This window comes from Anoplopoma fimbria, chromosome 4 (assembly GCF_027596085.1).
Source record: "Anoplopoma fimbria isolate UVic2021 breed Golden Eagle Sablefish chromosome 4, Afim_UVic_2022, whole genome shotgun sequence".
Taxonomy (NCBI): domain Eukaryota; kingdom Metazoa; phylum Chordata; class Actinopteri; order Perciformes; family Anoplopomatidae; genus Anoplopoma; species Anoplopoma fimbria.
In genome coordinates this window covers 9766077-9886076 of record NC_072452.1, presented here as the reverse complement: position 1 = coordinate 9886076, position 120000 = coordinate 9766077, and the positions used below count along the sequence as shown (strand labels likewise).

At 40.6% G+C, this 120000-nt stretch overlaps 7 protein-coding genes across 8 annotated transcripts in view; 2 read left to right on the top strand and 5 right to left on the bottom strand.

The window, feature by feature from the left end:
• mtnr1c (melatonin receptor 1C) overlaps nucleotides 1-2506 on the bottom strand; it is an 11141-nt gene extending 8635 nt beyond the window's left edge. Inside the window, exons 1-4 of one of the 2 annotated variants that reach the window (XM_054597621.1) lie at nucleotides 2399-2506; nucleotides 766-950; nucleotides 440-565; nucleotides 1-242 (exon numbers count right to left, since the gene is read on the bottom strand). The exon at nucleotides 1-242 is cut by the window's left edge and continues 20 nt beyond it. In XM_054597621.1, the coding sequence (XP_054453596.1) occupies nucleotides 1-191 (191 nt within the window). In that variant the 5' untranslated portion in view covers nucleotides 192-242; nucleotides 440-565; nucleotides 766-950; nucleotides 2399-2506. The remainder of the gene's footprint in view (nucleotides 243-439; nucleotides 566-765; nucleotides 951-2398) is intronic. The other variant, XM_054597619.1, reaches the window with a different exon arrangement.
• A 1359-nt stretch (nucleotides 2507-3865) lies between these two features.
• neurl1b (neuralized E3 ubiquitin protein ligase 1B) lies at nucleotides 3866-27702 on the bottom strand. Its single transcript, XM_054598099.1, has 7 exons — nucleotides 27663-27702; nucleotides 13704-14667; nucleotides 9369-9613; nucleotides 8946-9279; nucleotides 6960-7700; nucleotides 5574-5699; nucleotides 3866-4790 (listed from the first exon to the last, which is right to left on the bottom strand). The coding sequence occupies exons 2-7, from the start codon at nucleotides 13732-13734 to the stop codon at nucleotides 4543-4545; spliced, it is 1725 nt and encodes a 574-aa protein (XP_054454074.1). The 5' UTR covers nucleotides 13735-14667; nucleotides 27663-27702; the 3' UTR covers nucleotides 3866-4542.
• An 8024-nt stretch (nucleotides 27703-35726) lies between these two features.
• dusp1 (dual specificity phosphatase 1) lies at nucleotides 35727-39086 on the bottom strand. Its single transcript, XM_054597393.1, has 4 exons — nucleotides 38468-39086; nucleotides 38089-38234; nucleotides 37746-37965; nucleotides 35727-37030 (listed from the first exon to the last, which is right to left on the bottom strand). The coding sequence occupies exons 1-4, from the start codon at nucleotides 38874-38876 to the stop codon at nucleotides 36675-36677; spliced, it is 1131 nt and encodes a 376-aa protein (XP_054453368.1). The 5' UTR covers nucleotides 38877-39086; the 3' UTR covers nucleotides 35727-36674.
• A 4251-nt stretch (nucleotides 39087-43337) lies between these two features.
• Nucleotides 43338-60415, top strand: ergic1 (endoplasmic reticulum-golgi intermediate compartment 1). The gene is made up of 10 exons (XM_054596967.1): nucleotides 43338-43504; nucleotides 49579-49640; nucleotides 52670-52742; nucleotides 53253-53347; nucleotides 55480-55604; nucleotides 56230-56334; nucleotides 56438-56498; nucleotides 56735-56835; nucleotides 57602-57724; nucleotides 58788-60415. Exons 1-10 carry the CDS (start codon nucleotides 43485-43487, stop codon nucleotides 58893-58895), a joined length of 873 nt encoding a protein of 290 aa, XP_054452942.1. The 5' UTR covers nucleotides 43338-43484; the 3' UTR covers nucleotides 58896-60415.
• A 309-nt stretch (nucleotides 60416-60724) lies between these two features.
• On the bottom strand, nucleotides 60725-99076 carry flt4 (fms related receptor tyrosine kinase 4). Its single transcript, XM_054596966.1, has 30 exons — nucleotides 98847-99076; nucleotides 85012-85108; nucleotides 82571-82845; nucleotides 80368-80507; nucleotides 80097-80262; nucleotides 78951-79090; nucleotides 78703-78871; nucleotides 77616-77733; nucleotides 77286-77470; nucleotides 76299-76464; nucleotides 73823-73952; nucleotides 73117-73225; nucleotides 72349-72708; nucleotides 71669-71815; nucleotides 70801-70932; nucleotides 70193-70299; nucleotides 69030-69165; nucleotides 68571-68675; nucleotides 68263-68376; nucleotides 67566-67654; nucleotides 67192-67351; nucleotides 67004-67098; nucleotides 65295-65417; nucleotides 65093-65204; nucleotides 64779-64878; nucleotides 64427-64532; nucleotides 64193-64317; nucleotides 62952-63072; nucleotides 62688-62773; nucleotides 60725-61337 (listed from the first exon to the last, which is right to left on the bottom strand). Exons 1-30 carry the CDS (start codon nucleotides 98902-98904, stop codon nucleotides 61118-61120), a joined length of 4191 nt encoding a protein of 1396 aa, XP_054452941.1. The 5' UTR covers nucleotides 98905-99076; the 3' UTR covers nucleotides 60725-61117.
• Nucleotides 99077-104511: 5435 nt separating this feature from the next.
• trim105 (tripartite motif containing 105) lies at nucleotides 104512-109012 on the bottom strand. Its single transcript, XM_054597820.1, has 7 exons — nucleotides 108912-109012; nucleotides 108045-108386; nucleotides 106787-106882; nucleotides 105878-106111; nucleotides 105721-105734; nucleotides 105460-105575; nucleotides 104512-105231 (listed from the first exon to the last, which is right to left on the bottom strand). The coding sequence occupies exons 2-7, from the start codon at nucleotides 108336-108338 to the stop codon at nucleotides 104672-104674; spliced, it is 1314 nt and encodes a 437-aa protein (XP_054453795.1). The 5' UTR covers nucleotides 108339-108386; nucleotides 108912-109012; the 3' UTR covers nucleotides 104512-104671.
• Nucleotides 109013-111916: 2904 nt separating this feature from the next.
• Nucleotides 111917-117009, top strand: npy7r (neuropeptide Y receptor Y7). The gene is made up of 2 exons (XM_054597926.1): nucleotides 111917-111991; nucleotides 114700-117009. The coding sequence occupies exon 2, from the start codon at nucleotides 114737-114739 to the stop codon at nucleotides 115832-115834; it is 1098 nt and encodes a 365-aa protein (XP_054453901.1). The 5' UTR covers nucleotides 111917-111991; nucleotides 114700-114736; the 3' UTR covers nucleotides 115835-117009.
• The last annotated feature ends 2991 nt before the right edge of the window (nucleotides 117010-120000 follow it).

Here is a 120000-nt window from a genome sequence, read left to right as displayed (position 1 = left end):
TTCCTGTACACGGACAGGATGACCAGGACATTGCCCAGGATGTCAACTATGATGGTGAAGATCAGCACGCTGGCCAGCGCAGTGGACAACCCGGCGGAAGAAGCATGCAACCGGCGGTCGCTCTCATTCCGGGACAAACAGCTCGACCCGTTCTCACCCATCACCTCTCCAAAATCCAGATCCAAATCCATCTCCCCTCAGGGTGCAGTGGCCATGGTGAGAATGCTCCGATGTAGCCTACACTTGGGGGAAAAAAAAAAATATCTACATACTAAAAATCCAAGAGGACCTCACTGGAGGGAGTGTTGAACTTTGTGACACTCCTGCTCCGCCTGTGGGGTAATGGCAGGAAGACGCGAACTCTGACATGATAATTAGAATATTAATAGACCGATGCATGGGAATCTAAGATGTTCATTTCAAAAGGTGATAAATATACCAGGAGCTCGTGTTTCACTGCCGTCCTCAGTGGGGTCCTCTCGAGTCACCTGCGCGCGGCTGCAGTCCAGAGGGCACGTGCGCGCTCTCCTGCGCGTAATGGCACAGCTCGGGGTGCGAGGCTGATCTGCAGAGCGACAGAGTGTCCGTTGTTGTTGTTGTTGTTGTTGTTGTTGTTTTTAGGGCAATAATAAAGACAATATCTGGGTGCCATTCTGTCCGCAGACAGGCTTGGAGCCCTTGTTTTAAAAAAAAAATCAGCCAGTGAGCTGTTTCCAAACTATAAATAGTCTGCAATCTTTGCGTCCTGACCACTCTGCTCTGTACCTGTCTCGTCCAATCAAAACACTCCTACTAAATGTTGGCTTGTGTAGAGACGTGGCAAGGATAGTGCAGCTTGTTAGTTTGAGGGTTTACAACTTGTCAGGTTTCTTGAACTTGATCTTCATTAAAACGTAGTCTTTCCTTCCATGTGCATGGACATGGCGCCTTCAAGTGTCAAAGAGAGATGTCTGCAGGCAAAAACATATGGTTCATATTTTAGAATTCTGCATCAGTGTTGTATAAAGCTCTACATTTCGTGTGTTTAAGAAATAATAAATAACAATAAGCAACTGCCACGGGGACCCCCAAACCGCAGGTGCACTGTGTTGCATTTTGGTTATCTCATTACTCGCAAATTTGTTGGGGAACTTACACAATTAAAGTACAATAGTGACTTGGTTCTGCATTATTACATAATCTTGTGGCCCAGTGCAACCCTGAGTCGAAATCTGATTCTGTTACTTTTATTATATTGTTTTTTTTATTTGTGCTCACATGGTGCATATTCACAAATAGTTATATTTCATCAAATGACCACAAATTAGCTGATTGGTTCGTGTGCAAAATCTAATTAAGTGTGTTTTAATTCCTCCAATTATTTTTGAAAAAAATGTTTTCATGTGTGAAATATGTTGGTATAGTGCATATAGAAAACAATTATGGAAGGAAAAGGATGCGTTTCCAGATCAGGCGTGAGTGTGGTCTAACAAACAGCATGTGGAAACACACACAGAACCCTATTTGTCCAGCACCAAACATCTTATAGAAGTTAGAGCTCCACCTACTGGAGAATAAGAGGGCTGTTGTCAGCTCACCAGTGATTCACAGAACATTACCTCCATAGTAAAAGCCCATTAAAATACATTTTAAACCACAGAAAACAATTATGTGATAACTCTATTGCAAATAGTTGGCTGCTGAACCAAAATCAGAATTTAACAAATACTACTGAAAGTGGCTTTAACAGTAAGCTGCATGGATACTCAGTGATGTATACATACCAAGACAAATTGTCCTAATCTATATCATGGTGCATATTTTGTGTGTGCCATTTGTACTTATACCACCTTCACCTATATGAATAACTTTTAAATCATTTTAATGGTGAATTGCAATATCAGGCAGTCAAGCTGCCACAGTAAATGTATTATTGACCCGCTGGTCCCAGCAGAGATGTTGACACTGTATAGTTTAAATCTTGAATCCCTCAACTATAAGGTGGATTTCCTTAAGGAAAAGTCTGTATACGTAAAAGGGTAGTTGCTACTCATCAGCAGGGCTTCAAGATTTTTTGATTTCGTATTCCTATGTGTATTTGTGTTTTGTATAAGTTACTGGATGCTGATAGATAACACTTTCATTTGTGGTCTTAAATGTGCTTCAGTATCAATTGTCTGCTTATATTGTAATAACCGTTTTCATTTCTCGGGGAAAAAGAGGACAAAAATCTCTATCAAGAAAAAAAGGCTGCTGCTGATGGAAAAGAAAATTCAAAAGATTACCCTTTACTAGGTTTTTACTGAAAGGCTTTCCTACAAAGAGGGTCAGTACAAACAGAACAAACAAGCCCAGACAAGGAGTAGCAAAATCCAAAACCCTGGAACATGGCCAAGTCTAAAAAACAAATAAAACTTACCTGCAATTTATTGGAAAGTAATTAGGTTATTGGGTAGAACATGAGAGTATAACAGGGTAGACTAATGGCAAAATCAGGGGCAGGAGAGATATTGAGAGCAGGTGTTGATAATCAACACACAAGGACAGGAACTGAAAAGACAGACGATGTTAATATACCAAATAAAACAGGAAATGATGAATGACACAAAATAAAAGACAGCCTAAAGGCAGGGCAGAACATGACAACTGTTTGTAGAAGTTTTTGTTCTACCATTTACAGAAAAAAAAACTTGGGAACTTTTCAGTTTGGCACCTCATTAATTTTACATGGCTTTCCCAAATTACACTCTTCACACATCACACTGTTTAATCACTTTTATTATAAGGAAAGTGTTTTCAGTCAGTGTGAATGAGTCTCAAGTTAACTGTGGTGTTTCAGGTCACACAATCACCGTGGCTGTGTGAGACTGTGTGAGACTGTATGTATGTATAATTTATTATACATACATATATATTATAAGGACTAGCTATAAGCTAACAGTTACATTTAGTTGTTAACAAACGAAAGCAAACAGCCTGTTTACACAAATGAGAAACATTAGAATCCCATTGAGGTTAAGTCATCTGATTAAGTCAGAAGTGCACTCACCTTTTACAGGGTTTTCATTTCCAAATGAACTTCTATCATATCAGATGATCTTCATCCCAAGATCGCCCCAGTTGTCATGGAAATAAAGATGTATACATTTTGTATTTTTCATGAGTTCTTATCCTTAAAAGTTGACCCTGGAAACACAAATGCTCATGGTCCCTCAACGTTTGATCACATCACATGATGGTCATCAGATTAAAAGAAAATATAGCTTTTGTTTTTGCAAAGATAATTGTGAAAGATTTTCTATTATTATGTCATATACTTTTAAATGAGATACCCTTCAATTTACAGTACACACTGTGAGCTTTTTTACTCATTATCAGTAGTTCTGTGTCCCTGTGGAAAAACAAAGGGTCTAAGAGCTAAATAAAAGTGATCATGATGGAGAATCCATGTTACTTTAAAGGCACACTGTGTAGGGTTTAGGGAGATTGACTGGCAGTAATGGAATATAATATTCATGACTTTGTTTATCATTCGAGTATAATCCACCTGAAACTAGTCATCACTGTGTTTTTGGTATCTTAGAGTGAGACCTTCATATGGGAGCAGGTCCTCTTCATGCAGTCCAACATGTTGCATCATCGTGTTTCTACAGAAGCCCAGAGAGGACAAATCAAACACCTGCTCTAGAAAGATCCTTTCATGTTCCTACGTTACCTGAAGGCCATCGTAGTCGTCCGAAACTCTTGGAAAAGGAGGAGTGAGCGCAGGGGTATTCAGTTGCAATCTGCAACCTCACCACTAGATGCCACTAAATCCTACTCACTGGTCCTTAGAATGTTAGAAAATGAAGTCTTATTAATGAATCCAAACACATTTTAATCATACTTAGTCCCTGTTTATTTATCTCTCAAAGTGCAAAACCAGACACTTCATTCTGTTCTTTGCAATCATACTTTCATGAAAGCGTACCACTGAATACACTTACCATACACTTACATTTTTCCGCTGACTATTACACCTTTTTTTGCATAAATTCTTTATCCGTGTGTCTGTTTCACCACAAGCTTTCATTACTGTACATTAAAAATATGGCTTGGATTGTTAGCATAATTACTTGGACACACAATATGACAAAAATCTAAGGCACTAGAAGTCATAGGCTACGGTCCACATATACTGCTGAAGCACACATAAATCTAGCACAATAGGGTTAAGGACAAAATATCGACAGCAGGATTTTCAGCAAATACATGTGACGTAAGAGACATCACATTGAAAATACAAAACAGGAGCATATGAGACATCTCTTCTTTTTCAGACAAAACAAAGGAGCTCCTTCAGCAGTTCATGTATTAAGATGAGCTCCATCACAGCTCTGCGTATGAAGAGCATCTCCAGAAATGATTCACCCATATAAAATGGAAATATAGGCACAATTATGTTCTGGTGTGGCTAATCTCCCATTGCGATCAAAATCCGTCTCTAACCAAGCCTGAGATGGGGACACAGGTGGCATCCAGCAGGGAAAGTCACATCACCTGTTTGTTTAAACATGTGGACCATCATGGCCGATATGTTTTGATTACATCTTTGATAGGCCTCCTGCATATCGGGCAGCAAGCATTGATCTGTCTCTTCAGCTTGACCCCACAGTCATTGCACAGACACATGTGTCCACAGGTGTAGATGACCGTGTCCACATCCTGGTCGAAGCAAATGGTGCATTCTCCGTGTTTTCCAGCAGAGGGCAGTTCTGAGGCGGTGAGAGTGGGAGAGACGGGGGGACTGAGAGGGGAGCTGGGAGCAGTAACTAGATGAGAAGAAAGAAAACATGGGTGTTGGAAATAGAGCAGACATGGAGGCATGTACACAGGTCACTTTTTTGTTCTTGGCCTTGTTGTGGGAAGAGTATGCCAGGCTCAGATCTTCAATACGGCTGCTTTTATATGTTCTATTCTGTATTCTTTGTCTGTGTTTTGGAGCGTGTTTTTTATTATTTATGAGCCATGACAAATACAAATTTCCATGTCAGAATCTAATCTTTGATGAATTATTGAAACAGTATGTGTTAGGGCTGCAACTAACAGATATTTTTCATAATCAATTAATCTGCTGTTTATGTTTCTTTTAATATGTTACATCAGAAAACAGATGAAAATGCCGATCACAATTTCCTGGAGTCAAAGTTGACGTCGTCTTTATGCAACCCACGGCCCGAAAATATTCAATTTACTTTGATGTTATGACAAGGAAAAGCACCAAATGTTCACATTTTAGAGGCTTAAATAAGAGAATGTTTGGCTCTTCCTCTTTAGAGATGACTTGATTGACTATGAAAAAAGCTCCCGATATATTGTTTTTTAGCAGTTGACCAATTGATTACTCTACTAAACTTTGCTAGTATGTACCCGATCATGGAGGTATATGTCTAACAATGTGAAAATGTCACATAAGAAAGGAGATCCGTTGTTGCCACTTCGAAAGTGAAACAAAACATCTTTCCCTCTACACCATAACAGCCTTCCTGCTGCTCCTCCTGACCTCGTGGGGTTTTCTACAAACACTGAAGGCATGTCAACATGAGGGAACCTACCCAGAGAGGATTCAGAGGCAGAGGAGGATCTGTTGACACTGAACGCCAGGTCTGAGTCACTGTCGTCTGGACTGCTGCTCTGAGAAGTGCTGGGAGATGTGGAGGGAGGACTGGACTGCAGAGTCCCTGTGTCACAAACATAAACACAAATGAACAAAACCCAGATAATTACATTCTTGGAAAGCCTTTAAAGGTGCCCTTTCAAGTGTATATTTAACTGTAGTTGATATCATTCCAATACAGAGTCCTTGAACTGTTTGAGTGTAAAGCTAAACTGAAAGGCTTTATACAGACCGACCCTAACCAGTCAGATTAGATATGAATACTTGTATTCCTTAGTTTCCTAAAGTGGTTTTCTTTCAGTTTCTGCTTGATGATAATATTGAGCTGATGGGAGTTTATGTGGGAGTAGTGGGAATTTACGACAGAAAGGTCACAGCTCTAAACTGAGCAGGCACATGCTACTTAAATGCATTCCTCTAGTCTGGGAGAAAATATCTGTAGGGTCTGCCTAGACTCAATAATAGACTGATGATAATTCATGTCCTTTAGGGCTTTTATCATTTCAGTATAAAAGGAAAAGTTAGACAGTCTGGGAAATATGTGCTTTCTTGAAGAGAGCTGATTCCAAACTTTGTTACCACCCTCATTCCTACCATTAAGGCGAGACATTATGGGGGAAAAAAATTCATACACAGGTTAATTTTGAGATTTTGGGCTATTTTGCTTCAATAACATGTCTTCTTACAGACTGCATGAAAGGAAAAACATCCAAAATACACATTTAGCTGTTTATTTCAATTCTTTGTCTATTTGTGAATGTAGATTTCTCCCAAATTCAACAAAAATGTGCTTAAGTTAGAGCGTCATTTGCATATTAAAACATAAATTTCAGTCTTAATGTAAGTAATCTACTGGGGAAGTTCAATGGAGATATATATTAGGTTTTTTTGAGTGTCTTATAAATGTATGGAATTTTACAAAACATATCCTTTAAGGGCGTTTTTTCAGTAGCACTTACATAGACCAAACATTGCAGTTTCCTATCTATTTTCTGAATGTTTTTGCAGAGGGGTTAGTTCATATATAATTCATAGCATGATTGAAGACATGGCAAAAACTAGATTTTTTTTTCATGGCTTTTTTCTGATTTATGGAGTGATACAAAGAGCTATTCATCTGTAAAAACATTTGGCTTTAATTGACAAACAAAAAGATAATTTGTTATTAAAAAAATAACAAAGGTAATGCTCATTTCCCAGAATGTCACACTTTTGCTTCAAGTACTCCTTTTGCCTTCACCTCTCATCTCATAACTACAAAAATAGACCACAGAGGAATATTTGATATTTGGGCTTTTGATTCATGATGATGCACTCAGCTTACCCAGTATCCTGAGTCTGTTGACAGCCCCATGCAGGGTGAAAAAGGCCCACAGGACCTGAGAGGAGTCCACACAGAGCAGCCTGCCACGTCCCACTCCGTTCACCCCGTGATGAACCTCTCCACTGGGCAGCAGACTGAAGCTGAGCACGTCTCCAGAGCAAGGCATGGGGAAGCCCCGATGTACCACCCAATACTCTTTACGGTCCAGGAGAAGTTCAGGGTCTGCCGGTAAGTCCCCGGCGTGTAGACTGGCCGGGTCACAGGATGTTAAACCAAACAACAGCGCCCCAAAGTAGGGTAGGCCCAGATGGCCCACTTCCACGTACAAAGTCTCACCTACATGCAGCGGCCTGTCACAGAATACCAGAGTCCGACTGCTGTCCAGAAAGTGGATGCAGGCGGCTGAGCGGTCTGCAGAGAGTATTACATCAGAGCCACGGACGGGGTGAAAGTGCAAGTCATTGTCCAGCGGAGAAGGTAGACCCCGGACCCCCCTCGGGGTGCTGAATCCAGCCGAGGCAGATGAGGACAGCGTGGAGGAGGACGAGGTGGAGGAGCAGCAGGGGATGTGCTGTGTGTAGTTATTGATCTGGAGGTTGGCCATCTTGGCAGCAGCAGCCTGGTTGTTTTCCAGCTGATTGTTGCTGTAATTGGCTGAGTCGTGGCTGCTCTGGGGCAGATAGGCACTCAGACGGGCAGCGCTCAGGCAGCTGGATCCCACACTCTCGGCAAACATGCTTTCTGTGGTGGAGAATATGAAAAAACAAGTTTGTGACATAGTGTGATATGATCTGTCCCCAAGTGAGCTTCTTTTTGTTTCTTTTCCCTTTTTCATAGTTTGTTTTTCTTCTATGATGCCTGAGGAAAAGCTGGATGCTGAGATGTTATCTTCATGTTACCACAGACGCTTTGATGTCTGCTTTTGCTCTATGAGCGCTTTTGTTTTTAAAGGCATACCGTAGGACTGCAACTAATGAATAATTTAATTATTCTCTTCTCTCAATTGAATAATTATCTTTAAAAACATGAGAAAACTGTGAAGTTTGTTTTTGAAGTTGTTTTGGCCTGAAGTTTATTTGACAGTAACAAGCAAATACTTCCCTTTCTTCCTTAACATGAGCTCTAAGCTACCACGCTTTATGCACAGAGTTCATATTACAGCTGAGGGACTGTTATAAAGGAGTCTGGCGCTAGTATTCCCCTTTGACTTATGATACATTCCTTTATTACTATTTCTAGTGATGCTGGAGCAGTTGAGTGCACTGGCCCCTCCAAAGCTCCCGGGATCTGCCGCCTTTACCAAACATGGCCATAGCTCTTGTCAGACTGAAGATAAACACACCCAGTGAGTACGAGAGGGAACCACAGGGGAAATGGTGATGGAAGTGAAGGAAGAGGGTGAAAGTGACAAAGCGAAGGGAAAGTGATAGTAAGAGAGTGGAGAGCAGTTAGGAGTGAGATGTTCAGGGTGGGTTAAATCCGTGATCCACATCCTGTTTATCTATGTTATGGTTATGGTTTTCTAGACAAACAAGTTTTTTCACACAGATAGCAGATCATTGAGCCTCCACAGGCCTTAATACGTACTCATTGGCCTCTACTGCTGCAGAGCTTCATGTCAACGCTGCTTTCTGAACTCAGGAAGCTGCTTAAATTAGCTGTGAATGTGTTGACACTATAAAAATAAGTTCCTGAGGTTTTGGGGTTTACAAAGCCATGGTCAATATACATGGATTTTAATAGACTCCATTTCTAGTCAAAATATATATATTTTATGTAAATTAATTCTAATTATGGATGGTGTATAAATTCATGACCACTCAGTTGTGAAATTTGTTCCTCTCATTTCTCTTTTGAAAATTATTCAGCTTCCGCTCGCCTCTCTCGGCTGCAGTCATGACAAAAACAATCATTTTATTATGATTATTATTATTATTTATAGGAGTCATTTCGCAGAGCAAGTAAACAACATAATAAAGTGCTTACCAAGCAGTGTGACCTCCTGCGTGATGCCATAGATATCTATGATGGCCCAGAGTGGACAGCCGATGCTGAGCCCGCAGTGGAAGAGGATGGGCTCTCCTTCGTTGATGCTGTAGAAAACTCTTCCATGGCGATCAGCCCAGAAGGACAACACGTTGTCCCTCGAGGCCAGTCTCTCAGGCAGAGCTTTGGCCCAGTAGCCGGGCCGTGTCACCAGGTCCGGGCAAGCGTATTTTGGGATGTCTGTAGCGACCAATTCGCTTGGGTCCAAACTGGTGAAACCGAAGCGTAGAGCTCCACTCCAACCAGTGTGCACACCACTCAGGCGAAGACGCACCTGAATTAATGTAATTAAAGAAAATGTAGCTTTTATTCTTTACATACCTAGCAGTTAAAAGAGTGAGTAATACAGAGTTGAGAACAAACCTTCTCATAGAGGTGGACCGGCCTGTGGCTGAAAGTGATGCCATTGCAGAAGCTGTTCTTGCGTGTGGCACGGCGAAGCTGCCCATCCAGCCTGATATTCTTGCCTTTGGCGTGGGGGTGAAAGCGAGGTGACTCCATGTTGATGCTGACCGGAGCAGCAGATGCTCTTCTCTCCACACCGGCCCCATTGTTAGGCAGATTGTAGTACTGCCTGCTGGCCACCGGACGGGGTTGCAGAGTTGCATCTGTGAGCACCAAAATATCAGGGGTACAGTGATTTAAAAAAAGAAAGCAATCAATGATTCAACCTGATCAACCAAATTAGACGGCAGCGTTATATGTCAACAACAGGTCTGCTTTTGTGCGACTCGGACAAGGTCAAAACAGGAATGTTAGTGACAACAGCTGTTGGAAAAAGAGGCGACAAACCAGCGCACAATAACCAGTTTGCAAGAGGTCCATGGCAGTTGGTCTAGAGGGCAGAGGCTGGTTATGTAAAGGAGCCCACAGTCTCACGCACTTCCTTTCCAGCACTGACACCATAAAGCCTCTCTGTGTCTCTCAACAAGTACATTAAATAGTCTCTTTTAGTATGTAACCCACATTTATAACTGTCCCAAATCAGTCTTCTTACCACATCCATATGGGACATTTATATTACAGAAATAACACAAGGTGAATTTAGACAAAACCCATGAGCATATAACACGGGGAAACATAAAAGGGACATTTTGCTTATGTTAAATCATCATATATTTGAGCCGTGCTTATATTAATAGCATCACAGGAGAGAGAGAAAACACAACAACAACGAAAATCTACAGAAAGTCGACAACAGATGCAATAAGCTTTCCTCTTATTTATGGGCTACACACACCCTTAGCCTACAGCATAAACAAACCCTGAATAGCCCCTTTCATTCCTCCACAGTTATCTTCAGAAATGGAATGAATCACACAGTGCCTCGTCAGTTAAGAAACACCCAAATGAAAGGCTTAATCTTCGATCGCATCTTCACAGGAGTCAATGTCCTACTTTGGGGAATCATTTCTTCATGAAGCATCACGAAACAAAATTAACATGGATCAGAAATCAAACGAAGACAAACTGGACATTTGATGGGGTTTTATATTAAATCAAATGAAAGCTGTAGATGGGTCTTTTATGGTAAAGAGTAATATTCAAAGGGAGGCGTTGTTTCTACTCGCCTCTGGGGCCACAGAGTGATTACATTTCTGTTTAAAATTCACTGTGAACCGGCGTAAAGACAATAACTCAGGGAAATGTTCCACAGTACATTTCCTAAATTAGACATTATCACTGATTATATTCTAAACTATGGAGCAGCAGGAAGAACATCTGTAACATCTCAAATGATGTGCGGGTGCCCCGCTCCTCTCTGCTTCTGGGAATTTGGCTTTTGGGGGACTAAAAAACTCTTTAGGTAAAGATTATGGAGAAAAACAAGTTGAGGATCAGCCTACAGGCTTTAGGCTTAACTGCCTCACTGACAGAGAGACACACTGGGACTCAGCAGTTAAAGGATCTTCAGTAAAGACTGTTATAGACACTTGTTTGCCATTATTAGATGAAAGGCATAGCCCGCCAGGTCATGCGCTGATGAATAGCCCAAGTTCTTGCCTCTTGTGTATTAACATTTCATTCGAGTCAGAGGCTATCTTTGAAAAGCTCAGCAGGTCGTTTATCAACTACCTCTGCTATGAAAAACTCTTTTAACATTCTGGTTTTAAAAAAAGACCAGCATAAAAATGTTTTTAGCCGAAAACAACCTCTTTGCTTGTTTGTACAATGTGAAACAAAGTTAATGATACCCTGCAGAGTTTTTGACCTTTAGCAGTGCTGTGGAACTGTTTTTTTTTAATAAGCGGGTCCCCATTTTGTTTGCCTTGTGCAGGAGGGCGCACATGCATATGCAACGCACAGCCCTGCCAATGGTTTCACACCACGGCGGTGATAATGCGCTAGGAAATGCAGTCTTGGGTGGTACATCAATGTGTCAACAAAGGCAGGGAAGAAGAAGACAGCTGGCAACTAAACATGAATAATTGGCTAGCAAAATATGCTTAGCAAATGTTTTATTGGGAAAGAAATGCATTCAATATGTTTGTTAGACTTCAAGGTTACACACAATTACTACAAAAGAAAACATTTTGTTTGTTTCCAAGAAAACTGTTAAGGGCATTTGAAATAATATTTCTTTCTATTTGATTAAAGCAAAATAACTCTTCCAACAAAAAGTAATCTGTTGTGGCACAAAAAGAGCAAGGATACTGGTAATTTCCAGCTTCTTGAATAAAAAATATAGTTTAAGGTTAAGGCTTTTTTTTTTTTGCGCAGTGCAGGGGATAGCAGATTGTTGGAAGAGTATTTTTTATGATTTTGGTGGCACATTCAGAAAAGCTGTCCGTGTTATCAAACGTCTTTCTGGATGATTATTTTTCCGGAAAAATCAGTCTTGGCTCTGTGACTTGAATGTAATTGTAATACGTGAGCTTGGGCTTAAGCTAGGTTGATGCCAGAGATAGATGAACACTCAGACCTCCTGCTAACAGCAATGTAGGTGATGCCTGCATGATGGACCACAAAAATCACAAGATCAGCAAAAGATAGGAGACAGCCAAAAACACGTCTTTGAAGTTAGGACTAGAAAGTCATAAGAAAGACTGAAATTACAGTGGGAGCACACAGAGACCTGTTCAGGATCAAACAAGGTGGTCATCCTGCAAAGCTCAGTTTCAAGTCTCACAACCAGCTTATTAGTCAATTATGGGAATGGTCTATCCTGATGAAAGAAAAAGCCCAAATAAATGCAATCATAAGACTGCACAAGGCACACTGTCGTGCCGAGGAAGGCTTTTTGATATGTAAAACAGATTATGTGCATCCGTCAGACTTATCTTTGATGATGAGTCTATTTATTCTCTCATATCTCTAGGCTATATGTATAAACTCATTCAGTGAGCACGACATGAGCCTCTATGGATTTTGGGGTCTGTTTTGCTTCTAGAACTTGTAAAACATGAATTTTTTGGAGAAAATAAACAGTGTGACATCACTTGATACTTCTTTCACATCTAATGACTTCTTCATCACAAATAAGCCTGCAAAATGATTCTACACTGTCTGAGATGAACCTATAAAAACCTAGTGTCTAATAGATTGTGCACATCTCTAACACAGACCCGGGTAAACGCAGATATTCTATTAGTTCCATGTTAATCAAAACCATACAGTGCAAGCAAGGACCCACGCTGAGTCTGCTCCTCTGTGACTAACTGTTCTCAGTCCAAACCCTACGTCAGCTGGCTCTGGTGGCAGCAACCACATCATCTAGCCACTGAGTGGGTCTGTTGGGGGGGCGTGGGAGTGTGACAGACATTAAATCAAAGGGATATGGGGAACTGATGTAGTGATGTAGATGTCACGACAATGTGATATTCTGAGAGCTCATAATCACAGATTTATGCAAAAACTCTTTGCTGACGATCAATTCACATGCGGGAATAATTATTTAGGATGAAGGCAGAACATGATATGTATTAGAGAATGGTCTCATAGTGTTTGATCAGTTTCTAGTCAAGATTCTGTTTTTTCTTAATGACCTCCTATCTGTCCCCATGTTAGTTATGTGATTCATGTGTGACTTGGCTGCTGTAATATTGCAATTTCCCAATGGGATTAATTAAGTAGCCTGCTCTATTTATCCATGTATGAAACAATGTTGTATTGCAAAAAAAAAAAAATACGGTGATACAACAATAAATCATGTCTGGATTATAGACAGATTTCCACAGAAACAATCTGATTATGCAAAAAGCAGAAACTGAATGCACATGCTGGGGTCTTTACAAGTAATTTAAAAAAAATGATAATTTGCTACCATCAGGGATGCATTTAAGATAAGTATTTCAATGCTAAAACAATACTCAATATCATTTCTCAAAAAAAAAAAACTAATGTGTTTCTGATGATGGATGTCAATGTTAATAAGGCTGCATTACTGAAAACATGAATTACTTTAGGTGATGATGGGCATCAATTGTCGCCCTACATTTCGCCTACTCTGCTTTTCATTTACAGCTACATTCATTATCACTCAAATCCAGACACAATTCTATACATGATTGAGTAAAAAAAAGTGTTTTTTGGTTGTTTTTTGTTGCAGAGAGCGCTTTTTTGGTCCTCGCTCCCAGAGAATCACGCTCAGCTCCCCCGCAGCAGCCATGTGTGTCTCTGGCTCTCAAAGCGGTGTTTTTGCACAGACCCAGCAACAATTACAAGCATCGTGAATGATAAAACAATAACAAGTCTCACCTATCAAAGGTTTAGGTGTCGTGTTACCCATTATGTCCAGAGATTCCTCGCACCGGCTGACAAGTTAATTCCGATTGCACTATATCTCTGTCCATCCATGCGTCCCTCGGTCCGGTGAGTGTCTGTCCTGGAACCAGTGCGATCGGAGTCTTGCGACGGGTCTCCCTCTTAATGTCAACCACCGAGCCGCTGCGACAGGCTGACACCTCCGACTGGTGCACAGCAGCCCCCTCCTTGCTTTAGTGGAGCTCCCCTCTGCACGACTTTAAAGACACAGTAAGCAGAGACCCCCCCCCCCAAGAGCATCACAGAGCCTCTGAATAATTCCTTTGATTATTCACTCAAAGCCTGTGATGAAGCCTAATGAGGGAGTGTAGCTTATAGGACAGACAGTAATGTAAAGGAAGACGGTTTGGCAGCACATTTACATATAGAGGGGGACAAAAGGGTGCAAACTTTGATAAGATTAAAAATGATTACAAGATCATTGATCATGTTGTTTTTGACAAAAAAAACCTTTTGCTTTTTCACATCCTGAAGAGGTTAAACTGATATGAAAACAGAAGATATATACAGAACTATTGATCCTTCCTGTCAGATGTTTAAATCACAGATTCCACAGACCATCATGGGGGGGGTTATCACACATTAATTAACCACCTATTCAATACGTCGGATACACAGACATGGATTGCACAATTTTTATAAAAGCCCATATGAGGAAAACCCCTCATTTCCCACCCTATCCTGTGCCTTCCCACAGCCTTGACTGCTGGGCTCCTCTCAAGCTGTTTCCTGTCTTCTGGACTACACCACTCTCTGAGGAGCCATGGCCTGCAGGGTTTATAGGACTGAGACATCAGTGAGGGGAGTGCCGGGACAGCGTATCTTACCATATAGTGGTGAATTGGAGGGGCCTGGGGTGTTACAGCAGCTGTGTGTCCAATATCCTGAACAAAGCCTGCTGGTTAAGAAATGCAAGCAAATGTAGATGCAAAATGCTAATTAATGTTCCTTGATGTCAATGTAATGTTCATATTGCGCTGGTTGACTACTCAGACATGATCCATATCACATACAAAGCAAAAGAGCGTCTGCAGCTGCCAATGTGGTCATACATGATCTAACTCAGTTTGAGGGCAAACAAGTCTCGTGAGAGTCGGCGTTTGGGTGAAGGCAGGCAGGAACTAAATATAACTCAGAGACAAAAGCATTTGTTTCTACGTTCTCAATGCTGTTTGTTTGAGCAGGATATGGAGGCTCCTTATATGAGCCTTGGGTGAATGGTGTTTGGGGTGAAGCAAAGCAGAAATGAAATTCCCCCCACGCCCTCACCGCTGACTCAGAAAGAAAGATCTGCTACAGCAAAGGGGATTAACACAGGAAGTGAATATGAGGCTGCGATGGAGTCTGCAATCAAGCTTTCCCTGTAAACACAGCAGAGCTGCAGGAACAAGTGCTGCTTCCCCTAATGCTCGCTTTACAGCCTGAATGCAGACTATGGGGTGTTAATGATCGCGTAATGATTGCTGGGCTGAATCTATTTCAAAGGGAAGGAACTGTACGTTCAAGATATTCAGCACAAACAACTCTGTTGAACGTTTGCAGAAATGTTAAATAGCACAGAGAAATGTTAGGAAATACGCTCATTCAAGTATGTAAGCATGACAAAGCCCTCGAGTGGCTGTCAAAATTATCAACAATTATCAACGATTTCCTGATATCAACAAAGAATCAGATTTTAACACACATGAAACGGATCATTTATTCAACCATGACGATGAAGCTCCCCTAACCTTGAAAAATGGTTTGTGGCTTTTGTACATTAATCATTGAGATGTCACATCTTAAACATGAAATTTGTGATCGTAACGCTTTAGGAGGGCCCAGACAAACGGCAACCTCATAGTAACAAGAAGACTGGGATTAAATCACAAAGATATAACATGTTAATTGGTGAGCTTTAAGAAGCCACGGTATGCACAGGCCTTTGGGAGCTAGCTGTTTCCCCTGTTTTCAGTCAATGTACTGGCTGCCTGATGTAGCTTTATACTGTAAGTTTACCATGCAAAAATGTGAGTGGTATCCATCTTTTCTCTGCAAGAAAGCGATTTAGCCTATCTCCCAAAATGTAAAACAATTCATATAAGATTACCGGCTTTTCTGTGTTTTCAGTGTAAAAGTGTAGTGAGTGGGATTTGGCAGCAATTAGCAATGAATTTCAACCAACTGAAACTTCTCCCTTGTGCCAAGGAAGTAGGAGAATTATGATGGCTTACACAAAGAATTTGAAAAGCAAATGGTGAATCTATAATCAGTGCTTGGTTTGTCCCTTCTGGACTGCAGTAAAAAACATGTGTACTTTAAGAAAATGCAAAGAAATAATATAGATTATTAACAATGGTCGAATCAAAAATATACAACAACGCTCAGAGATGAACTATGAAGAGCCTGCACACTTGACACGCTGTATATACCACTCTGATATCCAGTCAGAACTCACTCAGTGCATTCAAATAGTCTGAGGACAGTAGAATGTTAAACAACACACATTAGTTTAGAGAGCCTGTGGGTGGACTGCTTCTTACTCAGTCAAAGCCTAAATCAGAACCCGGCACCCCCCTCAGCGCTGACCCCTGGACACAGCTAACACAGATATGTCAGTCTGATTGCATGACAGCATGAAAGAGGCAAAGAGGCCTCTGGAAGATGGTGGCGAGACCGACAGAGAAAGAGCCCACACTGTTGGTTTGACCTCCAATCTAACAGAATCAAGTCAGACCACTGCAGTAGAGAGCGGTAGATTTTGGCAAGCCTGTGTGTGATTAGTTAGTATGAAAATGATTGGTCCAGAGTTGTGATTTACACCAACAAAACTAGGTGAAGGACAAACAGTACAACACACTGTCAGAAAGCTGCGTCTACTTTTATTGAACAGGATGCAAACAGGAAGGCTCTGCTCTAAATTGAACCATAATGCATACTGTCCCCTTTTTTGGGTATCGAGCATCTATGATGCAGCGATCTCATGAGGGCCCCTATAGCGAATAAAGTTATTTCCAGAGAAGGAGGGCAGACATGCTTCGTTTGCTCAAGGAAACTTGGCCCATAGCGGTGTGACGGCTGCCACGCAGAGCGGCGCAGTGACTGGGTCTTGGAAAGCAAAGTGTTACATTTGCAGTATTTTAATTCTCTTAAGAGATTCAAAAGCAGTGTAGCAATGCTGAGCAGATGGCTGTTTGGGAAAAAGTTTGTACGCGGTGGTCTCAGTATCATGGGAGGGCTGCTGTCCAAACCCCAGCTACTGATCTAATGGATGAAGTGAGTCATACCCACCTTCAAAGTGAACACAACCATCTCCATCAAACACACATGGGCCAGCACAATGAGCCGCATTCATACAACAATGTTTTTCTGGTCACCTCTCTTTGTTGGCGCACTGTTTTCTACAGTGCATTCACATTTGTTTTCAATAAGTGCTCCTGTCTTTTCATTAGCTTGACTCTTAAGCAGGATTTAGTGGATTATAGCGGTGAAGTTGCAGATCACATCCAACTGAATACCCCTCCGCTCACCCCTTCTTAAGGGGAGAATCACTGTGGCCTTGTAGAAACATGGCGGTGCAACAAGACGGACTGCGTGAAGGGGATCCACTCACTATGTAGATATGAAGCTCTCATTCTAATTTTCAGGTGATTATGCACCACTGAATACATAGTTATGTGTTAAATCCTAAACAATGTCCCTTTAGTAGGCCATTTGAGTCAAGCACCTGCTTTTCAAAAGCACAGAATGAGTTCAAATGTTGCCAAAGCCAAAGTATATAGATGATGAAAAAGGTTCATATCAAGGCAACAGTGCAGCATTTGTCTTTAATTGGAGCCATTGAAGGGGGAGTTCTTGCCATGTGCTCGATTCCCTTACAGATTGTTCTGATTTCGAAAATCCTCAGATCATGAGACTGAGTGCTGTGGCAGTCTTGCGCTGACAAAATGCATGCATGCTTGGTTTCACTTCTGCAATTTGGGATTTAAGTAAATTAAAAACACCACCATGAAGTGAATCACTGGCAAGTGAGAAAACAAAGCACTGACACTGGCATGAGCACTGCACAGTAATGCAGTAAATTGAGAATTGGTGTAGAACTTTTTACTCATGTTCTCTTCATGATTTAAGTTTTTTCAGTGCAGAGAAAATACTGTAAATACTTACAAATAGTACTTATACAAACAGCAAGCAGACAGCATCAAATATCACACCTTATAAATGATCTAATGCAGTATATGTCTGTACCTCTTCTATACCTTAACCGTAGAACAATTCAAAACATGTCATCATGCCATAAATGAAAAATAAACATGGGATTTCTGACAAAAATTAAAAACTTAACTCAATGTCTACTTTTCTTGCGCTTTCAACCTTATCTCATGGTCTTCCACAGTGGATGGAGTTTGCTTAGTTGTCATGGAGAAACAGGAGATCAGTTGCTCAGTACAACAGAGCAAACTTCATCCACTTAGGAAGGCTGTGACGCTGTAAATGACATTTAAATGTCTGGAAAAATAGAGTAAGTGGAGTTTTTTTGGGGCAAAATATTGTTTCCAAGGTCAATTATGAACTGTTATGATTCAACACTAAAAAAAAACACCCAAAAAGCACAAGCGAATATTACAGACATTGTCAGATTCTGATCATCCTCCAAGAAGTAGTTTTCCTCAATTAATATTTTGCTTTACGAGTTCTGTCTACTCCTCGTGTCTAACACTGATTCACCTCTTCCTGTTGGTGGGCAGGTTGTTAAAAATTGTAATGATAATGGACACTGACATTGACTGTGATATGAGGAATTTCCTGATTCATTTTCCATTGAAGGAGTCTAAATCATGACATTACGTAACGCGTCAGCCCCTCACATTAAATGACCCCTGCTACGCTAACACAATGGAAACTGTCAAGGGGCTGCATTAAAAAAAATGTTTAGTCTGAATGTCTTTTTAGCTTTAATCGAGCACTTCAAAGTATACTAAAATATCAGTAAATCAATGTTGCCCTTTGCTATGAAAAACAAAATTTTCAGTTTGTGCTAGCGGAAGATGAAATAGTGGCACGGCTCCACTAAAATGTTGTTTTAGGCCTCTCTGTCAGTGGGAGACATGCTAAAAACGGCCTTTCAGTGCATTTAACCAGATGCACGGACAGTGTTCTTCCTCCATCTGTTCTATTGTCTCGGTTTTCTCTGGGATGAAGAGCGGATACACCACCGAAGGAGATGCAGGAAACGCTTTTGGCCCAGATCAACATGGCCAACTTCTTCTAGTCTTTTGCACAGTGGCCTCAGATGTAAACGCAGCTTAAGACTATGGAAAAATGAAGATATTCATAATCGATACTGTCGTCTATTGATTTACAAGATGGAGCAATCAATCTTGATAAGTGTGATCCAAAGGGACAAACATTGTTCCACACAAGAATATAATCCTTATTTGTTCCTTTTTCTTTCATCTTTTCAGCATGCTTGATGCAGTGGAAAATTTGTGGAATTATACAGCTGACAGAGGGTTAATTACAGCTCTGAGCGGTGTCCAGTCTCTGGCCAAAGAGGAACAGGAAGGACTTACGGGTGTCTATGTCAAGGTCTTTGTCAATTTCAACATGACTCCACACAAACAGCAGCAGGCTCGCTCAGGACGGCCTGTCAGGCACAAGCCAGAAATAGACATTCTGGTCGAGCATTAAAATTTACAAGTTAAGGCTGTATATTTTCAAGCATTTTTCAAAAACGGATAAAAAGAAGAAGGCTGTCTTGTAAAGAGGATAGGTATACAATGCTAAATAAAGAGAGCTGGGTGTGTATATATAGAAAGGGTTTCATGTTGGTGTGTGTTTAACTATATAAATGTGTGTTTTGTGGGATAATATCTTAAAAAGGGATGGATGTTGTTGACCCACAGCATTTCACTGTCGCACCGCAGTTGTAAAAAAAACTCTTGCCATATTCACATTAATCCTGTCAGGCGTACGGGGGGAGCAGGGAATTCTTGTGGTATATTTCAAACAACTAACCTATGGTTAAGAGGATAAAAATTAAACATCATTAGAATTTATGACACAGTTCAAAAGGAAATCGCTTCCCAGGCAATTTAAGGCTTGTCAGAAATTGCCTTCAGGGTCCCAAATTCTAACCATTAAATTGTTTCAGTCTCAAATATTCGGAAGAAAAGAATCCAAAATCTCATTAGTGAAATGGAAGTGGTTTTGAGGAACTGCTGAGCGGCTCCATTTTGGGGGTTTTCAGCTACAACCATTTTAACATTTTAATGAGTCCCTTTTCATGTGTTGATCATTTCTCACTAGACCTAAGGCAGCAGATTATTGAAGATAATGTTCCTGAAAAGTGGAACCGAGGTTTTCGGTCTTTACTGTACTGTATTATAGCGTGAGGGTGAAAATTGTTTTTTTTAAATACCCACACCGCTAGACACACAGAAGCAATTAAATAGCAGTAAACACTCAACCAACATACACAATCTAGTATTTCCTCTCTAAACCTCAAATAACATCATGGAATTACTATCACAAACAAAACAAAAAATATGAACAAGATGTAAAGCCCAATTTGGCACTATTCCAAAAATCAAATATTAACAGATTTGAGTAACTCCAGCATGTTGCTAGAGGTAACTAAATGTTTATACACAGCCGGCCCCCCACAGTGATGCAGACCTTGACCACGGAGCGCTCAGCGACCCATTGAAGGCCCAGGGGTTATGACACAAAATACTTCTGCTATTATTACCCTGTGCAGTCACTCAGCACGCTAAAAAAGACATCTAAGCTCACTTTCAACAACAAGCTTGGACAAAAGTCTCTCGGTTGGAAAGAAGATTCCAATGTTTCCAGGAAGGGAAAGAAATTTTAGGAACAACAGCCACCAGCCAGTCATATTATATACTGACCATTTGTGTGTGCACGTTTTGTCTCACAGTCCCAAAGGAAAGGGCATATAGGGATAACAGAGAGTCCAGGTACTACATTACATAATAGCATATTTCATTCCAAACCTTTTTCCAATCCTCTGAAGTTGGTAGCAGGAGACAGTAAGACAGACCTGAGCGGTATGTATGGTAACCTTCTGCTAGTAGAGCTTTCCTGTTCAATCTTTTTCTACCAGTTGCCCCTTTTCTACCACTTACTGGAGGTTAAGAGGCTGTCCAGCTCCAAATTTCCCACATATGGCAAAAAACATCAGCGTGGACAAACTGTAGTGGTCCGCACATGTCAAAGGTCATAGAAGTTACTTTGTCAGTCTCGTCGATACAGCATTTGCGTCTGAGCGTTCAGTAACATCAAAATAATGTAACTCCATATGGTTTCACCATGCGGCTGTTGTTGGATGCTTATTATTTTCATGATATCATCACAGTCTCTGCACTCTCACCATGGCAGGCCTCCAATAACAGATCCCCAGATCAAAAACAAATGAACTTGTGAGCAAACTAAAACAGAGGCGGTAACACAAAGCAGTTTTTGTTCCCCCCACTGGACTCTGCACAGCTATGAAGGACATATAATTGACACTTGGGGGGGCATAATCAAGCATTTCTTTTTCAAGCCACAAGCAGCAGTATACCAGCAGATTCAGTAATAACGTTCTGCTCTGTTGGTATCAAGGGAGATTTCAAGGCTTTAATGAAGGCGGACAGTGTGGCATCACTTCATGTAAAATGATTCTTTGACTTCAGGTCACACTCCTTCTACCACCTGTCCTCAGCAAAACAACACAATTTAAAACCAATTTTTTTTCCCGAATTTACCTGTCAGCTTAGCTCTACAGTGATGGCAGCATTGCCTCCCACATGCCTGTGTCTTTTCCTCTCCAGCCCTCATGTCCTTAGCTGCTGTCCTTTTGCCTTAACGCAGCTCTCTTCCACAAATATTTTTAGAATAATGTAACAAGAAGTCAAAGAGACATTAAATGTTTCTGTGCTAAGGGTCTTGAGGCATGCTCCCTGCCTCGCTCCTGACTCTGGTGGGCGTAGGTAATTAGAGAGCGGGTCATGTTAGTCCCAGGTCTCCAGGGAAACAGCTGCCATACATCCCTGGTTCCCATGGAGCAGCTTGAAGCTGAGGTGTGTGCCGACTCTCCTCTGCTAGCGACCACTCTGTTCTGGGCGGATGCCCTCCACTGAGCACATGGAGGCTTCCTTCTTTCCAGCTACCTGAGGTATCACTTCAGGATCACTGATCACCGTCACACATTCTGACAAAATGACAGTGAGATGTACACTGATCTGTGTGAATCTATCATTTTTTTAGTAATTTGTAAATAAAAACAAGATCTTGTGTATTTCTTCTCCCTATACCTCAAATATTCACGTAAAATAAAAAAAATGGTATGTAAAAACACTTCCCTTCTTAACATCCTTATCTTTTATTTATTACTGCCATTTATGTAAAGACTGATGTTCAAAAAGAGAATTTACAGAAAAAGAGAAGACAGAGGGAGGAAATCAGCTGTGTTCCTGCCTTATCATTAGATTTCCAGACTATGAATATGAAAAAAATAAGTGAAGTCCAGGGAGAAACAGCTATTTTTCACGACGGATTTGCAGCCCCGTGGCTTCAGCTGAACAAGAAAGCAGAGACAGATTAGCAGCAAAGGAACAGGCTCCCTCTGATGGGGTTGATGAACAGAGAGCTGGTCTGTTTCATTGAAAGTACACTTTAGTGTTTGAGGGAAAACAGATGAACTCTTAAGGTCAGAAGATAGAAAAGTGTATGTATGCTGTTATCCGAGCCTCTCCTTGCTTTGGTGCGTGTTGGTGCATGTTAGCGGGCCCCACTGACCAGCTCACGGACGCCACTCTTCACTGCTCTCATTCAAAGGGTACAGCTGATGTCGTCTAGGCCCCGTCCTCTTGTTCTCCCACAGGTAGACACTGTGTCAGGCTTTCATTGTAGTTTGCACGTTTAGCACTGTTAGCTGCAAGCTGCCGGCTCAGCCAACACCAGGTTAGGATCAGGCAATCGAAATGCTCCCAATCTCGTACAGACCTTTAATATAACCAACATAATAACCATCCAAAACTTACTTAGTGTCTTCCATTACTATGTTGTAGATCTTCATATGCAATGCCATTAGGATTTGACTTACAAAAATTTTATTAAATTAACTTGTTACAATTTCTTAAAATGACATCTACCGACATCCAGTCTACGAATATGCAAAGATTTTTTTTAAATAAAAAATTCAACAACAGGACACAAGATGTCTCCTACTTTACTGAAAAGTCAGTTTTCATTGTATGTTTCAAAATGGACCAGGATTCTCTTCTAAACGTTGTGCTGTCACAAAACCGTGCTTCTCCCCTCAGCTGATGAGAAAACAGCCTTCTAATGCCCGACCTTACACATTCACCGCTCTTCACTGTCAAGGTCAATCATAAGTGAAGCGACAATAATCGAAACACATTTTTTACTTTCTTACTTTAATCTAAGGCCTGAGATGAGGAGTTTGCCAGTAAGTGGCATCCACTGCAACTGATAATTCCTGTGCTGTCAGAATCCAGCAATGTGTTGGATTGGACACTATCTGCTATCTGGAGGCTCACTCCTTAGACGGACAGCATACCAGACATCAAAGACAAACTGCCATGGGAAGGACATGGGCTAATGGGAAGTTGTAAGTTGATCTCATAGCCAGGACACTTTGAGATGTCACAATGTACAGTATGCAGCCAATATTATATTCCTTTATTATATTCCTTTATTGATCCCCATGGGGGAAATTCAAGTGTTGCAAGTGTTCAAGTGTTGTCAATATGTTCAAACAGGTAAACAACTGGGAAAGCAACAGGTACATCTCTGAAATCTGTCATCAACGAGATGAAAGACCAAGCTGTGGGGGCCATAAACACCCCGTTACATAACCCCCGCATTTCATTTGCAGGGGGGCAAACAGCGAGGTCAATTTCACAGACACTCGGTTCACCTTTAGCACTTTTACACAGCTGAGTGCTTCCGCCCATCTGTGCCCCTTTTCCTGTTCTCTATGTCCCTCTGCTGCCATGAAGTCAACCACCATCCACGCCCTTTGCAGTCACCCCTGTCTTCTTGTAACGGGAGCTCTTATTTATCTTACTCATTATTTTCTTTGCCTCTCCTTAAATCTAATCTCGCCTCCTTCCCATTCCCTGGCCCCCTTCCTCTCTCCCTCACCCCCTTGTCATGACATTGGCCTGTGACACGTGTGGGAAACTTTCTGCGGGGCCCCAGCTTCGGGTAGGACACTGATATACTGAGAGTGCTTGGTGACAAGGCTATTTTAGGAACTTGTAAATATGAGAACTTCCTTTCCTAAAGTGTATCTAATATCCCAGGGGATTATTAACAACAAGAAGCATTACAGAGGCAAAACTCGCTGCGTGTCCATCATGAATTCTTGTACAGCTTCGCCTTCTCTTTGTGTTTGAATCAGTGGTATATAACATTAAGCTCCAGAATAGTGACCACCACCTTGTTTTAAACATTTTTACAAACACAGGTTTAAAACTTAAAGAGACAATTTGGTCTTTTTCAAAACAAACAAAAGTCTTTTTCAGCAATTGTTCTTCTGTCTCTATGATAGCATTATCATGTGCTTCCACACAATAGGCCAAATCTTATTTATTTATTTATTCATTAAGGATGCCAAAACTCTCTCCCCTGCTTGGAAATCCGGAGACAAGACAAGGAACAAAACAGGGAGGAGGCTGAGATTGTGATAAGGGAGATCTGGGGTCTGCTGTTTGTCTTTAAGCTGCAAAAAGATCAGATTGAAATGAACTGCTGAGTGCTTTGCATATAGGGTTAGGTTTAGATAACATACTGAGAACAATAGTAATAGTAATGAGTGCTAAAATATTTAGTCATTCAGTGGTGATTGATTGGGAATATTTTTTTAATTATAGTTGGCTCACTTTTTAAAATGACAAACCATCGTGACCCAATTCACAATATACCTTATCTATTACTTGTGAGAAGAGCCAATTTGTGCGTAAAACTGACAATTTTGACTCCCATCACAACTTAGATTAATGCATGTTATTGAAAACATATACACATGTTAAATACCCTATAAATGAGACCAAATATTTAACTCTCTTCACTTAGAAAAACAGAATGTATGCTAGCTTTTTTATATTAAATTAAATGCCAGAAGTAGGCTTCAGTTATCACGACAATACAAACATTCATGCTCCCTCGTGTGGCTTAAAGGTATACTGCAGATATAAATGTTAAATGAAAGGCTGTGGAAGAAATTCTGAAAATGTATTTGGCAGTCCCAACTCAGTCTTTGGGACAGACTGGTTTAAGTCATTAATCAAGAAAAAATGCTAAATAGCTGCTGATTCCAGCTTCTCCAAAAGTGAGGATATTCAAACATGGATATTTAAAGATTTCATCATAATGGATTCATTAGAATAATGCAGGCCACAAAGGATGAAATTACCCAATATTAAAACTATTGTCAGCTGAACACGCTAACAGACAGACGTAGGTGACATATATTTCGAGTGAACATTACTGATAAAGTGTCTCATTTTCATTCTCTTTTGTCTAATTCTTTCATAATACCCACAGAAACACACACCCTCACACACTTACACTCTTATGGACTAGTCACAATGTCTAAATTTAAGTCTCTCTCTCACACACACACACACACACACACACACACACACACACACACACACACACACACACACACACACACACACACACACATATGCACACAGTGAAGCAGCCTTGAATAATTAAGATGGTGCTGAATGTTTAACTGCCTCTCCTTATGCCACCCAAGAGCTTAATCACATGTGAGAGCAACAGCAGAGGTCGTACTCACACTCATCCGTATTTTACTTTCAAGACACACAATGTGCAATAATATAGATACTTTGCTCAGCATGTAACTTGAGATGAACTAAGCGGGATGTGATCTGAAAACAGCAGATGAAGCCGTCATGATGATGGATCCTTGTTCAACGGATAAAGTCTGACCTGAAAGCCTACACTCTGCTTTCTCAACCACTAACTCTGTTCTCCACTCTCATCCTCTCTTCAAAACACTCACTCTGTCTGATGGTATCAGGTCTCCTGCTGACATCACGGTCGAAGGGGGGAGCGCTCCAACATATACAATAAGCACTAGTCCTCTTCAAAGACAGGCTCTGCTTTATAGCTTCAGATATAGGAACAGATATACAATATAAAAACAGCCCCTCCTGCTGCTAGGACATTAGCAACCACTTCTGCTGAGCCACAGAGGAAACATGTCTTGTTACACTGTTGCCTCACAGAATGTGACTTTTAAATTAGGACAATGGATGTTTAAATATCCAATATTTACTGTTTTGCAGAGATCTAATACAGAAGAACAGAATGATAAAAAAAAAAATGAGCTTAGCTTGGCTACAATAATCCAGAGAACTCATCCCTTGTCTTGCTAAAGTCAGGTCATAAATGCTGAGCTCTCTAATGGCCCACCCCCACCATATTAGTGTTATATAATGGCGCCACCTAGTGATGCACATTGGTGTGAATTAGAAGAACGACCTCCAAACATTTACATGAACATTTAAAACATTCAGAGAGTGAAAAACACCAAAGCACTGAAGACAAATAGACGTTCCCTTGAGGAGTTAAACTGTCCCACATTAAATGTGTTGCTTTGTTTGGTGCTGATCATAATACATGTGTATTTATATGTGTAAGAACATGACAGCAATCAAACAGAAAGTGTGCTCATACTAACTACAAAACAGCTTTTATCCACAGTCCACCACTGTGGATTTATAAGATGGCTGTTTATAATGCCAGCAAAAAGAAAAACACAATCTATTTGTGAACAGGGGCGATAAATGTTGCTGAAAATACTAAAAGGGAGGAAACAGGACCATCTGAAAACAACTGAAATGGTTTGTTTGCTTTTCTTCTGGATTACATTGGTTCTTGTCCAGTGACTTCCTTTTCTATTCTCACAATCATTTTTGTCCTTTTCCCATCACCCAACAGGGGTCTGGGAAAGTTATGACATCACTAGCGGCCTCGGTTAACTTCTCTCAGCCGAACAGGGCTCAGTACAGCAGTGGCTGAGTGACAGGCATTTCCTGTCTGTCTAAAATAACAAATAATAAGTTTCATTAATATGAGATGTGGGATGACTGCTCGGACACTGGTTCAGGGTCAAATATTTGAGCCATTCAATTTTCTCTCAACAATTGTGCAAATCATATAATGAGATAGTTGCAGTGATAAGATGTGAAAACAAATCATAGATTTGCCTTTTTTTTTAAACAATGAGATGGAAGTGTTAAAATTGAGTCTACAGTTAGTCTGAGCAATCATTATAATATTGTCATGTATTATATTTTACTGAGGTTAGAGTATATTTATGTTATTTGTATCTCATTCCATGCAACAACAAAAAAAAGAGTAGTTTATAAAAGGCTTATGAGAATCAGTAATCTCTTTTAAATCACTTCTTAAAACACATTTTTACAGAATGGCTTTTATGTGATGTCGTCGTTTTAATGTTCCGTTTTATTTGGTTTTACTATTTTATCTTATATTCGTTTACTATTTCACTTGATTTTATTTATTTTGTTCCTTTATTTGATTGTCACTTGTTATTTCATTTTATTTCCTAGTTTAGTTTTATTGTTTTTAACGTTTCATCTATTGCACTGTTTTGCTGCCTTGTCTGTCGAAGCACTTTGTAAACCTTGTTTTTAAAAAAGGTGCTATATAAATAAAGTATTATTATTATTATTAGTAGTAGTAGTATTATTATTATTATTATTATTATTATTATTATTATTATTATTATTATTATTATTATTATCATTATTATGTTTAACAACCTTAAGTCAAATATTAGTAGAGTGAAAGCTGTGTGAATAAGTAAAGCATCTGTCTTACCCTCTGTGGAGCAGTTCAGGTTCTCCTCTCTGGTGGAAAGAGACAAACCGCACAAACCGAAGGGGATGTTTGATGACTGCTTGTGTCCCATTGTGTCACCTATACAAAAGGGTTGAACTCAAACAGGTTAATGCCGTTTAACTAAACGTAGGTTTACCCTGGTAGTCTGCTGTCTTCTAGCTGCTGGTGGTTGTTGGTGTGAGTCAGGATATGGCCGTTATATTAGAGACGAGACTAAATCCCGCCAGAAAATTTGAAGACGTGTGAACATGAGCACGTGGATGTTGTTATCTCTTTATTCTGTCCAATAAAATCCAACCCTGAGAGGGGAAAGACAGGCTGCACTGCGGGTTACAGACACGACGTTAGAGGGGAGACCGGGTACTTTTGCTGCCACAGACCACAGATCAGTTTCTAAAAATAAAACAGTTGAATTGGGCGTGCATGGTAATGTTCTTGTCCTCAAGTCCTTGATGTTTGCTCATAGTCTACAACATTAAAACGACAAAAAAAAGTAAAATAAAGGTACAATACAAATATGTAAAGTTTGAATGACTTTACATATACATTACACATTACACTGTGCAATAATAGTTAAAAAAGTTAAAAATAGTTAAAATAGTTGTTGTTTTTTTCTCTGTCTGTAAATATAATATTTCAGTTATTGTTGTTTTTTCTACTGTTTTTTTATTGCTTATTTATAATACTTTATTTTATTTTTATTTTTCATTTTTTATTTTTTAGCTTGTCTTGCTTCTACTATGTCTCTTGTGTGCACTTTACTCTACGCTGTTGTAAGCCTGCAAATTCCCCCACTGCGGGACTAATAAAGGATTATCTTATCTTATCTCTCTTATCTTATCTTTACTCTTTTTTTTATGTGAACTGCATGCTACTGTAACTAACAGGCCTTTTTACAGAGCACATTTAGATTTTGATCAAACTCATGATGTCTGAATTCAATATACAGTATCTGCTTCAGTTTAAGAGTCCTAGTAGTGAGTGATGGAATTATTCAGATGCTTTTATTAAAAGTGGCAGTACAAAAGTTTAGGAATACTTTAATATAATTGATATTCATGCACTTAGCACATCATTATTATCAGCAAATTGTAGGCCAACTTAAAGTATCAAAAGTAAAAACACTCACTGTGAAGATTGGTCACCTCAGTGTTGAAATTGTTGTATCCTATTGATTTGTTATATGAAGCATTTCAGTGTTGTAGCTGGTCATGGTGGTGGCTGATCACCATCTAATTTTAACTAGTTTGGTAGTTTAATTCATAATACTGCATCCTATTATAGAGTGATCACATGTTTTGTATTTGTGTAAAAGTACAAATAAATGTAGTGAAGAACTGGTGGAGTCAAAGTATAATGTAGCAGAAAATGGATATACTCAAGTAAGTACATGTAACATACAATACTTAAGTAAAAATATGAAGTTACATTCCTCCACTGTTGTGCGTGCTCATTTATTTGGGGCACTGTAATGGCTAACTGGGCCATCACTAATGTTATAAGTAAGACTTTGATGAGTCAAAATGTCTGCTTTGAAAGAGCCCTGTTGCTGAATTTTATTGGATGCAAGTCAGTTTTTCCTTTATTTAATTATCTAGCCGCATTTATTCTCCTTTTATGAAGGCTACTCTGAAGTGGTGAAGAAAGGTTATATGTTTGTTGTTGAATTGTTTTTAGTCATTTTGACTTGTCATAGCAGTAAAAGCACAGGTATAACTTGCTCTACCAGTGTCACAATGGTTTATTGTTCATTTTACTACAACTTAATCTCGTTTTTAATAAAAACGTAATCTGGAGTTCAATGTTATCATCATTTGCAGCAGAATTTTGTTGATTTATTATCTCTTATTTTTTAACTAAAAATATAAATGTTGCAGTTAAAAGTCAAGTTAATGATCAGTGAATATAGATCACTCATGCTGTGGTGACATCTCCTTCTAAAACGGCCCTCACAGCAGCCGTTTTACTCATTAACAATACTGGTCAATAGTCAACAGTTTGATTGACAAATAGCAGCAGTCTATCTTTCTACTTATCCTGCTCAGCTCAGCAGTTTCCTTCTATCTGACCCAGGGTATCTGTTGTACTTTAGTGTATATTTGAATAGCTGATTGAAATTGAAAAAACACACTAATGACAGAGGGAGCATGTGTCAGGTTAATCTAACATCCTCTGGTCCCAATCATGAAATCTCACTTGCGTGTGTTTGCCTGCGGCCCTCTTTCTACACCCACCCTGATTATTTCACGAGCTCCTCACTGTCAACAGAGACTTTGGCAATTTGGACAACCTCAACTATCTGATAACGTAAAGTCAACATGAAAAAAATGATTGTGTAATCAAACTGCACTGATGTGTTGCTGCCTGAGTAAATCAGCCTGAATGTTTTTATATGCTACAGGAAATCATTTTTTTTACAGGCTGTCTAGTTGATTAATTCCCATTAAAGACTGTATTTCTTTTAATTGTAACACACAATATCTTCCATTAGATGGCAGTCACACCCATGAACTTGGAAGAAGGGATTTCTCAGTAACAATCCACATGTGTGATGCTCTACTGAACAAGTGTGAACAAGAGAGTGATGCCACAACTGTGGTTTTGGACATCACTATGATATTACAGAATGAGATTACATTTCATAAATCAAACATATTATTAAGAGACCTTCTCTCATGTGTATTTTGCAACGGGTCACACAGCACACCTTAACCCAGTTAACTAAAAGCAAACAGGACAAATGTCACTGAATGATTTGGCTAATACTTAAAGTTAAAACTTGATGATAACAAAAAAAAATGAATATCAACAAAAAAATGTTATACATTTTTACACAAGATGTATTTGTGTCAAATATGTATAGTAGAAGTCAAGGAAAATGTCTGATTACAAAACACACAAGTAATTTAAACCTTAAAAATGTAAATATAAGGCCTGGTCATCACATGACACCATCTCACAACTCATATTAAAATCAAACAAATCTAATTAATATGAAGCTGTTAGATGTGTTTTTCCATCTGAAGAACGGTCACAGTAGACCATATGTGTGGTGATCATTTCTCAGTCATGTGGGATGTCCCATGCTTGTTTTTGCCCAGGGCCCTCAAATCTCTGCAATAAGATTTTAGCTTTTTAGTATCACTGCATTACTTCAGCACTGAAAAGGACAAGAACTCAGATCAATTCCTCGACTTGTTTCGACCTTGGGTTAAACCGGATCAGCGTGGTGTTTTGGTTTTGTGATAGAAGTTAGAAGTTAGAAGTCACAGTTCTCTGATAACAGCCAGACAAACTAGTCTCACTTGTTGAGTGCCAGCTGTGGTTCATAATACGGATCTGCAAAGATGTCATATAACTGTTGTCGTATAGCCATTTGGCCATTTGAACCCTTTTTTTCTTAAATTAGCCAAAATATTCCTACAAAATGTGATTTGTTTAAGTTACCGAGCACATCTGGGCCGCCCTAATGTGATTTATGTCTGCTCATATGTGTGATCTTTGTGTCTGACATCATCCACCCGGAGTGCAGTCAGTGTAGAAGACAGGATGCCATACATTCCTCGAATACTCCACACAGGATCTCGCTGCTGCTTGTGAACACAACCCTGTACCTCCAGAGAGTGGAAAATTACAGACTCTGCTCAGACTCCGGGTGGTGAATGAGGCTCTGGAGGGATTGATGGGTGTCTTACGTCTGCCTTTCATACAAATATCCCATGCGCTTTAACGATTACAAAATTAAAAGGTGTTATTTCTACACAAGTTTTTTACTTTACAGCATATTGTTAGAGAATGAATGACCCCATTTTATACCAAGGCCTAGCAGAACTCTGTTATCTTGACAGGTAGAACAACCACAAACACAATGGGAGATTAATATTAAACAACTTCTGCAGAGATGCCCTGTTTGATAAACCATAGTACACCGTTGGAGCCGACTTAGTTCCTCTTCCACCGTCATCAGACATTCCAGATGGGGTTGTTAAAGGAAAGGGAGCCCTGCTGGCAAGGAAAAGCCACTTTACGGCGGCCATACGTAATGTCCTGACATTCCTTCAGCTATTCAAGTCTATCATGTCAGATCTGGCCTTATCTGGGCTCCTGTCACGCAAAACAGCAGCATGTCTGGCCTCTTTTGCAGGATTTAATACAGAAGGTTTGGTAGAGGTGCAGGGTTTTTTTTATCAGCAGTCGCAGACAAGTTTGATAATACAACAGTGCTTTTCTTTTTTTAAATTCCTTTTGGTATGTGTTACCTGCAATATTGCTGGGTTAATTTATCCATTAAAAGATTTTGAAGCAGGTGACACGTTGACCTCTTTTATAGAAAACTTCCATGTTGACTCTGTTTATGATAAAGCCCAAATAAGATTTGCCGTCTGTTGATTATAAAGGCTAGAGCGAGCCAGTCCAGATGCTACAGTCACGTTTCAGAGGCCTTCCTTTCCCAGCCTTAATCCTCTTACAGATTTACTCCAGGTGAGTATTCGGCCATGACATCAATGTGTGGACTGAATCCTCTCACTCAGGATATTGTGTGTGTTTGTGAGAACAGATGTGTGAGTGTGAGAGACTTAATCCAGTTTCAAGGTACGATGAAGTGTGAGAGCTGTAATTACCCAGCATCCTCCAGCAATCAGACTGGCAAATCACGTTCACACTTGGGCCCTTCTCACACAGGACGATGGGTTGGATTTAGTGGGTAAGTGTTTTTTTATTTGTTGAGTATTGTATACTGTGAGTGTCTGTGTGTCCTGTGTGACAATAAAAATGATAAAGTTGTTTATCATTGAGTGGCAATACAGCTTAAATTGACTTGAAATATCAGCTGGTGTGATGCATTCCTGAACTATGGAATCGATTAGAAAAACGAAATATTATTATTACATTATGTTTTGGCTTGCTTGAATTATGTCGCTTACTTTATATTTTCTTTTGTTTACTATTGTTGAGTCCATGACCTTTGTATTTGCTTTGAATGCTTAGTCAGGTAAGATTCCTGCTATACGGCTCTAGGTTGTTTTTTTAAATGTCACCCGCACAATTTCTTTTGTTGTTGTGTTTCCGCTGCTTTGTTTTATTGTGCAAATAAATAATTCAAATCAAATGTCCCTACTCCAACATTTCAGACATTTTCATTGCAAATTGAATGCAGAAGCTATCTACAGGGCAGACAGTAGTCTCCATAAAAACTCATGAGTCTTGATATACTGTATGGACTTGTATGGATCAGTTAAGCTGAATCTCTCCTAAAGAGACTTACACATTCAGTAGAGACAAAACCACAGGGGCATCCTGAATGAATACTGTATGCTTAAACTCATTTGATTTGCTCGTCCCGCCCTGATATAACCTTTGAAGAAAAGATGGTCTGACGTGTGTTAAACCTGCGTTGAAAAAGACTGAAATCAACTAAAACGTTGGGGAGGTCAGCTTTTGTTTCTATTGGATGTTTTCGTTTGATGACATATTTAAACAATATGGAGCAAGGTGAAAAAGGGGGCTACTGTTTTAGTTTTTAGTATATGCTGCACTTTCAACTGTAAACCTTCGAGCCACCATTATTACAATATTTGTCTTAAACAAAGTGAATGGAACACAATAGAAAATATATATTTTTTTAGAATAATAAAAGATACTGCTCATATGAACTAATTGATATGGTGTTGTAACACTGCAATGACGGTGTGAAAATAAATTCCTACCATAGGCCTCTACTATGTAATCATGTCAACACCTCTACTGAGACGTAGAACTGAAAGTTTAAATGTTTAAAGGTCTTATTGTGTGTCATGTAATGTAATGTTCAATGAACTGGAGACAAGGGTGCCACATTGTTTTATAATGATGACGATGATGATGATCTCATGTTCTTTTATTGCAAAAATGAGAGTAGGCTTGTAGCAAATCTTTCAAATGAGTCATTTGATTCAATTCAAAGTGGGTATGTGTCATAAATCTCATATTTTTGATCCAAACTGGATTATGTAAAAAGGGAGGGACGGGGTTGTGTTTCTTCCTGTCATGACAGCAGTGTCTGACACATTAGATATCCATTGTTTGCTCTGGATGGTGTGAATTGAAATGACTTTGAAGGTGAGTCAGAGCCTAGTTGCTAAATGAAACAGCCAATCGATAACAAGGTGTAACTGACAAATTACATTATGGTCAATTCTGACTGAATGATATCAACTGAACATATGAGGATATTATAAGAAACACATAGTTCAATATATCAGCAATAAATGTATACAAGTTTATGTTTACATTTTTTTCATATAATCCAGTTGGAAAGGGAGAAACCTGCTCGCCTTTTATCAGACTTGTCTGTGATGCTGGAGCTGTAAGCATCCTGTTTTTGCTTTGAAGAAGGTCTTTGACTGAACAGATTTTTGTACAGAAAGCACCTTGACATTGTCTCACACACACACTTTAAATCACAATGCTTTAATGTCCCTGACCTGGCTGAGGGCATATTTCCCCCTCCTAAACTCCCTCATCAGATGCCTAACAGCTTCAACAGACACACACACACACACACACACACACACACACACACACACACACACACACACACACACACACACACACACACACACACACACACACTCCTGCCAACAGGACAACAGGAAGTCTAAAGACACAAAGGCGGGTGGGCTGGTTGGGGGGGTCGGGGGAGACGCACATATGTCACCAAAACCACAGCTTGTCTGAGGGAGCTGGTGAGGTAATGAATAAGCCTTTCATCACGGAGGCATCGTCACTTGTGATGTTTTATTTCTGAGACAAACATTTGCATCGCTGTCAGATAAGTAGTGTGTGTCACTTTGAAAAAATACATTCTGTCATCTCGCAGAATCCATGTATTCAACGTGAAAGTGAAAGTGATACTAAAATGTAAGGTTTTCCCCAAAAAGACCTTAGCTAAATTAAGTGTTGTCATGTAGTGAAGGCCTTTGGATATCATCATCATCATCATCCTCATCACCTCTGGAGGAAGTTTTTCTCCTTTTTCTCACACCCCACCAAGGGTCAAAGCCAATGTTTTGGCTAATTTGCAACCCAAACATATTCCTTTCCCTTTCAGGGCCGTCTCTGTCCCCAAGTCATTGGTGTGGGAGGCAGGGGACACAAGGCCGGTGCTTGAATGAGCCCTGAATGCTCTTTAGTTGTCACACTTTTCCCAAACGCCTTGCAGCTGCTCCTATTGTGGCCGCAGAGGGAGGGCTCCTTGGCTGATTCTTTAAGCCTCCTGCTGCTGCCCTGCTCTCAGATGGGTTCATAGAGAGGGAGTGTGGCCCAAACAATGGCCCACGCCATGACATCATGCTTCTTATGTGGGCAGAAATCCTTATGCAGATATATGATAGGATTCCAACACATGGAACAAAACAGGGAAAGATGTGCACAAAGATATGTCTGACAGGACAGAAGGTCCGTTTTACTTCAGCTTTGTTTAGTCACATTGCAGTTGTACCGATTCACAAGCATCAGAATGAGGAAACTTTCATTTAACAGTTAACAGTTTTGATGTAGAAAGAAAACATCGTCATTTAAAATGTGAATATTTTCAGGTTGTCTTAGACTTTTATTATATTCAATATCTGGGTTTTGGACTGTTGGTCAGACAAAACAAGCATTTTGAAAGAAAACATGGGCTTTGGGAAATTGTGATGGCCTTATTTGGTTTGTTGCAGCCCTAAAATGTTTGTACTACAGATGTAGTACATATATTTTATTTGCATGGATAGATGGAGAGAATTAAATCAGTTTATACATTTGCTTTGTATTTTGGACTTATTTGGTAGAATTATAACCTGAAGGGGCCACATTGTAAAGATAAAGCTGTTTTAGGTATTAGTTACCTCAAGTTACTTGGCATAATTGGTATATTGGTAGATAACCAGTTGTGACATTTATTACAAAACTAAATCTGTGTTGACTAAAATGATTTGCAAGTCAAGGTGCATTATTGGCAACTAGTGAATAAATCTAAAGTAAGACATAAGATGTGAAAAAAAGTGAACATCTTCAACTGAGTACAAAAGTCAAATGAGATTTATTAAACGTATAAAAAAACAACATTTCAACAAACATATGCAAAAATAGATATGATAGAGAAATATATTACTTTGGTTCAATAAATATGTGAGAATACAGGCACTGAGGACTACGTGTCCCCATTTTAGCAGTTTTGGGGTTCTGTCCACCTCAGCGCTGCAGTACACAGTACAGAAACATGAGGTATTTAATGGTCCATTTTCCCAATGTGTCAGGATCGTCAAGGTTTCATGATGTCTTGAAAGGCAAGTATTTGCATTTGAATTGGCAACCCATTCAACTCTCAAACTGAACATGAAGATTCCTGCTACATCTACACTTAAAAGAGGGGGATACATTCATTGTTCGTCAAACGAAAGAGTAACTTCCACGCCATGTTGGGCAATGTGTTGACATGGCTTTCTTTAGCCACTGCAGAAAGCAGAATGGTCATTTGAGAAGGATCAGTCAACATTCCTGAGACAACTGTTAGCCCTCTCCATTTAGTTTGCTTGAAAATTATTATGATTATCAAAAGCAATTGCCTTCATACAAAGAAAAAAATAAATCTGTTGAGTAAAGAATATTCTTACTACTTCTAACTTCCTCTACGGGAATAATCTCAACTACCTTTTCAGCCATTTCCCAAATCATCCAGGATTAAAAATTGCAGATGACTTTCACATTTAGGCGACACAACATGTATACTGCCTGGTGGTAGTCTGATCTCCCTTTGAAATGATGAGGCCAACCTACAGAGATTTGGCCAGCAGATCACATAGTCAAATGAACTGACACCAAATACTATACTACCCATTCTGTCCAGTGATACCAGTATCACAATAAAATGGCTTATAATCAGGACCGTGTCTTGGCCAGTGCTCTAAGCAGAGGCACTCGTGAGTTACAGTTCAAGTCCAAACAAAGTCTGTGCTCCACACATCTTCCTCAGCAGCTGGGAGAAGTGGTGATGGGACTGTGGAGGAATGAGAGCTGACCAGCTGAGGTGTGCACGGGGATCGAGACTGGGAAATTGAAGACTGTGCTGTTGTTGCCGATTGCTGGACTTCCTGCCTCTGAGGAGCAAGTAGAAGTGGCCAGGACCTGGGACTCGAACTGAAGGAGCTGACCCATGAAGCTGAAGTTGGGGGAGATGATGCTGCGGCGCTGCTTGACAAACTCGAAGGCCTCGTCCAGCTTCACGCGGTTGGTCCGCATGAGGTAGGCAAGGCAGATGGTGGCGGAGCGGGAGATGCCTGCTTGACAGTGCACAAACACACGGCCTCCTTTATTTCTTACCGAGTCTGAGGGAGAAGAGAAGAGAAAGCAACATTAGTTCACTGTAAACATCCATCAGGTGATGAAATCCATTTGCAAAGACTGGAGGTTTAGGGTCTGCCCCCTCACAGGAAGGAACACAAAAGTCCTTGCAACACTTTCAGTTGCTATTTGAATTCAACAGCACTCATTAAGACACAGGAACACAGTCAATAGGGGTGCAGGGTGTGAGCTTGTGGGGGTTATTCCCAAAGGAGGCAGTCTGAATGGACAAAAGAGGGGAACAGACCCCTGCTGGGGGTATTGATCTGGGAGGAAGGCCGACAGTGAGAGGGGAGAAATTGCCTTTTGTTCAGCCAGAACAAAGAGTGGCGTGGAGGGAGACATGGAAGCCGAGCCGAGCCAGCCCCCCCCCCCCAATAACAAAACTAGTTTGGGGCCGCTGCCTCGCAATTCATTAAAAAGGGGGCATCCCTTTTTTCTAAGCCTGGGAGGTGGTGATGATGTAACCACCCTTATGGTGGAGTGGGGAGCATGTGCCGAGACAGCTGGTCGGTTTTGGAGGGAACTTTTTTTTTTAAATTTAAATCCAGCAGTCAAAGAGTGTTGTGAAGGAAGAGGGGGGGTGGGGCGTTTTTGTGGCCTGCCATCAACGGGCTCTGGTGGTGGCTGCTGTGATAGGCGCCTACAGTTAGCAGCAGAAGGAGGGTGAAGTGGGGTAAAGATGTTGAATGGACTCACCGATAAACTCGATTGCCTCGTTGAACCAGGAGCTGATGTCGGCTTTGTGGTTGTCTTCAACGGGGATGCTCTTGTATACGAAGGAGTCCACAAAGTGGTTGGGACAGTTGGCAGAGACGTTGATCAGAGCGGTGATCCCCAACATGTCCAGCATGTCTTTTCTTGAAGCATGGTAAGCACTGCCAAGGTACAGGAAAGGCAAGATCTCCACAGGACCCCCCTACACAGAAAAAAATAAACAAAGCAACACCATTCAGTACAACAGGAAGTAAGAAACACACAGGTGTGGTGTGTATTCAATCGTATTAGATATATAAACATAAATTTAAAAAAAGGTACTGACCTGGTCATATAAAGGAGTACTGCATGGACTACAGCTTGGGTCTGCGCTCTCAGGATGGCTGGCGCTCAGGGGTAAACTAAGCCCCTGTGGAGGGGAGGGTTTGGTACACGTCTCTGGATAATCTGTTGAAAATGTCTCAAAACCACCTAAGAAGGGGAGAGAAAAAATACACATATATCAGATCACAGCACAGAGGCACATCCACGTTTAAATATGGGTCTCCAAAAAGGTGACAACTGCTCATGGGTCTATTTTGGAACATTGTTTACTCCAGCACCAGCTGGTATGGTGACAGCTGTAATCCGCATTTGTTGGCCCGTTGTTAAGATACAGTGAAACAATTGTGTGAGGCAGTAAAAAAAAAAAAAAAATGTCTTACCTTCTAGAATAAAAACTCTGACCCCACAGGGGTCGCGACACAGGGCCGTCACAGCCAGCATCAAGGTCCCGTCCTTCTTCGCCTGGCTTAAGTCCGAGCTGCGGTCGTCAAGCAGCACCACAGACTGGTACTCCCCGGACAGGAGGCGGTTCCTTGTGTCCTCGTTGGGGACAATGTGCTCCAGTCCCAGGCCCCCCCTGGCTCTCCTGCGCACTATGGTGCTGAAGCGCACGTTGGTGGAGCCCGATATGTGGGACGCGTTGAAGGACAGGAAGGAGCGGCAGTCCAGGACCAGGCAGCCCGGGACGTCGTCCTCCAGCAGGGCACGGAGAGACGCACAGTCGATGGTGGGGACCTCCATTATGACCATAGTAGGACGGCGGGATAGATATAATAAATCCAAATACATAAAGCGTGGCGAGTCCTTTGTTCCGGTTGGATTGTTTAGAGAAAAAAAAAAAAAAAAAAAAAGAAAAGTCAAACAAAGTTTTCAGAGTATTGAAGTTGGTCCTTTCCTCTTTTTTTTTGAGTGTATCCGGAAGTTTTTCGGTTCTTCTTTGAAAAGTTAAGTAGGTACAACTTTATGGTGAGCTGCTTATGCGTCTGAGTGCTTTGAAGAGCGCTTATATACTGCTCGTGCTTGTGAATGAGAGCGCACTGACGTCAGGAGACCGCCCCTCTTGTCCTCCTGCCAGCGGGGCTGACGTCATAGCCCCCCCCCCTGTGAGCGCAGCGCAGAAAGACGGCGCTCGACTACATGCTGGACATTTCTGTACATGCGCACAGCACGTACGCGGGCACGCGGTGTCAAGAAAAGTTTTCCCCTTAGAGACTGTGGTCTTGTTTTTTTTTGTTTTTTTTTTCATCTTTTATTATACTTTTAGAATTCATTAATCTCATGTTGCCAAATTACATCTGTTTGCAGAAAATGTCTGTATGTCAGCAAATAAGGAATTTGCCAAATTTTCCATGATGTTAGTGTTTAATTAGATTTCTATTTTGCCTCTTGAGCTGAGAGTTGACAAATAACAAGATAATAAGTAAATATATGCCATGGGGACCATAAAAGTTTATTCTTTGTTTTTATTAGTCGGAGGTACATAGTGTTCAATGCCCCGAGAGCAAAGGCTAACCATAAAAGTTAATCACTGTATAGAAATCTGAAGTCCAGTAAATTTCCACATGCTGAGAAACAAAACACTGGTCTACCAGGAAGACAACAGCAGATGGAGATCTCTTGACTTATCACTTCTGTTTCATTTGTGACCTAATTGAAACAGAGGAGTTTTTGCCCAGCAAAAAGGTGTATTTTTTAAAAATCAAACATGATTAACCTACAATCACTCTGGGAACCCCTTTTGGTTTGTTGGTGTGGTTCGCTGACTCACGGGCAACACTGCAGTCTCATAATACGGAAGCAGGATGTTCACTATTGACAGACAACAGGCATCTAGTGACAAGAGGGTGTGTGAAACTGCAAAGCAGAGACATGCCTGGATTGTTTTGTTTTGAAATGAATGTTTACTAAGCACACTTAAAAACGTTGTGACATATCGTACTGTTCAAAATCACAACCAAACACTGCATCAAATGTTATTATCCCATTGCCCAAAACATCCTGTTCATTTGTAATGAAGGTAGATAGATAGATAGATAGATAGATAGATAGATAGATAGATAGATAGATAGATAGATAGATAGATAGATAGATAGATAGATAGATAGATAGATAGATAGATAGATAGATAGATAGATAGATAGATAGATAGATAGTTTCCAAAGGCCGTGACATAAGGGTGAATACACATCCATGCTGTTTGGACTCTGTTTGAAGCAAAGGGAGAAAAGGATGTGTTGTGTGAGAAAGGAAGAGGGGGAGGGGAGGGGAGCCTTTAAGAACAGAAACTTAACCAATCACAACAAAGTGCAAAAACTCTCCAGCCGGTTAAACCTCACACTCCTGTGAGATGAGTCAACTGTGAGGCACATGCCGGAATGTTACACACCATACAGGGAAGGCGGGTTAACCAGGGCTCTGAAAACAGTGTGTACCAAACATTTTGTCCTTAAATGTGTCTTCTCTCCAGTCATATAGTGACGGCTCTACTTTCTGGTTAGGAGAGAAATCAAACACTTGGGGAAGTTGTGAGCAATAACAGCTAGAAGGGGCCTGGTGAAGCAATTGTTGTATTTCCATGTTGGAGAAAAGGTTCATTTAGTTAAAGCAACTGCCACTGTTAGCTGTGATATTGGTGTTTTCCAACATTTTCTACAAATATACAGTATTACAAAAAGTTTAACTTGTTGAACCAATGTGTCATATTTTCTCTGTTTGGCTATGCTAATTTGCAAATAAACCATGTGTGATTGAAACCGAAACATCCATATCATTAACAACAAAAAAAATCATGTTCTCTATGTGATGTCATTTATCGGCACAAATCTCCGCCCAGAGTACAAACCTGTTTTGGTTTGTCTGAGAATATTTAAATAAAGCCTGAGTTATTGCTCATGTTTGTTGATTCCCATAATTATGACCCGTAACCAAGCCTAGCTCTCTCACCCAGAAAGGGAAGTGAAACAGAGGCATTTCCTGTGGTCCGACCTCGCTGTCACTTGCTGTCATCCCTGCCCGTTTACTGTCATTGTCACTATGGGCAACAGCTGAGCCATCAGTGGGAAAACACAGGGCCTATCCTGTCTTCTACTGTCTCATCAATACACACGTTATTTACAAAAATATTTCGTTTCATTTAAAGTCTATATGAGTGTGTGGGGGCAAAACAAAAAACATGGGAAAAACCTTAACTGATGGAGCTGAGATGTATTTTTTCAACATCATCAAAGCATGATTTATAGCTCTGTTTCTGGGTTATGATGGGAACATAGTCCAAAAATACCTAAATCTGATAAATTTGATGACAAATGATAACCGTAATGGGAACATTTAGTATTGCTGAAAATAAAATCCCACACACAAATTACCTTGCCAATCTTATACACAATTTAACAAGTTAACTTTTTGCACCAACAAGTAATCCATGTTGATGAATAATTTGCAAGCTTTCTGACAGAGTTCAAAGACTTTTTGTTTGTCATCCAAACAGTGTAGGTGGTGTGACTGGGGGCCAATAGGGGCATTAGACTTCACCATGGGAATAGTAATAAAAAAAAATGTCTTTAAGGCAATTTTATAACGTGGTTTATGTCCCACCTGCATATAATAGCCAGATAAATGTCACTCATTGGCCAAAGGTTGAAATATGGGCTGACATCAGCATTTGTTTATTGTATATGTGTATATGTATACACGATTATACCAAAAAGTCATCAAGAACATCTGGTAATTTAATTTCTGACTTATCTTGTTCAGAAATGTAATTGATGTTTACTCAAGCTCGAGTTCATTACAAACTTAAAAACTGTCCAGAATACACTACATTTACTCAAGCTACAGGTTGGTAACACTTTACTTTAAGTAGTATACTTGATAAATAAGATAAGATAAGATAAGATAAGATAAAATAAGATAATCCTTTATTAGTCCCGCAGCGGGGAAATGTACAGGATTACAGCAGCATAGATATAGTGCAAACAAGGTACATAGTAAAAAAAAAACAACAAGTATTTTAAATAAGTAAGTAAGAAAAAAAAATCCACAATAACAAAAAAGATCTTATAAATACAGACAGAATAATTATAGTTATAATAATAAATCATTTATAATGGACTATAATTTAAATGTTAGCAGATATAAGGTATAAGATCAGCCATACTATAGTATTAAAGTGTTAATTAATGTATATGAATCACTCACAACTATATTATGTGGTTACAGTAACAAATACATTTATGAATAGTTGAAAATGTGTTTTGAATTATGCCTGAATTATACAGTTTATTACTGTAAACTACTATTTGGTGCATAAGTATTATGTTAGTCATATACATTTTTACAAGATATGTCTTCTTTTACTATTTAAGGATGCCTTTTGAACATCTGGCCAAGGAATTACAGATGGAATAACCACACATTATTTTAATGTAGATACAGAAATATTTTTTTAAGCTTTTTATTAAAAGGTTTCATATACTATACTGTACTACAGGCTACCGTGGCCCGAGACAACCCTACAATGTATTGATTGTCCAGGGGCTGCAGATGGAAAGTGAAAGCATCTCTTCTCTCTGTGATATTAAGGATTTGTGTTTATGGTACCTAAAATTATCACAAGATATTCATGACCCACTCTGAGTTTGTAAAACATTTAAATATATATACAGTACCAGTCAAAAGTTTGGACACACATTCTCATTCAATGGTTTTTCTTTATTTTATTTCTACATTGTAGATTAATATTGAAGACATCCAAACTATATTCCACATATATGGAATCATGTGGTAAACAAACAAATGCTCAACAAACCAGAATATGTTTTATATTTTACATTCTTCAAAGTAGTTGAATGAGAAGGTGTGTCCAAACTTTTGACTGGTACTGTATATATATATATATATATATATATATATATATATATATATATATATATATACAGTACCAGTCAAAAGTTTGGATTCCATATGTGTTCCTTCATAGTTTGGATGTCTTCAATATTAATCTACAATCTAGAAAAAAAAAAGGAAAAAAAAGAAAGAAAAACCATTGAATGAGAAGGTGTGTCCAAACCTTTGACTGGAACTGTAAGTCATTCAAAAAAAAAAAAACAATATGAAATGATTTGAAAATAATTTATTCACTTCTATTCGAATTTTTTTTTAAATATTAGACAGTTTTCAAAGAACCCATATTAACACAATCCGATGAAAACCTAAAGAAAAACGTTGCAGCAGGAAGGAGAATCAGCGGACAGGAAGCAGCTCTCAGCCAATCCGCTTTTGCAAAGCGTCCTAAGCTGACGTCAGCCCGGTACCGATGAACAACCGGTAGCGTCCAGGAGAGCCGTGTGGTAGCCCGGTGTGTGCAGCTTTGTCCCCCTGTCTAAACGTGCTTACATCATGCCTTTCGATGTTAGGAGGTGAGTACGGGGCTTCCGTCTGTTCTGGGGGGGGGATGAGGGGACTATGTCGGGGTCTCACAGTCTGTGAGCCCCGCATGAATTAACCGTGGGCACATCCATCGCCCATTAATGAGCGAGTACAAGTCGAAACAGTTGCGTTTAACATCTGGCGTGAATGGGCTACATTGTTGCAATGTTTGCAGAGTTTGTGTGGAGTCGGTGGAGTGATGCTCACAAGAGTTTCTGTGAGGGGTCCCGTCTGCGCATGTGCAGATTTCCTCATCCATCCTTGATGCATCCTAATATTACATTACATTATTTACATTACAGTCATTTAGCAGACGCTTTTATCCAATAAGTGTATTCAACATAGGTATTCAAGAGAACTACTAGTCACCAGAAGTCATAAGTGCATCTCCTTTCTTAAACAAGCGTCTAAGAGCATAAACCAGAGCAAAAGTACAGAAACAAACTAATACGAATACAATAAGTGCAACAAACTAATACGAATACAATAAGTGCAACAAACTAATACGAATACAATAAGTGCAACAGACTAATATGAATACAATAAGTGCAACAAACTAATATGAATACAATAAGTGCAACAAACTAATACGAATACAATAAGTGCTACGAGGAAGGCTCAGGGTAGTACTTCATGAAGAGATGGGCAGCGACTCTGCTGTCCTGACGTCAGTGGGGAGTTCATTCCACCACTGTGGGGCCAGGACAAAAAAAAGCCGTGACCGGGTCCATCGGCCGCAGTATATTATAATATATATAATATTTGTAAGAGGTCTAACTGCTTGCAGTAGTCTCATAGTAACAGTTACATTCAGTACAGTTTTGTCGTAGCTGCATGTTTTAGTAAAACCTGATCTAGTCATCTTCACAAATCAAAGGTCTATAATTCGCCCAATACACAAAAAGGGTAAAAGTATTCAGAATCATGAGCTACCAATAAACTTTCAAAAAACAGGCAATACACATCCAGATTACACCTGATTTACAGAACGAGTCCATTAACATATAGATACTGTTTGATATTAGGCACAGAGCTAATAGTCGCACCTGAAGGGCTGTTGAAACTGTCAATAGAGCACGCCCTTTATGTAAATAAACGACAGGCTGTTTGCACTCAGTGGTCATTTCATAATTTGGGCAGTGGCAGATACTGTGCTGACTGGTAATCTGTCAAACTCTTATATATTTATATATATATATATATATATATATATCCTTACATTTTATTTGAAAGTTAAGTAGAAAGCAAGCACTTAAAGTAGTTGGGCTGCGATCAACTATTTATAATTTGTCATTTATAAAGCAACAACTCCAAACATTTTCTTATTTTAGTTACTCAAATGTGAGACTTTGCGGCTTTTCTGTGCTTTGTATGACTGTAAGTAAAAAAAAAAATAAAAGAAAGAAGTTCCACAGTTGTCTTTCAAACCACAGCTGTGTTGAGTTTACCAACATACAGGATCTGGCGTAACTCTTGTATGCTCTGGATGACCCATGTATGAGGGTTGTGTGAGAACGCGTTTATCATGGGGTTATCGAGTGGTCACTTCCTGTTCACTGACTGGATGCCCTCACTTTACAAAACCTGCATTTCAACAGCTCGAAATAGTTCGATTGACCAACTAATTAGCTAGTAAGGTTTCGGCCACTCAGAAATGTAAGGGGGTTAGTCACCAGTGTGAAACTGTGTAGCAACATAGATTACCGTAGATTACACCGTGAGCTAATGCAGCGTGTATTCCCAGAAAGCGCTGTTGTCTTTGTGGTTAATATATTAACCACAACAGAAGAAAAGATGACTGACTATAAAAGTGTTACAGCCGGTTTTATTCCTTTTCAGATGGTCAACAAGTCATGTGAAAAGACCAGCATTGTGTTAATACATTATTGTTAAATTGTTAAAAGAGTAATTTCCTAAAACAGCTGGGTATTGTAGTTAATAATGCATTTGTTTAGGACTATTTTCCGCTGCGTATTAACACATATTTGTTGTTAGGGCGTATTAACGGCACAACTGCTTTGGTTGCAATACTTGTTGGTTGGATCAATTCATTGTTGGTTTTGGACTTCTTTTGGAATTTGTTGGCAAAAAAGAGAAATATGGAATATCATCGTCTTTTATTATTTAAAATGTACTTTGTTTGACACAGGATGACTGCATTCACATCCGTAAACCAAACATCCATTTGAAAAACAACCTGAAGTTAGTCCACTCAGAAAGAGTTTACTTTATGACCCCTTTAAAACATTTCTTCTATCCACTTCTTTTTTATGTGTTATTTCTAAAAACAAGTATTAGACTGGATGTGGATGTTCTGAAATGCTTTTTCCCATTATACATTACCTAAAATGGCAATAACACTGGAATAACTCATAACTGAATGTATTGGCTTCCTGTGTTGCTCTTGAATGTTTTTTCAGCAGTAATATAAACAAAGATCGGCTCATAATAATAATAATAAAGATAACCTCAATGACTTAACAGCGGCTCCTCTGAATGAATAACTAAAAGGCTTTTATCCCCAAGTTTAATTGACCCTTAGATTATGTAATTTATTGACACACGCAGGTTTGGTTTGTGCTAACCTGATGATGTCGTGTGTTTGCTCCTAGAATAATTAGATCACAGTGACTTCAGTAAGGATGCTCAGTGTCAATAGATGTCATCTCTTTTAATCTTGGAAGTGACTGATTGCTGTCTGATACTTGACGTACACTTCGGGCGGGTGATTGAACAGAAACCTATGTTTAAAAAAAGAAGAGGCGTAGGCACATGCGTTGCTTATATCTGTGATGTGCGATGATCAAAAGTGAGAAGAAGAATATTTATCATCAACATCCGTTTTGTGGCTTTGCTCAGCAATACATAAGAGAGGGCGAACTTCTGACTCACTATGACTCATTTGCGAGATACGGTCTATTTAGTGAGGGCCCTTGCTTGCAAAGCGGCCCTGTGGTGTCAACAGAGAGATGCTGGTACGCCATGTCCTCCCTAATAACACGTGAGCCCTTCTTACAGAAGACTGAGCAGTGGGACGTGATGGAGGGAGGTGTGTTGACTGTAATTCAGGAAATTACAAGCATCAGCGGCCAACCGAGAGGTGAACTCTCAAGAGTGAGCATTATTATTCATGAAAACAAAGTGTTCTGAGCGGAGGATATTAAGTGAAACTGAGTCCTGATCCAACCCGAGAATAAGTAGCCCACATTTAATTAAATTAAGTATTTAAGTATCATGCATTTCAGTCAGGACATTTTAATATTATATTATTATAATGCTTTAAAGTAATACACTTCACTGAATTTATTTCCTCTCAAAACAACCTTTTTTTTCTTTCACCTTTAGTATTTTATTAATATTTATTTCAGCTCATGCATTTCAAATGATACATTATCATGTATATATTAAATACTGCCTTATCATATATACGTTTAATTGAACAAAGGTATATGGATGTTGTATGTTTAAAACAACTCGTGCAATATAAATGATGCTTTACTGGCCTTATCATATATTATTCTATTCAAATAAAAATGTGTTAAAACGACATAAAAGTCTAGTCATTTTTTTATATTGATTGGCTTTAGATAAAATAAGTGCCTTTATTGATTGTTTTATCTTGGAGTCAATGATAATTTCAGTAGTCTTTTGTTCCGTTCTGGTCATTTCCCCTGCACCAGTTGCCTGACCTCTCTACCTCCAGTCTGAAGGCGTCTTCATTGTCTTTCGAGATCAGTCCTACAATTGTGGTGTTGATCGCGTATTTCAGAATCCTGATGGAGTTTAATTTCGATCTGAAATCATTGGTAAAGAGGGAGAAGAGCTAAGGGGACAGAACGAATCCCTGTTCCGGTGGTGACGGGGTGGGAAGGAACATCTTGGCTTTTGTCCAGGATCCAGAGGACCAGTAAGGTGTAATTGTTCATGTCCAGCAGTTTCCTGAACGGCTTGAGAGGGTTGATAGTTTTAAAAGCAGGAACTGAAATTGATGGACAGAGTTTGAACTCCGCAGCAGGTGGACTGTATCATCTGTGGACCAGTTTGGGTGACAGTGCTGTGATGCCATAATGTTATTTCTGCCCTTATCTCCACAGCCCTCCACTTGACGTGTAATTCAGACCTTGTGTCCAGATATAACAAGTCTGTCGGCGGACAGATGTACAGCTACGTCCATCTGAAGCTATCTTTAAAGTTCACATACGTAGCATCAGTTTCCATCTCGCGTCTCGAGTGACCAGACAAGTGAGATTTTGTTTCCTCGCCCTATTCGAATTTAGCAGTGGGAAACTGTGACGGCTAAAAATAAGTGTTGGTGCCATCCCTACAGCAAGAAGTGAGGATCCTCACAAGTATTTGCAAATATGTCATATGTCATTTAAAACGTACAAATAAGTAGATGGCTTGTTTTTGTGTGTTATGAAATGACCAACATCTATTTATGTGCTATGAAAGCAATACAAAACCTCCAAAAGCGCTCATGTACATGAAGTATGTGTACCAGAACCCCAAAAAGTATATTCATGTCTATCTGTAAAAAATCTAAAATGCATTAAAAGTTTTATTATTTGTAATTTATTATGACATTAGTTGTTGTGGTTGGATATAGTGTGATATATATTTATTTAAAAGTATACTTTCTTGATATCATACACTCTTATTTGTACATGTTTTTGTTCATAGTATCTGTAAACAAGCTCAGTTGTCTCTCTCTGAGAGTCAGAGACGCACTAAAGTTCTTGTTTCTATCCTGACCACTCTGACCACAGACACGCTTTGCAGTTTAAACAAAGAGAGTTTCCTTAGCAACCTGGGTTACATAATCTCTTCACGTGCAGTCCTTGAACTGAAGTCAGAAATATGAAAAGCAACAAAACTAGTGGACTTTAAAGGTTTTCACGTGACGGAGGTGTATATCGTGGTGCTCCACCTGTCTGGTGGTCTCAGGAGGTCCTCACTGTGGATGTGTGGAGAGGATGGGAGGATAGACACCCTCCTCCTCCACACCAAAGCTTTACATTCAGGAAATGTGCTACTCTAGACGTTATTCTGATCCTGATACAGAGGGCCACCTCCCTGAGCCCCCCCCCCTCTATCTATGCCCTTTATATCCTGCCAGCTATACCAGCACTAACTGATCTAATACTAAAGGGACATGGGTGCAGTGGAAACATGAGCGTGAAAGCTGAGGCAAGAGCAAGAGAAGCAGCAGGGTCGGGGCTGGACAGGAAGCCCCCCCTCCCACTTCCTCCCCCGTCCTGCTATGCATCGGCTGTGATTATTTCATCGACAGCTCTCGGTGGGAGAAACGCGAACAGATGTGAGTGTTTTGGCAGAAGATGAGGAAGGGGTGGGGGGAGTGAGAGAGTGGGTGGGGTCAGGCAGTGATGAAGTTTTTTGGGGTCAAAAATGTTTCACTGCCCCAAAAGGACATGCGCAAGAGCTCATGAACCCTGAATAGTTTTGTGTTGAGTAGGAGATATTTTTTCCCCAACTTTGTCAGCTTCTGAAATAGGCAACAACAATGTCAGTTTGCAATGATCCTCCTCCGCTTCTGATTCACACACATTCTGAAAAGATGAAGCAAAAATGTCAAGTTCAAGATTTAAAAGGAGAATAAAGTCAGATTCTGCCAGCTTGAATTCTTCCCTGCTGGTTACTGCCAAGAAAAGAAAACCATATCATTTAAAGTTGTGTTACTGCAGCTGTGTTTATGATTCAAATGTGTCTTTATTTCACCGGTGTTTGTGCGTGTGTGTTGTTGGCTTTGTGTTTTCCTGTGTATGTGTTGGTTGAGCGTCATAGACCTTTTTTTGGGGTCAGGTCACAATTACAGACCACACATTCAAACCAAGAGGTGTTACACTGTGTGCGTGTGTGTGTTACGGCTGGGTGTCTGGACCTGTTGTGTATAATGGCCGTGGTCCAGAGCTAACATTCCACCACTCTTTCGTAATATTGCACGGCCTTATGGGTACAGAGTGTTCTTCTTTTCTCAGCACGTAGTGTTTACATTTTCTTTTTTTCTCACTCCCCTTCCCTTTTCCCTTTCTTCCTTTTCCCTCAGATTCGATATCTACAGGAAAGTGCCAAAAGATCTCACCCAGCCCACTTACACGGGAGCTTTCAGTGAGTATTCCTTCACACACAACAAGCCAAAATGTGTCTATTTTTTATTATTTGGGTATTTTGTTTAACCAAGTTTTAGTTGCCTATTTGTCCACACATGTATGTTGGATTAATTATGTAAATTGTATATAAGTAAGTTCGGTGCAATAACGTTTTATTCCCCATTCAGTCTCAAACTTAAAATACACTTACTTGGTCTCTTGAAGATTGATACCAATCTCATGTCTGTACATAAAATATGAAACTACCGCCCGTTGACGGTTGGTTTAGCTTAGCACAACGACTGAAAACGAAGGGAAACAGCTAGCCTCATTCTGTTTGAAGGTAACATAACTCTCCTAACAGCAGCCTTTAACACATTTACACAAAACCAAATGACAAGTTTTATTGTTGTTTTTAATGCCCATTTATGCGCGTGTTAAACAAATGAGATTTAATGCGATAATAAGCGAGCATTAGTAGTGCTGGTGGTCGGATTTTTGTTTGGACAGAGACCATCTAGCCGTTTCCGATTTTTGTGCCAAGCTTAGCTAAGTAGCTATTAGTTCTCGCTCCATTTTAAAACCAAAACTTGGTTGTTTTGACACTTCTACTATTACAATTACTATGAAGCATACTATGTAGTTTTAGGGAGGTGAATGAATTGAAAACAGTTTAGGTAGCGGAGAAGTTGACAGCTGTAGTTCAAGTACCCGCCTGTCCCGGCGCAGAGGTACGCCCTGACTTAGTAATTCAGCACAGGGAGTACCTGTTATAGCACAAACGAGTATGGTAAGAATGTTAATGATCAGGCTCGCTGCCATCGCCTCAGGCACCTGAGAGAGGAAGCATCTCAGCGGGAATCTGAATTCTTTTCCTATCGGGTCATGTGTTTTTCTCGCTTGTCATCAATATGTCATTGTGTAATCATAGAATTGTATTGATTATTCACTTCATACCTGATGACACATCTTTCGCTCAGCTTTGTCATCTACTAGTATTGGTTATTCATTGGTCTGCTGATGAACAGGATGACAAACCCCTAAACAAACTGATGACTGCATGGATAAGCAGCGCTGTATAGTGAACAGTTCCAAACTGATTATAAACACCTTCCTGGATGACAGGGAAGAGAATGGGTTTGCTAAAGACACACACACACACACACACACACACACACACACACACACACACACACACACACACACACACACACACACACACACACACACACACACACACACACACACACACACGTTTTTTTTCGCCCAAGGGGAAATGCATGGAAGTCCTTCCTGTATACAATCAACACCCTTCCTGTCTCCATCCACTGTCTAGGGGTGAGGACATTGGGTTGATTTGGATATTATTACACTGTTATTGCTTAACCCCCGGCAGGTCAGCTCACGTTATGGCCTGTGTGGTTCTGAGGCAACCAGAAACAGACCCTCTCTTCACAAAAGGCCAAATAGTTGACCCCCGTCTGCTTTTGTTGTTCTGTTTTAGGGTCACATTCCTTTTAAGTTAAATTGTTAAGGTATTTACTTTGAACACTTACAGTGGTTTCCAGAGCCGCTCTAGTTTTGGACATAATGTATCAATCTGTTGCTGTCATACTATATGTTTATCCTACCTGTGCTAATCGAAAAATCCCCTTGTGTGTGTGTGTGTGTGTGTGTGTGTGTGTGTGTGTGTGTGTGTGTGTGTGTGTGTGTGTGTGTGTGTGTGTGTGTGTGTGTGTGTGTGTGTGTGTGTGTGTGTGTGTGTGTGTGTGTGTGTGTGTGTGTGCAGATCGAGATCGAGCCTTGGGCAGTTCAGAAGTATATGGCACATCTGATTACGGAGATGCAGCGCTAGTTTACGATGTCTGATTCATGGTGTTGTTATATCCCATTATTTGTGTCACACGCTCTCTGTCAGAATTAAGCAACGTGTCACACGCTCTCTGTCAGAATTAAGCAACGTTTTGAGCCCATATCATCATGTGTGAGCACAAAATCTAAACCCATTCATGTGAGGTCTTTGTTAATCATCTGGCTTGTCAGTTTTTCCATTGTTGGAGCTGTTGAAGGTTTAAACAGTAGCGGCCCATTACGCAGATCTTTAGTAATCCCCTTCCATTATTGCGCCCTTTGAAGCCCGGGAAGAATTACCGTATGTCTTGTTATGAACCTGAATCGGTGACCTGTGTGTCATAGCGACACTCCCTATTGTTTGTTAGTTAAACATTAGCTTATGTAAAGCCTTAGCCAGCCGCAGGTTCAGCCCTGCCAACCACAAGGTCATGTGACTGTGAGATCCTAGGAGACAGTTGCAACACAAACACGCCTCACCTGCTGAGTGAGAGCTTTCTGACCCAGGCTCTCTCGTCATACCGGATGGACCACAGTAGCGCAGACACAGATCAGTTCCTACTATATTTATCTTTGTAAACACATGACAACGTTTTTATGTGACCTGATTAGTTTGACACATGAAATGAACCAGGCAGCCCGAGCTTCTCCTTTTTAAGCTCCGGCTTTATTTAGGCTCGGACTGAACAAAAATCCTATTCCTAATTTGGTTCCTGTCTAGCTTTTATTTAAACCCTTGAAAGTGTCTTTTGTAGGAGCCATTTTTGGTCTGGGGGATTGTCAGTGTGTGAGTTTGTCTAAGGAAACCAAAAAGGAGCTGTTTGTAGGATTTACGTGGCATGAGCTCACCTCTTTCAGAGCAGATATGCCGTAATGGCTGCCTGTTGTGCTGGAATTTAATACATAATTAGTGAAGGAGGGCCTTTTAAAAACCTGCGTAATGGCAGGCTCAACACCGCCAGTAAAACTGCTATTTAGGGACATTTTTTATAGACGCTGTGATTTCATTAATGTGAATGTCTTAGGTCAGCCATTCCTAAAGGCTGGAACAACCCGGCTCATTTGGTTTGCATAACCCCTTGAAACGCCCGGCGTAACTTGAGATTAATGTGAATTAAATGCCATACGCAAGATCGGCAGTGAGTTGGAATGTTTAAACAAGGTATCCATTCTAACTTTCTTCCTCTCTGCCCACAGTTTCCATCCTCTGCTGTGTCTTCATCCTCTTCCTGTTTCTGTCTGAGCTGACGGGCTTCATAGCCACAGAATTGTAGGTATAACTTCATTAAATCTCAGAATAAGTGTGTATCTTGTAATATATATCCTGTGGCTGAAACAAGAACATCTAGAGGACAGTTCGTTTGTTGCCACACGGGCTCAGGATCTGTTGAAATATACAAGACAGGGAGTTAATGATGAATGTCAATGCCCTCATTATGATGTATTCTGTTCAGCCCGTGTTGCAACCAATGAATGGAACCAGTTTTCTCACAGGAAATTGACTTTGTGCATGCGTCAGTCTCATGGTCATGTGTAATAAGAGATGAGCTGGGGAGGCGGTGGGGTGAGGGGTGTAACAGGAAGGAAATTACTCTAACAGAGATACAGAAATGCTCATAATGCAATTTGGCAGAGGATGAATCTTCCTCTGTTAATGAATGTAGTGTGTGTTGTGGGACACGAAAGTAGTCTTTTTGTACTCTAAATTAATTTGTTTCCCCTTCTCATTGAAAGTTTGGTAAAGCTTATCTAACTTCTTTCTCCTTTCTGTCCATTTCAGAGTAAATGAACTGTATGTGGATGATCCAGATAAAGACAGTGGTGGGAAGATAGAAGTGAGTTTAAACATCAGTTTGCCAAACTTACACTGTGATTGTGAGTATATAATAATATAATAACACATACAACCTTACACCATTTCTTTGCATTACACTTCCTGTTTTTGTCTTTTCTTTCTTTTATGGGCCTTTTTATAGTTTTGTTTTCCTGCTTTATCAGTCAGTTTGATCCTTACCATGCCTTATCATTTAACGCGGCATGTTTGCAAAAGATAAATTATGCCTTAGATAGAGAAGTAGACTCTCATAAAGAAGTATTAAAGTTACATAATGGTTTGTATACACGGCTACCAAGATGAAACCAGATTTTAGGCCAGCCTCTCGTCCCTGTTGCCTCCGTTTGATCTCATGCTGGCACACAGCCGTAATCTCTGCTGTACTTCGATGTCGTCGAAGTGGGCAGGATGGAGAGCAGTCACTGGTTATTTGTTCCTCATGACTCCCGTCAGAAACTATGCCCAATGACACACACATGTGCACACATTAGCGAGGCTCTGGCAGCACAGAAAAGCACACATTCGTTTCGATTCGAGCGATATCCAAAAATGGCAAAGCTAATAAATGCTTGTGTGAAAAACGAACGTCCGGATTTCTGCGAGAGAGGCTCTGGCATGCAGACACACAGCTGTTGGCCATGTGTTTAGACGACCTCACTCATGGCATGCATCGACAAAGGCCGTCTCATGCCGTTTCCAATTAAAGGTCTCGGTGATTGTATGTATGGTGGTTTTGTTTATTTGCAGAATTTAAACTTTTTTTGCTGCAGAAATGTGGGGCCCTCCTAAATACACACACGCTGGTCTAACCACTCGGCAGCTGCATGTAATGAGTAGAAATGTTCCTCAGCCATCCCCCCCTGCGAGTTAATATTGTTTATCAGTTTATTTTTTCCAGGCCTCCAAACAGGTTGTCATCCATTACAAATCTACTCGGAGAGAGAAATCATTTAATGGTGGAAAAGTTGGCCCTTCCATTACTTTTTACTATTTATCTGCTCTGCTTTGCTCTGCTGTTCCGGCTTTAAACACCGTCTCCCTCCACTGACCTTTACGGGTTGCCAGGTTTTGATTTGTGACTTCATGGAAAAGCAGAACTGCGTGTAATAACCTTTATAATAATTCTCATCCCACCCCCGATCCACTTTACATGAACACACTTCCAGTTCTAAATGTCTTAAAAAGGAGAAACAGCCAAGTCAGACGCGCTCACAGTGGCACACTTAACTTGTGTTTGTGCACTGTATTTTGAGATCTGGATAGACGGAGGGGGGGGTCGAACTTGTCTTTAAGGTCAAAGGTCAGACAGTCGGTATGTGGAGGTTTTAGCACAGGTCCAGCAGACTTGCCTCTCTGCAATGCTAGCCAACACACTGCGCTGCCTGGCTCTGAAAATAGGCCACTGCCAGTGTGCCAACGCATGGCGGCCGCAGGAGGGGGGGTCAGTGAAGTCTAGATGGAAAAACACAGACAGGCAGGATAGATGGCCTGTTTGGACTCTGTGTGTTTACTCTGTGGGTCACTCTCTGCAGAATTTCTCTCTTTATTCTTCTCTTTCACTGATAAAAAAAAGTGCTTGTTATTTTTATTTAACTGTAAATGAATAGAGCTGCAGCTAATGATTATTCTCATTATCAATCATTTCTTTTTTTAATTAGTTGTTTGGTCAGTAAAGTGTCCAAAATACTGGAAAAATAACTGTTGACTTCTATAATTAATTATTACTTATTTTGTGTTTATAATGTTTGTTTTGACATGTATTTATACTGTCTGTGTGAGCACTTGTGTAAACTTATAATTGCAGTGTTAGTAGTTTTTTATTTATTTAATTGAACTCTAAGACTAAAATAAATAGCAAGATTATCGTACAAAATTCAGAAAAACAGCAAATGTTTGGTATAAAGCTGAAACAACAAGTTGATGAGTCATAAAAAAATAAATATTTAATCGATAATGGAAAAACTAAATGTTAGTTGCAGCCCTAGTATGGTATTTTTGCCTAACAAATGATTTAAGAAAAAAGTTTATTCATTCCTATTGTTTGACTCATTGTCTCAGCACTGAAAATGGTAAAAGTTTGGAGCCAGCAGAGGAAACCGTAAATTCTTTTGGGTCATATTCTCTCTTGTTCATTTTATATTTAATAATTTCCCGTGTCTCCCTGTTTCTTCAGTGGTGGGTTTGGACATCCAGGATGAGATGGGCCGCCACGAGGTCGGTCACATAGACAACTCCATGAAGATTCCTCTCAACCAGGGTGATGGTTGTCGCTTTGAGGGAGAGTTCACCATCAACAAAGTAAGGCCTCCTCACCACATAGTAGAAACGAGAAGCAGAATAACCCACACACACACTGTATGAGTTTTAAATAACTGATCTGCCTCAGAGAAAGGCTAAAGTCAGCTTTTTTTCTGTGCCCAGTAATTACACCATGATGGATTGGATATGGATCTTTTGTGGGACATAAGCTCTCGGACTACATGTTGTTTATATGTCTTGGACTTGAGATAAACATAGAGCCCCCCCGTCTGAGACGAATGAAGCCAACCTGCTTCCTCCTCAGGTCCAAATTGAGTTATGTTAAATTTAAGAGCTCTGGGATCGGCTTCAGTTACATCTCCAGTCTGGGCCCTGTGAAGCCCTTTTTGTCCAACCTCCATCTTGTGCGTCAGTCTTTCCAGTCTGTTTAAAATGATTAACCCAGCAGTTGTACATTTAACACTCTTGCTTGTGGAATATTTGGAAATACGTTAAACGTGTTAAAGTGGATTTTTCTTCCAGGGGCATGGGCCATTTAGTTTCCAACCAATTGCGTGTGTGTTTTTAGACTTGGTCATTAGTTAACTAAATGGGTTGCAGGTGCTCACATTAACTAACCTAGCTCTGTATGTGTGTGTGTGTGTGTGTGTCTGTGTGTCTTCAGGTACCAGGAAACTTCCATGTGTCAACGCACAGTGCCACAGCGCAGCCCCAAAGCCCAGACATGACCCACAATATCCACAAGTTGGCGTTTGGAGAAAAGATCCAGGTCGGGACTCGCATTAAAACACACCGTTGGGAAAAATGGACACAGATAAAATCTACAGTATCAAAGCTGAACACGGATTTGTTTCCTCTCTTTTTTCACACAGGTACAAAGAGTACAAGGGGCCTTCAATGCGTTAGGAGGGGCTGACAGGCTGTCATCTAATCGTACGTATGAACGCTGCACATGTACTCCTCATTACCACTTTGTGACTTTTACGTAAGGCATGGTATGATTCAATGAAACCAGACACCTAGTGGACGTCTCCTGAATCCAAAGTGGAAACACAGCTGACATCTCAGATGGAAAGGCTCCAGACAGCTGCGTCATGATCAAAACTACCTCCATTTTTGGACACTTTTTTTTTTCCCTTCATATTGACGCAAGTTTGCTTCTCTTGCAGCTCTGGCCTCGCATGACTACATCCTGAAGATCGTACCGACGGTGTATGAAGACCTATCAGGCAAACAGAGGTTCTCCTACCAGTACACGGTAGCCAACAAGGTGCTGCCTCCCTCCTATTATCCCCTGTTCCCTGTTAGATGCTACCCTCTGTGTCATATGCTGTTTTTGCACATGTTAAGGCAGCAGCGTGTCCATCACAACATATGGTCATAGCGTGTATTGCCGTGTTAACTTGTGCACTCACCCGGAAGTGAAAGCTCGCCCCTAGTTCTTGGAAACGCTCCCCAGATGTCAACAAACCATGAACACACTTCCTAGAACTGTGCTGACAGCTGGTTTGGAGTTTTGAGTAATAACAGTGCAGGTCAGCTGTGAATCGAGGAGGATGAGGGCCTGAGCAGATTATTCACAAATAAGCATAAATAAAGGTCTAACTGAGGCACGAATCAGTTCTGAGTGTGTCAGTCTTTTTTTTCTCTTTAGGTGAATTTAGGTATTTCTTTGCAGTTATGTGATTTATATGAATTCACTGACATCGATGTCATCACACAACAATAACTCGCAACACATCGTTGCCTCCCCCTACTTACTTTATCAGATTAATTGAGCCAAGATTCATTTTCAATGAATCATTTATGACTTTTTAGTGACTTTATCTGAAAGCTATTCTATAATGACTTATAAACACTAGCGCCGCCGCCACCACTGATAAAAAATGAAATAACAGATTGCTCTGAATAGGTTTCTAAACATAATGGGTTTGACTGTCTCAGTGTTTATTAAATACATTTTTCTCGCCACACGCAGCTCCAAAATGTAATAAAATTTGTAACAAGCTTTTCATTTTTTTTTAATTCCCACACAGGAGTACGTTGCTTACAGCCACACAGGCAGAATCATCCCGGCCATCTGGTTCCGATACGACCTGAGTCCAATCACAGTCAAGTACACAGAGAGGAGACAGCCCGTCTACCGCTTCATCACAACAGTGAGTTAATTCTCCTCTGGGATTTGCCTGAACAGAAAGAAATCTAAGTCGATTCATTTTAATTCAGAAAGAAATCTAAGTCAATTTATTTTAATTTAAAGTCCTTAAGAGTTCTTAAATACACGGAAAACTGTGAATTAAGGGTTTAAACATAATCTCACATGAAGCTGCATAAACAGATTCTTTTCAGCTCATTGTTTTGGGTTTACAGCTGGCAGCTTTACTTTTTTGCTTAACTCTTATCAACTCCCTGATAAAACGGACTTTATGCTACCTGCCCAGCACCAAACAACAGACGGACAACAAAATGGAGCATTTAGCACCTACAGATACATGTATTTCCCTAAGGAGTTGGTGGAGACCAAAACGGAGCTAAAAGGACAGTGAATACGAGACTTGTATTCAATTGTTTTCTTTCTGAGGTAGATGAGAATAATATCAGTATAGTAAATATGAAGCTTAAGCCAGCAGCCAGTTAGCCTAGCTTAGCATAGAAACTGGAAACAAATAGCCTCTTTCCAAAGATAACAAAGACCATCTACCATCTTTTAAAAAAGTTATATTTGGTTATTAAATCTGTACAAAACCCCCCCAGTAATTGTATCTCCTGACTTCTTCTTTCTCTTTCTCCTCTCCTCTCCTCTCCTCTCCTCTCCTCTCCTCTCACTTGACCTTGTCGGTTGAGGAATTTTGGCTGAGCCCGTACCACCTCATCAGCAAGGTTTCCTGCTGACTGATAATGCGGTCAGGATTAAATTGCCTGCCTGACTGATGAGCTACACCGTTATTTGTCTTTTGAACTTGTTTAGGTTAATCATGTCTTCAGGCATGGGTAGGACATGACTGTAAGCACAGTGGGATTATGAGTCATGGTTTAAGATTTTGATTCAAGCTGCAGCAGGACTCTTTGCTGGATTCCAGCACTTACTGACGTGTCAGTGTAAAGGATTGTTGTGAATTACCGTGATTAGAAGCAGCTGATATTGGGCCATTTCTAACCAGAGGACTAAACATCAAAGCTTTTAAATGGTGAGACTGACAGAGTGACTTGTGTTTCCCGTAGATCTGTGCCATCGTCGGTGGGACGTTCACAGTCGCAGGAATCATCGACTCCTGTATATTTACCGCTTCAGAGGCCTGGAAGAAGATCCAGATAGGGAAAATGTCATGAGGACTGCTCCCCGCTCTCTGCCCTACATCTTATTTATAAGTGCAAAGTTGCTAGCCTGTTAGCTAAATCCAATCCTGCTCTAAGCCACTTCCTTTGGGAGATAGTTTCAAAGCATCCAGTGGAGTGGCTCCAGCACTCGATCTAACTACCAGGCTACACGGCTGCGTCTCAGTTCCTTAAGCTCCTCTCAGGCTCCATCTGCTCTGGTGACGTGTGGAGGCTGACTATCACATGGCTGCTTCCTCTGTCTTCAGTGTCAAGAGAGGAGAGGAGAGGGAAGCTCTTTTGTTACTGTGGAGATGAAGTACTGCGTGTCAGGGTTCAACCAGTATTGGTATTTGAAGTCTGTAACTGAATTTATTTTTAGAATGAAGTAATAAAAAAAAAAAAAAACTTTTTATTTTTGGTGCACCATGTGACACAAATGTCAACATATATTCAATCATAGGGAAGATTTCAAGTTATGGCTGAATGATTTACAGACAACAGACATAACTTAGTGTTTAAATGAATTTAAGAGAAGTTCAACAGTATCAGTGTTACTGTACTGTGTTTGTTTGTATGACTCATAAAGGGAATTAATAAGACTGGACTTAACTTTAAAGTGTTTCTGTGGGTCACACTGTCTATAAAACTGCATTTCTTTGAATCATGTGACGTTTTATTCTCAGCCCATCTTCTTGTATCTCCAGTATTCACTCTGTGTGCCTTTAGGTTTTCTCTTCCACCATACAGGATTATCATCCGCTCTCATGTGTCTGTTTCAGGGGCTGTTGTTACAACTTTCTTTGTAGATTCACTTTTTAAGAGATTTTTTTTTAAATACAGTGATCATTGTTTATCTTTCAGTCAATTTATACCAATATTTCATTAATGCTGTTCAATATCATAGTCTTGGCTTTTTCCTCTCCATTTGAATTGTTGCAAAAATATAGGGAATGTCTTGTTCTTTTTAGGAGAACAATAGATTTAGATAGTTGGTTGTTTTTTTTACACGGTACATGAACTTATTGAGTTTCTATGAAGTTGTAAATTGTAAAGAAGTTTGGTTTTGTAAGGAGAGAACTTGTAGGCCAATGTGTTTTTGTCCTCTTTGGTCATTTTTCTGTCTTTTATACTGTTGTATAAAAGACTCTGATCCTGAACAGTGATAATCACAAGCCCTCAGAAACTGGTCTTTCTACTGCTAAGGTCATCCAAATCCTGTTCTGTCTTAAATTACTCTGTAATGCTATGTGTTCCTCAAGTAAAGGTACCATAGAAATCACTTTTGTATGCTTCATGTGTTCAGGTTTCTATAAGCTAGCTGCCAGCCATTCGACATGTTCTGCTTAGTTTTATTTGGTTTTATTTCCTCAGTTTTAAGGATTTGGTTTACAGATCTCTAAAGACAATTATTTCACATCAAAGTTGTCTGCCTGAACCCTTTTTCACCTGAAACTAACAGTTTAACTGAATTTATCCAGGTACTCTTATCAACAATTATTCATAGAAACTGAAAATTGAACCTTTGAACCTCTGATTTCGACACATTAAACTAAGCTCTAGTGGCTGTAATTGTGTGTGTGTGTATAAAGTGGACTTTGCACCCAGAAGCTGCTCATTTCCCTCAACTGGCAGCCAAAATCAACTCCCCGCAGGTTGTCGGTTGTGATGTGAGAGGGTGTTAAACTGTCATCATGCTTACGTCCAGCCCTGATAAGAGCTGCTTAATGTGACTCACTCCTTTTTATTCGCCCTACATCTCTGTGTTTACCTCCGTCACTTAGTCCCTGTTCACGGTGTTACGTCGTAATCAAGCTCCTCCACCTCCACCAAATGACAAGAACATACATTTCTTTATTTCTTCCCATATGAGTCATATTTTTTTTTTTTTACAAATGAAGAGAGAATACTGTATATAAAAGATAAAAATATAAAGATGAATAGAAAATACTGAGGGTTTGTTTTTGTCATAATGCTGCCACCCAGTGGCTGGTTAAAGGATCTTCAGGCACATATGGCTCAGTCTGTTTGTTGAGGCAGCTGCCCGAGAGGAGAGAGGAAGGGATGAGTAGATGTAAGCTCTGGTCACAAGGGTCTATAACCCTTAACTTCATTTATAAATGACTAGTTACATGTCACAACTGGAAGTTTACTAAACCCTACACGCCTTCCATCGACCAGAGCTGTCCCACTTTTTTTAACCCCCTTTATTCTCTCGAGCTGCATCTTTGGTTAGATTACACGTTGGAGGAGGCCAGGCAGGGACCGTCAGGTGAGGAGAAGAAGTCGCAGAAGCCTTCCTCGGACAGGTGTCCGTACTCGTTGTTGTAGAAGGTCTGTCCTGAAAGCTGGCTAAAGAAGTGGGGACGGTGCCTGGAGCCGCCGGCGCCACTGCTGCGACCCAGGGAACCATGGGAGGCTGTCAGCGGCTCGGTGCTGCTGCTGCTGCCCATACGACTGGGAAGAGAACAAAAATCAAAAAAAGCTGTTTTGAAATAAGCAATCAGGATATACAGTCTACAGGTACCTGTAATGTAGGTATGTTGGACATTTTGAGGTTCCTCAACAGGGATGTTAGTTAAAGACCAAAGGGACTCAGGTCCATCTTTAAGCTCTGAACTTTTAGCAGATAATAGCGGAAATTTAGATTTAGATTATAAGTCTGGTGACTCAGTGTTTTTCTTATCGTCAACAATTCTCATGAAAAGACCAACTGATCCTACTAACAAGTATTCTTTGTGTCTCCTAATGTAGCTTATTTATCTAACATAGAGCTCCATTGTTGTCCAAAAACTATTAAAACACATCAGAGAGCCACACTGTTGCACTGGGTGAACATGTGCACTGTCACCTGGTACCATAAGTATTCACGCTATAAATAGTCCAAAACAAATACACAGTTTAGTCCTATTTTAGTTATTCTTGATAAGCAAACACTACAGTGCCTAGCTGATATAGGAAGTTATTTAGCTGTTTTTTCTTTTTTAAATAAAACCATTTATTATTGATTAATACTTTTTGTTTCAGTGGGGATCAGTGCCACAGTCATGGTGAGAATGTCAGAAAGTAATGATAGACAACAAGTTGTTGGTTTGGGTTTTCTCATGGGATAAACTGATAATAACAAACATATTGGACATTGTAAGCTTTATTCTGTACATGGTAGTACTCTCAAACGTGAGAATAAAAGCTATTTTTAATTTAGGCTGGTTGAGACTAACCTGAGGTAGTTTTAATGAACAATACATTATCTAATCAGAGTGTGTATCATTTAGGATAGCATTGTTTTTATCTCTCTGCTCTCTGGTAAGTTATATCCAGACACACTTTTGATACAATGTTGCCTTCCTTGTCAATGTGGTATTTGATCAATGGAGCAGAGTTTGGAGGAATCCTTGTGTCTGATCTGCCTTTCTTGCTCTGAGTGCACATGTGATTAATCATGCAATCACTTCAGAGCTGCACTTAAAGGTTCCTCCTGCATCTGTGCTATGAGTAGGAGTGAGTAGCTGGATGAATGTGTCCTATTCTTCACTTTTAGCAAAAACTTTTTAGTGCTCTTAAGATCATTGTTGAGCCTAATTCCCCAAACGGTTAAATGACTCAGACTGTTGCTTACTCCTTCTAACCAATGCTTAAATCAGCTCTGCTGATGCTGAATCTGTGATTCTAAATGCCTGATTACAAGAGAGAGTTCCTGTTTTTTTTCAGTTTGACTCTGCACTTCTTCTTCGTCTAAATTCCTGGCTGTATATATCTTCTTTCTATCTTTCAGTTTCCCATGGCGGGATCGATTGTGTGATTAACCTTTTTGAGACGGCGCCCCTGTGCTTGTGTTCAATTCTTTCGAATTCTTCAGAGGCCAGAACCATACCGCTGTCTGTCTGGTTGTCCTGGAAAGAGACACAGAGAGACGTCATGTGAATAAAAAATGCCTTTGGTTGACCCCGCTGCTATGTCTGCAACTATTTTTGGTAATTACCAGAGGAGAAAAATGCCAAAAGTTGAATGCCATTCAACAAATGTCACCAGTCACATTTTCAACAGATGATAGGAAGATAAAGAGCTTACTTCAGGAGCTTTCTGTGGATGCATCCCCAGGGGAAACTCTTCAAATGTCTGCACTCTAGGCTGGCATATTTTGGAGGGTCCCACAAACACACAGCCGGTAAAGGGCACGCAGTTGTAATACCTGGTCAAGAGGTTCAGAAAGGATTATAAGATCAAGTCAGATAAGAAACACTGAACAAAAGAGAAAAAAATAGCAGTTTATTATTAGATTTGTTTTGTATTGATTTGTCATCTGTGTTACTTGATGATATATCTATAACCAACAAAATCATCTTGTCTGCAAGTTTAATAAGAGATGTCAGTGGATTTCAAATACCCGTCTATTTTCTGTAGGCTCAATGTCATGACAGGCTGACAGTGTGTGTCATGTGGAAAAAAGCTTTAAACCTTACTTTATTTTAGAGTTTTGCCTTGATGGCTTGTAAAATTTACTTTAAAATGTACAAGGACAATCTTACCACAAGGTACATTTACTAGCTGTACTAATTTAGAAGCTGGATCTTGTGGTGAGACTATTTTCTCAACTGCTGTTTCCGAGCTCAAGAATAACTTTGAATACCATTTAAGATTAACTGTTGTCGTGCCTCCACGCAGGCAACAGCCGGGACCGGAGGCATTATGTTTTTGGGTTGTCCCTAATTTCGTACAGCCATCTTATTCTCCTCAAAGCAATTCTACACACAAAATTTGTATTTTCTTCAAATTTGGCACAAACGCCCACTTGCACTCAAGGTAAAACTGATTAGAATTTGGTGGTCAAAGGTCACGGTGACCTCAAAAGACACATTTTGGGCCATAACTCAATAATTCATATACTAGCTCTGACAATTGAAAACAAATATCTACTTGGATAAAAGGATGAAGTGATGACATTTTGATCGGACATTGATGTAAACTGGAACTTGACTGGTTGGCAGAGGCATACAACCATAGGGAAGTAATTCAAGTATGCAATAAAGTGAGCAAGTCCAAGTTTTAGGTTCATGTGGCTGTTAAAGCCTGTGAAAACCTTAAACAATTCTCTATAATATTATATATTTATGGAAGAAACACCAGTGGAACACACAATTCATAGTTATATAAACATCCTCACAACTGTCATCACATTTACATTAATTTAATGATGCTGAGACCTGATTGGTGCATGGAAGTTCATGCCATCAGAGGGACGTTGCTCATAGTAAGAATATTTACATGGAAAATAGATTTTCGCGGCCTTTAATGAATACAGGTATTGGTACCTGGCGGGTAGAGTGTTGCAGGCCAGTCTCAGTTCCTCCTCAGATGGAGGGCGTGAAGAGGCCTGCCAGAAGCCATCGTCCTCTGAGCTTTGTGAGTGGTTCAAAGGTATGTAGTCCTTCCCATCCTTAAAAGTAAACCGTAAAGATTTATATTCAAGGATACAAGAACTGAAAACTCTTTTCAACACTTGCTTAAACACGCTCGAATTAATATTTCTCCAGCAATGAACTCACAGGTAGGCTGTTGTCCTGGAGCAGGTCTCCCAGGATCTGCACCAGGGCTGGGAATGGTGGTCTTTCTTTTGGCTCACCGTGCCAGCAGGCCAGCATGATGCCGTATCTACCAGCAGAGAGCAGCACCGTCACAACAAGAACAACACTGAGGTCCTCAACTTCCCTCACTCACTACTATAGCTGCACATCTTACCCTACATCCTCTCCTACATGTACAATTTAGTCAAAGTTATGATATTTATGAGAATATTCACATTTGCCTTCAGGATTGGCTCTAACAATTAAATGACTATACATCTTATTTGACAGCAAAAGATGAGAGAAAGAATAAATCAAAGTCTCTGCTGCTGACATTTCGGGGGAGGCAGTCTCCGGTGCCCTCATCCGCACGCCATCTTTCAATCGTTTGCAAAAGTCTTCGTCAATCTGTACTCCCGGGTACGGAGAAGCACCTGGGGGAGGATTAACAGAAGATGAAACATTAATTAACATGTCAGAGGTAGGAAAAACAAGTTATTGTGTGTTTGGATAAATTGGTTTAATTAAAATATGAAATTACCTAATTGCTTTGGCAAGTACATCGATTGATACACTTACACATTTCTTTAGGAGATTGTATTGAAACCGTTAGATTTTTCATACGAATGAGGAAATTAATGTTTTTACCCAGTGAGAAGATTTCCCAGAGGAGAACTCCAAAAGACCACACGTCACTCTGGCTGGTGTACACTTTGTCAAAGATGCTCTCTGGAGCCATCCACTTTAAAGGCAGGCGAGCCTGAGAGAACATATGGAGTTTAATGTTTCATCACAGATGGATAAGAGACCTGGAGCTCAAAAAAGCGAAGGGAGTGTGAGGATGGCGTACATTGCCTTTCCTGACGTAGTCGGGGTCTTTGTATATGTCTCTGGCCAGGCCGAAGTCACAGATCTTCACAATGTTGCTCTCTGACAGGAGAATGTTGCGGGCTGCCAGGTCTCTGTGGATACACTGCAGAAACACACACGACCGGACATACATCACAATCAGTGGTGTGCATGTGTGTCAATGAATGTTTGTTTGAGTGTTTGCATGCAGTGATTCTACCTTGTTTTCTCTGATGAGTGAATTACAGATATGATTTTGACATTTTATTAATAATCTGTTGCTTTAAAACCTGTGTGTGTGTGTGTGTGTGTGTGTGTGTGTGTGTGTGTGTGTGTGTGTGTGTGTGTGTGTGTGTGTGTGTGTGTGTGTGTGTGTGTGCATCTCTGCCAGTTGGTTACTAGGACTGCACTATGTCTCGGCCAGCCGGAGCTCTGTGGAATCACTGCAGGAGATCCAACACCGTTGACAAAGCTGTCAAGTAAACGTGCCTTCAGGGTCACAACTGTGAGTCATTTAAAGACATTCTGTCCGGTCGGATTGTTGATATTAATTATAAACTACAATCACTTTTGTTGACACCATTTTAATTACATTATTCACCTGATTACCAAATTCTTATTCAATTGAATTAAAATTAGTTTATTTTATCATTTAATAAATCAATTTCAACCATTTTTGATTTTGTCTGTAATATAATTTAATTCGAGTCATTTTTTATTTATTTCTAATCATTTTTTGTAATCTAATTGAATCTCATCCAGTAGCCTCTTTTAGCACTAATATGTATTGGTGAATACTGATTTCACATTAACTGTTCACCTGACAATCAATCACGTCAGACAAAGTAAATCAATTCAGGAACACGATGTCATCCATAGCAACTGTGGTCAGCCCAATCGCTCCTAAGGAAAAACTCTTTGCTTTCTCTTTAGCACCATCTAAGAGGACCCTCGTAACACAATATATAATCTATGTAACATCATTTTTAACATACTTTAACTCGTTGAATGGGGCTATAATGCATAATAAGTAGCTTTTCTTTGAAATACCAAGTGAGCTTTATGAATGTAGAACATTTACTTGTAAGAGAGTATTTTTTAACTTGCAGTATAACTACTTTTATTTAAGTAAGGATATAAATATATCCTTCACTACTGCCTGAATCAGTCCTTAGCTGTGTCCAGATGCCATTTCACAGGGCGACTGTATACAATATACACATTTTCATGGTATACTGTTTTTGAAGGGAGTCCAAAATTGCAAAGTATATATATTACACAAACAGAAACGAAAGGACATCAAACTGTGATTTTTGTACGTAATTTCCAAATAAACGTCAAAGAGAAAGGAATGTGTTTTTCCAGAGGTGCATAGCTAATTTTTAGTTCCCCAATTAACCATCCACAATTTGTCTTTATGTTTTGCAGCTGTGAGTAGCTTCTCAATTTCATGGGTGAACTGCATTATTGGTTAGTGTGTCAATCAACAGCACATGCAAAAAAGTATGAAATATATTTGATTTAAGTACTCTAAGTACGCTCCTGTTGAGCACATTGCTCTAGTTAATAGTCACATGGTTCATTAATAAGCACAAAGGACTGGAAAGCTGAATGATCCAGGCTACAACCTAACGCCTGAGGCCAACCTCTGGTTACAATTCACCACAGCTCATTCACTAAATTAAAGTCTTTGTAATGCTGCCAATTAACCTTTCTGGAGGCCAGGAACTCCATCCCACGAGCCACCTGGAAACTGTAGCAAATTAGATCTTCTATCGTCAGAGGAGTTTTCCACAAGTCCTCCACTGAAAAGAGAAGATGAGAGAAAGATCGGTAATGGAAACGAAAAAAGAAGCAGGAATTCAATAATCTGCTCTTGTGAATTAAAGCGGACTCACTTTTCTCCACTGCTGGATTCTCATTGGGCGTGTTGGATGACGGACTCTGAGGATTGATGAGTGGGGAGGAGCGTGGAGTGGGAGGGTGGGGAGGTCTTTGGTCCATTTGACCCGCCTCAATCATCCGTCTAACCTGGCTCTGAGTTTTAGGAGAGCGATCCTGAGCGGGGGAAACAATTCAACGCATCACCTCCATAATCAATAAAAAAAGAAGAGAATTACAGAATCCATGTGTGAGAAGAAAATACTGTTCAATAGCTAATAAGACATATAGAAGAAATATAGGCTCAACCAAAGCAAAGAAGATTCTCTCTGCGGCCACATTATCACAGCAGAACAAACAAATAGAAAACGGTAGCCAGTGTGTTTTATACCCTGTATGGGAGGAAGAACTCTCTCTTTGCTCGTAGGAAGTTGGACAGATTCCCATACTTGCAGTATTCCACTATCACCATCAGTGGACCTGTTGATATAGACACTTTAATTGTCAGCTTTTTTAATTCTGTATGAAAAAAGGCCTCACATGTTTCAACACACTTAACATTATTTTCTTAGTTGATAAAAGTCATTAAAAATCTCTGTGCCTCCTGTTTAGGAGCTTACTTTCTAACATCACCTTGGATAAGCTGGACGGTTAAATTGCTGCTTTTGTTTAGGGTAAACAGGGTTAAACAATTCCAGATGTTCGCTCCACAAAAATGTGCTCTATAGGTCAAAATGATGTATTGACGTAAAATTAGGGGTGTCAAAAAAAAAAAGTGACGCAGCTGCTTGTTTTTCACAGTTGGTTTGCTGAAAAAATCATGTTGTGAAGAGCTTGCAAGGGGTGGACAAAATAACTTTAACACTCATAAACAAGGGATTTCACTAATAAGGACAAACAACAGTGCCGTAAAATAGGTACCAAAAATGCAGTGTCTAAAACAACACTGAAATTCTACAGGAATGTCAATTTAATATCCCAAAGTAAACAGTCTCCAAAATCATGAAAATATCATTTTACATGAGACGTCACTGTTAAATATATGTTTATATATACAACATTTTCATTATAATAAATGTAAACCTCACCATTTGGTTTGGTGCAGGCTCCTAGCAGGTTTACCACATTCAGATGGTTACCAATGTGAATCAGTATCTTTAACTCTGACATCAAGGCCTTGTGCTCACTGGCTGTGGCTCCATCTGAAACACACAAACACACACACACACACACACACACACACACACACACACACACACACACACACACACACACACACACACACACACACACACACACACACACACACACACACACACACACACACAGGTGTGAAACATTATGCATAAAATACAACTTGTTTTTGTATTGTTTCATACACAGAGACAACTCTCACCTTTCAGCATCTTGACAGCCACTGTGTCCAAACTGCTGCTCTTGCTGACGCCGTAGATTGATGCCTCAATTACTTTTCCAAAGGCACCGTGGCCTAAGACCTTTCCTATGTCAGGAGAAACCACAGAAAGGGGGGTGCTTATAATCAATTGCGGCATTTGGGAACAACATGTTCCCATGAGTTGGGAACAGATGCTTTTCCTCAGGGTGTTTTAAAAAATCCATGCTGGGAATGAGCGCATATTTAACATTAGCACTTTACTTGGTAGCACTTTGCCCTGCTGGCTGCAATCCAATCTCATGCCATTAAGGATTCTGGAAATGGAAAACTAATTTGGTTTCATCCATCTATTTGCTATCATCCCCGCCTGCATACTTCCTCGCAAACCCCCTCGCTCCCATACACTTGTTTATCCCAGCAGCTATTGGTCCTTTTCTCCCAGTCTCCCCGGCTGCTCACCAAGTCGGAGTTTGTCTCTGGAGATCTCCCACTGAGAGGAGTCGTAGGGCAGGTATTCACACTGTTCATCCAGAGGCACCTCCCCAGGGTCCATAATGATTGACAGATAGCCCGTCTTTATGTCTGCCGGGTTAACCTGAAGGAACCAGAGAGACAAAGAGCTCCTGTCACAAACCATGACCGTAGTGTGTATTCAACATGTTTATCAGGCCGCTGTGATAATTTCTTTTTCGTCTTTTAAGATGTGAGAACATTTCTATCATATTTGGGATGATGACCATTTTTTTCACATTAGATGAATCAAAAGTGAATTGTGTTCAAGCTGGAAGCAAAGCTGATATATTTTAAGCTCCTGAAAAGTTTGCATGCATTGACAATTGAAAATCAAATTACAGCAACAGTAACCATTTTTATATTGGATTGCTTTCAGGGCCAGCTGCTGGCATAGGCAGTGTAGGCATAACGATGCCACTGTGTAGTTAAACACCTGTAGCCATCTGAAGCAACAATATGTGCCTTTCATCTCCAGTTGTTTACCTTCATTAACTATTTTAATCCTCATATACAACAATATCAATAATATAGAGCTTGAAACTCTCTGCTATGGTTCCTCGAAATTGTGCCTACACAACAAGTCAACTGTCCTGACACACAGACTCATGCTGTCTGTGCAGCATGAAATCAGATCACAGTTTCTCAGAGAATGATGGAAAAATGTAAATTATTGCCTGAGTAAATTAGTGGCACATATGAACAAGGGGGCGAGACAAAAAGATAGAGCTACTGTAAGAGATTGGAGGAAATGAGCCGTTTCTGCATAACAAGCCATCTCTTAATTAATTTGTTAATGGCGGCACCACACCGTGAATTCACTGCAGAGCAGCTGTGTGAGACGATCTAATAAGTGACCAAGTGAGGAAAAATAAAAAGCAATTTGGGCCTCATTATGGATGTGCACTGACTAATTGGCCTTGCTCCCAGCAGATATCAGTAAGTCAGCGAGTGAACTGCAGACTCCTTTAAAGATCAAACAGGTTGTGCTCAAACGCCGACAGACATGTTGTGGGTCAGAGGTTAAAGTACCTCCGTCACGGTCTGTCAGTTTCTCTCACAAACCCACGGACACAAACACAGACACAGGGTAAAAAGTGGCGCCCTCTGACCCGCTTTGCATTGCAGAAGATGAGGATGAGCAACGCCCAGAAGAAAACAGCAATGACTCCCGTCCCGATGAGGATTACAATCTCCACATTGGCCTTGTCACTTGAACCTTGATAGAAAGAAAGAAATAAAGTCACGCTTAGATGCAAATGTTTTAACTGAAACCACTTTATCAACACACAGGTCTTTATTTAATCTCTCTATGATTACATCACTCTTTACCAACTGCAGGGGGTGCTAGATTACAAACTAGTAATCCTTCTTGCAAGCTCCTTACTTTGAAATCTTTAGGTTACATCAATGTGTCATTTAATCAATTCAGCCATTCATCATAAGACCACTTCCAACAAACCCATTAAATTATTCATTCTGAGTGTGAAATGCCCCAGCAGTCAATGCCTTTGATTTTGACTATGGCGAGCTAAACACAACAAGAGCACAAAAACTACAGCTGCAGTGAAAAGTGTGAGAAGTGAATGACTAAAATACTGACATGTACATTTGCGGTGAGTGTGTGTGAGTGGATTCAGGTGTCTATGGGAATGGCATGTAGCAGCCTTTTTTTAGGTATGTGTGTGGGGGTATGTGTGTGTGTGTGAGGCTGACTCACCGATGACCCGGACGGCAGCTGAGGAGTGGACACAACCGCGCTGGTTGCAGGCGGTGCAGGTGTAAAGACCGGCGTCCTCCTCCGTAACCCGTTGGATACTCAGTGTGCGGTTTGAGTCCTGCAGCTGGATCCCTGAACGAGGACACACACATTGGCTTACGTCAACGCTCTCACATCATAAACCCAGCAACTATCTCAACAACATTTCTTGAATTCTCGTCACACCTCTGGACTTCAATCTATAGTGTTCATTTTGTAATCCTGTCGCCCTGTGAGGCGAGCCACATGTCCCAGCAGCCCCTCTGAGTGAACCCAGAGCACCAGCTGTCACTCAGACCCATATTGCCCCCCCCCTTTTCCCCATCTCCCTTAGATGTAAAGAAGAGATGCATGCTGAGAAAGCTAATGAGCCATGTCTATCAGCCTGCAGGGTTTTTATGCCTGTGTGTGGGAGTGTATATATGTGCATAGAACATATCCGTATCCAGATATTCTCATCACCAGCTCTGCTTGACACAATAGTACCAGTGGGTAGGTGGGCTGGTGGGCATTTGTGTTTTTGTGTGTGCGTCCATGTTGGCTTCTAACAGCTGGATTGCCATTCATCATGCCAGAAAGTGCAACAAAAATCTGCAACATCTGCCAAATGTTGTCTGGGAATAGTAACAAAGCGTATTGTTTACGCTATATTAGCCAATGTGAAGCCAGAGTGTGAATACCATGAGATACAAGTCCTGCTAAATTAAGATCTAGAGTAGTAACTGTTACCGCGTCTGAGAGTGTGTGTATGTATGTGCTGCTGCTGGGTGGTGGGCGGTTACGCTGTTGTGTAAACGTGTGCATCACCCGTGTAGGTGTGTTTAGGTACCTGACATTTGGTGGAGAGGCTGGTTGTCTTTGAACCAGGAGAGGCGCGGTAGAGGTCTGCCCTCCGCGTCGCACTCCATCCGCAGAGACTCGGTCACATTCACAGTCTGGTTGGTGAGGCTGAGCTTGTACCGAGGCGCCTCCGGGGCTACAGAGAGAGAGAGAGAGAGAGAGAGAGGCGGGAAGGAGGAGAGCGAGAAGGACAGGGAAAGGGTAATGAACATACTGACATACTGCACTGATGTGAACAGTGCAAACCAAGAAGCGTCAATGTACAAAGGGTTTCATAGGATTGTCAAAATGTCAAATATCCTATTAAAATGTACATATATCCTCCAGGCGCTGATGCAAGTTTACAGCACACAACGTGAAAGACTCAGGAATTTGTTTGTGCATTTCAGCCCTGCAGCGTCTCAGTTCTTTTTTCTCAGTTGTCCATGTAGTGCAAACACCATGTACTCTTTCCATTACATGTGGATGTTGGTGTTGGGCTGCGTGGGTTTTGTGAGTGTGCGTATTTGAAAGCCCCCAGCATCTCAGCCTCACTGCGACCTGTGTGTGTTGTGGCTGCCAGGGGTTGAGCTTTTCTCTATAATCAGCTGTGGTTGAGAGAGACTACTCTCTACTCTGAGCGGTGTGTGTATGTCTGTGTCTGAAGCATTCATCTCTTTTATCTCTCACCTTTCACAGAGATGTATCTGAACAGGCACTGTTTCTCCCCACTGCGCCTGCTCTGAGCCTCACACACGTAATGACCCTCATCCTGCAGCTGCACGGAGGGGATGGTGAAGTCCAGGACCCAGCTGTTGGAGTGGTCCTGGAAGGAGAGCTGGCTGTCAAGGGTATACGCGTAGAGGTGCACGCTCCTGCAGTCCAGTTCTTGGTGCTTGCCCTGCTCGTCCTGCAAGGCCTGGGGGTCAAGGCGGTACCACTGCAGCTGCTCGTAGGTGTAATTGTCAGCGCTGCAGCCCAGGGACACTTTCTCCTGCTCCAGGGGATTATCCGTGGGCTGCACGTCCACACTGAAGCCCTCGGGGATGGCTTTGAAGGTACAGAAAAGGGCAGGTGGAGTGGTTAGATAACCTTACAAGATAGAGCATGTGCACTGGACATTAATGACATTTTTTATTTTATTTTTGGTTGGTAACATAACATTTTCTTACTTAAATTCTGTGCTCCCCCTGGGCTTGTGTCAGGGGGACACATTCAATAATCAACCATGTAGAAAGTAATGCTGATTTTCTTTATGTAATTATCCAATGTTGTGAGGATCACAAATTCTATTCACCTCTATTCTAATAGGGTAAACCACAGATATCTCAACAACTCAACAATAATTTGCTTGGCTACATAACACGAGAGGAGATTTTGGCAGACCCCTTCAATTATTCAGTGCTTTGTGTTCTTTAGTTGTCAAATACAGGGAGAAATCTAACCCAACACACTTACTGGTGACATAGAAGTAGATCAGCCGCTCATCTTTGCCGACTTTGTTTTCAGCGGAACACTTGTACATGACAGAAACACTGGCGTTGCCAATCTGAAGCCTGCTCACTATCTGTGGGTTAAGAAAAGGTTGACAAGACTTTAATTCATCTGGAGGAAACACGCATATTCTAAAAACAAGTTCAATCTGCTGTCACATAGTTCGCTGTGACACAAACCAAATCTTGCGCTAACAGGTCATCAAGAAGCAAACCCACTCAGGTGTGACTGAAAAATTACAGGATTTTGCGTTTTTCTGTGTGTGCTCATGGGATAATTTCCTCTTATGGGTGTGGTTTACAAATGGACAGGCATGTGTATGTGCACAAGCGCCCCTTGCATGCGTGTCTGGGTGTGCTTATAGCCAGTCCTCACAGGAAGCCTGCAGAGGAAGACTGTTCTAAATATTTCTACAGTGGAAATAGTTTGTGATTGACAAATTTTTGTTATGGAGGTCAGAATATGGGACACTTACATAAAAACATCACAGTACACTTATATAAATGTCGTTTTTTTCTGGGCTATGTCCTAATCATATTCATAGTCATTCTTTTACCGAAATGTCATTTGTATCAACAATAATGTCATCACATTATAATATTGTGATTTATTTTTTTAAATTCATGAATAGGTGGGCTTTGGCAGTCACAATCAAAAAGCTGTGATGAACCTTTTGTCGGCCATCCACCACTTCGACTGATGTGCCAATGGACTCGATTTCATTCATGGAGTTTTCCAAATTAATGTCCTGCCAGTTCTGACAGTCTGCGATCCTGTCACTCTTCCTGTCTCGTCGGACCCTGGATGGAAACACAGACACTTTCATGACATCTCCTCTCATTGACATGCGTAGCAGAGAGAGGGCAGTGGGGGAGAATTCAGAGGCACATCAAACAAGACAACCTGAGGTTTTATGAGATGTTTTCTTTTTTTTTTTTTTTTGTCACCCGCTCGGTTGCATTTCAGATCCGAACATGAGCTTGCATCCAAAAGCCAAGGTAATTATGTGTCCTGGCAACTAATGGAAAAAAACTGTGGTATCAATTTCTGTTATGTAGATCCATGTGAACATCATAGCAGAACTAATGAAACATGAAATGAAATTTTGTTTTGCATTTTCTCCCGAAGGCAACACTCAAATATTAGCAGAAGGTAATCAGGGTCAATTCTATATTACAATCTGCATAGTGTACAAACAGAACACATACTTCATAAATAAATAAAAAATATTATTCTACATATGCACCAATCAATTATTTGTGAAATATGTGGATGATAGAACCTGTTTTGATTCCCTCAGAATATTGCATTGTCAACAAACTGCTCGTTATGACACACACACATACACACAACACACACACACACACACACACACACACACACACACACACACACACACACACACACACACACACACACACACACACACACACACACACACTTGTTTTTGTCAATTGGAAGAACATTGCATTGATTTACATTCATTTCTTGGAGACTTCCACAAACCTTAACCATAATTACGTCTTCTGTTTATGGAAATTTGAGAGTTTGGTGACATAAAGTTTAAATTCTTCAACTGCACACATATTATACATGTTGTTGTTGGTTTTTTTTACATTGGCTGATATCTTTAAGCCCTGCTGAAGGTGTGGCTGTATGAATGGCAATGTTGATCAGAAGTATTTGTTGCTCCTGGCCATTAAATAGTCCAGCACTGAACCACGTTTTGTACGGATAAAAAAAATCAAGGTATGAAGTGTTCATTAGTGAGCTTCAGAGGTGCTTGAAGGTCAGACTAACTGTTTCCCTGTTTCCAGTCTTTATGATAAGCTAAACTACCACGTCCTGGCAGTAGCTTCATATTTAGTGTACAGACATGAGAGTGATGTTGTTTTACTCTCCTCAAGAAAAGGAATGCGTGTATACATGTATTTCCCAAGATATCAGACTATTCCTTTAACTAAAAACCCTCTCTGCAATGTTACTAATACAGACAAAGTCCTCATTATGTGAGACTGTCTACTCATCCATGATTCATTATCATTTTCATTATCTTTTTTTTCTTTTCACCATTTATCCCCAGTTGATAGGGTTCACCCTGGACAGGTCGCCAGAACATTGCAGGGCTTTCGCAGGGCTTACATATATAGAGAGACAACCATTAATGTTAATTTAGTGCTGCCCATGTCCACTCATATGGAAGTAATATCTTTGGAGAGAATGTCGCTCAATACATCTAAGGTGTATTCAGTATAGAACACTTCAGCATGCAGGTGGACTTCACTACTTATGAGTCGAATTTACTTTAATCCTACATTTGATATCAAATAAAAAAAAGCAAATTAAATTTTTACTGTATACACCAGAAAAGGTCAACATAGCCATGCCTCAGTCGGCGCCCTTGAAATGTCACATGAGGATGTACATGAGACAGAACAATAACTGGACATCTGGAGCCAGAGTTGAGCTCAACCTGCCACTGTGTGTTTCTGATTGAACACTCTGTTGCATGTTCACATGGAAAGGTCAAGAGAACAGCAATAACTTAAAAAATTAAGCCTCGGAGAAAGATGAAGGCAAGTGAATATTAGCGGGATATTCAGCAGTAGAGGCCACAACATGTTGGAGGATTAAGTGGAGACGAAGGAGGGGAGAATAGGCATAGGGTAAAGCCTGATAATAAGTGTGTGGGTGTGTGTGTGTGTGTGTGTGTCGGTCTTCTGTGTGCATTTAAGTTTTTGTTTTCCTATGTACGTCAGAAAGTGAGACTGCAGTGTGAGAGCTGAACCTTGGCAGATCCGCTGCAGAGTAACAGTCACGTTATTACCACTTGGGGGAAGAAGCAGGTTGGATATTGAACAGACACCCTTTCCTTTCGTCCTCTCTTTCCTCTATTTACTTCTACTCCACCTTCCTCTTTGTCTGTGCTCTTTTCATCCACCTCGACATTTCTTTCCTCGCCTTCATCATCTCCTCCCTCTCTGTTTCACTCAGAGCCAGTATATGATTTCACCCTGACCTCTTCGCTTCATGCACACTCTCTTCTTTTCAATCCTGTTCAACCATCCATATCTGCTCCAACGCTGGTAACAGAGTTTGGGGGAACTATCAGTCCTGTTTGTGAGTTTGTGTGGTTATTTCCTTACATCCTGCTTTGGGTGCTGTTTAGGACACACGGGCCCCAGGCCCTCCACTGCCAGCTGATGTTGGGAGCAGGTAAACCATAGGCGGTGCATGTTAGCGTCTGGCTGCTGCCACTGGGGTAAGGACTGGACGGATCTGCCACTTCTTTCTCATGGATCTGTGGGGGAACTGGGTCAGAGGAGAGCCAATCAATCACCCCATCCAGTCAGACATAATATCTAGGGGATAGACCTGCCAGTGTTTGTTAATTGGGCAGTACAAGGAAAGGACTAATGCATATAGAGAGAAAGTCATCCTCATATTCCTCATACACAGATATGAGAGGAAACAAAAACATGACTTGTACACCACTAGGCCACTAAAAAACAGAGAGAGAACCAGAGAAGATACGAACTTAACACACAAATGCACTTAGGGTTGATTCCAATCTCCACTTCTACTGCAGGCAGTATAATAACATCAGAATGTGGTGCATACTTTAAGCAGACATAAGTCTGCAAAAAAATACATGTTTACATTTATGACTTCTGGTAAATCTTCCAAAGAGAGTACAAGAGAGTTAAGTGCGGATGCCGAGATTGCGATTCTAACGGAGTTTCCTCTTATTATTTAAGTATATCAGAGTTAGGAGTACAATGCCAGCATGCATGACGGTCCAGCCGCCACAGGCATCTCTATGGTCCAATCAGCTGACGCTAAAGTCGTAGTGCACCAATATATCTCTGTCTGTATGTAGTAAGAGATGTCCTCAACTCAAATGAATATCAGTTATAGTTTTTAATTTATTAGGGACACAGGTAATATGTTTTATATTTCTTGTAAATAAATCCCAATGAATTGTATTAGCGTATATGTATTTTCTATCTACCATTTGTGAACACAAAGAAACAAGTAAACCCCCAAAGAATTTAGTGGTACGAATGTTAACTGTTACACAAAACATCTGGGGTGATCTCCACTGAGGTTACACAGACTGACAGACTAGTTACCGTTGACGACAAGCGTAATGTTGAGCCTCCTCTCCAGCGCAGCGGCACTGTTCCTCAGCACCACCGCATAGAGCCCAGAATCCTCCTGACAGACATCCTTAATCTCCAAAGCATGGTTAAGGTGCATCCTCATCCTTTTTATCCTGAACTCTTGGCGCTGATTTATCAGCTTTCCATCTTTATACCTGGACACAAAGCACAGCTGCTACATTACAGGATACCCTGAAGCTGAGGTGCTCTACCTCTAATCGAATCTGTAAATTTGAGTCTTAGTTATGCTTTTGGAAATTCCACATTAAACTTATTGAATACACCAGAGTCTCATCTCACCATTGTGTTTCAGGTGTGGGGAAGGCAGACACATTAACTTGTAATTTGAACGACTTCTGGCCGGCAGTTACCTCCACCACTGGTCCATTTCTGTAGTTGAGGCTGATAAATGGCTTTTCTGGAAGTAGAAAAATGTCAAAGATAAAAAAAAATCCACCAAAAATCTTCCGAGCATCAAAGACAAACCCCCTGTAGGCTTAAGACTTGATTCGAAATGTCCAAAGAACCTTCTCAGATCACTCCTCTGCTGTTTATCCATACAGCATCTTCACTTTATTGCTTTGCCAATTAATTGCTCTATTCACAAGGAGTGGTTTGAGAAATGTCTGTGGATACTTCAACACATTTATTTGCTGTGACTCTGGGTCACCTTGGAATCAGAGTCACTAAATATTTGATCGGTTTTTGATGGAGTATTCCTTTTAAAGCAAGATTATATCATATTTTCAGGATATAAATAATGAATTCTTCTCTTAGGTAATTTATAAGTAATAAAATTCCCAGTTTAACACCCTCAGGGAGATTTCTCGGTAGAGCTTCTCTTGGCCTGATATGACAAGTAGCTTATGGTGGCTAACGTCAGCTAAGCTTGGTAGCAAAGTAAAGCTAATTTGATATCGTTCTATAATGGAGTTGGCTGCTTACAGCTACACTATCCTACTGTTACACCACATTTAAGCTTTCACTTGAATCCAGCAGCATGACGGTTGGTCCACCAGTTTGTTCAAGAATGAAATATCTCTATAAGTATTATCTATTGGATAAATTACCAATTATTTGGTTCAGACATTCAAGTGCCCCTCAGGATACATTTTGGTGATACCTTCTCTTTTCATTTAACGCTATTAGCTAATGTTAGCATGCTAATATGCTTCAACATTTCACCTGCTTAAAATCAATATGTTAGCATCTTTTTGTTAACATTAAGCTCAATTACAGCCTCACAGAGCTACTAACATAGATTGAGTCTTGTTATTATGTACAGATACTCATAATTAATGGGATATTTAGACTAACAGACTGATCTTTTGAACAAGAGGAAGGCCACGCAGTAAACTGCACTGTTCCCAGCCAGTGCTCTGCTTACCATAAACTATGACCTGTGTTTGTAGGGTATGCGTTGTGTCCGTGCTGGTGATGTTGCAACTGTACGGGCCAGTGTCGGTGACGTTGACATTGTGGATGGTCAGGATGCTAAAAGCCTCTGTGGCGTGAAACTTGGGTTCACGGTGGGGCATTTCATCCATACTGTTCGGCTAGTGAGGAGAAATGAAATTCATGGTTTTAATTTACTGGTGCCTTTCAACGTGCGACCAAAGTGATGATGATATGTACCTGTTTGCGAGGGTAAGACCACTGAATGTGCACTCCAGCGTTAAACTCCACCAACGCTGTGCAGTTCAGGGTGAGAGGCTGCCCCACTATCAGCTCGACTGGGTCCTCAGGAAACAGCTTGACATCGTAAATCTGACTTCCTGTACGGGAAAGGAGAAAAGGGGGAGGTAGAAACAGAGGGACAGAGGGAGGGGGAGACAGTTAGAGAGGTCATGGTGACATCGTCAGCAGTTTTTCCTTCCTCCGAGGACCAGAGGAAATTACTTTCCTTTGGACCAGAGGACTCATCCTATAAGAAGCTGGTTGTCACGAGCTCGCACTATTTCCATGCATGTGTCAAGCCATATATCAGTGAAGGAAATTAAAGTTGAACACAGAGAAGCCTCAATTCAAGATAAGACAGAAAAAGCAAGAACGCTTTGGAAACTGGCCAGTGTCTCTGATATTCAAGCCATCTCTCTCTGCAGCCTCTGGAAACGACATGGGTTGTACAAAAAAAACAAACGCTGGGGATGTCTGTGCAGCAGACTGTGATTGCCTGATTGTTTAACCGCTCCATTAGCGCTCGGAGTGAAGACTCGCTCTCGGTTTCTCCTCTGACTGATGCTGATGTTACTTTTGGCCTGCCGGCCGTGGGTATGAGTTTCCTCTCGCCCTCTGAAGTGAGAGGCGAATGATCTCACACAACATAGCAAAGAGCCTCTGGGTCCCTTGAAGGTCAGTTGCAGCGAGTGGGAACCATAACTTGCAATCTCTTCATCTTAGTTTCCTACAATTTAATTATGCCTTCCCTCTATTTTCTTCTCTTTTAATTCTGCTGACATAATGGCACACGTCCCCACATTAAAAAGGGAGTTGTATTTTTTTCGAGGATAAGACATAATGAAATAAAATCCTTCAAATTGTCAGCATTAAGGCGTAATTGGAACACTGGCTGTCATGCAGAATTATGGTGGCACCGCAGTCGCCACCTTTGATTTCCGTGTTAATTTCCCTTTCAACAAATTTAATTTAAATATTTGTACTGGGTCAGTTATGTTTTTGTAGCTGCTGTAGTTAAGGCTTGTATGATCCTCAATGTGTTCTCTGGAACACATTCAGGAGACTGAACCCTTTAAACCTTAACCCAGATGAAGTGTTTTTTACCTGTCATGTGGATCAGGTAGTTGGTAGATTGATAATCTTTGCCTCCCAGTGTGGTGACACACACTAATCCGAGGATTATCGGCACACTGTCCACAATCTGCTTGGGAATGGACCAGCCTCGCTTGTTGTCCCATGTCATCCTGCTTGTGTCCAGATTCGTGGGAAACTGAGATGACACACATTAATTGCTTGAGGTCAAATCGTAACTTAAAGTATTGATGGCTTTTATTGGAGGAATAAAGTGTGAGTGAAGTCTGTGATGAGTACAAACCGTGTGGAGAGTGACGTTCAGATCCGGCACCGTGACCAGGCATGGTACTATAACGTGGGTGGTGAAGCGGGTGATTAAAATGGTCCACATGTCATACTCCGGGTTGTAGCTGTGTCTTCTGAGGAAGGGCTTCTCAGGGTCTGGGGTGTAGATAGAAAGAGGGAGCTGTTAAAGGGTAAGCCTGATGCCAGCCGCGAGAATGGCAGCTATTACCGAGGTAACCTCATGAGCGGACAGCCACATATCTGAAAGCCTGATAATGACCCCCAAAGACACGCCATATGTGGAGTTTATCGTGATTACCATGTAATGCAACAGCTCAGTCCGTCCTAAAGCAGTAAATAGCATTAAGACCTGCTATTACATGTCGGAGAGAGACAGACAGCCGAGGGGGTTTATTCCTCCTATAAACAGTGTTACAATTCCCCCCCCAAGCTGTCCGTTATTGGAAGATATCTTGTCTGTCTTTCTTTAAACCTTGATGTTCCCCATTTTTTATTGTCTCCGACTCAAAGATTCTGTTGCAGGGGGATTTTTGGAGATGTAACAGCACTTGTGTCACCAATTTACATTGCAGCGGTTATCTCTCCAAAACCTCATATTCCCACAGCAAGAGCGCACACTATTATAAAAAATGCTTATCTCTCAGACAATACCAGCGACTTTTGTACAGCAGCCAAAGTCAAAGTGACTATAGCCTGCCTTTATTCTTATTTCTTTTTTCTCACGATAAGGTTTCTTATTATTTTCATGATTCTTTTTCCACAGCACTCAGAGCTACGACTTCAATCTTCTGCGAAGCAAAACAATAGTTCCTATCTGGAGGCTTATATTTCTGCCCCGTGGTGGTCTAAATACACACAGGTAACAGAAATAATAAACAACTCCTCGCAGCTTAAGTTCTACACAATAAATCACTGCAGGTATTAGAGTTCAATTGGGTTTCTAAAGTGAAGATGTTGCGCCCAGGGCAAGAAGAGTTTGAAAACCATCAGGGATATGAGCCTGGGTATGAGTGTGAAAAGGTGCGTCTCTGAGGAGATGTTTGTGTATTTTACATGAGCCTGCCTGTGTGAGGAAGAGTGCAAGCCCATGCACATACAGTACAATCATGCACACTAGAGTTATGTGTGTCCTGGTGTTTAGATGATAGTGTGCAGCAGAGACGGGGTAAAGGGGCAACGTCTGCCTGTCTAACTCAATCCACATGATACTCTTCCCATCCCGCCACACGCTGGGGCTAATTTATGGCAGCGATTTCATCTGCTTCTGATCAACCCCCCCTGGTTAGATCTGTTGAAACTGTTTTGGCACCTTGTCAGAGGGGATAAACAGGCGATTCACTTGAGTGGACTGGTCAGCAGGATTCCCTTACATGACAATCATGCGTCTCTCCCACTCTCCCTATCCACTCCTCCTTCTACTTTTCTCCCACAGCACATTGAGCAAGGTGAGGAAAAGTATAAAAGGCAAACCCTTAACGCCAAGTCCTACAGTTGGTCTGAAATAAAGAAAGTAGGAGTGATGGCTCTGAATACTAATGTCATATGAGACAATGTGAAACCAGGAGAGAAAACATTGGTAGCAAAACCAATTTCTTTGTGCAGGTCCTATCAGATTTGACCCTATAACGGATGAAAAGTCTCATGAGAAGGTGAATTAAAAGTGAGCTGCTGCTATATTTTAATATAAATAAATGAATAACATATTCTTTGTCTAATTAGAAAACGCCATAAGCTGCTTATTCCTACCTCTATCAAACACTTTGCATCTCTAATTTCCGAAACATTAATCGCCCCAGCTTCCTCCTTGTTACTGAGGCGACAACTTCTATTTCTCTAATGCATTGGCTGCTTTGATATTGAAGTCACAGTCAGAAAGCAGATCTGTTTTAGTAGGACGTCTATGCAGTTTTGTTTAACTTGTGAACCTCCCAAGGAAAAGAGAAACTGAAGAATAAAGGGTCCACACAGCCAAGCCAAAGATCTTAGACCTGATGAATCATGCTCTCTTTAAACACTGAAAAAGTTCAGGCAGCAAAATGACCCACAAACTACAGACTCATTATTATATAAAATGGATTTCTAAATTGAAAAATCAAACTCGTGGTTGGAAATAAGGTCGAGTGGTAAAACATTGACTCGGTTTTTAATTTTCTTGCATCAGCATAGTGTATGCGTGGGCTTGTTGGAGTGTGACTCACCCCTGGCAAAAACATAAATGCTGACGGCAGTGGTGCCGACAATGATGGCCTTGACATCCTTGTAGTAGCAGCGATAGTAGCCCGTGTCTTCGGCACGCACCCCGGTCAGGACCAGCCTCTTGCAGTACGGCCTCCCGAGCTGCCCATGACACTCGCTGACCAAGGCAACCCTCTGACCGGGGGCCCTGGTGGTCGGCAGCTGGGACTGACGGTCTGTTAGCTCCTGTCCCAACAGAGTCTGATCAGGCCAGGCCCAGGCCAGATTGTACTGTCCCCTGATGAGACGTTAGGCGCCAGGAAATGGAACAAAATTGGACGTTAGTATGAGCTTCAGGATGATAAATCATCATCCACAAGCAAAAAATTTGAAATAAAGAATAGGTCAAAAAACTGTTCCAATGAACATATGGAAACCTGATCATTTTTAAGGCAGACTTGAAAAAAACCCTGTTCAGATGTGTGCGTGTGTGTGTGTTTTGCTCTAAATTTCTCAGTGCATCAACACATCCCTGTTTGCTTTGTGCTTTGTCACATGAATGCAGTTATGGTTAGTTTATGTTAACCCGGAGGCTTTATAAGCGAGATTGAGTGGAATCATAATGGCTGCCTGAAAACTGATATCAGCTATGCTTTCACCACCTGCCTCCAGCAACTGCAAATGCTCACATTTGCAGACAGTACCAAAATGTGATGATTGGAAATGACTGCAGAAAATCACTGAGGGCTATTAAGTATTCAGAGGATTATTTTCCAACCCTTGGAGATAGATTCTATCCATCTAGATTGTAGAAAAGTGTACATTGTTAAGACCAAAATGAAACTTCCTGTCTCAGGAGATTATCAGTGGTGCTGTTCATGTGAGGTTTACATACAAACAGCTATTTAAGACCTGTTTTGGAAAAAGTCCAAAGGGATCATCAGCTTTCCAAAGACATTTTTCTTTTCTCGTACAGCAGACACAAATCAGTCACTGGAGTGACAGCTTGGCAGCAGGCAGCGCAGCAAAGATTTCATAAGGATAAAGGATGGTTATTATGGGTGAATTCATATATCGCTTGGTTTCAATCAGTGTAGGTTGTGTTTCAGAACAAAAACATCTCTGTGTGTCATATAGGACAGGGCCTTTTTGTATGGAATTGGATGTAGAGACACATTTTTGGTGTGTTTTTTTGCTGAGTTTTTCCTCATGTGAAATGAGGGTCTAAGGCTAGAGGACACTAAGGAAACTAAGGATTCATCTGCTGATTATTTTCTCGATTAATTGTTTGGTCTGAAAACATCCCAAGCTTATTCGAAGAAATGTTTGTAATTTGGATAAAAAATGACAGCTCTTATTTCAAACACTACAGTTCAAAAGTTTGGAGTCCTCTACCCCAAAGGCTTGTGTGGGTACAGTCTGAGAGCACTACTCTACATTTTTGAATGGTCCTTCATGCTTTTAGGTTGTGCAAAATCCACTTTACAAATACTAGTTATTTTGTATGAATTGGTTTGCAAAACTGGTTCAAGCAGATTGAGAACTCAAAAGGCCAGGAAGAAACTAAAATACCTTTAATCAGAATAGATGAAAAGAATTGAAGAAATCACCAGTTATTGAAAAAAAAATGGATGTTAAGCAACAAAATGTGTGTAGATTTAATTTGGAATAGGTTCCTTGTTCCGGTGTGAAGTGCACACACATGCTTAACAGACTGGAATTAACAGGTGTGTTGCTTTGGGAAAGCTATTCTTTAAACTTAACCACAGAAATAGAAGGTTGGCACTATTGGTATTGAATCAAGGAATATCAGCTGAAAATACTATTCACTGACAAATCACAGTTCAAACCTATTTAATCTAGCGTCTGAGTGGACTGCACAGGGCCCAAAGAAAAACGGTATCCAAAAATATTAAGAGCCCAATTTCCTTGTTATAAATCACCAATGATTGATGATCACTTATGCTTTGCTAGACTGGAAAACAAATTAAATTAAACTCTTTTGCAAATGTATGTAATGCATTTTGTGTCCAAATTATGCTGTTTTTTTATTTCTGTTTAAATAACCATTATTGAAGGAAAGAAGAAAAACATAAATAAAACTGAAGATTATAACATTTTGAATGGGATTGTACACCAGTTTGTAACAATACATCATATTTTATAAGCCCATCATATTTAGCATATTATGTAGAATAACTAGTCACTATATCTGTCAAATAATTGAAATGGAGTGAAAAGTATAATATTACAAAATTGACAAGAAATATCACTTGTCATGCAAAGCATCTAAAATGTGTACATGAGCAAATGTAGTAACTCTCCACCACAGCAATGTATCGCATTCCTCTCATCTTCAGGTCACAATGATGAAAAAATAAAAGGCCTGAAATAACAAACAGCAAGTCATGCAAAAGTGCACCTAAGCACTCCAAACCAGAGCGGCCCACACACGCCCACATACCTGCATGTAATGGTGAGTGTTTCGTTGACTGGAATCACTAGGTCTTCTTTGGAGCTGTCGAGGATGGGTGGAGTCATAGAAAAGCCAATCACCAGACCTGAGGGAGCGAACACAGCAACTGCATTAGATTCATGTTACACAGGTCGGTCAGGCCCTAGTGGTTTTTTGACAGAGCTGCTGGTGGGCTGTCAAATCTCCCGTACACATCAGGAATCTGAAATCCAACACGACAGCAGCTCAGACAGCACGTTGTTCATTACATTTACAAGCTGTAAGGCAATCTGCGGGGCAAAAGCACTCGGTCCCTGGCGCACAGAAACAACCAGACGGAGAAATGATGTCCCACTCATGAGGCGGTGCTTGCTGCTCGGAGCGCCTCACTTCCGCCTCTGAAATAGCCACAAAGCCACCGTTTGCGCTTGATTCATTACAAACGCATTCCCCTTGCTGACTTGTGCTTGGTTAATATGCCGGGGACTAGAATGTCATTACTGTCCCGGAGTCCCCTCAGGGTGCTATTAGTGCTCAGTCAGACTCCACACCTACAGTCTATCATAAATATACAATGTCACCATGAATTATGGCCCACCTGGATATCATTAGATATGAAAACACACAGAGCGATAGCACAGAGGGTATGAGAAGGTGGAAAGGCATTTTTTTGCATTGATGAAAGCTAATGCTGACCATTCTTCACATAAGACTCAGTGTTTGGTTTTTAAAATCAGTGCGATAAGTGAGCCGTATTCAATGTAGCTACGGTGGCACTTTATCAGCAGAGCAAAAAAAGCAGGGGGAACTATTCAAGGACAAACACAGCAGTGAGGTAAACACCTGAAAGCCAACATTGAATATTTTCATATTTGAATCATTACTCCCTTTCTAGGCTACACAACAGACTTCAGCACCGGCATTGGAAAGGCAGTAAGGATGATTTCACAACGAGTCAGTCGAGTCCGGCTGCCAATCAAAACCCAGAGCTCTGGACAGCTGTGATTCTTGTAGACAAGCCTGATTCCTCCAACACATCCTGCTGCCCGGGGAGCACAATAGAGCAAGGTTATTCTCATGTAAATATTTTGTTAATCGTGTTTACAGCAAAGGCTGATCCCAATGGACGGAGACTGATCCGCCTTGGTTCCTTCCCATCTTGCAAACAGACAGAAACTCAAAGTTACCCTTGACTTAGAGTGGTCTGCCCTGAATACAGTACAGTGAATGTAAGCACAGTTGTTTGAAATCTTACAACGGGTTAAAAAAACTTTATTCAATGATATCTATTATCCTTCGTCCCATCTTGTCTGTTTCTACTTCCTAGAGTGACTTTACTTAAAAACTCTCCAATAATAAAAGATGAAACTTACTGCTTCGCTTTCAATGACAAATTAGTAGCCAACCACTTTTTTACAACGTGGCAGAACAAAAACCAAGGCCACTTTTCTGCTGCATATTTTCTCAATATCTGTACTGAATGAGGAAAAAGTCCCTCAAATGAAGAAAAGGTTTGCAAGAAATATAAAAATACATAAAAATGAATTTTGCCAGGGATTATATTTTAAAGGAAGTTATGTTTATTTGCTGTATAAGAGTTAGATGAGAAAATAGATACCACTTTCATATCAGTCTGTGTTTTAATATATGGATCAATTTATATATAACTATATATAAATAGCAATATTTATATAACTATATATATATTTAATCCGTTTGTTTAATCCGGACCAATGTACATCCTGTAGGAGATTTATGCCAGACTATTTCTTGGCCAGAGGTTTCTGCTGGTTGCCAGGCAACCTTAAACTAATGAAAAAACTAAGCATTCCCTTTTTTTCTAAGGATTAAACCAACAAGATAAATTACATGTTAATTAGTGAGCTTTAGGCAAATTTCATTGATTTTACACATCAAAGTCTTTTTACAGGTTTAGGGGAGTTCTGGTGAATATGTGGGGAATGGTTGTATGAAGCCTTGTGTGTCTCCAGAGGGAGCTGTGCAAAGTCTGATAAAATCCACTCCTCAGCTCTGCTTGAGGCTATAGGGATACGAGGCTACATTAGCTGCTATTAGCACAGTTTCTCAGCAACTAATCCTGTGTGCTTTACTACGACTGCTGTTGACCTTCTTACTTTCTTTCATGCTAATAATGTTTTGATAAAAAATTCAAATCATTGTTCATCTCGGCTGGGGATCACAGTTCAGTCAACAAAACCACTAAGCTACATCTGTTTCTGCCTTCGATCATATATTAAAAGTGACATGATAATTTAAAACCATAAAAAACCACTTAAAATGTGAACAAGGACAGCTAATATCGCTATGCTGATAGAAAAACAAACAAGCTACTCCGCTGAAGTGGGAAATGGAGGCAGTCCATTATCTTTCCCAGGTTGGCTCCTAGCGGGGTATTCCTTCCTTGCATTTTCAGAGATCGTTAACTCTGCGCCAGAGGAGAGGGAACGTTTTCCTTACATAGATGTGAACCCTCCACCAACCTCAGTCCCATCCCCACCCGTCTGCACCACAAACACAGCTTTGTCCACCCTTTCTCACACCTGAAATGCTGTGGGCTCTGACAGAGAAACATACACAGAGGCCAACACAGGGCCCCCCAAGAGCTACAGACAACGGGAAAGTGCGAAAGGAAATTCCTGTCAGGACTAATAACATTTTCATAATTTTAGGAACAAAACATGTCTTTCACACTCACTTAGAGAGGGGAACAAGATAGATCATCTGCTTGAGTGAGCTATGGATCCTCAACACCTTTGTGTTAAAGTTTCAGACCATTATTGAAAGTAGACCTTGATTTTTCCACCTGGCAATAGATAGAGATCATACTGTATGTTTAAAGCCTGGGAGCTTGTATATTACTGTAGGATGTTCAAATGGTTTAGAGTAAAAAAAGACAGTTTTCTATTGTTTACTACCAGCAATCATTGTGGTTTCTTTTAACAACAAATACAACCCTACCTTACACCTAATAAGTCATTTCAGTTGCCTAAACTTAAAACCTCAAACATAGAGCTGGCCTATCAGAAAAACGTTATATGTTTTTGGAAGGAATTACGTCACCTTGTCACCTTATCACCTTATCAGAAATCACTCATATGGTGGGGTTGGGCGATATGGCTAAAATCTTCTACAACAATCATTTCATAACTTGATAACTATCTATATCACAATATAGCATATTTTCTGACAATTCAATAAATAGTCTATATCAAATAACCACATGGTTTTGTATACTCTGGTGCGAATAAAATACTTTTTTAAATACTCTCATTTAATTAAGAACTTTACTAAATAATCTGAATTTCTGAGAAAGTTCAGTTAGTTTGTGTTTGTTATTATCAACTTAGACAACGTGTAGACACTATGGCAGAAAATACAGGTTGACTCCCACACAGATTCTACTTTCTACATTTTTCTACAAACAAAGACGTATGCCATCAAAATAGTTTGAAAGATAAGATATTATTCCCATTGTCCAAAGACAAAAACAGGACAGACAAAGCACTACACATTTCTATACTGTATATACATTCAACAATAAACAAAACATGGGGAAATATACAGGTTTAATCCAGTGTAGAGGCTGCCGTAACATGATTTTCTTTCTGCGAGATGTGCACATGAGCTCTGAGATAAACCACTACTGTAGCTGAGTCTCAATGATGGATGCTTCCCTCACAATCAGGGGAGAGATCGCACGCTGACAGACAGGATGCAAATTATAAATCTTTTTGAAATGTCACGACTAACTGGCGTTCCCTGAGAGACAAGACATCAAGATGTTGGAGGTGTATTTTGGGAGGAAAACCTGCAAAAAGATGTATTTACTATTAAAAAAAAGATGATTTCAGCTCATGCTATTTGAAATGCTCAAGTAGAGTAAGATGGACTGATATGTCTATCACAGCACAGCAAGAGTGTGTCACACCAGAGGGCAGAAGACATTACGCCCACATGGAGTAAAGCTAAAAGCTATTTGAAGTCGAGAAAAACATTGCAGAGATCATTCAAACAGATACAATTCATGACAAATGGGCTAGTGTCCTCTGAGTTCAGCAATCCTGACGCGGTCTATTTCCAGGGCGGGTTTGAGGCTGATGTGCGCCACATTACCTGTCAAGACTTTGGATCTATTATACTATATCACATGGCATCCTAAGAGGCTTTCCGATATCTGCCAAAGCAGGTGCTGCAAAGTCATAACTCAATGTTTGCTTGGTTACACAAGGCTGCTGGCCAAAACAGCCGCCAACAACTCTGCTGTTTGGACACTTCAGATTGATAGGAGGTAGGAATTATTTACGGTTACTGTAGGTGGCTCCCGCCCATGATGCTCCAGGAGCTTTTGGCTTTTTCCCCATGTTTCACAATGATAAAAATGTTTTGTGTCAGATGTCAATATTTTCCATATGGACGTGCAGTATAATATATACACTCTGTTTCCAAACTGTTGATGTGGAGGCCTGTCATCTGTCAGCTGCATTAAGGATTTGAAGAGAAAAAGTAAAATCCCATAAGCAATATTTTGCGCATCTTAAAGTATAATTAAAAGCATGTTGCTCCGATGTACAGCTGTGTGAAGCAAATGACAAAGAAAAACAAACACATGGATTCATACAAGTTCTCGGCTGATAGCATATCTCGTCATGATAAATAAACACATTTGCCACGTTTCTTGACAGATTGTTATGACTGTTATCACTCAGTTCATACTCAGCTCATTTAATCTAATGTGTTTTAAACAGTGAGGTGAAAGAAAAGAGTCTCCATATATCGTACGAGCTTTGTTCCCAAACAGCAGTTTCAGCTGGAGGAGAGTCAGCACAAACAGACATGTAGGTGGACGGTGCGAAAGCAGAGCTGCAGCTGTGAACTCTGGGTAAAGGAGACTGTGTTACCCTTCTTTACACAAGGCTGCAGATTCAAAAGGAAAATGACTCAACAGTGTCTGAGTACACTTGAGTTTAAAGCTTGACTTCATTGACTATTCAAGAGACAGACTTCTGTTCATTTCTGTGAGATATGAAAATCAATCAGTTGAACTGTTGAGTCGTGTAATCCATCACAGGTAACATCTTGTCTGCATTCATTTTTTGTCAGTGTTTTGTTATCATTGCAATGTGAAGAAGGATTTGAAAAGTGTGCATGACGCTAACTCATTGTGACAGTGTAACTCTGAAAAAAATAAACGCAGAGTTGATGTTTATTGTCATAGATAACATATCACCAGCTTTTGAGAGTCTTATAATCAATTTGTTTTAACAGAACAGACATTAATGGAAACCAACGGCTGCCTGGAAGGTCAGAAAAACATATTTAAAAAATGAAAACAAAGCAGCATGGCCTGTCAGTCCGAGGCCATGGCTCTTGGCCGGAAAATGGGAGTTCAAGTATCTCTTGTTCACCAGTGACGGTAAAACGGAGCGTGACATTGACAGGCGAAAGGCAAAGCTCTGGTTTTACCAGTCCATCTGTGTTCTGAGGCTCACCTGTGGTCATGAGCTCCGGGTAGTGACCGAATTATTGAGATTGCAGATACAAGTGTCTGAAATGAGCTGAGATAGGGGGAGGAGCTCAGAGCTCATCCAAAGGGAACTCGGAGTAGAGCCGCTGCTCCTTCGCATCAAAAGGGGCCAGCCGAGGTGGTTCAGGCATCTGATCAGGATGCCTCCTGAACGCCTCTTTTCTGAGGTTTTCTGGACAAGTCCAACAGTTAAGAGGCGCCAAGGTAGACCCAGAACACGCTGGAGGGAATATATATGTGGTCTGGCCTTGTTTCACCTTTGGGTTCCCCCAAGAAGCTTGCTGCCCCCTTGACCTGGCCCCATGTTGGCAGAAGAGAATGGATGGATGGACAACAGCATGATATGCATCAGAATTGCTTGTATAGCCTATTATTCAAATCCTTCAGCTAACAGCATCTGACAAATCAACATGGATCTATTCAGCTTGCTTGGCCTGAAAACTCAAATGTATGGTGATTGGCTTGCTGGCAACACTCTTATGTGAACAGGGGGCAGAGAGCCAAAATAATATTTGAGCTTGGTTCCTCTCTTTTCCCATGCATTCCAGCTGGTGGTGCAGAGATAAGCAGCAGCTTTGGGTGATTAGCTTACACCAACAAAAAGCAACATCACGTTATAATCTACAAAGGTAAAAACACAATATTTCTAAAGCTGACTCACTCGTTCTGTTATCATATGATTACACAGGGCATAAACACAAGTTTAGATGTATAAAACAGAAAAACGCCCCTATTGTCTCTTGTGGCCAATTTTCTATGTTTCAAGCACTTTAAATGACAATGACTGCAATTACTTTATAAACCCTGTGATTCAGTTCATTGCGTTCACAATGTCTGAAAATAATTCAGCAATTACTGAAGGTATAAAATAGAATAACATTTTATTGGATTTAATTAGATATGTTCTTGTCTCGAGGAAACAGCTCACTAAACATGTCCTTGTAAAAACTTGACAATGTTCTTGCGAAATGCGCTTTCTCTGTTGTGAAAAGCCACTCTTAACTGTGGGAGTAATGTGTGTGTACCCTGCACCAGCTCCAGCTAGTTCAGCCAGGCAACCATCAAGGTTTGAGTGGTGTAAAAAAACTTTTCAGACTGATATTTGTTTGAAACAGCAATAAAAGAGAGGGAATGATAAGTGCTTTGGCTGGTTTAATGTAGTTCAGATAAGATTGAGGCAGTGAAAAGAGAAACATGCCAACCATGCCATAGATGTTACATATAGAGATGGCTACATTAGACACACACACAGCTGGTCTTTCTGCCTTTGCTGTGCTGCATGCCTCCGTCATGATGGAAGGGCCAGATGTGAGATAAGTGTCAGAAGTCCGAATTTTTTTTCAAGGACAATTGGGTCTGTTCACTCAGCATGCGAGTCAGGCTGCACTTTGATGTGTCAGCTCCACATACCTGGTTGACAGGGAGGAAAGATGTGCGACTGGTTACTTGTCAATTGAAGTGTTCAAACAGCATGCCAGAGGAACATCGGCGGTAAAGCTCTTTATTTATTGAAGGGCCAGAATACGAAGACGTGCAGAGGTCTGCCGCATTTACAAGAATTCAAGACAAGTAATGCATGACATAAATTTAAGGGTAAAGCAATTGCAACCTTCTGAAAATATGTGCAGATGTAAGGTGAAGCTGACGTTTCCTGTCATGCTTATATTCTGCATTTAAACTGCAAAATGGTTTAAGATGTAAGGCACATAATGTTGGGAAACATCTTTATTTGATTTAATACCAAGAGTAAGATGTGAAGATTGATACCACTTTTATGTCTGTACAATAAATATGTATTGAATTTTTTATAAATAAAGCAATAGCACTCCAGGGCTTAGAACAAGAATCAGAAAATAGTGAACATTTTGAACTTAAAGTAAATCTGCAGAGTTACAGATTCCATGATATTTTCTATTTAGATGTATTATGTGTTGTTTTGTGAGGAGTTACGGCAAAATGAACTGCAGTACATACAGGGCAGTAGATCTTTCACCCATTTAAATGCCTCTGCGTATACGTTCATCTTATCCTTCTCTGAGCTCTGTTCATGGCTCGTACTGCTGTTGTCAAAGTCAGGGAGTACTGGAACTGGACTTCCCAGCCTATGGAGGCCACCTGCTGACTAAAGATAAATCACACACACCCAGAGGAAGACGCCAAGCTGCTATAAGGCACTCTAAGCCAGTTAAAAAATGTAAAGCTTCTCTGACAGGCAGACAGATACAATGCAGGCGGCAGTCAAGAGCATCAAAGGTACACATGAGCGCAAGTGCTCCCCCTCCACGGGTACGACACGGGGCACATTAAAGCTTGCGGGAAATGCAGCGCAAATGTTTTTCATTGGGAGCAAATTTCCTGTTTTCTTTATCATGTTCACGCTTCTCCCACTTCCCTTTTTCATGGACGGTGAAGGAGATGTTGCCGTCAGTGTTTCCTCGCTCCTCTGTAGTTTTGTCTATGATCAGTCACATGACAGGAACGGGAAGAGAGGAACCTTGTGTAAACAAAAAGAGCTTTTTCTCAGAGTCTCAGGAAGCGACATGGGAGTCCTTCAAAAATAAGACACGGGTTTTCACAGATATAGTTATTGGAATTCTACTGTGGCTTCCTGGTTATATGCTGTAGAAATGGGTGAAGTGCCAGCTGTGAAATTCCTTCAAAGGACACTTAAATTACTTCTCACGTGGTTTAACACATTTGAATGAGACAGCAAATGAGTTGCACTTTTTGTTAAATAGCGACGTGTAGGTGACAGTACAGCTACAGTTGTGTCAGTGACCCAGTATCTGGCAAAGGGCCAAGGCTGGGGAACTCTGAAATAGCCCTGTATGTCCGGCGATAGACGGGAGGCCATGCAGGCCATGGAGCAGACCTGCACTCTGGATGTGGAGTCAGCCGGCCTCAGGCTGTGTACCATACTCCCTCTTTCTCTCTCTCTCTCCCACTGAAATAAATAAAGTCCACTTCCTCTGTCATCTGGACACAAGGCCAGGCCAAAGCCAGGCGACGGACTGACTGGCAGCCCGACTTTGATTTCATTGTTAGTACAGAGGAGGATGACATCCACTACGTCCCTGTCCTCTCCACTATTAAGGGGAGTTAGGCCCTTTCAACATCCTGCCAGAGGAGGGGTGCAAAATTAAGGATGCGGCGTCAAGCCATCTGGTCCAGCTTCCTATGTTTAAACCTCTGTCCCTGACTATATCTTCCTGTATGCCTCACAGGCACACCGGACAACTGAAGCTCTTCCTCCATTTTTTTTGCACGTCATCATTTAATCTTTGAGAAATGTTTTCCCCTGCTGAGAAGGATATCAGGCACATTCAGGGATTCTGGTAAATGCTTTGTTCTGGCTCCTGGCAATAGCATTTCTGCTGAGAAACATCTACAATATCTCACTTAGTACAAGCAAATGCCAAAGATTAACCAAATCCACGCCTGCTGTGATGGCTTGCACGCTCCTAAAACTCGTGCTGCGACTGTTCAGAGGCCAAACTTTGAAGAGCCCTATTACTGTGGCTGTTACCTAATTGCTGGAGATTCAGGCCATAAACAAGTCTCTGCTGCCGTGTCAGATGTCCCAGGGAACTAAATCACTGCCGCAGCTTAAGTTGCCGTAGAAAACAAGGGGCAAAGTAGGGAGTGCCGGGTCAGCAATTACGGTGCTGAATGCCTAAAGGGAGGGAAGATGGCAATTTCCTCAGGCTTTGCCAATGGACTCTTTCCCATGAACCTCAAGCGACCTCCAATCACAAGGGAAGAGGTATGAGTGACCAATGAAAGGCTGGATGGACTTCCAGGTCACAACCCTATACACACACACATCAGAGTAGCAATTCGAACATAATAGTGATGGACGCTCTCATTAAATTGATAAGTGCTCTAAATGATGCTTGTTTCTTAGCAACGCAAGCCTTTTGGAGAGTTGTTATATCCATGTAACAGCCGCCGCGTCCCAGGATCCAGTTTCTGCCTTCAGAACGTGTGTAGAGGGATCAGCCAATGAAGGCAATAGATGCCAAAAAAGCAATTTCTCTCCAGTGTCTGTCAAAGCTACTTACAATAAACACCTTTTCACCAGCTGTTACAGATGCTGAATCTCATATATTCGGCCTTCCATTAGCCGGTCAAGAAAGTGTTTCAACCCTTAGGTGAGCACACATAGCTGTAAATTCAAAATCCGTCTTACTCTGGACTGCTTAATTTGTTGATAAACCCACCTCCCTGTTAAATGCAATCCGATTCCCCAAGATTTAAGCTGAGCAGAAGAATGTGCTGCAGTCCTCTCAATGATTTTTCGACACAGCAAGCAGCAGTGACATAAATTATTTCATCTTCTTCTAGGTAAAAGCACTTAAACATTTAATTGTGCACGCTACCACCCCTTAATGCGTATGTTAATCCACTCATTGAGTTATAGCTCATTGCTCATAAAAATGAATTTGCTGGACATGATAGAAAGGACAGAGAGGGAGGGAGAGAGAAAGACAATCAATAGGTTAAACCTCCTCTGCATGGTAATTATTCCGGGAGAGTGTTAAGAATGCTAAGAAACTTTGACATTGTTGGAGCCTGCTCTATGAAAATGTGAACCTTTATCCATTATTTAAATCATATCACATCTCCCCAATCTCTATGACGGACAGCTTTTACAGCCCGCCTTCGTTTGTGGCCAACTATGAACACTTTTTATTACTGACGTGGTCTGACAACACGTCAAACAAAACAGCTCTTTTTCTGTCTTAAAACGCGAGCAGCTATGCAAGGCTCTGTTTAGGCACAGCAGTGGTTTTAACTGCAATAGCATGCTAAGATGCTCACAATGACGTGTGTGTCTGATGAGAAAGTCATTAAAGTTTTGCATGTATTAAGTAACAAACCAACATACTGAACACATTTCTACCTGATTATGGCGCTAGATGAATAGTCAAGGGATCACCGAAGTTTAACAGTTCATCCTGAGTGAAAAATAATTGTCTGTGCCGATAGCATGGCAATCCATCTAATAGTAAGACATTTCACAAAAAAACACAAATGTCAATATCATGGTGGCTCGAGATGGAAAGTCAGGAGGATTCATCCTCTGGGCACTATGGATATCTGTACCAAATCTTACTTAACTAAAAGACCAAAATGTAAACCTCATGGTAGCGATAGAGAAAAAGTCCAGGGATTAACAAACGTATCGGATAAAACCCCTGTAGGACCATGAATGTCTGTATAAAATTTCATGGCAATCCGCCCAGTAGTTTATGAGATACAGCAGTATGGACCGAGGTGGTGGAGTGGCCTACAGAGACACATTGCCACACCTAGAGCAATACAGCTAGCATGAAGCTAAGATTGCTCAAAACTGGGCACAGAAAACACGGAGGGGTCAGAAATATGAAAACAAAAATACCACAGATGGTTTTCATCAACTATCTAACACCGACTCTGACACATATTTGGCTTTTGCTGCAGATTCCTGGTGTTGAAAGAGCTTATCTCTCAGCTTTAGTCATATTTGGGGTGTTGGTGCTTTACCATCATGAGAAAGTGAGTGACCAGATATCAAAAATGCCCATGGGGCCTCGCTACTTCATGCCAGTGATGAGTGAGGCACCGGACTCCCTATTTATTTGGACTTTACTTTGCAGAGAGCTTCCCACACGGAGCAGCAGCAGCAGCAGCATTCCTCTCTCATCCAAGCTGATCTCCAGCTGATAGAACCAGATATGCGAGGACAGACACCGAGGGTCCGCTCCTCAGAGTCCTGAGGTTGGATCCTGAGATCAGCGCTCAGGATAGGGGGCTATTGTTGGCTAAAACAACTCGACCTCTATAAGTGGACGACTACAATAATACCCAGAGTTGAGAGTCAGATTTCTGGGATGATCTGATCATGCAGAGGTATGCGTACAGAAAACACTCTGCTAAAAGCAACATCAACACTATGCACCCAAGACACAGAGCAAGCCAAAGATCATTCGGCTCTAAAGCTCAGCTTTAGAAAAAGAAATAAAAACGATTCCCCTGCTTTCATGTGTGACTGGGAAGGTTTTCAATAGCCAATTATGCTACAACAAAAACAAGGAAATTAAGAGGAGATGAGTCAATGAGTCAATGAATCAATGAGTGATTCACGAATCATTTCACAAGTATTCATGTCTTCTTTTTTTTAAGACGGAATTTCTGTAGCTGGGTTTTAAAATGTTTAGGAACCACCCTAATTCAAACCAGAGACAGAGCGTGACAGGAAGATGGAAGAAAATGGCTCGGTGTGAAATCTTGAAGCTCCATAAATGCAGCTGCTGCGTAAATTATGACACCCCGCCAAAGTGACAATGACTTCTGGGCTGGCTCTGAACACATAATGGGACAGCAAGCTCATCATGCTTGCATCAGATTCAGTCGTGTTATTATCAAATATATTTGGATGTTAAGTAAGTCCTTCAGGCTAGGACAAAATGCTGAATTTCAATTTGTTCATTTTTTTGTATTCTCCAAGTTATTTCACAAGAGAAAATTGCTGCGTTCAAGGTACATGCTCTCAACTTTGGAGTTTTGTCAAGCTCTGCATACATGAATGAAAAGAAGCACTTTACATAAACGCTTCATTTCCATTATGTCAAGACTATGTTTAACCCTTACAGAAAAAACAACGTGTTCATTTCAATCTCAAAAGGTGGTGGGCCAGCACAAGGCCTCTTTCTCTCACCTCTCCGCCTTAATGTGGCCCTAGATCTCACAGTTACATTCTGTGAGGCTGTAAGTGAAAGATGTGAATCTGATGGTTCTCCTGCCTCCAGGGTAATCCTAATATTGTGCTTCTCCTTTATGTGTTCAGCATCGACTGAGAAAGATGGGGGCCCTGTATGGTCGAACGACAGTGGCAATGATTCTATCAACGAGTAACACCTCACACCCGCTAATAGGCACATCAGGTCGGTGTGACAAGACGTGTCAGACAAAGCTTTACAGTTCCAAGGTACACATCGTGGATTAATGAGAAAAAGACGAGAGACTCTACACTCAATTTGTCGCACATTATGAATCCATCCTTACTATTACTGAGGGCAGGGATTCCCCCTTAATGGGTGTTATAATGCAATTAGTCCTCATTCCTCTCAGCCACTGTTTATCTGTTCCTACAGATGTACATGACCCGCCCAGCTCAGTGAAAGCAGCATTACCATCCCTCCACTCCGGAGCTGTGATTCAGATAACCATATGGCAACTGCCCCCTCACGAAAGTATTCCCTGTTCTTCATGAACAGCTGTTCAACAGCAATCAGTGATGACCAACTCAAACATATACATTCAGTCACTGTGCAAAAACTGCAAACAATCTCAGCCATACTGCCAGATAACAGAGTCATTTAGAGGGCCCTGTTTCAAGTATCTGATGTGAAAACAATGTGCTTCAGATTATTCAGTCTCAGTTTTACTGATTTTTTTTAGACACACACAGGGGACCAAAAGCACATGTGGAGTCAGATCACACTGAGAGTAACCCCAAAGTTCTTCAAACAAAGTTGGTTTGTACTGGATGCAAGTGACATTTTCTCACCTTTTCTTGCTTTGCACAAATATGATTACATTAAAAAAAGGACCACTCTGACAGATGTGAAGGGGTCTGACCCTCCTCTTCCTCTGCATGTCAGTCCAGGCTACAGACAGCTCTCCTTCCAATCTACCACTAAAATCAGACCTACATATAATATATACATATGATCTGTTAAAATCACTCAGATTTAACATAACAGACAGAATCTTTAACTTTGTTCCCCTTCTTCTGAGTTTAGCATCATCAATTAACAGCTGCCTCTTTGTCAAACACAACAGCATTCCTCCCCCTAGTGCCTATGTGCATGTAGACTTGAAGACTCCCACTGGCTTCCTTATTAATTCAGTCCCATAATGAGAGGCAACATTTTCAATCATGGATGAGTTGGAAATGAAGAAGAAGAAAACCCACCTGCACTGACTGCAAACAGAAGAGTTTTCAAAAGCAGACTAACCTGGAAGAATATCATGTTTTTGATTGCATGTAATGCATTAGTTACAAAAATATTTAAAAAAAAATATTCCACTCACATATTCAATAGATAAAAACAGAAAGTAGGTGTTCAACGGGAAAGCTTAGATTCAGGATCTACCTGGCTTCAGTTTAAGACTGCAGATTAACGCGAATTAAACTCCTAATGAATTATTTACCGAAAGTCAGTGTAAACAGTAAACTCGACCTTTCCCCTCGTAAAAAGCAAAAAAACTCATGCGCTGAAAACTTTCAGACTCAGGGTAGAAGTATCCTCACCTGCAGCATATGCTATTCCAATCAAAGTCCGACAGAAAGGCGTAAAGTCTGTCTTCATCTCCAGATCTCCGGTCCAGAAGCGCAGAAGCTTGAGCGCTGTTTCTTATAATAAAAACTCGTTAGTTTTAAATGCTGGTGGAGACAGTGGAGAGGTGGTTTGAATGATTGTCCATGGAATTAGGGGGGTGGGGGGAGACTCAGGTGAACCTCGGTCTGTAGTCTACTCTGCACAGAGAGAGCGGTGCCGAAATGCTGAGGAAAAGGGGGGAAGAAAAAAAAACCTATTTTCGTTCCCGTTTAGTCAAAAGGATGGGCAAGGCACTGAATGGGATTTACAATGATTTCCCTTTCCTTTGCTCGTGACTGGAGCGCATGCACACCCAGCCATCCAGTTCATAAAACAAGCTGAATTGGAGGGGTGTGTGTGTGTGTGTGTGTGTGTGTGTGTGTGTGTGTGTGTGTGTGTGTGTGTAAGGGGGGTCTCGAACATCCTTGACTAATTTCTCTTACTGCAAAACCCCATTCATTTCATCCTCAAGCTTAAAGACCCATAGTAATCATAAATGCCATTGTATAGGCAATGGTGTAATGCCACTTTTACATTTACTCAAATACAGTACTTAAGTACAAAATTGAGATACTTTTACTTAACTTTACATCCACTGCATCTAAGAGGCAAATATTGTACTTGCTACTCCACTAAGTTTGTCTGACAGCTTTTGTTACTTTTCAAACCCCCTTGGATTAGATGGAAAATACATCTTTACAAACGGCTGTTTTTCTGAGCTCATGAAGAGTTTAGACATACGTGGTTCTCACAGGACAGTGGCGCCACAAACATATGATGATCTTATAGAATATGTTGTGTGGCTGTATAGATAAAAACTAGCCAACAACGTATGACGGAGTTTCAATAAGCTTAACCATAAACATCTTCAGCAGTAAATTGCAACATGAACACATTAATGCAGAAGTGATATTAATCAAGAAACATCATATATAATAGTTAAAAACTGACAGGGAGAATTTCACTGCCAATGAGGAATTTTACTTTAGATACTGAGAGTACATTTTGCTGATAACACTTTCACTTAAGGTGATGAATGCAGGACTTTAACTTGTGGTGTGTAATCATACAAAGCACAATAAGATAACTACAAACTGCTGTAAAGGAGCTGTAGATCTCTATTTGTTGCTTTAGTGCAGACCTGTTTCACATTGATTTTCACTTCATGTATTTTTCAAGCCATTTAAATATGCCCTGACATCTGTTGAAAATCTCAGCAGATAATCCTAGTACTATCATGTTATGCTGTTCATTCTGTACACATGACATCTATTGCATTCTGTCCATCCTGGGAGAAGGATCCCTCCTCTGTCGTTCTCCCATAGGTTTCTTCCTTTTTTCTCCCTGTTAAAGGTTTTTTTTAGGGGAGTTTTTCCTGTGCCGATGTGAGGGAAGGACAGAGGATGTCGCATGTGCACTGATTGTAAAGCCCTCTGAGGCAAATTTGTAATTTGTGATTCTGGGCTATACAAAATAAACTAAATTGAATTGAATTGAATCAGATTTTCTTACAAAGCCACCGCTGGAGCACAGCAGTGTCACCAAGGAAGTGCACAAAATACCACAGTAGACACGCAGCCTCTGGAGGAATATTAGAAGACTATTACATGATATTTTGTCCTCTGGTCGGCTGTCTTTAATCCACAAAATAATATGTCTAGCATCTAACTCCTCTGACACCATTATGTCAATGCAATTTATCTGTTCGGGGCAAATGCCGGCTATTCATTCTAGGTAGAAAAATTATCTTCTCTTTCTTCCAAACTACAGCTGGGCAGAAGGGCCTTGGGAGTAGCTCACTATCAGGAGTCTGTAATTATTCTTCCAAAGGGTCAGATAAAATGATGCCTCCAATAAAACTAAACTGCGTAGAGTTCTCCCAGCCTTGTCCAAACCCTGTTAACCCCCACCACCTACACATCCTTCTTCCTCAGCAAGTGTGAATGAAAAACATGTACTAAGAGCACAACATGCCCGCAGTGAGCAGCCATCAGCTCTGTCTTATTTTACACAGAGGGCTTTTTGGAAATTGAAAACCTGTGTAGCATGCACACTCTGAAAAAAAAAAAGTCAAACCGAGTACAAAAGCTGTGAACTTGGGCAATCGAGCGCACGCGTAGATAGAGTTTCAGATGCAGCTGTGTGTTTCATTTATTAATCGTCTGATGTGGCCGTAGCTTCGAGGTCCAGTCGAAGCTCTCATGGAGCCACAGAAGAACCAGCATGCACGTTCAAGCCAGTGTAATCAATCAACTGTGCTGTAAAAATCAATAGCATTCTTTATCTCCTCTTGGAAATCCATTACAACAAATAGAACACTAGCTGACTCCAGACTCCTTCCTAACTGTGCCTTCAGAACTGTTGAGCACCAGTCCACCCATCAAACAGCAGCTGTCAATGAGAAAAATAATATTTCTTTCTCAATATGATTATGATGTTATTCTCCAGGTTTGGACCAATGGAGAACAAGACATCAGGAGTTTGGGGAATAACAGGGAGTCAAAGGATCATTGAGTGTTATTGTGGGCATGGGTTTCCCCCCCAAGATCCCTTACGGCAACCCACCTCTCTGACCTTAAAACACAAGGTTGTGATTGAATGGTTGTAATTAAAATGTTCTCCTGGTTTCAGCCCCACAGCGCCCTGAGCATGAGAGGAACATAAACACACTAAATCGTGTTGATAGTCTAACAAAGCTATGTCTAGGGAGTTACCAAATCTCATAATGAATATGAAACAGATAATGTCAGAGACACGTGAAAACACTTGTGCGGCCAATATAACAATAAACTGCACACTAAATCGTCCAGGCCGGTCATTCAGACAACAGTGATAACAAACAATAGCCCTCATGCAGGATAGCATGATCGCCCCTGCTGTGTCAGATGAAAAGTTTTTCAGTTTATAATCTGGCTGGCTCCTGAGAGACAACTGTGGACTCAAGGACCCGTCCTTGAAATGCCAGCACTCCGTCCGGCCCATCCTCAGGTCAGGAAACACATTACGGATCCACAGCTACTATCATAGGAAGGATGTGGAGCGCACATGCAGCCTGCTCGCTCTCTGACTGAAATCGGTGCCCATGGGCCTGTGCACAACAACGCACTCTGCCAAGCCGGTCAGAAGTAGTTGCCACTTTTAAAGAGGGTTTTTGTTTTGTTTTGATTAAGGCAGCCAACAATTTCACATGAGTAGTGGGTCATGTTCACTATCTGTCAGCGGTTATGGCAAGCTTCCTGCCGAGAAGTAGGAGCTGTGCTTGCACGTAAATGGCAACTAACTTAAAAGCAAAAGCATCTAGTCAGCTTGGAGCAAATGTTGTTTGGAGTTTGATTGAAAACATTTCACAATCTTAATCTAATTTGAAGCTGTTTCAATAGTTTTTCTTAGCCACTTGAGGGCAGCAAACCAACACAACGTTAATATAATATCACCATATAAAGCTGTCATAGCAAACAGTCGGCTGTTTGTATCCAGCAGATATGAAAAAACATTCGCTTTCATTTGGAGTGGTGTTTCCTTCCATCAGACGAATCCAACAGAATAAGTCTGTTATTCACTCTCCTTTTAGTTCTGTTTTGGTCTCCACCAACTCCTGATGAATATATCTGGCTCTTTTGTAGCTAAATGCTTTATTTTATTCACCAGGTGGCAGCTTACTTTGTCTGCTGTTTGGGGCTGGGCAGATGAGGTACAGTGGCTTTAGTAAAGGAATACTTCACGCACAAAGTGACCATTTGTATAGCAATTACTTTTCCTATGTTACCTTGAATTCTTTGAAAAAACATGCATACATCCGCGATGTACGGAGAATAAAACAAATTTGAAAAGTCTTGATGAATTGAAGTAATTGGAGGCTATGTTTAATTTTCACTTCAACCTTATTTAAAACACTTCAACACTTCGAAACACATGCCAGACTGGATAAATAAGACATGGATTATACTGCACAAGTTGTGAGAGTTTGTGAAATGATGTTTGGATATAGTTTTGCTTGTAAACACAGACCTCATTTACTTCAATTCAAATCAAGATTTTCTCTGATTTTAGATTCTTCATTCGCTGTGGAGACATGAGAGTGATTTATTGATATACAAAGGGTTTAGTGGGTGATGTATTTCTTTAAGAGCTTTATTTTGCTAGAGAGAACTGCCTGCTGTTGAAAACAAATTAACTGAGAGTGGCACAAAGTTAACCAAAACCCTAAAAGCTAATGCACTCTGTATAACTGAAGTGAACTGTAGAGTCTCCATTTACCATTTACGTCATTTTACCATCTGTTCACACAAAAATATTGATGAGTGCAGCTTAAATTCTTTTTATGTTGCTAATGAGGCTACCTACCACAATTTAAAAAAATATTGAAATATTATTAAGTTGCATATCATCTTTCAACCAATAGGAACAAACAGCTTTCCTATGAGGACAAGGGGTCCAAAAACAGACACAAACATAAAGGCTTAAAAGGCATAAAAGCTCTCTTCAATTCAGGAGATTAGGTTGACTTTACATCTACATTTTTGAGTCAGAGTGTCTAGTGTTTTAAGTGTGTCATAACAAACCCTCTCAGTGTATCAGCTATAGGCAGGAAGAGCATGGGTCCCCCTCTGGTGCAGTTCATTGTGTCACTTTTCCAACCTGCGGAGGAGGCAGCAGCATCCTGCTTCGGCATGCCCCCCTGAGGCCCGTCCAGCAGCCCAGAGGCATCCCCACTGTCACTGTGTTTACACGACCTTTCACCTGGCGGGAGGAAACAGGACGTCACTGCTCTTGTGTTTGTGAAGATAACCGGGATCCCGCCTGTTCTGCCTGTTCAAGTGTCAGAGACGGCTCATGTATTCATAGTCGTGCATTCTGCTTTGATGATGCTTAATAACATCCTTGATTATTTCAAGTGAGGTCGTGGAAAAGTGCAGTGTCACAGCTGCAGAGGAGAATCAAAAGACAATGTTTATTTAAGAAAGAAAAAGTGATTTGGTTTATTATTTGCATCAGCAGGTTTTACAGATATTGTGTGGGTCTTTATCAGGAAATGATCAAACATATTACTGACATGCAATCAAAACAATGTAAATATACTGCATGGACAGAATCCTGCAGGAAGCTACATTTAAGTTATTTCCGTGAGCAAAAAAAAAAGAAAAAAAAAGAGTACATTGACCATGATTTCATTCAGGCACAGATAACATATATTAATGAATGCACAAATATTGCCAAATCAACAGTAATCTAAAGATCTCATAACATGTTGTGAAATTACATCTGTGTGTTAAAACTTAATCATAAAATATCTGAAATAAAACAGTTTAATTTCATACTAATGCATAAAACATGAAGAACCATTTTATCAAATGTTAAATCTAGCAGTGAGTGAGAAGTGAACATTTCCTTCATGCTGACTGAACTCAATGGTGATTAAAATACCTTTTTAAAAGCAAACCTAAGGAAAGTCTGACTTAATGAGAGATAATTATACAGAATATCATTTAAAGGTCAACCAACTGCATCTTTCCAGCATGGATTCAAATGAAATCTCAAATGCATATAAGCGTCACTATATTCAACCCCAATAGGTTTAATATAGCGGGTTTTCATCTGATCATTAACGCATGGAAAACAACAATTTGAAACTTTAAACTTGTGTGATACAGAAACGCAATGCTGACAATGGCTTTCAATAGAGTGATAAATGTCATTGGTCAATAAGTGAATAGACCGCTCTTGCATACTGAAAAGCTTTATATTGATTGCACTCATGTTAGCCCGACAGAGCGACAGGCGGGTAGTGGAGGAGTTTGATAGGCGGGGGTTTCTGACTGCTGTCACTAATGCACGGGCTGAAGAAGGGCAACGCCTTGCCCCGCGGCCCGTTGGTGAACGAGTAGAGCAGACACATGTCATCGGCGTTGTAGAAGGACACCCTCCTCTCCTCACAGTCTAAGAAAACCCCGAGCCTGTGAAGTGATGATCTGAGCTGCAGCCTCGTCCAGGGCTGCGTGCCGGCCGAGTACTCGCTCCCGTTGCGCAGCCGCAGCGTCCAGTAGCCGCTCTCGGGGCTCAGCTTGATCCGAGCGTGCCTGTCTATGGCTTCGGACGCCACGCCCAGGTCCCACTTGGGTTTGGAACCCACCTCTACCTCCCAGTAGTGTCGGCCTGACTGGAAGCTCTGGGCAGCCAGAATGTTGACGCACTGCAGGAACCGCTTGTTGTGGTCCTGATGTGGGATCATGACGTCACATTCGACTGCCGCGGTTTTGTCCCTGGAGACGTGAATGTTCGGGTGTGCCGTGTCGACATCAAACGTTAATGGGGAAGGACCTTGAGGTTGAAACAGTTCATTAAATGGTAATAAAACTCAACAGTGTGTCACATTTTAAATAAAGAATATAACCCATCAGTGGAACAATGGTGTCATTCTGCTACCACTTCAACATCTTTATATAATACTAGAAATTTCTCCTTTAATTACTCCCATCAATGAGGCAGAAGCAGCTTTTAGCTTGAGTCTTTTGTGTTTCTAATAAAGCACGTAACTGAGGAAATTACCTGGATTCAAAGACTTGAACATCTTTCTCCATGTGATGTACTGTAACGGGGCCATGTACTTGTTTTGGAAAGCATTTGTATCAAACTCTGGGGCAATATCCACCTGAGCACATGGCCTGTTGCAAAAAAAGCAAACATTTGTGTTTAGTGAGGCTCATTTAGTCTCAGGACAGATGGCACTAAATTGAGGTAGAAACCCAATAAGCATATGACAGGTGCCACGAGCATTCAGTCACTGATAACATTGAAATGGACACTTACCTCAGCTGTGGGAGCTGGAGAGATGGAAATGAAAGAAAAAAAAAAATCACATAAACAACTGTTTCAAATTAAAGCAAAATTCAAAAGCAAGAAAACATGATACTGTTTTTTTTTTTATATATATTAAAAGGCATCAAAACATTTCAGACAAACCCACCTCAGCGAGTATGATGTTCTCAGTGGCAGCGCTAGCCTGCTGCAGTGCTCTCATATTCTCCTCCAGCTCCCTCACTGCTGCCTCCGTGGCCTCCTGGTGGCGCTGGACTTTCTGCAGCTCCTCCTCCTGCTCTCTCCTTAGCTGCTCCAGTGCACAGGTCTCCTCATCGTGCAGGATCTGGTGGAGAGCTCTGAATTCCCCTCTGACATGGGCCTGCAGATCTGCTCCGACTCTCTGAGACAGTGGAAAAATGGCTGATGTTATAGGAGACATAATTTAGCATCTTTGCTGTCGCTGTCAAGGGGCTTGTTCCAATAAACCTCTTAATAGTTTCAACAAAAGTACACATCTCTAGAGAGAGACAAACAAGGGGTAATGAAGCTACACTTTGCATCAAAGATCAACATTTCTGTTACAACAGACTGTTAAAGCGGGGAGGGATTTCCTGTTCATCATCTCAGCACAGCATGCAAGACTAAACCCAAGCTCTTATCTTCCATCTGTTGCATACACATTAGATGTGTTTATGTTTATGTTTATGTTAAGGCTGTGACTGTTTGGCACATGGTGTAATGTGTCTTCTCTATTGTTATAGCAAATAAACGCTTAATTAAAAGTGCTTGGTTTGAAGCACTGGGGATTTTCTGCTGGAGCATGATTGTCATGTGGGAACGATACCGTGAAGTAAGGATTGCCTATGCATTTTTTAGAAACAATAAAGGCAGAGGTTAGAAAGGCGTTAATGTTCCCAAGCGCAAGACCATTATGCTTTACATATCACAGCACAAACTGTCACTTATCGCCATCTGCAAACACCACTAAATATACACTATGACATATTGCAAACAGCCATTAGGGAGTTTCATGTGCATTCTTATCTGCTAAGTGCTGCCATGCCATGGAGCTTACCTTTATGGTATCCATCTTGTCTTTGTTTTTGTGAATACTATTGATGAAGTCCTCCTTCTTCAGGCGATAACTCTCCAAAGTGTCTTTTAGTTGTTTCTGTACAGCAATATACAAATCAAATCAGTGTGGAGACAGAAACAATAGCATGCACAGAGAGAGACTGAGCAGAGCATCAAGGAACTCAACTGTAAACATGCTGAGTGACCAGAAAAATATGGACGTACTTTGTAATGTTGTTGCATTAAGACAGACATTTTACTGAAAGATGTATATCTTATTATTGTCCACCTCGTAAATATGCGCAAAAATATTAGAAAACACCCTAAAATTCAGTGCAATCTAGTGCAACAACAGCAGAAACTAGAGCCTATAAGAAATATATGTATTAAGTATGCTTTTTTGCTTTCCTGAAGTCTCTATGAGGTTGCCAGGCATCCAGCAGAGACTACAGGAAGTGACTGTTAAAAGCCAATAAATAGACTGACTCAAAAGGTCTTTAAAACTACCCCCTGTTGTTTTTGTATGTATTAAACAAACATGATATAACATGTTAATAAGTGAGCTTTAGGAAGTGTAGGTGGGTAGATTTTATTATGTTTGGACAGAGCCAGGCTAACTGTTTCCCCCTATTACCAGTCTTTATGCTAAGCTAACAAGCTCAGCTGCTGGCTTTAGCCTTATATTTACTAGATACAGTGATATCAATCTTCTCATCTAACTCTAAGTAATAGTGAATAAAAGTATTTTCTAAAAATTTAACTATTTCACTATGAAAACAAACATAAATTTGACTCAACACCTTTCTGGCACAGTATGATACACAATTACATTTAATATCAAGAGTGACATGGGTATGATTTATTACAGTAATTTTGTATGGTTGGTTTTATAATTACTGCATTGTATATTGGTTCCCCTGCTGCAGTTAAGTCATATATCCTGTCATACAAAGTAATATAAAAGGGAGTGGAGAGTGAACTTTGCCCGGAGCAATCCAAGCGAGAAGTGTTGAGGGTGGAACTACAGTGAAATAAACCCGGATGTGGACTGAAAGATAGAACACAAATGTTTTCAACTTGCATAACAGAACGCTCATTTTCAATCGATTGATTTACTTTGGAATAAAAGGTTATTTGTATATGATTACCAAACCCTTAATAACACTCTTTAGATAACGGGGACAGGAGTTAAGCGATAAAAGGCATGGAAGGCAGCCAGCAGCATCAGGGTTTAACAGGCAGCCGAGGTCTGAACTCACCTCTAGGTTCTTGATGTACGTGTCCGAGGTGGTGACCCGGACCTTCTCCACCATGGCTGTCACAAGGTAGTTCGTTTGAAACTGCTTAGAGCTGAACTCCTTGCGGCACTGCGGGCAGCTTACCGGCCCCTGGGTTCCCCTCCAGTACCTGGAGATGCAGGGCCTGCAGAAGTGGTGCATACAGGCCAGCATGACAGGCTCCCTGAACAGGTCACAGCATATGGCGCATGTCAAGTCCTCTCTCAGGCTGCCTTTGGTGGTGGATGTAGATGTAGCAGCAGCAGCAGCAGCCATGGTGAGGGTCCTTTCCTCTCCAAAGTCTGTCAAAGTGAAAGTAAAAGCCTGGGAAAAAGAGACAGACACACACACACACACACACACACACACACACACACACACACGCACACACGCACACACACACTCCCTTAGTGATGACAGTGCTCAGGATGATATCTTTGTTATAGTAGCTGATATTAAAATTAAACTAATAAAAAAAAAGTTCACATTCTACAACTTCCTGTTGTTCATTATAGTGTAGATCTGGATCCTGCAGAGTGAGCTGTGCCCCTCCCATCTTAGGTCCAACACTGATAGGAAATCAAATGCAAATAACTTGCTCCTTAGAATATGCATAACAACTGCTCCAAGTGGAAACGACAGCCAGGGTTGTGCTGTATCACGGGACTTCTTATTTGTATTGTCAGCGTTTGGTCGCATGTTTGGTTTCAGACTGCCTGCACCCTGCAAGCGTTTAGCTCCGTAAAGCAGCCAGTAAAACGCCTCTTTAAGCCACACACAACTAAAATAATGTAAAACTTTGACATGGCGACTATAATAAAGTTTTCTTTAACACTTGTATTAACTTACGGTGTCTGTTGTTCGGAGAAATGTGGTGCCCGAGTACTTCAAAGTCCCTCCATTTGCTGTCTGCTTTCTGGACTCAACTGGAACAAGACGTACACACGCACTGCGCATGTGCGAGATAGGAACGCTCCTTTGATTGGTCCATTTGTTTCACATCAAACAGCAGGGTGTAAGGATGTTATTATTATTGTTATATACAGTCTATGAAATGAATGCAGTTCACTTGCCTCTTTCATTTCCCTCATTTATATTTCACTCTGCACTGAACACCACCAGATATAGTTATAGAGCATCTTTGATCTACAAATTTGTCACATACTCCATTATTTTCAGAATATTTTCAGATTGTTTTTTAATTTCATCATCTGAACAAATCTATTATATTATGTGAATTGTATCCCTCTACATTATTCCACAACTGTCTCAAAGCCTTCCCCTCAGTTGTATGCTTACAGACTCTAATTCTAAAATACTAACTCCCTTCATTGTAGGATTTGAAGGACCCCTCCAGCAATTTAGTATGCAATTTCGTAAAGTTGGCAGACTTACAAGAGACAGATATTTTTTAAAGAGTGGACAAAATCAAAGCAGCAAAGACTAAGATATCCTGACCTTTAGTCTCATTGTTAAAACCTCAATATTCCAAGAAACAATACCAAGCACATGGCCTCATGGTACGTTTTTTGGGACACCTAATTTGATTGTCCCTAGTGCCATATATTTATACATATATATATATATATATATATATATATATATATATATATATATATATATATATATATATATATATATATATATATATATATATATATATATATATACATATACACATATATGGACATGCAACTCGATCAGAGATACAGGATCTGGATGAGTTTTGCTTTCCTAGAAACATTGGCCTTGCCTTAGAGTAAAAGTACACCAGGAGGTATAACTGGAGCATCCCACACAAATGTTTAACCCGGAAATTAATATTTGCAGACTTCAAATTAAATTATTTTAAATCAATATTTTGCATCACTAAAGAAGGAAATGCTGCTATCTGCATTAGGGATACAGTCTCAGCCTGCATGAGACACACTAAGAGCAACACAAAAAAAAAGGATGAGGCTTGAATGAGATTTCTCAGTTTGTCTGTCCTCCGCTCCCATGTTCATTAATTCACACAGCCTACACACAGAATGACAGACAACCAGACAGACAGAGAGAGAGAGAGAAAGAGAGAGAGAGAGAGAGAGAGAGAGAGAGAGAGAGAGAGAGAGAGAGAGAGAGACAGTAAGGACGTGAGGATGCCGTGGTCTCTGATTATGTCATCAGATCAGTGGCATCAGTGTTCTCTGAGGACCTGAACAGAAACAGTGATACGATGGAGAGCAGAGGATCATGAGAATCATAATCCATATGGAGGGCAGCCCTACAGATGAATCGAGTATGCAGATCAATACACCGGTAGATGAATGAAGAGGCAAAGACCAATGCATAAAAACTAGTGGTTTAACTTAAACTGACACAATAAAATAATTTTCTATGTAGTGTAAAACCTCCTCACAACTTTTCAGAACCAGTTGGAGAAAAGCAAGCTTGTGGTCCTTTATCAGTAAGGCATTCAAGTCAGGCTGAAGGATCCGTACAACTTTGACAGCCCAGTGACCCAGTGCACCCAGTGCACCAGGGCTCCCATAATGGAAAGAATAAATTGAGGGGGAGAGGCAGCCTGCCCCTATCAATAACGTTAATCTTTGTTGCTGAGTCAATCATTGCACCAATTATTGCGTCATCTCCTAAAATATAAATCTGAGCTGGGATGTTGAAAGGTAACTCTCAACAGCTCCTGGATAATGCAGAGACAAGGCTCAATGGATATGTTCTGTTCTGTTCTCAAAACCACAAAGCATTCTCTTAGTGGGCGACAATGCTTTTTCAGCGTGGCTAAAGCTCCTTTGTTCATGTCTAATTTAAAGTGACAGCATGTTTCAGCTCCCTAATCATCTGTGGACACTGAATCCCCACCTAATCTATGAGTTAACAATCATCAGGTCTGACAAGGTTACCTCTTTTCAAACAAAGATATTGGAGCTGCAAATACGTTTGAATTGCTTATTTCCATTTGTTTATGTCTTAATGCTGCGATATTTTTTCAAAAGTCACATTAATTTCAATGTTACTGCTGAGTGGCAAGTTGAGAGTTCTATTGTAGATTTGTTTAGAAATGTCCTGTACTGTGCACAATATCAAGATCAGCCTTGACAAATGTCCCGACCACTATCTTTTCACAAACCTCAAGCTTTGCTGCATTATATGAGAAAAAAATGGCTTCAGGCACACAATATAACCTCATTAAGTTAAACCCCATAGGAGTTGAAATAAATCAGGTTACTCACATCCAGAATATTAAAATAGTGATTGAAATTCCCAGCCAAACCCTCTGCGAGTATACCACACTTCAATAATCTATTCCAGGAGGTCATGGGAGCGCTCATAAATTAGCTTGTGAGGTGAACATGTCTACCCAGGGAATCAACTACATCTTAACAATGTTTGTATCGTTCAATTAACCAGCAATGGCTTGTTGCACAACAACACAACAGTTTAGTTTTATTGTTAGTTGTGATGTGGGACCTCAAATAAAGCAATATATGAGGATTTGCTTTACAATCCTGAATTGTTCCAAAGTTCATTCAAAGTTGTTCACATGAATAAAATGAAGAAACAGGCTCTAGAATGGAATGTGAATACTAAATGGGAATAAATAACAGAATTCAAACTCGGTGATGTAAATGTGTTGGCACTTTACATGTCATTCTGTGACATTTAATCTCATTTCTTTAATGTGTTATGCAGTGGTGATTTCACACTACAGATACCCCCCCCCCTTGAAAAAATGTGATCAACAAAGCGCAGATCTCTGGTGACAGTCCCTGGCACTGGTGTGGATCCTATAGACCTGGCTCAGGGACGCACAAGATGCGCACTCGGCGCTACAGCTTGGGAGGAGCTTCGGGATTTTACCCCCTTGTTTTTGTGTTTTACGCCGCTCTCTGGTGAAGACCCGTTTGCAAAAGGAGATATAGTGGGGAAAGGTGAGTCCATTAATGTGTGTCTCCCGTAATTTTGGATTATAAATGAATATTTCTTGGCTTCTTCAGTGACACAATTGTGTATCCCCGAAGAGAAAGATATACAGCATTGTGTTCTTCTGCGCAGCGTTACCTGTAGTTGATGAAATTGTTAGCCTGTATGTGCGTAATTTGGAGATGAGAGTAGCATTTGAAAAGTGTCTCAATTACGTACTGACTATTTGTGTTGGAGGCAAAGGATTTGCACCTGTTTTTGGGTGAATAAGCCTTGAGAGCTCACTTGGAGATATTTGAATGTGCGCTTTTCACTAAATCAAAGTGGCGACAAATTACGCACGGCCGAAGCATCATGGCATATTTGATTGGGAATTGGATACCTCTTCATAATTTGATGTCAGCGCGTAGAGTTCACAAGTAGTCGGTCCAATTGTTGATTGTTGTTTTTTGTTGTTGTTATTTTTGTGTATGATAACATATTCCTAAATGGCACGAGTTTGTCTCAAATCATGGATTACCATCACCGATGAGAAAGGGTGTTCTGACTAATGACATGTCGCCTGTAGCTGCTGTGTGACTGTCTGCTGTGACAGAGGATTCAGGCGGGCAGTGAATGCCTTTTTGGTTAATTGGCACTGCAACACTGTAAATGTCATTACCACCATTTAGTCCCTGTGGTTTCCAAGTTATCCTGCGAGTCATTTCATGACTCACATTTGATTTAAATTACATTAAATTACATTACAGATTATATATCTATGATTACTTTCCTCTCCTGAAGGCAAACACCTGCTATTTTATATTGTCTACTTAAATCTTAAAGAGCACATAGACTGTATGAATGGTTTTACACCAGTTTAGAGACACATTACACATGCACACTCTCTCACTCATACACACACACACACACACACACACACACACACACACACACACACACACACACACACACACACACACACACACTTTTTGTCAAAGACCTTTTGCTGCTTGCAGATAAGACAATATGATCCATGTAGCATTTAAACAGATTTGACATTAAAGCAACCCAACAATGCAGCAAATAACATGTATGCCCTAATTTTCACAATAAAATATTCAATTGCAAATAAACTATTGAAAAAAACTAAGATTTCAGTTAACTTTAGTGTGTCTGATAGTCTGTGATAAAATAGGCTACACGATCCCAGAGCAACCAAAGAGTGTCTGTTACCAAAGAGATGACCTCTAAGTAAATGTTTCACAGTTTGTCTCAGTAGTTCTTGAATAGAACTTTAAAAATCGAGTGTTGAATATGCAAAGTTGATTCAGACAAGCGCTTAAAAACTACAAGTGTCCAGTTTCTAGCACTAAAAAAAGAGTATTGTGAATATGGTGAAAGCCTCTCGGTTGACGCAGATGCCACTCAATGTAATTAGCATTCATCTGCTTACAGAGGATGCAGAGATTTAGCAGTTACTTACGAGTCAAACATTGAGAGTAGTTATCATACATCCCATGACCAAAATGTTCCCTCTGTATTCAGCAGTAGCTCTCAGCCTGTCTCAGGTAAATTGTCAGAAATGTCAAGATAATGACCTATAGAAAGTACTGAAAAAAGAGATACTAACACACGGTTGTGTAACATGGACCTGCACTGATCTTTCTCTTCGCAAATTAGGCATACCACTAAATATTCCTTTTATGAGATGCCGACTGTGTGTGAGAGCAGTCGGCGGCTCTAATGATGCAGCTTTGTTCTGTCTGACTCCTCCTGATTACATTGCTTCCCTCATCAATTTCCTTTAGTCTTTATAATGACACAGGTGTTTGTGTCCTTTGGAAAAAAAACTGCATGCTGTAACCAAACAAATACTTTTACCCAGGTCCCCGGGGAAACATTTTCAATATAAATAGCTCTAGGTATTATTATATTCCTTTAGGTAGCAACATGGTCTGTTTTTTGGGAGTGTTTGGAATGAGCGTGTACAAAGACATCTGATTTTCTTTTGCTCATCATCTGTTACTGAGACACGCATTTCCATTTTCTTTGCTTTTCAGAACACCCACTTCCCTAAATGCAATGTTGGGCAATCGTTCTATTAATAAGGCTCCATGCATTAGAACATTCTCATAACTTCTAAATGAAACTGTTTTATTTCTCTAAAGTTGAATAAAAATAGATTTAATAACAGTATGACATTTACAATGATAACTACCCTTTCCAAGTGATACGAAGAGAATAATGAAATAGGTGAGGCGTCTGATCTGTTTAGTCAGATTTCATTAGAGGTTGGATTTTGTCAAAGCCTTTGCAGTTCTTTCTTTGCTGAGAAGGAGAATTGATTACAGACAGTATTGTATAGCATAAGGAGAGGGAGATAATGGGCCAGGAGATATTCAGGAGGTCAAAATAACAGCACACTACCAACGAGACCCAAAGTTTTCTGGCTTTGTCATGTGTTCAATGAAAGCGATGGGAAGCAAGTGAGGGATCATGCCACTACACATGGGCACATGGCACACCCTCCTGGTGAAGACAAGTGACTGGTGTACCTGACAGTGGTGTTGGCAGTGACAAGAGATGCAGAATTGGAGAGACAAGTGTGAAATAGATAAATGAACACCTCAAGCCTCTGCACAATGACTGCCTTTATCGTTTTCTTTTCCTAACTTGTTAGGAGTACTATTCTGCCCGGCTTGTGTCAGAAACAATTTTCAATTTCTCTCCTCAGGTGTCGCCACATCCTCGATCTGACATCTACCGCTAAAATGAGCCCACCAGACACACGCAACACCACAAGCGAAGGGGAGGCTGGTGAACTGAACTACAGCACAGGCTTGCACCCACCTGGTTTCCACACTGACATCACCAAGCATCTCGGAGTCCAGATCACCTTGATCGCAGCGTATTCCCTAATCATTCTGCTGGGGCTGCTGGGAAACGCTCTTGTCATCTACATGATTATTCGCTACAGGAACATGCGAACGGTGACCAACTTCTTCATAGCTAACCTGGCCCTGGCAGACCTCCTGGTGGACACTCTCTGCTTGCCCTTCACTCTGGTTTACACTCTGCTAGATGAGTGGAAGTTTGGACTTGTGTTGTGTCACATGGTGCCATTCGCCCAGGCCTTGAGTGTGCACGTATCCATCCTGACCCTGACTATCATCGCTCTGGAGCGATACCGCTGCATCGTCTTCCACCTTGGCCGGCGCCTCACGTGGCACTGCAGCTTCCTCATAATGGCATTAACCTGGACTATGTCTGCTGTCCTGGCAGCTCCCTTGGCCATCTTCAGAGAGTACCGCCATGAGGAGATCCCTTCCATCAACCTGCGCATCGCCGTCTGCTCTGAGAAGTGGCCCCACGGGACCAGCAGGGACGGAGTGATCTACAGCCTCTCCATGCTGCTCCTACAGTACATTCTTCCTTTGGCCATCATCAGTTACGCGTACATCTGCATCTGGGTCAAACTGAAGAATCACATCAGCCCGTCCAGCCGCAACGACAGCATCAACCGCCGCAAAAAGACCACCAAGATGTTGGCCCTGGTGGTGGTGGTGTTTGCCATCTGCTGGCTGCCGTTCCACGTGTTTCAGCTGGCCAGTGATCTGGACCTGGTGCTCAGGTTTAAGGAGTACAAACTGATATACACAGTGTTCCACATTATAGCCATGGGTTCGACTTTTACCAACCCTCTCCTGTATGGGTGGATGAATAAAAACTACAGGAATGGCTTCCTCATGGTCTTCCGTTGTGAGGATAAGCCAGAAGCCTTCCACCCCGAGGGCTCGTTCAGGACACGGTCCACAAGAAGGCTGACTCTGAATGGTCGTAATGGCGGACAACCTCCCACTGCTGTATGAGATTAACACAATTTAAGAAAAGTCTGAACACACTGACCACACACATCTGGTTTGTGGTGCTTGTGGTTAAAAAGAAGCCTTTTGACTTTAATGGCCTGTTCTTGAGTATCTACTGGACTTGAGAGGGCTCAAAGCTTTGCATGCCAATTGCTTTATGTAAGGCTCTTCTTTCCTTTGTGAATGGTACTAGTGATATACCATCTGTGGAAGCTTTTCAAATATGTGTTTAAAATGTTTACTTGGCAGTTAATTAACTAAGTACAATGTATAATGTGTCTACTTGTTGGTAAGTGATGTCCAATTATTTATGCTCTCCACTGCATAAATCGCCTGAGGCTGGTGTTGTGTTTATTCTTACTAAAGTTGAATATTGTGACTGTGTGAACAAGTTTAATTTTTCACACTTGTTTTTTTACTTGTTGGCAATTCAAAACATTTGTATGATTTTCTCTCAATTAATCCATAGCTGGGTTTTGGATGGATTAATTCCAATGACCTCACAGAGTAACATTCAATCGTCATCCAAGGAAACCAAAGGAGGCGATTATCTGTCCAACCACAAAGTTAATTGTGTTGACCTGGCAACCAGCTGTTCATAATTAGATGGGCCAGCAGGACTCTCTGTCCAAAGGAATGAGATCGAAAAAGGGAGAGTTCTTGATATCGATATCATATAATGGGTGCAGCTGCTTTGAGGATATGTAAAAAAAAAAAAGGAGGGACGGGGATTTGGAAGAAGACGAAACATACAATTCCATACTCAGCTGCCAAAGTGCCCTTTGTTGGTGGCTTTTCAATAATTAACAAGGGAACATTAATCAATCACTCAACCACAATATATGTGCCTCTGGGAACCGATATTGACCCCCCTCTGAACACATTACTCCCAGAGTTGAGTTTCCCATCAGGAGAAATTATGTTTTGTGTTTCAAATAAACAGGCTGTGGCTTGGATAAAGCTAGGATAAGTGGATTGAAGGGTGAAGAGTTTGGTAAAAGTCAGATCCTGTCGGGAGTATTACAAAATGTATTAAACACTGACACCACATAAAAAATACTCAAAACTTGTCGGGGTTGTAGTTGGGGTGCATGTACTCTCCATACTTAATGTAATACAGGAAGATAAACGTAAACTCACTGAACCTGAAGGCTGGAAAATCCATCTACAGACGGACAGGAATTCATACTTTACATGAGTTTCTTCAAGTAAGGGCCTCTGGACTCATAATAACAAGTTTACTTGTGTTTTCATGAAAACATGATACTTTCATCACTTTTAGATGCATTTACAGCTTTTCTGCTGCACAAAAGTCGTTTCAGCCTTAAAATACCCCAAAAGTGTCTTTTCTGACAGGAATTCATACTTTACATGAGTTTCTTCAAGTAAGGGCCTCTGGACTCATAATAACAAGTTTCCTTGTGTTTTCATGAAAACATGATACTTTCATCACTTTTAGATGCATTTACAGCTTTTCTGCTGCAAAAAGACGTTTCAGCCTTAAAATACCCCAAAAGTGTCTTTTCTGACAGGAAACCATACTTTACATGAGTTTCTTCAAGTAAGGGCCTCTGGACTCATAATAACAAGTTTACTTGTGTTTTCATGTAAATGCATCACTTTTAGATGCATTTACAGCTTTTCTGCTGCAAAAAGACGTTTCAGCCTTAAAATACCCCAAAAGTGTCTTTTCTGACAGGAATTCATACTTTACATGAGTTTCTTCAAGTAAGGGCCTCTGGACTCATAATAACAAGTTTACTTGTGTTTTCATGATAACATGTTCATCACTTTTAGATGCATTTACAGCTTTTCTGCTGCAAAAAGACGTTTCAGCCTTAAAATACCCCAAAAGTGTCTTTTCTGACAGGAATTCATACTTTACATGAGTTTCTTCAAGTAAGGGCCTCTGGACTCATAATAACAAGTTTCCTTGTGTTTTCATGAAAACATGATACTTTCATCACTTTTAGATGCATTTCCGGCTTTTTTGCTCACAAAAGTCGTTTCAGCCTGAAAATACCCCAAAAGTGTCTTTTCTGACAGGAATTCATACTTTACATGAGTTTCTTCAAGTAAGGGCCTCTGGACTCATAATAACAAGTTTACTTGTGTTTTCATGAAAACATGATACTTTCATCACTTTTAGATGCATTTACAGCTTTTCTGCTGCAAAAAGACGTTTCAGCCTTAAAATACCCCAAAAGTGTCTTTTCTGACAGGAATTCATACTTTACATGAGTTTCTTCAAGTAAGGGCCTCTGGACTCATAATAACAAGTTTACTTGTGTTTTCATGAAAACATGATACTTTCATCACTTTTAGATGCATTTACAGCTTTTCTGCTGCAAAAAGACGTTTCAGCCTTAAAATACCCCAAAAGTGTCTTTTCTGACAGGAAACCATACTTTACATGAGTTTCTTCAAGTAAGGGCCTCTGGACTCATAATAACAAGTTTACTTGTGTTTTCATGTAAATGCATCACTTTTAGATGCATTTACAGCTTTTCTGCTGCAAAAAGACGTTTCAGCCTTAAAATACCCCAAAAGTGTCTTTTCTGACAGGAATTCATACTTTACATGAGTTTCTTCAAGTAAGGGCCTCTGGACTCATAATAACAAGTTTCCTTATGTTTTCATGTAAATGCATCACTTTTAGATGCATTTACAGCTTTTCTGCAGTAAAAAGACGTTTCAGCCTTAAAATACCCAAAAGTGTATTTTCTTACAGGAAATTCATACTTTACATGAGTTTCTTCAAGTAAGGGCCTCTGGACTCATAATAACAAGTTTACTTGTGTTTTCCATGAAAACATGATACTTTCATCACTTTTAGATGCATTTACAGCTTTTCTGCTGCAAAGAGCGTTTCAGCCTTAAAATACCCAAAATTGTCTTTTCTGACAGGAATTCATACTTTACATGAGTTTCTTCAAGTAAGGGCCTCTGGACTCATAATAACATTTCATGAAAACATAATACTTTCATCACTTATAGATGCATTTCCAGCTTTTTTGCTCACAAAAGTTGTTTCAGCCTGAAAATACCCCAAAAGAGTTTCTTTTCTGACGGGTCCATACTTTACATGAGTTTCTTTAGTAGGGCCTCTGGACTAATAATAACAGAATTTAAGACCGTGTTTTCATGTAAATGCATCACTTTTAGATGCATTTACAGCTTTTCTGCTGCAAAAAGACGTTTCAGCCTTAAAATACCCCAAAAGTGTATTTTCTGACAGGAAACCATACTTTACATGAGTTTCTTCAAGTAAGGGCCTCTGGACTCATAATAACAAGTTTCCTTGTGTTTTCACGAAAACATGATACTTTCATCACTTTTAGATGCATTTACAGCTTTTCTGCTGCAAAAAGACGTTTCAGCCTTAAAATACCCCAAAAGTGTCTTTTCTGACAGGAAACCATACTTTACATGAGTTTCTTCAAGTAAGGGCCTCTGGACTCATAATAACAAGTTTACTTGTGTTTTCATGTAAATGCATCACTTTTAGATGCATTTACAGCTTTTCTGCTGCAAAAAGACGTTTCAGCCTTAAAATACCCCAAAAGTGTCTTTTCTGACAGGAATTCATACTTTACATGAGTTTCTTCAAGTAAGGGCCTCTGGACTCATAATAACAAGTTTACTTGTGTTTTCATGCATGACATTTAGATGCATTTACAGCTTTTCTGCTGCAAAAAGACGTTTCAGCCTTAAAATACCCCAAAAGTGTCTTTTCTGACAGGAAATCATACTTTACATGAGTTTCTTCAAGTAAGGGCCTCTGGACTCATAATAACAAGTTTCCTTATGTTTTCATGTAAATGCATCACTTTTAGATGCATTTACAGCTTTTCTGCTGCACAAAAGACGTTTCAGCCTTAAAATACCCCAAAAGTGTCTTTTCTGACAGGAAACCATACTTTACATGAGTTTCTTCAAGTAAGGGCCTCTGGACTCATAATAACAAGTTTCCTTGTGTTTTCATGAAAACATGATACTTTCATCACTTTTAGATGCATTTACAGCTTTCCTGCTGCAAAAAGACGTTTCAGCCTTAAAATACCCCAAAAGTGTCTTTTCTGACAGGAATTCATACTTTACATGAGTTTCTTCAAGTAAGGGCCTCTGGACTCATAATAACAAGTTTCCTTGTGTTTTCATGAAAACAT

Excerpts from the sequence above, each read along its gene's own strand:
- neurl1b (XM_054598099.1), bottom strand. The coding sequence starts at position 13,734 with ATGGGTAACACGACACCTAAACCTTTGATAG. Across the intron at positions 9,614-13,703 it reads GACACCTAAACCTTTGATAG|ATGCAACTCTGCAACCCCGT; the intron begins GTGAGACTTGTT and ends TGGTGCTCACAG. Across the intron at positions 9,280-9,368 it reads CGGTCCACCTCTATGAGAAG|GTGCGTCTTCGCCTGAGTGG; the intron begins GTTTGTTCTCAA and ends ACATTAATTCAG.
- ergic1 (XM_054596967.1), top strand. The coding sequence starts at position 43,485 with ATGCCTTTCGATGTTAGGAG. Across the intron at positions 56,499-56,734 it reads TGACAGGCTGTCATCTAATC|CTCTGGCCTCGCATGACTAC; the intron begins GTACGTATGAAC and ends CTTCTCTTGCAG. Across the intron at positions 57,725-58,787 it reads TCTACCGCTTCATCACAACA|ATCTGTGCCATCGTCGGTGG; the intron begins GTGAGTTAATTC and ends TGTTTCCCGTAG.
- dusp1 (XM_054597393.1), bottom strand. The coding sequence starts at position 38,876 with ATGTATTTGGATTTATTATATCTATCCCGCCGTCCTACTATGGTCATA. Across the intron at positions 37,966-38,088 it reads GTACTCCTTTATATGACCAG|GGGGGTCCTGTGGAGATCTT; the intron begins GTCAGTACCTTT and ends TTTTCTGTGTAG. Across the intron at positions 37,031-37,745 it reads CGAGGCAATCGAGTTTATCG|ACTCGGTAAGAAATAAAGGA; the intron begins GTGAGTCCATTC and ends CTTCTCCCTCAG.
- npy7r (XM_054597926.1), top strand. The coding sequence starts at position 114,737 with ATGAGCCCACCAGACACACGCAACACCACAAGCGAAGGGGAGGCTGGT.
- trim105 (XM_054597820.1), bottom strand. The coding sequence starts at position 108,338 with ATGGCTGCTGCTGCTGCTGCTACATCTACATCCACCACCAAAGGCAGC. Across the intron at positions 106,883-108,044 it reads CGTACATCAAGAACCTAGAG|AAACAACTAAAAGACACTTT; the intron begins GTGAGTTCAGAC and ends ATTGCTGTACAG. Across the intron at positions 105,232-105,459 it reads GTTCAAGTCTTTGAATCCAG|GTCCTTCCCCATTAACGTTT; the intron begins GTAATTTCCTCA and ends TTCAACCTCAAG.
- flt4 (XM_054596966.1), bottom strand. The coding sequence starts at position 98,904 with ATGAAGACAGACTTTACGCCTTTCTGTCGGACTTTGATTGGAATAGCA. Across the intron at positions 80,263-80,367 it reads TGAACGTCACTCTCCACACG|TTTCCCACGAATCTGGACAC; the intron begins GTTTGTACTCAT and ends GTGTCATCTCAG. Across the intron at positions 73,953-76,298 it reads AACAGCACCCAAAGCAGGAT|GGTCCGACGAGACAGGAAGA; the intron begins GTAAGGAAATAA and ends GTTTCCATCCAG.